The sequence below is a fragment of the Apodemus sylvaticus genome, chromosome 1 (assembly GCF_947179515.1).
Source record: "Apodemus sylvaticus chromosome 1, mApoSyl1.1, whole genome shotgun sequence".
In the NCBI taxonomy this organism is placed as follows: Eukaryota; Metazoa; Chordata; class Mammalia; order Rodentia; family Muridae; genus Apodemus; species Apodemus sylvaticus.
Window position 1 is genome coordinate 208,444,554 of NC_067472.1, and position 130,528 is coordinate 208,575,081.

The window sequence follows — 130,528 nt, forward strand, 5'->3', positions numbered from 1 at the left end:
CCCTCAATGGGGGATTCTAGGCAGGAGCTCTACCACTGAGCCACGCCCCCAGGCCCTCACTGGGGGATTCTAGGCGGAGCTCTACCACTGAGCCACACCCCCGGACCCCCTCACTGGGGGATTCTAGGCAGGGCTTTAACACTAAGTTATATCCTCTTTTTACTTTTTATATAGAGACAGTCGAGTTCATGGATACCCTGGGAAGCTTAGCAAGAACTCATTAGAAAATAGAAAGTGAAAAGCCAGGCAACCATGGCACATGCCCTTATTATACCTTTAATCCCAGTGCTAGGGAGGCAAGAGGCAGATGAATCTCTGTGAGTTCAAAGCCAGCCTGGTCTACAGAACTGGTTCCAGGACAGTCAAAGATATACAAAGAAACCCTGTCTCAAAAAACAAGGACAAAACCACTACCACCACCACCACCCAAAAAAAGAAAAAATAAAGATAATAAATAGGAAGTTAAAAAGTGGGACTGGAGAGATGGCTCAGCGGTTAAGAGCACTGACTGCTCTTCTGAAGGTCCTGTGTTCAAATCCCGGCAACCACACGGTGGCTCACAACCATCTGTAATGGGATCTGACTCCCTCTTCTGGCATGTCTGAAGACAACTACAGTGTACTTACATATAATAAAAATAAATCTTTTTTTTTAAAGTGTGTCAGTACAACACTTGCTGGAGTACCCCAAGGAGGACTGGGGCATGATTCTGTGGTAGAGCCCTGACTAGCACACAGGTTCTGAGTTCAGTCCCCGGCAAAGTTGGGGTAGGGAAGAGTTGGGAGTCACAGATTTCACAGGACTTACTTTCTTCTTCTGAGTTGTCTGGAAGGAAGGATGGATGCAGCCGTGTTCGACATGGGTGCATGGAGAGGGAGAGAGAAGTGTGGAAATGGAAGTGGAGGTGGGGAAGGAAGGGGGAGGAAGGGGGAAGGACAGGGAGGGGGGAGGGAGGGAAGGACATGGAGGGAGGGGGAGGATGAGACAAAGGGGGGATTGATTAATAGTTTTACCACCAGATAAGCATCCCGGACCAGACAGAGACGAGAGATTAGGACGCTATCAGAAAGCAGGCAACCCAACTGTCTCAATGTACAGCATAGGACAGGGACTCAAGTCTGCAGCCACTCTTTCTAAAATAACTATTTATGAAGCACTGCTGATTGCTGGGCATAAGCAAGGTTTACGTGAGACAGTATCTACCCCCAGTGGACAATATCCATGGTTTTCCAGGAGCCTCCAGGGGAGGGGGACCAAACGCCTCGTGAAGTGGGACAGAGGTGGGAGTAGTGTTCTGGTCGACCTGCAGGGCAGGGCAGGAACTTTTAAAGGGATGCTGGTTGCTGACCTGGACTGGTTACCAGGGGAGGCGTCGTGGAGGAGGATATGATGTTTTGTCTGAAACCTGAAAGATGAGCAGGAGTTAGCTGAGTGGAAAGAGCTTGGAGGGGGAAAAGAGAACTTAGCCCAGACATGGGGAAGAGCGCAGGTATGGTCCTATGAGGAAAGCACTCGGCTGTAAAAGGGCTGCGAGACCAGAGAGATTACTGCTAGATGGGGCCAAGACCTGTGGGTACCTTTCTAAGAGCCAGAGTGGTGTTGCTGACCAAACAGGATCTGTGTGCAAATCTTGGTTCTTTCACCTCCTAGCTGCGTGAGCCTCTTCCGACATTTCCTCATAAAAACAACATCAGGAAGGCTTGGAGAGATGGCTCAGCAGAGAAGAGCGCTGGCTTTTGCCAGCCGGAAGTTCTCATTCCCAGCACCCACAGGGTGGCTCTCAAGTTCCTGTAACTCCAGCTCGAGGGGATCTGATGCCCTCGTCTGGCCACTATGGGTACTGCACGTGCATGGTTCGCAGACACTCAAGCAGGCAAAACATGCAAACACATAAAATAAAAATAAATAAATGTAAAAGAAACGGAAAGGAAACGGTGAACTCCAGGTTCCCTGAAGAAAGGCTGTCTCAAGAAAAAATAATGTGGAGAGTGACTGAAAAAGACATCCAGCACTGACCTCTGGTCTCCACGGGTGCACAGCTGCGTGCACACCCGCATTCGCGCACATACACACGACAGAATCAAATTCAGGTGGTGTACGTCTGTGATCCATGACTCGGGGGCACAGGAAGATGGACTGGGTGTTCAAGACTAGCTCTCTCTCTCTCTCTCTCTCTCTCTCTCTCTCTCTCTCTCTTGTTTTTTTGTTTGTTTGTTTGTTTGTTTGTTTTTTGTTTTCAGACAGGGTTTCTCTGTGTGGTCCTGGCTGTCCTGGAACTCGATTTGTACAAAGAAGAGGAAGGAGAAAGATCTGCCTTCCTCTGTTCCCGAGTGCTGGAACTAAGGGCATGTGCCATCATTTAGGGAGATCTTGCCCCCCCCACACACACACACACACCCGCACCAACAGGAATCAATGCAGAACAACCAATGTTCCTACAGAGGATCCCAGAATGAGAGGAGTCACTATTAACACTGGAGCCGTCCTGGACAACACACATACACACTGAACACACACACACAAGAGCATATAATAGTATGTCATCATGTTTTCCCCACCAGGCCACCCCACCCCCTGTGAACTAAACAGACCCTTCCTTTCCTAAGAGCAGAGTATTCTGTCACAGCATGAGACAAGTAACAGCTATAGCCTGGTACTCACTACGTAGCCCATGCTGGCCTCCTCAATGGCAGAGTTAGGGGTGTGACTTGCCAGGATTAGCTCTCTTTCTGCTTCGTAGGTCCTGAGGCCTGGAATCAGGTCTTCAGGCTCCTCAGCCAGGGCCTTCTGCCCAGCGAGCCATTTTGCTGCCTGGTTGCTAAACTTTTGTCAGTTGCTACTTTGTTTCCGACAACTCTGACCTTGCCCACTCTCAACTCCAAGCTAATTTTACAGACATTAAGGGACTGCTGTTCTATCCTAATGCTTTATGCCAGTGGTTCTCAACCTGTGGGCTGAAACCCATTTGGGGGTTGCATATCAGGGATCCTGCATTTCAGATATTTACATTACAACTTGAAACAGTAGCAAAACTGCAGCTATGAAGTAGCAACAAAATCGTTTTTTGGTTGGGGGGTCGCAACAACATGAGGACCTACGTGTCTTAGAGGGTGGAAATATTAGGAACCTCTGATTTATATGTGTGTGTGTGTGTGTGTGTGTGTGTAATCTAGCATTATAGCTATCAGTGCCCCACAAGGTTGCTATTAGAGACAGAAGGCTTGGGAGGCGGGTAGGTGGGGAAGGGCTCTCGTTTTGCAAGTGTGGGGATCTAAGTTCTGATCCTTGTGACACCTATATAAAAAGCTGGCTATGGCCACCTACGCCTGTATTCCCAATAGTATGAACGTTCAGAAACAGAAGAATCCCAGGCACTTACTGATCAGAGCCAACAGGTAAAACAGTGAGCTCTAGGTTGAGTGAGAGATGCTGTCTCACGGAAGTAAGACGGAAAGAAGTAGAACCGGACAGCAATGTCCACCCCTGTTCTTTGCATGCACGCACACACATACACACACACACACACACACACACACACACACACACGTGTGCACACACACACACGTGTGCACACACTCATGCACCCAGATATGCACACAGGGACACATTTGTGCACACCTGCATACCCATACATGTGCACACACACACACACACACACACACAATTGGGACAGAAATATGGGCCACCATTGAAGGTGCCTTCTAGCAAGTCTGAAGATCTGAGTTCTATTCCTAGGACCCACGCAGTGGAGAAAGGAAACCAGCTCCTGCAAGGTATCTGACTCCCGCATGCCTTGGCACGGGTGCATGTTCAGTATAACTTTTTCTTTTTTTGAGACAAGGCTTCTCTGTGTAGCCCTGGCTGTCCTGGAACTCATTCTGTAGACCAGGCTGGCCATAAACACAGAGATCCTCCTGCCTCTGCCTCCCAAGAGCTGGGATTAAAGGGGTGTACCACCACCCAACATAAATTTTTTTTATTTTAAATTTAGAACCAAATAAACAAAGCATAAGGCATTCTGAAGCTGTGTTGCTCCTTGTGAGCAGAGATTCACACTTACCGTCCCTGGACAATCTGCTCATTAACCCTGAGGGAGGAGACAAAACAAAATAAAAACAAATGATGTCAACACACAACGATCAAAACAGAAGAAAAAATCCACAGTGAGTGGACTTTCCCAGCCAAGTACAGGGAAGTGAGGCTACAGTGCCTTAGCCAGAAGGCCAAGGCCTTTTAGGATGCTGGGGGAGGGGCCATAGGACGGCTGGGGGAGGGGCCATAGGACAGCTGGGGGAGGGGCCATAGGACAGCTGGGGGAGGGGCCATAGGACAGCTGGGGGAGGGGCCATGACAAGCCCAGTTTGGTTTTTTAATGGATTTTTGCCCCAACAATATAGAATGAACTTCCATTTCTTTGTGGGTCAGGGGTCACCAGAACATGAGGAACTGTATTAAAGGGTTGTGGCACAGGAAGTTTTTGAACCACTGATTTAGAGTTCCTTTAATAATCTCAACCCTGCAGGGCGGTGGTGACACACGCCTAAAATCCCAGCACTTGGGAGGCAGAGGCAGGCGGATTTCTGAGTTCGAGGCCAGCCTGGTCTACAGAGTGAGTTCCAGGATAGCCAGGGCTACACAAAGAAACCCTGACTCTAAAAAAACAAATCCAAAAAACCAAAAAATAAATAAAAATAAAAATAATCTCAACTCTCTGACCCAGCTCGGTGTAATAAGGCACTGTTTCCTCCCAGTGTGGGGTCAACACCAAGCAGTAGGCAATTTCATCACCGAACAAACATTAGAGAATGGATGTCCTCAAACTGAGGTGGTGCTGGTATCAGTATATGATGTCATGGTCTGCTGGAGTGTATGCACTTCAGTATTGAAGGAGAATGTGACCTAACAGCACAGGTTTGCCAGACAGTACATTCCTGCTAGACTCTGAAGTAGTTTTGTCTTTGGACTTCTATCATTATGCTTAAAACAATTTACCAATCCTCTATGTGTATGTTTATGCTCAGGTGTATGAAGATATATATGTGTGCATACTGAGGTCAAGGGTCAGCCTCCAATGTTGTTTGAGGAGTCATCTGTCTTGTAGTTCCTGCGTTCCCCCCCCCCAAGATTTAATATTTTTATTTTTAATTATGTGTCTCAATAAGCAGTGTTAACTGTGCTGTGCAGAGTCTTCAATTACACTCCAAGGCGGGACGCGCCTCTTCTCAGGTGTCCAGCATTCCCCATCGCTTTCTTAAACAGCCACAGAAGAAAATGTGCCCTGCCTCTCAGGGTCACGAGGTCTCCAGACCTGAGACAGGGAAGGGGAGCAACGCCCTTCCTCCAGGTTCTGGGCGTGGACAACCAGAGTCCCTGGTGGAAGCCTAAGGTTAGCGGTACAAACTTGTGGTTGCGCATGGCGTGAGGCGTGTGGAAGCCCGTGAGCCCGAGGTGTGGGACGCTGGGAGAAGCACCCCGGAATGGAGGCGTGCGGTGTGGACGCAGACGCGCACGGCGGAGCTGCTCGAAAAAGCGTTTAGCGTCGGAGCGCGCACTCGCAGCAGCAGAACTGGTCGCCCCTCTGCACTATGCAAATTAGGTGAGGGCGTGGCCCCGCGGCGCCGCTGATGTTTTGCGTTTTGCGTCAGGGGGCGTGGCCCCGCGCTCCTGGGGAAGCCCTGGGGGCGGGGCCGCGCTGGTCTACGTCAGGCTGGAGGGGCGGGGGGGACCGGGAGAGGCCCTGGAGGGATCCCTGCGGGTCCGGGAGGCGAGTGCGCAGGCGCGGGAGCCCGTTCGCTCGCAGTTCTGTGGCCGCCGCGAGGTGGGGGTCGCAGCGGGGAGACAGGTGAGGGGTCGGGTGACCGCGAGCCCTCCGTGGAAGTGATTGATTGATGGCGTGCGTGCGTGCGTGCGTGCGTGCGTGCGTGGAGAGAGACAGAGACACGGACGCGGACACTGATAGGCCTGTGAGCCGCAAGACACAGGTGTGGACACCGACTGCGCGGTGGGACCAGTGTGACCTGCGTGAAGGAAGCCGCTGCGACAAGGGACAGAGCTCCGAGCATCGCGGTCGTCCTTGTGTGAGTGTGACAGCTGACGGGGCACTCGTGGGGCCCAGGGACAGGTGACTGGACAGGAAGTGATTAGAGTCGCAGTGGGGGAGGAAGCCACGGCAGGCTGGAGGGCCCAGGGTGTGGGCACACTGTTCTGTGCATCTCTATTGTCCCTAGCTGTGCGGGTGTGAGAGTTTTGTGTGTGTGTGTGTGAGAGAGAGAGAGAGAGAGAGAGACAGACAGACAGACAGACAGACAGAGAGACAGAGACAGAGAGGCTGATAAAGTTATTTATCAAAGTCTAGAGATACTGTGATCCACCAGATGACAATGGCTTTGTGAGTGTGTGCCAGTGTGTGATTGACTGTGCCTCATCTCGTTTGTTACCATGGCAACCGGCTCCTCTAGAGGAGGCCTACCCTGGGAAACTAAAGCTGTCATGGAGGAGACTTTTCCTCCTGTATAAAGGGATAAACGGTGCCCGTCAGAGTGTTGATGGGAAGGCTAAGCGGAATAGGAAATTCTTCAGGTGCAAGGTCCTGTATGATGCCTGGGCCATACTGAGTGCAGTTGTAGGGTCTGGCCTTTGTTGTGGTGCTGTGAGTGCTTTGAGTGGAGGTTTTGTGCTGTGTTGTTGGCCTGTGCGCAGGTAGACTGTAGTGGAGTCTGCATCTTTCTCCTCTAGCAGAGGCTCTGGATGGAGCAGGGGTTTTACCCCCAAGCCTTTTACCCCTAGGCAAGACCTGGCTTCCTGGTGTCTGCCCAAGTATGGTCCTGAGGGAAAGGTGCACCGTCTCCTGACCTGTGGGACCTGTTGGGTGTCTTCCTTATCTGGCTTGTTTAAGGGCTTCAGTAGAGGGGTGGTGGGTGGGCACTGAGGGCCCCAGGCCAGCCACCTTTAATGTTAGCACACAGTAGCACATGGGAGACAGAGGAAGGTGGAACTCTGAGAATTCACATCTAGCCTGGTTTACAAATAGATTTTCAGGACAGGGCTACACAGTGAGATTCTGCTTCAAGGCGCTGCGTCTTAAATTCAGGATGGAGACTCTTGCAGACACATGGGTAAGGGCCTCCTTTCGCCCACAGTTTCTGATAGAGCTGCCTAACGACCGACTCTACCACACTGTTTGCTTTCTTTCTCTTCAGTCACCAAAGCCATGTTTATGCCAAAGTTTGTTAAGTAGAAAGTCTGATTAGTCTCTCTCCTGCTCAGTTCCTCTCACCTTTCCCCCAGTAATATCTTATCACAGGAACTGCTCACCATCGCCTTCCTGATCTGGTTCCACCAGACTTCCTCACCTCACTGTTTCTTAACACACAGCCTCCCCCCTCCCCAGGGTGGGTGTGGGAGGGGCGATGGGGGTAGTGCTGTAGGACATCCAGGTGAGAGGGAGGGTCTTGTATAGCCCTGGCTGGGATTAAGGGCATGTGTCACCCCCACCCCAACACCTCCCACTCCTGGCTACACACAGCCTTCTTCTTCTTCTTTTTTTTTTTTTTAAGATTTATTTATTATATAAAAGTACACTGTAGCTGTCTTCAGACACTCCAGAAGAGGGCTGTTAGATCTTGTTTGTCAGATCCCATCACAGATGGTTGTGAGCCACCATGTGGTTGCTGGGATTTGAACTCAGGACCTTTAGAAGAGCAGTCGGTTCTCTTAACCACTGAGCCATCTCTCCAGCCCCATATACACAGCCTTCTTATATCTCTCTACACATCAAGCCCACGCTTAATTAGTATAGGCCTTGGCTGTGCCTGGAGAAGTTGTCTCCCCTGAATCCTGCGGCTCACATTCAGACTTCAGCGTACGGCTGCCTTCTTAGTGAGGCCTTGCCGACTCTTGCATCACTCTCTGGTCCTCTAGACCGTCCTTGTTTTGCCTCTTAGGATATGCATGTGCCACCATGCCCAGTGTGTGTTACGTTGGATGTGGAAACCATGGAAGCTCTGGGAGTATTGAACACGACAGTCAGGAGCCCTGCTTCCAACCTGAGTCACCACGTGCCTGTGGACGTGTCCTCCCCCCTGAACGGACGCTACACGGGAACAACAGCTTTCCTGCTTTGACTCTGTCATTACAGTGCCTGTCACCTGCAGTCACCACCGTGAGACGGATGGCCAGGTGTCTGTCCTGACTAGGAGCCGGCTACGAGCATGGGAACAGACGATGTTGTGTGACTCTCTTCCTGCCCCTTCCTGACTCTAATGATGGCCGGACTTATTTCAGGTACCTTGGCCTCGGAGAGGGGATGGGGACTGGGGACTTGAGGGCCACTCCAAAGGCCATTGAGCGTCCTGATCTCTCCTTTTTGCTAGTACTCTACCTCATTCTCTGAATGTGGACCATCAAAGGAGGAAAGGATGCCGGCAGCCCGAGGGAAATCAAAATCCAAGGTAAGTGGTGACCGTAACACCGGGCCACTCTGGTCCCGCACAGTTTACTCACCTTTTCTGCATTTGCCCCTCCCCCGCACCCATTTTCAGGGGAGCAATACCAGTAGCCAACCCAGAGCGAGGCCCAGGTGCTCTGTGTGAGCTAAGTTTACCTGGACTAATCCCTCTGCTGAAGCTCCAGATTCGCAGGAGACCCCGTCTCCAAAAGCAAGGTGGCAAACCTTGATGGGCCTCCCCCATCTGCTTGGCATGCAGGCACCGTTAGCCATGCACACACCCAGACGGACGTGTGCGTCTGTCCCCACCCCACACACATCATCGTCCTATGCTGTGCTGAACTACTGACAGCCAGATGTTAACGTGGAAGGAGGTAGACGGTACGCCTGAAGGCCAGCTCTATTATGTAGTAACTATGTGAAACTGCAATAGTATACCTCACCTCTCCAGGCTTCAGTTTCCCCATTTGTAGTATTACTGTGACCTCTTGGCAAGCCTTCCCACTACTAAGGGAGATTACTGAGTGAACCAATATAGTTAGGTACGTAGAGAGAAAAATGCCTCGACTATAAATACCAATAAATCCAAATTGCTGGGTGTTTTTAAAGCAGCGTAACCTTTAATAACAGTTTCATTATCTTATTACATTATTATGTTACATGCTATTACAATTATTTAATGCCTCGGCTCTTGAGGTCTCAGAACGCTTGTCATGACATGTTTCCTGTACTCACCACTTTTCTCCAGCCACGCAGAAAGCACTTTTGAAGCTCATGCTTGAATAGAATGGTATTTTCTTTCATTTCAGGCACCGGTGACTTTTGGGGACTTAGCCATCTACTTCTCACAGGAGGAATGGGAATGGCTGAGTCCCATTCAGAAAGATCTGTATGAAGATGTCATGTTGGAGAACTACCACAATCTGGTCTCAGTTGGTAAGGTGTCATGGTCACACTTCCCACCCCAGCCCCAGTCAGAAATCCAGAACCAACCTCTGCAGGCATGAATCAGTGAGGGTCATTTCAGGAAAATGGAAGTTGTGTGCATTTTTTTTAAAGTGTGTGTGTGTTTGTGTGTGTGTGTCTGTGTGTGTGTGTGTGTGTGTGTCTGTGTCTATTTCTGAATTACACAGTTGGTTGCTTTTTACTGTAGTCACAGAGTTAGACATCAGTTATCACGACCAATTTTGGAACCTTTTTCATTGCTCTCCAGTGAAACCTGGTAGTCAAGAGCAGTTCACTTCCCGTGTCCGTATGTCCTGTGAGAGTGGGCAGTCCCTAGCCGTCATTCTGTCTCTTTGGATTTGCTAATCTGAGCCTTGTATACAGATGGAGTCATAGCTATACGGCCTTTTCTCATTTCGTATAATGTTTTGAGGTTCACAACTGTTGCTGCACATATCAGTACTTTATGCTGATGTATATTATTCAATCATTACATTGTATGGCGAGAGTTCATCTCATTATCTTTCATTAACTAATAGGTGTTTATGTTTCTCTGCTTTTAATGAATTACTGCTGTGAGCTCTCATGAATAGGTTTTGGGGCATATTTTTATTTTCCTTGGCTATATAGGGTCTTATGAAAACTGCACATTTTTTATGATTTATATATTTTATGGGTGTGAGCGTTTTGCCTGCGTGTATGTGTGAATACCGTGTATACATGTGGTACCTGCGGAGGCCAGAAGAGAGCGTCAGATCCCCTGGAACCACAGTCGCAGGCTGTTGTAAGTCACCATGTAGGTGCTAGGGGTCAAAGCCAGGCTCTGTGTGACAGCTTTTGCTCTTAACCTCTGACCCTTCTCTCTAGCTCCCCCCCTTGCCATGTAATTTTTATAATTGTTGACTTGAAAGAACTTACTCTAAGGAGTTGACAGGTGTTAACGGGTGAGCTTGAATGTTGGTTTGACACAGCGGTGTAACGGATGCAGCTACAGTCTTGAAGGCGTGGGGAGAAAGGGAAGAGTGGACGGCTGTTTAGGGCTGACAGGAAGAGCCTTGCAGAGCTAGAATTCGGATTTCTGAAAGAGAAGGGGGTGCTGTCTGGTTTGCTTATATGAGATGACTTCTGTGAATAGGGGAGTCAGAGAAACCTGGAAATGGAAATAGAACCCTAACTGGCCAAGGACACATTTAGATTGCAGAGCTTGAGCCCATGCAAAGTCAAATTCTTTGACTTTGTAAATCCTCAGTGAATCCAGTTGCTGTTTTCTTCCTTTGTATGTGTGTGTGTGTGTGTGTGTGTGTAAGTGTAACAATTCTAGCTATTTTAACATATAGTAATGTATATACTCCTTGCTTTTTAATACATGTACTTTTTTGACCTCAGAACCTTGAATGGCGGTCCAACATACCAGTGGAATAGAATGAGGGTGATTTAGAGCAGAAAGATGATAGCGTAAGATTTGTACCAGAAGCACCTGACCCTATGTTTTATTTTATAGAGTTAAACAACTCTACTGTATATAATTTAGCTTTCATATTCTCTATATGAAAAATTAAAACCAACTCTCCACTTAACCATTCAAGCCCAGAATAGTCTGATATCAGAGCAGGAAGTTACCCCAATACCAAACAGTCCTTACTTAACTATCAGGCTGACATTATAATTCTGACTATCTACCTGGGTCAGTATCAGATCCACAGATTAAGGGCTCAGTGTCACAAGACTATCCCTATCTCAAATTCTGACTTAGTTTTGGTTTTGCTGCAGTGAACAGACGCTATGACCAAGGCAACTCTTATAAAGGACAACATTTAACCAGGGCTGGCTTGCAGGTTCAGAGGTTCAGTCCATTATCATCAAGGCAGGAGCATGGCAGCATCTAGGCAGGCATGGTGCAGGAGGAGCTGAGTTCTACACCTTGATCTAAAGGCCTCTAGGAGAAGAGTGTCCTCAGGCAGCTAGGAGGAGGGTCTCAAAGCCCATATCCACAGAGACACACTTCCTCCAACAAAGTCACACCTAACAGTGCCACTCCCTGGGTGCCCAGCATATTCAAACCACCATAGATACCATTCGTAAGTCCAGGTCTCTGTAGGTTGGGGGTTCCTACAAACTGCCCTCCCCCGGGTTTGATGAAACTCACGTGTGTGCTTTAAGTTTGCTAGTTTAGCATAAACTGCATAAACTGCAACTGTAGAGGCTGCAGAGGAAGAGAGAGTCAGGAGAGACTGGGGGTGGGGGGGGGATTGCCGAGTTTCCACACCGGCTTTAACGCGCTCTCTGAGCCCTTCCGTCGGGCTTATCAAGGCTTCATTGTATTGGTTTGGTTGTTCAGTCAGGAATTGATTTGATTCCCTAGCCCTCTTGTGAAGTCAGGGGCCAGGATAGACACCAGAGTTATGATCACTGTTGAACTCTCCAGCTGATTCTGAGGAGCTCCCGTGAACCTGCTGGCTCTTTAGCGTAGATGAAAGACACAACTTTGGATGGTCAATGTTTTTAGGAGCTGAGTGCCTAGAATCACGAATATTCTTAGAATAACTATGTCCTCAGGGCAGTGGTGGTGCACGCCTTTGATCCCAGTATTCAGAAGGCAGAGGCAGGCAGATCTCTGTGAGTTCCAGGCAAGCCTGGTCTATAAGGCGAGTTGCAGGACAGCCAGGGCTACACAGTGAGACCCTGTCTCGAAACTTCACACTCCTCTTCTCAAAAAATAGAAAAAAAGATCGCCATGTCTACCCTCATTCCTCCCATCCTCCCATTCTGTACTGCCCCTCACATCGTAGTATTTCCACATCACAGTGTATTCTCACTGTGATGATGAACCCACATTTTATTAACACGGGACTTGGCTCTGAGTTCATTGGTGCCCACTTAATGATTGGTTCCCGTCTTTGTCCCATGTGTAGGTCTTGCCTGCCGGAGGCCAAATGTCATCGCCTTGTTGGAGAAAGGGAAAGCACCGTGGATGCTGGAACCATCAAGAAGGCGCCGGGGTCCTGGTGAGTGACCGAGATCCAGGTCTAATCCTGTCACTCAAACTGCGAAAGGTGCCAAAGCAGCACATGCACTGGGCTATTGGTCAGCCGCAGAAATGTGTCCTACACAGTCCTGAGAGTTGGAAATTCTAGGAGGAAGACTCTAGCAGCCGTAGTAGTATCTAATGATGAGCCAGGCTCATAGATGTTGCCTTTTTCCTGTGCTGTCACAGGGTAGCAGGGGAACAACTGTGTGGGACCATCCACGTGAGCATAGGAAACCCACCAGTGACTTGCATACCTGAAGAAAAAATGACTTCTCCTGTCTCAGCAGCCATCATTTGCCAATAGCTCTATAGCTAGGTCTGAAGCTGATATATAGACCTCCCTCAGAACCGTACTGTGGAAGTCAAGGCATTTTTCACATGTCTCCCAGAAACGGGAGTTAGAGACAAAGGTTCTGGAACTTACTGATAAGCATGCTTGTACTTAGATTTCTGAGAAATATTTAGAGAGGCAGTGTGAAAAAATTATCCCATGTGTATGTTCAGAATTCAGATTGAAGAGATTTTCAGTACTCACTAACCTTTGAGAAGGTCACTTTTCAAGGACATTTTTTATGTCCTGCATAAGATGAGTCTAAAACCAAAGTCCTAAAGGAGTGCTTCTCAACCTTGAACCTGCACATGAATTGCTGCTCATCCTATAGGACTGAAGATACTAGGTCTAGAAAGTGGGGTGTGAGGGTCTGCATCTAGGTCTCAGTTGACACCAATGCTGCCCACCTCCATACCACTTTTGAGGAAAGGGTTTGTGTTCTTATAAACAAAGAGTTGCTCATCTATATGCTATGTTAATGTTCTGTAGAGGGATATACTCCCATAAAGTATTATTCATTAATATTTCTTCATGAGATCTCTCTCAACAAAGTACAACCAATGTGACAGCCTCCCTGTCCTCCTCCTCATTCTATGAAATCAGTTGAGGTTAAAAAAAGTGGGGTGGCCAGTTCTTTCTATTAGTCATCATCTATGCCATATACATAAATGTGCACAAAAGTGTATATACATAAATACATATTAGAGTAAATATTTTGTAGGCTAATCTCAAATTCACTATTTAGCTGAGAATGACTTTGAACGTCTGATTCTCCTTTCTTTACTTTCCAAGTGCTAAGATTATAGACATGTATCTTCATATCCAATTTATGCAGTGCTGGCGATCAAACCTAGGGCCTTTTTTATGCTAGGAAAGCATTGTACCAATTGTGTTACATCTCCAGCCCTCATGCCTATGTTGTTCAGAATTCCCATGTGTCTGCCTTTTGAAAGTTTTTAGAATATAATTTTTATTCTTCAATAATTCCATACATGTATGCAAAGTATTTTAATCATATCTAACCAAAATATATTTTCTCATTCTCCCTGGAACCCTCCTTCAAATAGCAGTAGTCTTTCCAGAGGACACAGTGAAAAGAACTGTTGAAAACCATTAGAGTAACAATGTTATTTTACCCTGGTTTAACTTTTAGATATTACATCCTCTATCTCTAGAGCTCACAGATCTTGGACTCACAGACCCTGTTTTTATTTCTGAATTTGATGGACTCCTAGTTTTATCTCAGCAGGAGATAATACCAGCACATATCTGAGAGGATATATATATATATGTATCAGACTTAATGAAGATCAAATTGAATATAGAGCCTGTCCAATCACCATCATTAATCTGTAAATATTAATTGTAAATATTAATTGTGAATATTGATGTGATTATTATAATTATTGGAATCTCAACCTTTAAAATTTATTTTGTGCCCCCACTATTTGGATATGTTGCACTCCCAACAGTGACTCATTATTTGAAGTGATTTTTAAGCAAGCATAGTATGATGTGGGGAATTTGAACCCACTCTTACCAGATAACTCTTCTCCTCGCTCTCTTCATGGGAATTACTAATGGAAAACAAAAATCAGACCTTATTGCTATTCTAGCCTTGGCCAATTCAGTGGTAATCATGCAGCCTGTTTGCTTGATTAAGATTTAACTCCTGCCAGGCGGTGGTGGCGCACGCCTTTAATCCCAGCACTTGGGCGGCAGAGGTAGGGGGATTTCTGAGTTCAAGGCCAGCCTGGTCTACAGAGTGAGTTCCAGGACAGCCAGGGCTACACAGAGAAACCCTGTCTCGAAAAAACAAACAAAAACAATTAACTCCTACAGTAACCTTTTCTTCTTCCTATTGGCATGAGGATATGCAATAGTATAGGAGCATCTAAATATAACTCCCACTTTCAAACTGAAATTGTTCATTAATCTTTTTATTTGTTTGGTCAGCTGGTAGGTTGGCTTTGCCCTCTGCATCTCTGTTTCCCAAAGAGAAGACACTGTTCCATAGCGTCAGTAGTGGAGTTCTTTTGCACCCACATTTCCTAACCCCATTTTTCCCCTTCCCTGTGTTGTCTCCTGTTACCTAAATTATTCTCCCTACAGTTCTCACTTTGACTTCCATCCTTAAGGAATTTCCTAGGAAGAAAACCATGGTCCTTTCACTTTTCTGCTGTTAGCTGCTGTTGTTGTTGTTGCTGTTGTTGTTGTTGTTGTTGTTTGAGAAAGGGTTTCTTTGTGTAGTCTTGGCTGTCCTAGAACTAGCTCTGTAGACCATGCTGGCTTTGAACTCACAGAGATCTGCCTGCCTCTGCTGCGATTAAAAGCTCATGCCACCACTGCTGATTTTCTGCTGGTATTTCTAGTACACGATTAGCTCCTCTTTTTAAGTCTAGAAGGAGAGGCACTGTATTTTCCTAATAGTGTTCCCCTTGTTCAGCAGAGGGGGAACACTATTAGGTCCTCAACTACCTCAACTATTAGTGTCCTCAACTGTGAGGACACTAATCCCAGCCTGGGCTTCGACCCCCAAACCTGATTGAGTCCCCCAAGGGCCCTCATCATATTTATATAAGTCAGACATTTCCTGTGGTTGGCAGAGTTCTTTAGTGGCTGTTCTGGGGACTTCCCCGAAGAGGTTTCTAGGGTCTCCTCCCAGCAGCCAATCAGCTTGTGGCTCAGAGGTGGTCACCATGTGAGCACTCAGTGTGAGTCCTAGGGCGAGCGTAACAAATGTTCGTTTAGTCTCTACTTGGTGGTGTTGTGGGGTCTGCTTCAGTCCAACGTGAACTCAAACACAGGCCAATGTGGATGACAAAACTTTCTCGTGATCAAGCTGCTACTGATCCGTCAGGGCCACAGAACAGACTCAGGAACGGAACTCCTGCTCTGAAGAGAAATTGCACAGCGTGTTTGAAACCATACAGTGACGGGGAGCTGGCTGGGTCGTAGCACTGTCTAATCATTTTGACAGAAGGGTTTGTAGGGAGAATCTCCTGTAAGCACCCCCGTCAGTAAAAATGCTGAGGCAGGCAGGAAATAGCAGTGGGACACTGGCAGGAAGAGAGAGAATTCTGGGAAATAGGTAAACTAGCAGGTAGAGGAACGTGGAGAGACCCTGAGGGAGGGAACAGAAACTTACTCTGACCCTACCAGCAAAAAATAAATGTTGTCCTTGAGATGTCTGGACTCAGACAACTGTTTCCTCATTAAAAAGCTGTTCAATTGGGAAGTCCCCAGCTCGCCTAGGGCCTGGGACTTTGAATTTAGTTTTTCCTATTAAATGGGGTCTGAAAACGAAAGGGTAGCACTTAGAGTAAGTTTATTGTGCTTGTTCCTAACAGCGTCAGGAGTGCTTTGAGATAGGTTCCTCCTGGCAACACTATAGTGGAAGAATTGGGTTGCGTTAGGTGCATGGGGCACTGCCGTCCAGAGAGACTCAGTGACTTGGTGGACCCAGAGTCGAAACTCAGTCTGCCTTTGTATCTAGAAACACAGGTCTGCACCCTCCTCCCCTGTAGCACCCCAGGACTCTGTTTTCTTATTTCCTATCAGAAGAGGTATCAGCTGAACTCTCTGATAACGGCACTCGGATGATGACGCCCATGCGTGTCGACTTTGCCGTTCCTTGAGAAGTGTGCGTTGTGTCTCTAACGGTTCTCTTTGGCTCCCTTTCAGTCACTCGTTCCCTATGTGGATAAATCCCTCTTTGGTTGTCCCAGTTAAACATTGCTTAATTTGAGTTCTGAAAGTTGCACTCATTGAATTTTCTCCCTAGCTAGGAGCTAGGTATACGCTCTAGAGAAAGGCCACTGCTGTGTAGCTTTTAGTGACTGCCAACTGCTAAGAGTACGTGTTTGTCACTGACCAACACAGTATAGAAGAGAGAGAGGTTTATTTTGGTTTCTGGCTTCAGAGGGTTCATTTCAGGGTTGACTGGATCCATTGTGCTTAGGCCCAAGGTGGTAGAAATTTGGAGCAAGGATGGCTCAACTGCATTGTAGCCAGGAAGCGGTGATCACGGGAGAGGGCTGGAGACAAGGTGCTCTTTGCTCTTTTCTTTTCTTTCTTTCTTTTTTTTTTTTTGACATCTTTATTTTTATTTATTTATTTATTTAAATTTTTTTTATTCCATGTATTCTTTATTTACATTTCAAATGATTTCCCCTTTTTGTGTCCCCACTCCCCGCAAATCCCATAAGCCCTCTTCCCTCCCCCTGTTCCTCCATCCACCCCTTCCCACTTCCCTGTTCTGTAATTCCCCTATACTACTGCACTGAGTCTTTCCAGAACCAGGGGCCAGTCCTCCGTTCTTTTTGGACATCATTTAATATGTGGATTATGTCTTGGGTATGCAAAGTTTCTAGGCTAATATCCACTTATCAGTGAGTGCATACCATGATTGATCTTTTGAGACTGGGTTACCTCACTTAGTATGATGTTCTCCAGCTCCATCCATTTGTCTAAGAATTTCATAATTCATTGTTTTTAATTGCTGAATAGTACTCCATTGTGTAAATATACCACATTTTTGTATCCATTCCGCCGTTGAGGGACACCTGGGTTCTTTCCAGCTTCTGGCTTTTATAAATAGGGCTGCTATGAACATAGTGGAGCATGTGTCCTTATTGCATGCCCGGGAATCCTCTGGGTGTGTGCCCAGGAGAGGTGCTCTTTTCACGGCATGTCTCTGGTGACTGCTTCCTCTAACTAGGCCCACCTTCTTGTTTCCCACCACCCCTCAGCACTGCCAGCCTGGTAAGAATCCACACAGAGATTACTCTACCAATGAAAGCAGATGGACTCACATTGTCGAGCCCCTGTTAGTGGTTACACCCACCAGCCAAGGACCAAGTCTTCAATGCATGAGCCCTTCTGGGAACCTTTCATGTTCAAACCCCAGATAGCTAAGTATACAAAGAAGCCATAGCAGAACCTACCTGCCAGGCAGGGCATGCCCATAGTGCAGGGCATGCCCACAGTGCAGGATGTGCCCAGAGTGCAGGGCGTGCCCACTAGTGTAGTGTGTGCCCACAGTGCAGGGCGTGCCCACAGTGAAGGCTGTGCCCACTAGTTCAGGGCGTGCCCACTAGTTCAGGGCGTGCCCACTAGTGTAGTGTGTGCCCACAGTGCAGGGCATGCCCACAGTGCAGGCTGTGTCCACAGTGCAGGGTGTGCCCACAGTGCAGGGCGTGCCTACTAGTGTAGTGTGTGCCCACTAGTTCAGGGCGTGCCCACAGTGCAGGGTGTGCCCACAGTGCAGGCTGTGCCCACAGTGCAGGGCGTGCCTACTAGTGTAGTGTGTGCCCACTAGTGCAGGGTGTGCCCACAGTGCAGGGCGTGCTCACTAGTGTAGTGTTGCCCTGAAGGTGTATGAAGTGGCCAACCAGTCTGATCGGATTTCTGTCCTGCTCCACAAGGGTAAACCCATGACTCAAAGAAAGGTCACAGGTCCTGGGGAGTGGGGACAGCTACTACTATTATTTATTTTGTTTTAAAAAGAAAAGATGTTGCCCTGGTAGTGTAGTACATGCCTTTAACCCCAGCACTCAGGAGACGGCGGCAGGTGGATCTCTTTTTTAAGACCAGCCTGGTGAGTTCAGGCTGACCAGAGATACACGGTGAAACTCTGTCTCAAGAAAACCAAAACAAGCAAGCAAACAACAACAATAAAAAGTAGGACAAAACTAAAAACAAAAATTTGTTTTTCTCATTCTGTTCTGAAGCATATTTTATTTATTTCTTGTTTTCTGTTTGGTTATAGGAAAGTTGGTCTTTTAAAAAACCTTTTTCTTTTTCCTCTCACTCTCTCTCTCTGTCCGTGTGTGTGTTACACACACATGTGCATGCATTGAACATGTGTATGTATGCGTGTTTGCATGTGGGTACAGTGCGGATGTGCATTTGGTGACCTGAGGCTGGTGTCAGGAACCCTCCCCCATCAGTCTCCCATCTTCTCCCTGAGGCAGTCTGTCAGTCAAGCCAGAGCTCCACAGCTGGTCTCGCTAGCTAGCCTGCCCTGGATATCCCATCTACAAACCTGAGGCTAGAATTAGACAGGCTACCAGGGCAACCTATCATTTACTTGGGTTCTGGAAATCCAGATTCTGGCTCTTAATGTTAAGCAAGTGTTTTATCTACCGAGCCATATCTCTAGCCCAGGGGGTTTTGTTTTTTCTCTTACCTTTTTGTGTGTGCATACCTAAGGGTCAGGTGGTAGAGAGGCATGTAGATGTTTTATGAACATCATATGACAATGTATGGGATTTGTGTTTTCTCCTTCCCCCATGTGGGTCCCAGAAATCAAGCTAAGGTCATCAGATGTAGAAGCAAGTACCTTTACTGTCTGAGCCATCTCAAAGACATTTTTCATATGGTTGAATGCATTGACTCTATCTTGTCATTTATCTTTCTGTGTATAGACATTCATCTGCCTTCTAGAATTTTGAATATGTCCTATTTTATTTTAGCTTGCTGTTAACTATTTTTAATATGTGTGTGTTGTATGTTCTCTGTGTGTGGGCATGTGCATGCTCCAGTGTATGTGTGGAAGTCAGAGGACAACTTTGAGGAAATGATTCTCTCCTTCCTCCTTTCCAGGGATGTAACTCGGTCTTCAGGCTTCTGTGATAGCACTGGGCTTAGCGTTAGCATCTGATCTGGTTTAGAATCCCTTCTTTGAAGCAGGGGGATGGGCTGAAGGGGTGTGTTAATATTCAGTATAAGAAAAGAGGAACTCCTCAGTCCATAAAGGTGCAAAGAAAGATTAGAAAGTGTCTGTAGAGATGGCTTGGTGGCCGAGAGAGCTTACTGTTCTTCCAGAGGAGCTGCGTCTGGGTCTTAGCACTGTTGGTGGGTGGTACCGTAACTCCATTCCAGGGGATCCAGCACCGTTATCTAGTTTCGCCATGTCCCTGCACGCACATAGAAAACAAAAGCGTGAAGAAATAAAGCCAATGGGAGAGGAACCAGGAAGTATTCTATGACACATTCCAAAATTCTATTTCTTTCTTTCTTTCCTTCTTTCCTTCCTTCCTTCCTTCCTTCCTTCCTTTCTTTTCTTTCTTTCTTTCTTTCTTTCTTTCTTTCTTTCTTTCTTTCTTTCTTTCTTTCCTTCCTTCCTCCCTTCCTCCCTCCCTCCCTCCCTCCCTCCCTCCCTCCCTTCCTTCCTCCCTCCCTCCCTCCGTCCCTCTCCCTCCCTCTCTCTCTCTCTCTCTCTCTCTCTCTCTCTTTCTTTCTTTCTTTCTTTTGAGTTATGTATATATGTTTATATGAGTGCAGGTGCCAGCAGATAGGAGAGACATCTGATTCACCTAGAGCTAGAGTCAGGTGGTTGGTTGTAAACTACCCAGTGCGTGTGCTTGGGTCCTCTGCTGCAGTGTATGTATGCAGTAGGGCACACTCCTGACAACTGAGCCATCTCTCCGTTGCCCAGTTTCTTTTAAAAGCATCAACACATCATATATATGTATACACACACACACACACACATTTATATTTGAGGGCTTATACCTGTATATAGTATAGTATATCTGAAGGGGCTCTAGCCAGCCCGATCATGACAAACATGACTCCGACAGGCCTTGCTCTTCTCTCCTATTCCCTCTGCCTTGCTAAAAAAACAGCTTACAAGATCCACTGCCTTGTTTGGCCACTTCCTCCTCCTGCGTCTGCCTGCGTCTGCCTGCGTCTGCCTGCGTCTGCCTCAGGTTCAGCTATTAAAAGCCCTCTTTGGCTCACCTAGTTCACATAGCCAATTAAATCCGAACACCTCACCCTAGCACAGGGTTTCCCTTTCCCTTACTAAACTGCCATTTGCCCATGGGCCACATCTGTTTCCTCCCTGTCCAGATGCAGTCCTCTGTCCCTCTGGGACTGATACCTGTTCCCTCCCCTCCTCCTAGTCCTTTGTCTGGCTCCTGTCTTGTCTTTATTTCCTGAATTTTATCCCTCTGGCAAACAAGTCTCCCTTGTGTGGAGAACTTGCTCTCTGTGTCTTGTTCCTTTAGCATTTCCGGCAGCGTAGCCTTCCCTATCCCCACCCCCCTTCCCCACCCCGACTCTCTTCCACTTTCTGTTTTGTTTGTTGTAAACCACTGAGTGTTGTTTTAGTGTTGCCTGCTAGACTATTGACTGGTCCTGCTGGCTTGAACTTGGGCAGGAGACCATAGTTGTAGAAGACTCAAAGTGAGCCTTAGCTACTGGGAGACCCCCAGCTGAGACTGGGGAACGGAGTTTGATGCAAAAGCAAGAGGCTTATTTTTTCTGTGCTCTGGGGTCAACCCCCTTGCTTTCTTTCATAAGCTTTGTATACAGTTTTTGAGGGCAGATCATAGCAACAACAACTAGGCACGTAATGGTTGCTTGTTCTGGTGACCTTTACATTAACTGGCTGGGCAGGGAGGGGGACTCGGGAATCTTCCCTAAGGTCCAGTGGGTGGTGCCAGGTGGGGCCTTCTCAGTTGTAGTAAATTAGTGTGAAAGAAAGAAACATGTTCCTCTCTGTCCTGACATTAACATTCTCCCTACCCGCTTCTCCACCAAGTTTTATGAGCCTTGGGGAGCCAGACTTCTTGTTTATCTGATCTTGTGGATTCAAGGTGAAATTATGTTACTTTAATTCCTCACTTTACCAGTGTTAGGATTGTTGGGTGGCTTCAGAAAGACCACACCACAGTTCCACATGAGGTTTATTGAGAGAGGAAAGGGCAAGGTGGCGGGCGGAGAGAGAAGGGGGTAAGAGAGAGGGGGGATTCCTTTATATATGGATTGTGATGTGGGGGTCACAGGTAAAGGTGGGAGGTGAGCCAAGTGGATTCTGAGAACATGGTGGCCATTGCCTTGGCAACAGGTATACAGGTTGCACTGTTGCCTATGTGACGTCACAGGTTTCAGAGGTTCTGATACTAACATTCCTCCCTTCTTATTATAAAGAGAAGGAAAAAGGAGAGGGAAGCCAATGGTGAAAGAGAAAGAGAATGTCTCAAGCTGCTTCCTGCTATCTAGGGGTGTGGTCAATTTTGGGGTGTAGCTGACTTTCACCATGGGGTCTACTTGGTAAACGTTTGCATCAGATTCCTCTGTGGACAGCAGTTCTTCTGTGGGCAGCAACTGGTAATCCTGTAACAGGAACTGATTAATAGTTTTGTTAGAATTTTTTTGTATTTGTCATTGAAGGAATTTAGAAACAAGATTAATTAGGCAGGGAGCAAACAATAACACCAGGAAGATGACTAGAAAAGGCGTTACAAAAGGGAGTATCCACTTCCATATAGGGCTTTGAAAATCCCAGAACTGGAGATACCACGTTCTCTGAAATTCTTTGTCTGACTGTAGCACCTGGATTTTATTTCTCACTATCCTGGATTGGTTGACGTAGAAACAGCATTCTTCTTGGAGGAACAGGCAAAGACCACCTTCTTTAGCTGTCAGGACATCTAGGCCCTGTCTGTTCTGAAGCACCACGGCTACCAAAGAATTGATCTGTTTCTGGATAGTAAGCACAGTTTCAGTCATTCCCTGGAGATCGCTTTTAAACTGGGAAGTGTATTGTATTGGGCCAGAGAAGTCGTTATCCCTGCAACTCCAGTACCAACACCTATGGCTATTCCCATAGCGACCAAGAATGGCATGACCTGAACTGCCCTCTTATGTTGGGCAGCTATCATATCTACAACTGTAATTGGCAGGGGCTCGTTTCCCTGGATTACACCTAGTTCAAAGAAAAGGAGAACCAACGTGCAAACTCCTGACCAGCTGGCAGGTAGGCGATGATATACCTGAGTGCCACAAAGAATTGACGTGTTCTGGATTGCAGGGCACTGTGGCAGAGATGATATATCAAGGCTTGCGGTTTTATTACAGTCTAGGGAGCTTAGTGTTCTACAGAACATGTCCCAGAGGTCTTAAAACAGTTTGCCATGCCAAAGAGAGGGACAGAGGTAAGGCATGGAGTCATGGTGACATCGGAGTCAGGACAGCTGACAAAAGGTGAAGTAAGGTTACTTGGCAGTATCACCAGAGAGGCTGTAAGTGACAATTGTGAGTCGATTCCAGGGGTTATACATAACCAGCAATCTTTAAAGTGACCAGGCCTGGTGACATTAAGGAGATGGTACACCGAGGTCAAGGTTTGAAGCAAAAGGTGAAATGACAAGTTAGTGCCATTTATGAGGGGTGATGTCAAAGAATCAAGGACCTTGGAGGAATGTTTGATTATCTCCCCTACTTTTCTGATATCTAGGGGTTGGGCAATTGAGATATATTTTCTCTGAATATGGATAGTACTTACTGGGGACACAGGCTGATTTTTATGGTAGAGCTTACCAACAGCTCCTGTCTCCCACCTGGAATCCCACGGGTCTTGTATACAGAAAAAGAGTGTCTTGTGGTGTTGATAGAAGAAATGATTGGTCTGTGATCCTAGCATATGTATCTGACAAGACCAATGTGGGCAGCCCCCATATTCATCTGGCCATTTTTTACAGTAATCTTCTGTCTGATCAAAGAGAAAGCAAGTATAGAGATCATAATATTTAGATGGGATAACAGATACAGGGATGATCGAGATTTGGATCCGTTCCTGACATCTGGCTATGGAGCAGTTTCCTGACCCTATTTGGAAAGACTGTTTGTTATCTGTGGGTGTTTCTTGAACCTCGAATCTCCAGATGTAAGGACTGCCCTGGATGGAAATGAAGAACAGCAGGGGTAGGACAAGAAACCCATGCCTAATCCAGTGAGGTCGAGCTCGGCTGTAGGGGTGGAGCCTGATTTTCTGGGATTGGGGACAAGGTGGGTGGTCTTAGCATCCAGAGGAGCTTAACAGAGCACGATCCTGTTAGGGCTGACGTGTATGAAGAAGAGTCATTTTTAGGTGGAAGAATGAAAGGTTTGAGGTGAGACAGGTGAACCTGATGAGAGAGCCCCTCGAGTTTAGCGGCTTTAGGGGTCACGAGAATCACCTTAAAAGGGCCCTGCTATTTGGGAGAGAGGGGTGAGGGCTGATGATCTGGAGGGGATAAGAGGACTTGGTCTCCAATGTTGACAGGCAGTGGACAGGAGACAGTCTGTGGCCGCGGTAGATGGTGGTCAGCAAAGTCCCATAGGAGAGAGCGAAGGTGGCAAAGCAATGGGGTGAGTAGGTGGTCTGGGAGGGGAGAGCATTTAGGTGAGAGACCAGGAGTTAAAACTGGACGTCCATACATGAGTTCAAAGGGTGAGATAAGAAGAGGTCGCTTGGGGAGAGCTCGTAGCCTGAAAAGAGCCAGAGGTAGGATTTTACCCCGTCAAGGTGAAGTTCCTGTGATAGCTTAGCAAGAGTGGTTTTTAAAGAGCGATTGGTTCTTTCTACCTTACCTGAAGATTGAGGATGGTAGGGAATGTGAAAATGCCAAGGGATGTTTAAGGCCTTAGATAGACTCTGAGAGATCTGGGAAGTAAATTCAGGACAATTGTCTGACTGGAGGGGGGCTGGGACACCAAATCAGGGGATGATCTCTCGGAGGAGGAGATCAGAGACTGTATGAGCTCTTTTGTTAGTTGTGGGAAATGCTTCCAGCCACCCTGAGAAGGTGTCCACCAAGACCAGGAGGTACTTGACACGTGTGACAGTGGGCATATGGGTAAAGTCAAGTTGCCAGTCAGTTCCAGGAAGGAACCCTCTAGCCTGATGGGTAGAAAAAGGGGTGCTATGATACCTCAAGTTGGAGTCTGACCTCTGACAAATTTTGCAAGAAGTGGTGAGAGATTTTTAAGAAACATAAGTCTTCAGGAGTAGGCTGTAAGTGGGTCTTAACAAGAGAAGATAACGCTCAGCTGTTAGGATGAAAGAGTTGGTGAAGATAGGATAGAGTTTGGCGAGTGTCAGGGGGTGGAGGTAGAGATGTGGGTTGTAGTGTAAGGATGTCTTGGGGAAGGTGAGATGAGTTTAGCCCCCTAAGGGCCGCAGCTCTAGCTGCCTCATCAGCTCGGTTGTTTCCCTTAGATACAATAGAGTCATCTGTCTGGTGGGATCTGCAGTGGACAATCCCAATAGCTGTGGGGAGATGAGAGGCCTTTAGCAAGGCTAAAATATGGTTTGCATTAGTTACTGATCCTCCTGTTGTGGTAAGTAACCCGTGCTCTTTCCAGACAGCAGTGTGGGCTGGGCGGTGGTGGCGCACCCCTGTAATCCCAGCACTCTGGGAGGCAGAGGCAGGCGGATTATTGAGTTCGAGGCTAGCCTGGTCTAAAGAGTGAGTTCCAGGACAGCCAGGGCTACACAGAGAAATCCTGTCTCGAAAAAACCAAATCCAAAAAAACCCAAAAACCAAAAAAAAAAAAAAAAAAAAAAAAAAAAAAAAAAAAAACCAAACAAAAAAACCAGATAGCAGCGTGGGACAGGAGGATATAGAAAGCATATTTGGGCCGGGCGGTGTTGGTGTCGCATGCCTGTAATCCCAGCACTTGGGAGGCAGAGGCAGGGGGATTTCTGAGTTTGAGGCCAGCCTGGTCTACAGAGTGAGTTACAGGACAGCCAGGGCTACACAGAGAAACCCTGACTCAAAAAAAAAAAAAAAAAAAGAAAGAAAGAAAGAAAGAAAGAAAGAAAGAAAGAAAGAAAGAAAGAAAGAAAGAAAGAAAGAAAGAAAGAAAAGAAAAGAAAGAAAGAAAGAAAGAAAGAAAGAAAGAAAGAAGCAAGCAAGCATATTTGGAGTCTGTGTAGGTGTTGTGGGATTGTCCCTGTGCCAGTTGAAAGGCACGGGTGAGAGCTATCAGCTCAGCCTGTTGGTTAGTGGTGTGTACAGGAAGGGCCTGTGCCTCTACCACCTCGGTGTCTGACACTATGGCATAGCCAGCTTTTCTAGTCCCGTCATATAGAAAGGAGCTTCCATCTGTGTACCAAGTATAGATAACCTGAGGCAATACAGGGCCTCCTGTATGTGTGAGGGGTGAGGTAATAGTTGCTCTAAAGTCTCAGTGTAGGAATGAGACAGGGAGTGGTTAGTATTAGGTCGGGGGAGAAGAGTAGAAATATTAAGAGGAGGACATGATTGGAAGGTGAGCGTGGAATCCTCTATTAGCGCTACCTGGAGAGAAAAAACTCTGGAGGGAGGTAGAGTCTGCAGGCCTTTGTAAGTTAGGAGCTGTGACAGGTTATAAGAAGAGAGTACAGTTATAGGAGACCCCAAGGTTAATTTCTTTGATTCTCGAATAAGGAGTTGAGTAGCTGCTAAGGCACGAATACAAGGTGCCCATCCCTGGATGGTTAAATCCAGCCTTTTTGACAAGTATGCTACAGGTGCAAAGGAAGGTCCCAGTTGATGGCCTAAGATTCCAAGGGCAAATCCCTCCTTTTCAGTTACATAGAGGGAAAAAGGGCGAGTCAGGTCAGGGAGATGTAAGGCTGGGGCCTTAAGGAGAGCCTTTTGGAGCCTCTGAAAGGGCTTGGCAACAGATTTGAGAAGAGGTTCATGGGTGGGGCCTAACGCTGCCTCGTATAAGGGTCGAGAAAGGAGGGAAAAGGAAGGAACCCAGGAACGTAAAAAGCTAACCATTCCTAGGAATGATAAAATCTCTTCCTTTGTAGAAGGAACAGTTAAAGACTGAATCAGATTCTTTCTATCTAAGGTAATAGCCTTGTAGGTTGGGGTAATTTTCAATCCCAAATAAGTAACCTGAGGAATGGACAGTTGAACTTTAGAAGGTAAGACCCTGTATCCTCGACTGGAAAGGAAATTTAGAAGAACAGAGGTGTCTGCTTGGCTAATCTCTAGATACAGGCTACCGAAAAGGACGTCCTCTACATAAAGTACAATCTTAGATTTAGGGAGAGATAAAAAGAGTATGTCAGAAGCCAGGGCCTGACCAAGTAGGCGTGGTCGTTCCCAGAATCCCTGAGGCGGAACAGTCCAGGCGAGCTGGGCAGAGAAGTGGGTGTCAGGATCTGTCCAGGTAAAGGAAAATATGTACTCTGACTGGGCGTTGAGAGGGATCGAGAAAAAATGCGTCCTTGAGATCTAGGACTGGGGAATGAGCACCCCCCCAGGGGATACTGGGAAGAAGTGTGTAGGGATTAGCTACGACAGGATGGCGGGGACCGCTGCAGAATCAGCGTGTTAGGTTTCTTAACTGCTAGTAAAGGGGTGTTGAAGGGGGAAGAAGTGGGGGGAAGAAGTTTTTCCTTGAGAGATCGGAAATGACAGGCTAAAGTCCCCTGAGGCTCTGGAGAGAGGGGGGGTATTGAGTCGGGGTGATGTATCTTGTAGAGCCCAGTAACTGGATGACAACAGGAGAATGATGTTTAGCAAAAGAGGGGGGTCCCAAAGTCGGGGGTCCACCTGAGAAGCTGGTAAAGGAAGCATGTTAGTGTTAGTGGGTTGACTGGCTGGAAGAAGGAGCAGAGGGACTGCTGGCGAGCTTGAGGGTCTGGCGGTGGCCTTAGAGCGCGTGCGCGTGCGCGTGGTAGGAGGGGTAAAGGTTGGCGCCAATGCAGGCCATTTGGAGCAAGCTGCAGCTGGCACAGAAGGAGGGGGCGCGTCTGAAGAGGCAGAGCTAGTAGGCTCTGGGGCCTGGTAAGAAGGAGAAACTGAGGCGGCAGTCTGGGTTTTCGGTGGCATGGAGGCGGCTCGTTGGCGTGATCAAGCGTTGTCGCGCCGTCTAGTGGAGGGAGGGTAGGCTTCCTGGCTAAGAGACGTTGGGTGGGGAACAGGAGGAGCAGAGGGAGGGTTGAGAGCTAAGATGGGAAAAGCTTGGCCAGAGGCCACCTCACTCACATACCAGCCTGCTGGCAGCATGTGTGGGGCGCTCTTAAAACAATCGGGTGTGGCGTGCCATTAGGTGGCCATTTGGAATTCTTATCTAAAGGGTATTCCGGGCCTTATCGCAGGGGTGTATCAGTTCTGAGCGCCTCAAATTGGGTCTTAATTTCAGAGATTCGAGATTTTCCAGGAGACATCCCAGTGGGGTGCCTGGAGGTACAGTCGAAGACAACTTGGCACCCACTGGGTGAGAGGGAAGTTACTGAACAATTCGTACCGGCATCCCAAGGACTTCTCAGTAACAGGCTGAACGGCTAAGCTAGAAATTCGGGCCGTCACGCGAACATCTAGGGGCCACGGCTGCAACAATTCCCTGGGAATTCGACCTAGTATTAAGAACTTTCAGCAAAGGGATTTAACCTCCTTCCGAGAAGGAAGAGCACCCCAGGGCCCGTGTCCTAACTCAGGTCAGCCAGGAGGCTGGTCACAAGGACCAGGGCATTGAAAGCCAGACCCTTAGCCCAAAAGAGGCTGGCCAGGTGCCATCTGGGCGTACAGGGTTCCTCCCGCCAACTGGAGGTGGGCCGCGGTGCTACAGCTCGCACTGTGGGGTGGCAGTGATGGTCTGTGCAGCAGTGGAAACCCATGTGGTGGATGACGGCAGGTACTGCAGATGGAGCCCACGTGCTGTAGCCGTGGCTGCTGGTGGTGATGGCCGTGGCAGTGTCCAGGTGGTGTCAGTTCTCCAGCATCAGAAGCGGCAGCTTCACTGTCGCGCTGGATGGCGACGGCCCCGCCGCCTGAGTCTGCAGGTCCTCTGCATAGCCATCCTGACACCAATGTTAGGATCGTCGGGAGGCTTCAGAAAGACCACACCAAGCCAGACAGTTCCACATGAGGCTTATTGAGAGGAAAGGGCAAGGTGGTGGGCGGAGAGAGAAGGGGGGTAAGACAGAGGGGGGCTTCCTTTATATATGGATGCTGCTGTAGTCACAGGTAAAGGTGGGAGGTGAGCCACATGGATTCTGGGACTACGGTGGCTGTCGCCTATGTGATGTCACAGGTTTCCTGATACCAACCTGCAGAGTTTCTGGATCTGAGTCACAGTGCTCCCATGTTGTGATCATAAAAAGAAAGAGCTATTAAGATCTGTTCTGTGGGTGTGTGGGAGAAGGGGGTGCCTCAGTGGGCCCGTGCTGAGGCATCCCTTCCCCTGAGAGACCACACACACATACACACACACACACACACACAATGGTATAGCATAGACTAGAGTTTATTTAGGGTATAGGGAGGGGAGTTAAGAGAGCAGTGCAGACAGGGAAAAGCAGAGAGGAGAGAGTGGAGAAGTTGAGGCCGGCCATGACCACGTGAAGGGAGGGGGAAGGGAATGGGAAGAAAGGGAGGGCAGGGGAGCAAGAGGGAAGAGAGAAAGAGACAAGAGAGAGGGGAGGGGCCAAGCAGCCCCTCTTATAGTGGGCCAGGCATACCTGGCTGTTGCCAGGTAACCGTGGGGGTGGAGTCCAGACAGAGTACCAACATTCTCCCATTTTCATTTAGTTAAAAAAGAAAAGATTAGAAAGAGGTGATGGAGAAGCAGGAATAGGGTCGTCGTGAGATCTGGCTGCTTCATGCTGACATTGGGGGCCACGTGTCTCTGGGGAACCTAGAGGGATGGGTATGGAGGGTGTTTGTCTAGTCTTAGGAAAGTTGGCTGTTTCCTTGCTGTCCAGGGTCTGTGGAGCCATCTGAGGATAGGTTAGGAGAACAGGTCCAGTAGAAGCTGTCTGTGTCTAGAGAAGCTGAGAGGAGATTGGAGCATCTGAAGGTTGCTTCTCTGGAGTTGTTCTGGATATAGTAAGTGCCTGGACTTGACAAGATGTTGAAACGCATTGTTATAGGTAGGGAATAAGATTAAGTACATTTAGCCGGGCGGTGGTGGCGCATGCCTGTAATCCCAGCACTTGGGAGGCAGAGGCAGGGGGATTTCTGAGTTTGAGGCCAGCCTGGTCTACAGAGTGAGTTCTAGGACAGCCAAGGCTACACAGAGAAACCCTGTCTCGAAAAAACAAACAAACAAACAAAAAGATTAAGTACATTTGGGAGAAAGAAAACTTTTTCTAAGGATGTACAATTGAAACCCAGAGGAATCCCACCCTCTGGAATAGGTTAGGTAGGTATACTTATCTGGATGGAGCCTGTTGGGCCCATGAGAGTTGATCTGAGAAGGTTTCCTGTAGCTAACAAGTTTACTAAAGAGATAACCACATGAGTTAACCACATAAAGAAGCTGGATCAGTGCTTCTTTTTTTGTTGTTTTTTTTTTTTTTTTTGCTTTTTGTTTTTTTGGTTTTTTTGGATTTGCCAGCAGAGGAGGGGTGGAGGGAGACAGACAGACAGACAGACAGAGACAGACAGACAGACAGACAGACAGACACACACACACACACACACACACACACACAGAGGAAGTGAGAGAGAGACTAAGCCTGACGAATGCTTTGGAAATCTCAAGCTGGTCCCAGTAGCATACCCCACACACAAAGCCATGCCCACCCAACAAGGCCACGCCTCCCAACGAAGCCACACCCTCCCGACAAAGGCCACGCCTGCCCATCAAAGCCACACCCACCCCAACTAGGCTCTGCCTCCTGTTTCCATTTCATTAGCTGTTGTTTAAGCATTAAAATACATGACCCTGTGGGGTCATTCTTATTCACACAGCCACAGAAGAGCAGCTATGACTGTCAGTAAGTTGTGTTGTGTTCATCCCACGCTCTTTTTACGTGGCCCGGGACCTCCGCCCATGTAATGGTGTCACCCCTGTAACTCAACACTGTTCTGTGGACAGGTGTGTAAGAGATTGGTAATGGCTCGGGACTCCCTAGACCAAGTTCTCAGCACAAAGATTTATTTGCCCAGAGGGACAAAGGGCAGGGATAAGGGACAAGGGCAGGGGGATAGAGGATGGGGGAGAGGGTAGGGAACTAGGAATCAGGGGGAAGGGACAAAGGACTGCCTCCGGATAGAGAGGGGACGGGTGTGGCCACAGGCAAGAGGCAGCTTATAAAGGTGAAGGGGGATCCCCGTTAGATGAGGTGCTTAATTTTAGTTGGGCATGTTAATTGGGTGAGCCCAGGCGGCTTTGATTGCTGCCCTTCAGTGCTCTGATATCTGGACTGCAGTAGTCAGCCCCAGGGGGAGGGAGTGGCCAGGAGCAGTCCTCGTGGCTAGCTTTAGGGGTGCAATCCAAGGGTTAACAGGGGGAAGGAATGGAGAGGGGCTTCTGTTAGGGTGCGTTTGCCATGCTCGGGCTGACTATCGCCCCTCTGCATTCACACTCCGCTGTATATGATGTGTGATATGATATACTCACATACCATACATACCCCATATCAGCCCAGCCACATTTTAGGTGCCCGTCAGTGCATGTGACTAGTTGGTACTATATTGACTAGCACAGTCCTGAAGCCTATGCTCTATTTATTGTGCCCCAATAAATTAAGGTCTATAATCAATATGTACTTTATTATTTGAAAAAATGATTCTTTTAAACTTTTTTTTAATATTTACTTTTATTTTTTATTAGATATTTTCTTTATTTACATTTCAAATGTTATCCCCTTTCCTCGTTTCCCCTCTGAAAACTCCTTATCCCATCCCCCTCCCTGAAAAAAGAATTCTTTTAAAGGTACTTTTTTTCCCCTTAATTTCAAGACAATTTTGAGCTGACTTTAAATTCAGGATCTTCCTGCCTTAGCTTCCTGATTGCCTGGAATCAGACATGACAGCACCGGTATTGGCACAATTGGGGCCATTTCAGACTAATATGTCCGACTCCAATTTGATCACTAAATAATAGATTCATTCTTTTTAGCTTAATATGCTACTCTGTTTTCTTGGAGTTTTTTCCTGTTTCTCTCTCTCTCTCTCTCTCTCTCTCTCTCTCTCTCTCTCTTTCTCTCTCTCTCTCTCTCTCTCTCTCTCTCTCTGTTTTTTTGGATTTGTTTTTTTTTGAGACAGGGTTTCTCTGTATAGCCCTGGCTGTCCTGGAACTCACTCTGTAGACCAGGCTGGCCTCGAACTCAGAATTCCGCCTGCCTCTGCCTCCCAGAGTGCTGGGATTACAGGCGTGCACCACCACCGCCCGGCTTTCTTTTAAGTTTGAAGTTTTTATAGTTTTAAATGTCCATCAATCATCATTGTTAGGACAAGTATAGTTTTCAGGATTTGCTATTCAGGAACGTGCTTTTAGTATTTATAACTTTATAGAGGTACTCGCCCACTTTCAAAGTATTGTCCAGCCGCAGTGGGTGGTAGTGGTGCACGGCTTTAATCCTAGCACTTGTGAGGCAGAGGTCAGTGGATCTCTGTGAGTCTGAGGCCAGCCTGGTCTACAGAGCAAGTTCTAGGACAGCCAAGGCTATGCAGAGAAACCCTGTCTTGAAAAACAAAAACAAAAATAGAACAAACAAATAAAAACAAAAGAAGAGGAAGAAAGAAAGAAATATTGTGAACTCATTCTTTAAAAAGAAAAGAGCATAGTTCATTTTCCCATTAATTTACAAAGTTTGATGTCTCCATAATTCAGTTTTAGATGATTTTTATCGCACAGGTAACATTTTTCTTACCCATTTGCAGTTAATTTCTATTTCCACCATTAGTCCCAAGTAACCACATAACATTTTTTGTGTAAATATCCCCTTTTAGAAATGTTTCATATAGTAAATTACACTTAACTGATGAACAGTCTGGAGCTAAATGTGGCATATGGTATAAACTACATCACGTACATAAAAACTTGATTTATTCACTTTCAAACTTCAAACATTCCTGGGATCCTGTTGCTGTGATTAAACACTCAGAAGAAAGCAACTTAAGGAAGAAAGGATGCTCATGATTCCAGGTTACGCTCCATCCCTGAGGGAAAGTTAAAACAGCAGGAACTTGGGGCAGCCAGCCGCTGTATCCGCAGTTAAGAGCAGAGAGATGGCTTCATGTGTGCACTGCTCAGCTGGCTTTCTGCTTGCAAGTCACCCAAGCCTAGGGAATGGCCCCACCCACAGTATTCATATAATTATCTTCTGCTTCTTTTTATTCGCTCTGGAACCCCAAGCCCAGGGATTGGTGCTGCCCATAGTGAATTAAGGTAATTAAGATATCCTCAGAGGCCCTCCCTTCTTCTAGGTGATTCTGGATTTTGTCACACCAATGATTAAAAGTAATCATCACGAGATCTTACTATAGTAATGGGGACTATATGGTAAGACACATGGTTCTTGTTAACATTGGGTTGTTATAATCACGATAATGAGTCCTTTTATACAAGCTTCATTTCGTCACAGGAAAAGTAACCCCAACTTCTTGGTGTCTTTCAGAATCAGGCTCTAAGTATGAGACCAAGAAGTTACCACCAAATCAATGTAACAAATCTGGGCCAACCATCTGTAAGGAACCAACTTCTTCACAACAAAAGGTTCCCACAGAGAAGGCAAAACATAACAAGAATTCAGTCCCAAGAAAACCCAAGAAAGAACATTCAGGCACAAAATCTTTCAAGTGTAATCTTTGTGGGAAAACCTTTTTTCGAAGCTTATCTCTTAAACTTCATCAAGACTTTCACACTGGAGAGAGGTCTTATGAGTGCAGTACCTGTAGACAAGGCTTCAGGCAGATCTTGTCCCTCATGACTCATCAGAGAGTTCACAATCGGAATAAAAGCTATGAGTGTGATAAGTGTGGGGACATTTTTAATAAAAAGTTAACTCTTCTGATACATAGAAGAATTCATAATGGAAAGGAAAATTTTCACCATGAGAAGGCCTCAGATTCATGCCTCTCTCTCAGTCTACCCCATGACAATCATACGACTGACAGCATTCACCAGTGCGGAAAATGTGGGAGAGTCTTCAGCAGGAGGTCATCACTTTTACTTCATAAGAGGATTCACAACAGAAAGAAAATACAAAAAGACAATAAATACGGGAGAGGCTTCAAAAAGAAGACAGTCCTTGTACATAAAACAGTTTGCACTGGAAAGAAAACTCAAGAAAGTAAGGCGGCCTTAATTCAAGGTCCGAGGCAGAAAATGTGCCAGTCAGAAAACCCGTTTTTGTGTAGGAAGTGTGGGAAGTCCTTCGGGAGGGTCTCAGGGCTAATGCTTCACCAGAGGGCTCACACGCAGGGCAACCCCTACAAGTGCGGTAGGTGTGGGGAAGACTTTGGACGGCTCTCCACCCTCATTCTGCACCTAAGGACCCACAGTGGGGAGAGGCAGTTTAAATGCAACAAGTGTGAGAAGGTGTGCAATCGCCTTTCATCCTTTATTCAGCACCAGAAAATTCATAAAAGGAAAAAGAAACTCATTCAGTGCAAGGAATGTGGGAAGATGTTTGGTGGGATGAAAAACCTTAAAGTACATCTCAACATCCATTCGGAAGAGAAGCCCTTCAAGTGCAATAAGTGTAGTAAAGTTTTTGGCCGTCAGTCATTTCTTAGTGAACATCAGAGGATCCATACTGGCGAGAAGCCCTATCAGTGTGAGGAATGTGGGAAGGCCTTCAGTCACCGGATCTCTCTGACCCGACATAAGAGGATTCACAGCGAGGACAGGCCGTACGAGTGTGACCTGTGTGGGAAGGCCTTCAGCCAGAGCGCTCATCTTGCACAGCATGAAAGAATTCACACTGGAGAGAAGCCTTACGTGTGCAAGATATGTAAGAAGTCCTTCACTCAGCGCATATCCCTCATTCTACATGAAAGAAGTCACACTGGGGAGAAACCCTATGAGTGTAATGAATGTGGGAAGGCTTTCAGTAGCGGCTCGGACCTTATCCGACATCAGAGAAGTCATTCTTCAGAGAAACCGTATGAATGTGGCAAATGTGGTAAAGCTTATAGTCGGAGCTCGTCTCTGATTCGACATCAGACTACACATTCGGAGGAAACATCCTAAAGCTGCCACTGAAGCTGAAAAAGCTAACAGGGTACAGAGAGGTGTTCAGAGACATGGAGCGTGTGAGTGTTCTTGACTTATGATGATGTGTGTCCCAAACGAAATATATACTTAATATCCCTGACCTGCCAAATGTGATCACCCAGCAGCACGGTGTAAGGTGGAGTCCCAGGTGTCCACTCTCCTGACTGTGTGGCCTCCCGGAAACCGCGGCCTGGTCCTGCCGCCCAGCATTGCCAGAGTTATCATCCTGCTTGTCATCAGCCTAGGGAAAGATCACAATTTGACCCAATTCCTAGTCGAATGGATATTGTTTCTGTACCATCAGAAGGCTGAAAAATCATAAATTGTCAATCATTAATTGGAGGATGGGAATGATCTGCCAAACACATGTTTTGTGTATGTGGGGCCACGTTATATTTTCCCTTTGGAAGCTGAAGGGCAAGAGCAGTCAGTAGATTCTGAAGAAGGTCTGGGAGCAGCTGAGGTATGCTCAGAATTTCGGAGCAGGGTTTGTGAATGAAACTGTATTTCAGTAGACATTTCATTTTTAGTGTAGTGTGCATGTCATATCATTGGATACATAAAGTGAACCGGAACTACAAAGTTCATTTTTCTGGATGGAACTTTGAGCCTTAGTTGAGGTCCCAGGAAAATAGAGTGTTAAGTCCAACAGGCAAACCAGGCAAAGCAGGGTGCCTTTTCCTGACAGATCTGTGCTGGGGTGAGAATGAAGAGAGTGAGTCTTTAGTTGCTAGAAACTGTAGTTACAGTGGGTGTGGAGCAGTAGTCAGTACCACACTGCCTCCATGGCTGTGAAGATACACTGTGAAAATTTACTAAGACAGGCTGGGGACTTGGGCAGGAGATACTGAAGAATGAGGAACTTCAGAGCAGGGAGAAGCTATTTTTTACTTTTTTTTACTTGAAAATAAATCATCTATATTTATATAAGTAAACGGTGTTTTCATATAATACTTCTAGTTGCTCTACAAAAAGTTACTCTTGACATATATGTTTGGGTTTTTACAGTCTGGATATTTGTGCCACCCCAAAACTCATGTGTTGAAGCCCTAACCCTTCAATGTGATGCTATTTTGAAATGAGATTAATGGAGTTGTGGAGCGGCTGGGCCCTTTTGATGTGTTTATTGATCAGAGACACCAGAGGGCGTTGTCTCCTGTGCTATGTGAGACACAAGCAGGCCCTCTGCAAACCAAGGAAGAAACCTCAGCAGGACCTGGCCAGTTTGCTGCCCTCGCCTTGAATTTCCAGCTTGTGGAGGAGCTGTGAGGACCTGAGTCGGCGTCTGTGGTGCTGTGTCACAGCAGCTCAAGCTGGAGCTCGTGGAAGAACTCCTGGGTTAAGGTACTGGCTGGTTTCCTTTGACCTGTCCAACATGCTTGATATTTATTTTTTGTCCCCTTTTCCAGCTTCTGTAAGCTATATAAGAAATAAAGTCTGAGTTCTTTTGTGTGATTAGATTGTGTACAATCAGGTTCTTCTGCAAAAGCTGTTTCAGAGAACCTGTGTTTCTTGATAAGAAAAGCTTATAGTGTTTGTTTATATTGTTAAGTTTATGTGGGTTCTAATTTTGACCACAAACATTGGGATTTGAACAGGAAATGTCCACACAGGCTCATCATTCCTGGCTGGTAGGAGGCTCCGAGAAGTTCAGGTGAGGCCTTACTGGAGGAACTAGGTCTCGGGTGTGTGGGGTATCCTTGGGTACAATGTCTTTCCTACCCTCTCCTCTAAAACCTTTCTTTATTATTTTTTTTTAAAGATTTACTTATTTATTATATGTAGCTGTCTTCAGACACACCAGAAGAGGGCGTCAGATCCCATTACAGATGGTTGTAAGCCACTATGTGGTTGCTGGGATTTGAACTCAGGACCTTCAGAAGAGCAGTCAGTGCTCTTAACCGCTGAGCCATCTCTCCAGCCCCTAAAACCTTCCTTTAAAGACTTAATTTTTTTATTTTAATTGTGTGAGAATATCAAGCAGGAGCAGGGACTCATAGCCAAACATTAGGCAGAGCTCAGGGGGCCCCAGAGAGAGGGGGGATGGACTGTGGGAGCCAGGGGGGTGGAGAACATGGCCTAAGGACGCCAACTCAGCAGCAGTCATGGGGCCCAGTCACATAGTCTGCCTGGGCCCGGGCTTCACTGCGTCTTCTGACATCCCGAGAGACCTATTCTTTTCTGAAGGGAAATGGAGAAATAGTGGCTCTGGGGAGGTGAGTGTGTGTGTGGGGGGGGGTGCAGGACCGGGAGGAGTAGAGGGGGTGGGAGCTGCTGTCAGCACGTGTGGGAGAAGAAGAAGAAAAACGTTTAAAATACTTTATATGTATGAATGTTTAGCCTGCGCATATGTCTGTGTACCACACACAAGCCTGGTCTCGGCACAGAAGAGGCCGTCAGATGCCCTGGGACTGCAGCTGTGGACGTGAGTCACCAGGTAGGTGCTAGAATTGAACCTGTGCAGTAACAAGTGCTCCGAACTGCTGAGCCGGTCCCCCACCCTCTGCTCTCTAAGACAACCAGTCTACGGTACTTAGATACAGCTCAAGCTAACTAGTACACTAGAGAGCTTACAAGTCGACCTTCTTCTGTCCCTCCTTTCCCCGTCTCTTCCCTGCTCGCCCTGCTGTGATGGGATAAACCCAGCTTTGGTCTGCTCAGGTCTGAAAGTAAAAAATCTAATACAAATAAGAAAACAACCAAAGCGTATGGAAGTCAAACTTGCGGGCAGGGTAAAGGCAGCTGAAATGTTAAATTTTCAGATACATAAACAAAACCAAAAATCACTGCAGCAAGTGTGAAGAATGGCACAGAGAAGACTCAAGGAGAGCTACGTCTTTCTGTAGTTCTATGCCTCTCGCCTGTGTCCAAATGTTCTGGCGAGTCTGCTCTCTTGGTTCGAGACCAACAGTATCCCTAGGCGGGTGCCACCTGAGGTGTGTCTCCGTGGAAGTAGAGCGTGTGCACTCTGATCTTTCATTCTGTTGGCTGCGACTCAGGAGGAGACTCTGTCTGGCTTACAGCTCCAGGCACAGAGCCTCACTGAGAAGGCAGAGCCTGGAGGAATGCTGGTTCCCGGCTGTTGTCCGGCTCAGGCTCATCCCGCTGCCCACACACCGCAGGGCACCCGGCCCGAGAACGATGGCGGCACCCCAACCTCAGCTTACAGTCGGAGACCATCCGCCGCAGACACGCCCATGGGCTGATCTGGGTAGTTCTTGACCAGGACTCCTCAATGACTAAGCTACCAGTCTGATGGGCCTGAGTCCAATCCCTGGAACTCACGTGGTGAAAGGAGAGAACCAATTCTTGCAGGTTATATACACGTACACGCACAACACACTACAATGTAATCTTTAAAAAGAATATATAAGGCTGGGCGGTGGTGGCTCACGCCTGTAATCCCAGCACTTGGGAGGCAGAGGCAGGCGGATTTCTGAGTTCGAGGCCAGCCTGGTCTAAAGAGTGAGTTCCAGGACAGCCAGGGGTACACAGAGAAACCCTGTCTCAAAAAAACCAAAAAAAAAAAAAACAAAAAAACAAAAAAACACATATATATATATAAGATTGAACTACCTGAAATATACTTTAAAATACATAAATTAAATGTAAATTGGTGTTTTGTGTCTGGTGGCAGTAGGGAGAGTATCAACACTCAGAAAACTGAAACATGGGGAAGGGGATAAAAAGGAGTTCTCTTTTTTGTTTTTGTTTTTGTTTTGTTTGTTTTTCCCGAGACAGGGTTTCTCTGTGTAGCCCTGGCTGTCCTGGAACTCACTCTGTAGACCAGGCTGGCCTCAAACTCAGAGATCTGCCTGCCTGTGCCTCCCAGAGTGCTGGGATTACAGGCGTGCGCCACGACCGCCCGGCTTAAAAAGGAGTTCTAGAGTAATTGCTTAGCATGTGGTGAGGTCCTGGGTTCAATTCCAACAGGTAAAAAGAGAGGTTATAATAAAGGGGTTAGTTTCCAAGAACACATAATACTCAATGGACATAAGTTGACTTACAGAGGTGCAACTTAAATGATGTTAAAGAGCCAACAGAAGCACCCAGGACCCCTGCTTGGCTTCAGCTATCCAGGAACTTTTTTTTTAAAGTGTTTAGCCACCTCCCGGGTGGTCAAGCTGCCTGCATGACCGGTCCCTCTCAAAAAATAAAATAGAGCCAAGAATGTTACATGCCTTTAATCCCAGAACTCAGGAGGCAGAAGTAGGGGGATTTTTATGAGTTCAAAATTAGCTTGGAGGACAACATAGATAGTTCGTAGTCGATAAAACAAAAACAACAAAAGGTAGAGGCCTGGAGAGATGGCTCGGTGACTAAGAGCGCGTGGTGCTCTTGCAAAAGACACAGCTTCAGTTCTAGCACCCAAATGGTGGCTCAGAGCGGCAACTCCAGTTCCAGGGGATCTGATGCCCTCTTCTGGCCTCCAAAGATATGAGGCACACACGGTGCACAAACATGCAGGCAAAAGTGTGCACAGACTTACAAATACAATCAACAAGGCTGGGGAGATAACGCCGGTAAAGCACTTTCCACAAAAGCCTGGCCACCTCAATTGGATCCATAGAACCGAGGTTAAAATCAGCTATGGCAGCACCTACTGTAATCCCTACTTGAAGTAACCCCTCATGTGGACTCCTGTCAGGAACCCCAATAAAACCTATTGTTGTGCTGGAGAAATCCCCAGTGCCTTCATGATGGCTCACAACTATCTATAACTCTACTTCCAGGGGATCTGACACCTTCTGCTTCCTCAGGCATACATGCAGACAGAACACCCATACAATAAAGTACATATTAAACACCCATACACATAAAGTACATATTAAACACCCATACAATAAAGTACATATTAAACACCCATACACATAAAGTACATATTAAACACCCATACAATAAAGTACATATTAAACACCCATACAATAAAGTACATATTAAAAAAAAACAACTCATTGGTTGACTACTATGACTAAGTTGGACTTCGATGCAGTCATTTTTTTTTACTCTGCAATGAGTAGTGTGTGTGTGTGTGTGTGTGTGTGTGTGTGTGTCACAGGAAAGTCCATCATACAACATGGCTCTACAGGATGGCCCCAGAAAGTTATCATTATCATCAATTGAGGGAAGCAGCGCTGTCACCATGATATTAGGTAGCTAGTGAGGTGTTAGCAGGCTTAAAGTTGTTCAGGGTGGACACATCCCTCAGAAGCAGCAACTTGTAAAACCAGAAAACAAAATGTAGGACTCTGCTTATTGATCGAAACAGTGGGACTAGTCATATCTCTGTCCTTCAATAAAGATATGGCATTCTGAATTTCCCAGAAGGGCTGCTGTAGTGGTTCGGATAGGTTTGACCTCATAGAGTCACGTGCTTGAATGCTTGGCCCCTAAGTCTCACTATTATGAGGTGTGCTCTTGTTGGAGGAGATGTGCCACTATGGAGGCAGGCTTTCAGGTCTCATATATAAACTCAAGCTATCCTGGTGTAATGTCTTCTCCGCCTGCCAGCAGGGCACACTCCCCTTCTACTGCCTGTGGATCAAGGTGTAGAACTCTCAGTACCTCCGACACCATATCTGCCTGCACTCTGCCCTGCTTTCTGCCATGATGATAATGGCCTGAATTTCTGAAACCGTAAGCCAGCCCCAATGAAATATTTTCCCTTAAATGAGTTGCTTTGATCATGGTGTCTGTTCACAGCAATAAGATCCTAAGACAGTTGGAAAAGAACAAGGGTTTATATACTATTATCTCTTTCCTTAGGAGTTAATCCAAATGAGCCTATCAATCACCCAGGCTGAAAAAATGACTCTGGGGAAAACTTTCTGTCCTAGAGATAATAGAAATATAAACACTGCCTACATTTCTGAGGCTTCCACTCACTTTCACCCACAATGGTCCTTTGGAAATGCTGTAATTTGCCCTTTGATAGACACCTGCTATCCATCCTTTGCCTGAATTCTTTCAGTGGAAATCTTATAGACTAGGATGCGAAGGGGAGCCAGAGCTAGAGCTTGGTAACACTAAGATGATTATTCTTGGACCAGGGTACAACCTCACCATCATCTGGGGTTAATTTTCACACTTTGTCAGGAAAAAATGTATACATGTGGATGTCTGTGTACAAAGTATGCATGCACCAGAGAGAGCATGTTTTTGGAGGTCGATGACAGGTGATCTCAATTGCTCTCCATTTTTTTTAAAAAAGATTACAGTGTATATGTATTTATGATGTGAGGGAAATGTGTGCCATGATGCTACTCCGCAGGTTAGAGGACAGTTGCGGTAAGTAGATTTCCTGCTACCACCTTCCCATACGTCCTTGCGCTTGAATTCAGGTCGTCAGGTTTGGGCAGCAAGGGTTTTATGGTCTGTCACCTTTTCTATTGAGAAAGATTCTCACCATGCGGTGGTGGCGCACACCTGTAATCCCAGCACTTGGAAGGCAGAGGCAGGTGGATTTCTGAGTTCGAGGCCAGCCTGGTCTACAGAGTGAGTTCCAGAACATCCAGGGCTACACAGAGAAATCCTGTCTCGAAAAAACTGAAAATCCAAAAAACCGAGAGAGAGAGAGAGAGAGAGAGAGAGAGAGAGAGAGAGAGAGAGAGAGAGAGATTGATTGATTCTCTCACCAGGCTTGGAGATCATCAGTTTAGCTAGACTGCTTAGTCAATAGGACCTGCCTGTCTCTGCATTTGCAGTGCTATGGTTACGGACTGACGCAGTGCTGTACCAAGCTTTCCTGTGGGGTCTGGGAGTCTGAACTCAGGTCCTCACGTTTGCTTGGCAGGCACTTTACTGAGCCAGTTCCCAAGCCCCATAAAAATATTGACCATGCAGTTGTTCCTAGAATCAAAGGCAAGAGGAGGTTTGAGATAATGGAGACCCGTGCTGGGCGGAGGTGGTGGTGCACACCTGTAATCCCAGCACTTGGGAGGCTGAGGCAGGTGGATTTCTGAGTTCAAGGCCAGCTTGGTCTACAAAGTGAGTTCCAGGACAGCCAGGGCTACACAGAGAAACCCTGTCTTGATAAAACAAACAAACAAACAAAAAAGGTAATGGAGACCTCTGGGCACCTTTTACAGGGTCTTGTGGGACTAGGTATTGAGTCAATACTTTTTAAAAAGAGTTGTTATAATCCTGAACATTGACAATATATATTTTAACAAAATGAACTGTTATAAACCCAGACATTGGCAATATATACTCTTTCCATTTTGAATATGCATATAAATTATCTTATTAGTTTTATAGAATTCTCAAACAATCAACTTCTGGGTTGAATTTCTATTTGGTTTCCATTCGTGTGTGTGCTACGTTCACAGCTGACTCAGTTTAACATATTTTCTATTCCCCCCTCTGGTTTCTTTCTTTGAACTGAGTTCCTTAAATGTGTGCTACTTTAGTACAAATTTGGGGCACATTTGGGTTATCTTTCAGTTATTTGGTCCTACATTCATTTCCATTCTGGTCAGAAAACATTTCACAAGAATGAGCTCTTTTGAATTAACAGATGTAGGGCTAGAGAGATGACTCAGTGGTTAAGAACACAGCATCCCCATTCTGGGGTTCATCAGCAGGTGTAACTCCAGCTCCAGGGGCTCTAATACCTTCCTTTGGTTTTGTGTGTACACTCACACACACACACTCTTAAAAAAATAACTGGAGAATATGGGTGGTTTTTTGTTTTTTTGTTTTTTTTTTTTTTGAGACAGGGTTTCTCTGTGTAACCTTGTCTGTCCTGAACTTAATCTATAGACCAGGCTGGCCTCAAATACACAGAGATCGGTCTGCCTCTGCCTCTGGAATGCTAAGATTAAAGGTGTGTACCACCATGCCTGCCTGAAGATGTGTTTTTAGGTTTAAACTATGCTACACCTTGGTAGGTGCCCTAGATGACTGGCTACTGACAAGACTTTCTGCTTTGTTTTATTAAGTATCTGTTTCATTTTTGTTTACATGTAATGAATATATCTCAGTAAGCTCTACCTTAAGTGATTATTTTTAAAGAAAAGCAAGTGGAGATAATGAATAATGAAATCACTTTTTCTTACCCAGTCATATCTTTACATATTCATATTAAAAGAAGCTAACACGTGCCCTCTACGGTCAGTCCAATATAAATCCAATTGCATTAGATATCACCCAAATAATATATATCTATTTTAAGATAGGGTCTCATGTAGCCCAGGCTGGCTTTGAACTTACTAAATAGCCAAGTATCCTTGAGCCTCTATGCCCAGCGTATGTGGTACTGGGGACGGAACCCAGAGTGTTGTGCATGCTAAGTAAGCACTTTATAATCTGAGCTACACCCTCATTCTCCAACTTTATTATTTTTAATTATAAAAGTGTTATAATGTTCCAGGTCTGTTTTATCTTTATGATTAAAATAATCAACTCTTCTTGGCATATCATCATGTTTTTATTTCAGATTAATATTACTTTATGGTAGGCACTCTAAGAAATCTACATGCATTATTTTCTTCTTCCAATTACTTTTGAGGTAGAACCATTATTAGTCCCATAGTATAAATAGCTCTGAAGGTTACAAAGGACCAGATGCTCTCCTAAAATCAGGAATGGAAGATGGAAGAGCAACCATAAAGCCTAGATCTCTTTTAAATCTGTATGGAGAGAGGGGAGAGAGAGGGAGGGAGGGAGGGAGGGGGAGAGAGAGGGGGGAAGGAGAGAAGGAGGGAGGGGAGAGGGAAGGAGGGAGGGAGGGGGACAGAAAGGGAGAGGGAAGGAGGGAGGGAAGGAGGGAAGGAGGAAGGGGAGAGAGAGGGGAAAAGGGAAGGAGGGAGGGAAGGAGGGAAGGAGAGAGGGGGGAGGGAAGGAGGGAGGGATGGAGGGGGAGAGAGGGGGGAGGGAAGGAATGAGGGAGGGAGGGGGAAAGAGAGGGAGGGAAGGAGGGAGGGAGAAGGGGGAGGGAAGAAGGAGGGAGGGAGGGGAAGGGAGAGGGGGAGGGACAGAAGGAGGGAGAGAGGGGGAAGGAGAGGGGGAGGGACAGAGGGAGGGAGGGAGGGGGAGAGAGAGAGAGAGAGAGAGAGGAATATTGGCATGAAGGCTTTAACCGGTAGTTTGAAACAGCGCTCTGGAGGCAAGGTGGCCTGTTAGGTCACTTTAAGAACTGTGTGCCTTTTACCTACAAACTTGGGTGTTGGTAAGGAATTTCACTTAATGAGGAATGAATAATACGACCAAACGTGTTTTGTAAAGTGTGGCTGAAGTGTGGAAACTGATAAGAGGCATGGGTGAATACACTAGAAACTCATTCACTCTTCCACACACAACAGAGTGACCCGTAGAGGACAAGAATGATGTCCTATAAATGGTTCCAATGGGTCAGATTTAGGAGATAAACCCTAGAGTTCTTGGCAACTGGCTCGACAGAGAGGGTGCCGAAGGGGACAGGGACAAGAATGACTCCATCGTATGGACTTTCTCATGGTGAGCAAGGTGTGCTCGCTGCCTGAACGACTTCCTGCAATCTTTACATTCATAGGGCCTCTCTCCCGTATGGATTCTCTGATGCAGGGTGAGGGAGCCGCTATAGCTGAAGGCCTTCCCGCAGATAGTACATTCGTAAGGTTTCTCTCCAGTATGGATTCTCTGGTGTTGTGCAAGGCCTGCATTTTGGCTGAATGTCTTCCTACACTCCTTACATATGTAGGGCTTCTCTCCTGTGTGACTTCTCTGGTGCTGTGCAAGCGACGAACTGTTGCTGAAGGCCTTCCTACACTCTTTACACTCGTAGGGCTTCTCCCCAGTGTGAACCCTCTGATGCTGGTCAAGGTAAGCGATCTGGCTGAACGCTTTCCTACACACTTTGCATTCGTAAGGTTTCTCTCCGGTGTGCACTCTCTGGTGTTGAGAAAGGTGTGCATACTGGCTGAAGGCCTTCCTGCACTCTTTACACTCGTAGGGCCTCTCCCCTGTGTGGATTCTCTGATGCACGATTAGGTAGCCACGGTGACTAAAGGCTTTCCCACACACGTGGCACACGTATGGTTTCTCACCCGTATGAATCCTCTGATGCTGAGCCAGGAACGAACCATTACTAAATGCTTTTCCACAGTCAGTGCATTCAAAGGGCCGCTCTCCGGTGTGAATCCTCTGATGCTGAGTCAGGTGGGCGATCTGGCTGAAGGCCTTTTTACACTCTTTACACTGGTAAGGTTTCTCTCCGGTGTGCACTCTCTGATGCTGAGCAAGGTGCGCGTTCTGGCTGAAGGCCTTCCTGCACTCCTTACACTCGTAGGGCTTCTCCCCCGTGTGGATTCTCTTATGCTGCGCTAGGTTTGCGCTTTGGCTGAAGGCTTTCCCGCATTCGACGCATGCGTAGGGTTTCTCTCCAGTGTGAATTCTCTGATGGAGAGTGAGGGATGAGCTCTGGTTAAAGACTTTTTCACATTCAGTGCACTTCAGGATTTTCTTTTCTACCTGGACCTTCTTAGGTTTCATTTCCACAGACTTTTTCCGGGAAGTCCTCTTCCGTGGCTCGCTCTGATCTATCCTTTCTTTGGTAGAGGATCTCTGTGGCATAGCTAGTATTGCATCCCGACGGAAGGCTTGCCAAGATGGGTTACACCCATCAATTTCATCTTCAGGGACTTCTTTATGACTGATGAGAAACTGATGGGAATGCACCTCCTGACCGCCCAACCTGTCCTTAAACCAGTGTTCACTGTCACGGTCTTCTTTCAAATTGGGACAGTCAAGGCTGGAACGAAAATGGCTTCTTCCCTTTGTTGGGGCTTTGGCAGATTCTCTAAGAGTATCTTGCTTTGATATACATTCAGTGCCTTTGACTATATGCTCCCAATCTAAAAGACACCAAGAAAAATAGATGCTTTAAAATTCATTCACAAGAAGAAAAGAAAGTGCCCAGAGAAGGTAAAATACAAAAGAAATAGAAGGATTTAACATCTCTTACTGCATCTTAAAAACAAATAGGAAAGGAGCTTGAGTCAGGTGCGGGGCACATGCCCTTAATCCCAGGACTTGATCGGCAAAGGGAGGCCCTTCTCTGTGAGTTTGAATCCAGCCTGGTCTACATAGTGAGTTCCAGGATAGCTAGAGCTACATAGTGAGACTCTTTCTCAAAAAACAAAACAAAACAAAACAAAACAAAACAAACAAAAAAAAAAAACAAAAAAAGGAAGGAAGGAAAGAAGGAAGGAAGGAAAGTTGATTAATCATACATAACCATGAAATATAATTTAGAAAATGAAAAAATTTAAGGAGGTCATCTAAAAATCATGATTATCTTTTAAAAGTTAATTAATTAATTAAAATTTAGATACAATTAAGATCTTATATCTGAGTTAATAATATAATCTTCAAACATCTCCTCTTCCTCTGCCAAGTTAAAAGTCAATTTTAGAATGTCAAGAATGTAGCTGAAGCCCACCCCATCCCCCCCCCCCACAGAACTCAGGTCATCAGGCTTGGTGGTAAATGCCTTTACCCGACAGCTAGCTCAGTCATCACCTTTTTGTGTGTTTTGAGACCATGGTCTTAGAAATGGATAAATCTTGGCCAAGATTAGTAAATGCATATTTGGGTTTCATCCAAATTGACTACCATATCCTACTCTATATGAATATAAATATATTCAACAACTCTCCAATAGGGATTGATGGTATCTTCAATAAGCCAGGGCTTTTCATGGATTGTAAGACGGGTATGTCAATAAAGTTAAAAGTACTGACTGAGATCAGAGAGGGACGTTCTCTACCCTCAAAAGAATTACTTTTAAGAGACATAATGGTGGCCCATGTACTATCAGAGAACTAAGGAACAGTTGTCATTTGAAAGTGCTTACAATTATACAACAACAACAGACAAACAGAAAACCCTTGAGGGGCTCAGCCGAAAAGGCCAACATAAACCCACAGGAAGTAGAAGAGCATCTTAGTAGATGCAGTAGAAAAGTGTCTTAGTTAGGGTCTCACTGCTGTGAACAGACACCATGGCCAAGGCAACTATTATAAGGACAACATTTAATTGGGGCTGGCTTACAGATTGAGAGGTTCAGTCCATTATCATCAAGGCGGGAGCATGGGCCGGGCAGTGGTGGCACACGCCTTTAATCACAGCACTTGAAAGGCAGAGGCAGGTGGATTTCTGAGTTCGAGGCCAGCCTGGTCTACAGAGTGAGTTTCAGGACAGCCAGGGCTACACAGAGAAACCCTGTCTCAGAAAAAAAAAAAAAAAAAAAAGGCCGGAGCATGGCAGCATCCGGGCAGGCACAGCACTGGAGCTGAGAGTTCTACATCTTCATCCAAAGGAAGCCAGGAGCAGACTGATCTCCAGGCAACTAGGAGGAGAGTCCTAAAGCCTGTTTTGAGAAATGGCTGACCCCTGCATGCTGGTAATTATAATGCAGAATAAACACTATCTGGTTGGCATAGGATTTGAGTCTGGGGTCTTCCTTCAGAGATTCATGAACCCTAACATTACCTTTTAAACAACTCAAGTGAGCTGGGCAGTAGTGGTGCACACCACTATTCCCGACACCCGGGAAGAAGAGACAGGGAGATCTCTGCAAGTTCCAGGACAGCCTGGTCTACATAATGAGTTCTAAGACAGCCAGGGCTACACAGAGGAAACCCTGTGTTGAAAAAACAAACAACTCAAGTGGAAGAGAAATTTAAAACTACAGGAAAGAATAGTAACAAAACCATGATCTATCAGAATCTACAGGAGACAGCTGAAGATACACAGAGGAAATCTCACGGCCCTCGCCAATTTTATCACCAAGCAGGGGAGAAGGAGCTCAGCAGGCTAAGCTACCCTCGAACCGATATGGAGAATACAATAAACAACAGAATTAGGAAGAAAGGGAAAAAACAAAACCAGAGAATCGAAAGAGAATAGAAACACAAAATCAACCCACACGCTGGATCTCGAAAAATAAAATAGATTTACGAATAGCAACCTAATACATCATTTCTAAATGGTAAGTATATCCAAAAGAATTAAAACCGCAAACTATCATAGATATAAAGAAGTTATGAGATTATTTTGCTCAGGTTCATGGATATAAATCTGATAACTTAAAAGAATAACTACAAGAGAAATCCATATACGTAAGGCGTAATAAAGAAACTGTAGACACTATTTACTAAAGAGGATGCTAAGAGAATTCTCAAAGGCCTGTTTCCCACAAGGCCTCAGTACTGGGTGTGGCCTCTCAGCCTCTAAGGATAGGCCAGGGTCTCTGTGTCAGACTTTCTAGGTCTGCCTTTCAGTTCAATTGCAGGCTGCTTTCTATACCCTGCCTTCTATCCCCACAATCTCTCTCTCCATCTGTCCCTCCTAAGACAGAATCTCCTACAGCCCAGGCTGGCCTGGGGCGCCTCTGTGCCTGAGGATGACCTTGAACTCCTAATCCCCATGCCTCTGCCTCCCCAGTGCTGGGTTAGAGGTGTGCACCCCATGGCAGGCCTCGGTAGTGCGGCTGCTGAAGCCAGGATTTCACCAAGCAGGGCAAGCACTGTACTGACTGAGCTACGGGTTTCCTTCTCTCTGTCTGAGCTCATCTCTCCTCCTACCGACCCATGTTCTTCTGTTCCCATTTCACGTTATCACCCAAACTTGGATATAAGCTTGGGAAGTGCTTTCTTTTCTTGCCGATGGTTTGTATTTATTTATTTGGTATTTCGAGATACTGTTTCTCTGTGTAGCCTTGGCTGTCTTCAACGGTTTATAAGCTTGCGAGTAACTCACGGGAGTAAGCCAGATGTGGTGCTCAAAGCAGAGACTGAGTGGAGTAAGTGAAAGGAAGGAAGGAAGGAAGGAAGGAAGGAAGGAAGGAAGGAAGGAAGCAAGCATCAATCTTTCAGTCTAAAACGAATGAGTGACTGAAAGGAAAAATGAGTCCAGGTTTTTCTTTTCTTTTTCTTATTCTTTTTTAATGCAGTGAATCAACTTGTGCAACACTAAAAGACAAAGGGACACGGGCTGGCTGTGGCATCTGGATGCAGGGAAGAGGGACATGAGCTATCAGAGAGGACTTTTGAGATAAGGTGCACCAAGAGAGTAATTCGGGGGCTTACGCTCAGCATCTCTTCCCAGGCCTCGATGCTACGATTACATTACATTGCGTCTTTAAACTGCCATGTGCCGGGCTGGGAGATGGCGGAGTAGTCAAGTGCACTCGCTGATCTCAGGAGGACCGGTCCTGACCGACCTCAAGCCACTGTGAGGTATCTAACAACCAGATCTAACTAGTTCCGATGCCCTCTTCTGGCTTCTATGGGTACTGCACACATATGCTACCCAGACATACAAGCAGGCAAAACACCCACAGACATAATAATAATGAATGAATCTTTTCAAAAAATTGTCACATGCTAATGTCACCAAGAAGCTAATTCCAGATGTGTAGTGAATCCACTCACTTCAAGCGCGCATGACTCAAGAGTGTCCCCCACGTCCCCTTGTCTAGGGATGGGCTTTCCCTTCCAACTGAACCCCGAACAGCCTCCAAGAGAAACACCATATTCACGGTGCTGGAGCGACGGCTCAGCAGGAAAGCGTGCTTGCAGCTCCTGCGGAAGCCCTGGGTTTGGTTCCGGGACCCGGGCAGTGATTTTTCACTGGCAGTAAGTAAATCCAGGTCCAGGCACGACTCCCCCTTCTGGCCTCTGCACGACCTGCATGTGGTGTCCTCACACTATGCAGACAAAACACTCATACACATAAGATAAAAATTAACCCTATAAAAGTGGAACACCATGTCCTTGAGACTAGCAGGCGAGAGAACTGTAGAGAGGGACGCTGTCCTTGCACACAGCTTGGCGGTAACCATTGCCAGGCGCCTCCCCTCCTGCCCTGCTATGACGTGACCGCCGCGGGGCGGGGCGGGGCGGGGCGGGGCGCAGCTGGCCAGGAGTCTCCGGCAGGGGGTGATCTGCTAGGAGCCCTCCGTGCAGGCCGGAGCTCCTGCTGATTTTGGCTTCTGACCTGGTGCTCCAATGTCTTTTAGCGGCTTGTTTTCTTCCTTCACTGCCTCGGGCTAGGTACCTAATAACTCACTCTAAACCAGAAGCTTGCAAAGAGGAGCACCCCGCTACACCAGCGGTTCTCGGCCTGGGGGTGGTGAACCCCGAGACTCTTACACGGGGTTGCCTAAGACCGATGAAAAACACAGCTGTTTACATTAAGTTGTGAAGTAGCAACAAAGTAATTTTATGTTCGGAGTCGCCACCACAGGAGGAACTGTACAAAGGCTGCAGCATTAGCAAGGGCGAGAACCGGATCTGCGCGGACCTGGTGCTTCCACAAACCTGCTCCACAGGCGCCCACTTCCCCAGCTCGCCCCACTCACCAGGACGGGGGTCTCTTGCTCCCTTCTGCACCATCCAGGGGTCTTGTCCTTGTTCCAGTAATGAGATCACAGCTGGTTTGTAAACAGGAATGCCTGCTTCCAAGAAACACAAGAGGAATTAGCCACTCTCTGCTCCCCAGGAAGCTGGGAGCTGAGGAGCACGGGAAATAGTCTTTAGAATAAATGGCAAGAAGGGGTAGGCTAAAAAGGCTGAGATTCTGTGAAATGTAACTTATTTGGAGAGCAGACATGGGGGAGGGTAAGCAGAACAATTCTCCTTGAACTTTTGGAACTGGGTTTGCCAGGGTGCCCAGGCTGTTTCCCCAAAGCAGTCCTCCGCCCCTGACTGTGCTGGTTATGGTTGTCAATTTGACTACATGTGGAATTAACTGAAACCCAAGTGGCTGAGTTTGCCTGTGAGGGATTTTGAAGTGGGAAGACCCTTTTTTTTTTTTAAAGACAGGACTTCTCTGTGTAGCCCTGGCTGTCCTGGAACTTGCTCTGGACCAGGCTAGCCTCAAACAAACTCAGATTTGCCTGCCTCTGCCTCCTGAGTGCAGGGATTAAAGGTGTGTGCCACCACTGCCCTGTGGGGAGACCCACTTTTAATCCAGATCTTTCTCTTGGCAAGTTCATTCCTTCACTGGCATTAGAGGCTACTTCTTTGGGATTCTGGTGTATACTGAAGACCAGCTGAGATATCCAGCCTCATGGACTGAACAACTATGCAATTCTTAGACCTTTGGTTGGTAGACAACCATTGTTGGACTAGCTAGACCACAGCCTGTAAGCCATTCTAATAAGTCCTGTGTGTGTGTGTGTGTGTGGTTGTATATATATATGAGTATGTATACATACATGTACATACATATATATTTACTAATCCTATCAGTTCTTCCCCTCGAGCAGTGTTTCTCAACCTATGGATCGTAACCCCACAGGATTGGAAGACTCTTTCACAGGAGTCACCTAAAACCATCAGAAAACTTACATTATAATTTATAACAGCAGCAAAGTTACAGTTATGAAATAGCAACAAAAATATTTTTATGGTTGTGGGTGTCCACAACATGAGGAAGTGCATTAAGGGGTTGCAGTATTAGGAAGGTTGAGAGGCACTGCTCTAGAGAACCCTGACTGATACCAGCCCTCAGAACTACAGGTACACGTCACCATATGGCTTAAAAAAGAGAAATCAGGCAAATATAATCGGAAAAGCGTGTGCTGTGTAAGCCTGGTGACCTGAGTTCTACTCTCAGAACCCCAGAAAGGTGGGAGAGAGAACTGAGTCCACGGAGTTGTCTTCTGACCCCACATGCACACTGTGGCATACGCACACAATTCCCCAACACACACACAAGCACACATACACATTTATACACACATTCACATATGCATAAGTACATACACACAAACACATGCACATACATACACACATATCCACACACATACAGACACATATATATATATACACATGCATACATACACAGATACACACACATAGACACAAACATTCACACACACATATACACACATATAAACACATATACACACACATATACACATACACATATACTCACATACACACACACATAAACACACACAAAGAAAAAGGGAGAGATAGAGCTAAATATAATTTTTAAAATTTTTAATGAAAGGGAAATTTGGTGAAGCAACCCAGAGGCGTCTCGGAGCCTTTCCGGAACAGACTTGGGACTCTGGAGGCTGCCTTACCCAGCGACACAAGGCTGCTATAGTTCTCCAGTGTCACCTTCCTGTACAAGTCTCTCTGTGTGTCACTCAGCCATTGCCACTCCTCTTGAGTGAAGTTTACAGACACGTCCTCAAATGTCAGCAAACTCTGAAATGACATAAATGTATTCTGGTTCATGTCCTCACACAAGGCTGGCCATGGCAGCGCACACCTTAATCCTGGCACTCAGGAGATCCAGGCCAGCATGGGCTGCAGAGTGAGTTCAAAGCTCCTTGTCTCAAACAGACAAGCAAATAACAACACAACAACAACAAAAAAAGTCCGCGCTAGCTAAACTGTCTATTCTTTGGTAGAAGCAAAAATCCCAACTTTTTAAAAAGACAGCCTGGTATGTGGCTCAGGGCTGTCTTGAATTCACAACTCTTCTGTCTCAGCTTTCCAAGTGCTGAGATTATGTCTGTCTTTGTTTCTTTCTCCCTCTCACTCTCTCCCTTTCTCTCTCTAAACAAAGAATATAGAAAATAAAAAAAGGATCCCTCTCCCCCCTCTCTCTCCCCCTCCCTCCCTCCCTCCCTCTCTCTCCCTCACTCCCTCTCCCTCTCTCTCTCAACTGAGTGTACAAGCCGGCCTCCTGATCTTCCTGCCTCAGCCTCCCGAGCTCTAGACCTACAGGTGTGGCCCCTCTGAGCCACGCTGTTGCATCCATACACTAAGCCCCCACCGCCCCCCACTGTCCTAGCTGCTGTAATGGTGGTCTCCAGCACCTGGTAACACAAGTGGCCTGTAGGGGAAAAAAGCCCAAGATCAGGCCACAGAAACCACACACCCCTGAGCTTGACCCAAGACCAGACCACAAAATCCCACCAATCTTGGGCACCCTGGAGAGCTCCAGCCCCAACCACCAGAAGCCCTCTGCAACGCTGGTCTCCTGCTCAGTTCTTTGCCGCCTCTCACTGGAGCAGCAGTGGCTACCCTCTGTATGAATTCTTCTGTGTGGGGTTTGTTGTGTGCTGTGCTTCTGTGGTCTTTCTTGGCTCCGGATTATCAGGACACTTTCCCTTCAGAGCTGCAACACATTCAGCCATCGCCAGCCAGTGCCTTACAATCTAAAAACACGCATGTCAAGCAGTTGCTGTGCCTGCTTTGGCGTTCTCTGACAGGAAGTATATAACTTCCGATAAACTGTCCACTTCTGGAGAAAAGACTCACCACAGTATACTGATAGGTAACACTAAGACCAATAGTGTACAGCAACAGGGGATTCATACCAAAATGCCAAAAAACAGGATACACTGGGGCAGGAAAAAAAGAGTACTATATAGAAGTACTCTTATAGTACTATATACATATGATCATAGACACTATGGAAATCAGTCTGGCGGTTCCTCAGAAAACTGGGCATGACACTTCCGGAGGACCCCGCTATACCTCTCCTGGACATATACCCACAGGATTCCCCGGCATGCAATAAGGACACATGCTCCACTATGTTCATAGCAGCCTTATTTATAATAGCCAGAAGCTGGAAAGAACCCAGATGTCCCTCAATGGAGGAATGGATACAGAAAATGTGGTATATTTACACAATGGAGTACTATTCAGCAATTAAAAACAATGCATTCATGAAATTCTTAGGCAAATGGTTGGAACTGGAAAATATCATCCTAAGTGAAGTAAGCCAATCACAAAAGAATACACATGGAAAGCAGTCACTGATAAGTGGATATTAATTAGCCTAGAAGCTCTGAATACCCAAGACACAATTAAAATATCAAATGACTCCCAAGAAGAAGGAAAGAGAGGGCCCTGATCCTGGAAAGGCTTGGTGCAGCAATGTAGGGGAGTAACAGGACAGAGAAGTGGGAGGGGGTTGATTGGGGAACGGGCAGAGGGAAGAGGGCTTATGGGACCTATGGGGAACTGGGAAAGGGGAAATCATTTGGAATGTAAACAAAGACTATAGAAAATTTAAAAAAAGGATCTGTGGAGAATATGTGCAATGAATGAGATGTATGTAAACAAGCAGCAACCAGGAGAAAGTCAGGATTAAACATGCACCTGCAAGTAATGGCACTAAGTGAAAATGTACTAGTTAAAAGACTGTCTGGCTTGGCTTCCAAAACCCAATCAATTACAGCCTCCTTATAACAAGAATACCTTAAAACATAATGGTTACTGACAATAATAATAATAATAATAATAATAAATAATATATAATATATAATAATAATAATTATTATTAGGTTTTTGGATTTGTTTTTTTCAAGACAGGGTTTCTCTGTATAGCCCTGGCTGTCCTGGAACTCACTCTGTAGACCAGGCTGGCCTCGACCTCAGAAATCCGCCTGCCTCTGCCTCCCAAGTGCTGGGATTACAGGTGAGCGCCACCACTGCCCGGCTAATTATTTTTAAAAAACGTACTTATGTGCTTTATTTCCGTGCATGAGTGTCTGTCTGCGTGTGCGTCTGTTTGCTCTGTGTGTGCCTCTTGCCTATTGAGGCCAGAAAAGGGTGTCAGATCCCTAGGAGTGGCGTTACAGATGTTTGTGGGTGCTGGAATCAAACTCTTCTTTTGGAAGTACAGCCAGTAGTCCTAGCATGTGTGTGTGTGTGTGTGTGTGTGTGTGTGTACTCATACATGTATACATGTATATGTTATATATGTTATCACACACACACACACATCCTCTGAAACAGAGATATACTTGAGAGGGGGAGAGGTAATCTTACCCTATGTATGTGCCACCCACCTCATAAAATATTCATAAAGTGACTTTAAAGTACCAACAGAACCCCGCCTGTGGTGGTGCTCTGCCTTTGGGAAGAGCAGTCTGTATCCTTTCCCTGCTGGCGTAATGCACGTCAGGATATTAACATATAATTAAGCCGGCAGACGTCAAAAGCATGGAAAGAAAGACAATGCCTATTTTTATTTAATCACCGCACCTAGCAGAGTGGGAAAATATTCTTACACATTGTGCACACTTGCATTTGTTTCTGGGTATTATATATGCATCTTTAAATGTTTCCTTTTGACTCTGTTTCACACTATTTATTTTAGTTATCGTAGAAATACTTCTGTAATGTTTTAAAATTACAGGCTCGGTGGCTGGAGAGATGGCTTGAAGTTAAGAGCACTGGCTGCTCTCCCAGAGGTCCTGAGTTCAATTCCCAGCACCCACATGGTGGCCCGTAACCATCTGTGATGGGATCTGGCGCCCTCTTCTGGTGTGTCTGAAAAGAGAGCACTCACACATAAAATAAACTAATAAATCTTAAAACAAAAAACAAAAAACAAAAAACCCCAGGCTCTCTGAACTGGATGTGGCTCAGTGGTTAAGAGCACCGGCTGCTGCTGCAGTAGACTCAGGTCCAGTTTCCAGCAGCTACGTCACAATCATCTGTAACTCTATTCCCGGCCCTTTGCCCCCCTGAGCACTGACCTTCCGTAGCACTGCATGCATGCGTTGTACAAACATGCAAACAAACGCCCATACCCATAACATAAAAATAACAAATATTTCAAAATACAGACTCAGGGTCTCCTACTCGCTCCACAACAGATGTCGATTTGGCCACTACTTCCGGGTGGAGGCAGGAGGACTCAGAGTCCAGGATCACTCTCGGCTGTAGAGTGGGCTGAGTTCCAGCTGGGCTCCAGGAGGCACTGTGTCACTCTATCTTCTATAATAGTTTCATTAACTCATTAACTGGATTGCCCAGTGTGTCAGCCGTGGACTGCTATTAACTCAGAGTATCCCAGAGAAGACATTGCTGTTCTCACAAACTCTTGCTCTTCAAAGCTCACAAAGTACTGAGAAAAACGCTGCCTGAACCTAGAGGCACTTCAGCAATCACAATTTGAGCTGGGTGGTGGTAATGCATGCACTTGGGAGGCCGAGGCAGACAGATTTCTGTGCGATCGAGGCCAGCCTGGTCTACAGATCGAGTTCCAGAATACCCAGGGCTACACAGAGAAACCCTGTCTTGGAAAACAAAACACCACCACCCCCAATTTGATACATTGGATTTCTGAAAGTCATCTTGAATATCAGTTTCTGCCAAATGCCTGAACTCTGGGCATCCAAGCCCTATTTCCTTTCAAACCCGAGATTGTAAAGAAAAGCTCCTTGCTACCTGTCACAAATGAACACATCTCCATTTTTTTTTTTTTTTTTTTTTTTTGGATTTGGTTTGGTTTTTTTGAGATAGGGTTTCTCTGTGTAGCCCTGGCTGTCCTGCAACTCACTGTGTAGACCAGGCTGGCCTCGAAATCCGCCTGCCTCTACCTCCCAAGTGCTGGGATTACAGGCATGCGCCACCACCACCCGGCCACATCTCCACTTCTAATAACCACAATTTGAGCTTACATAATCCCACCCAAGAATGTATTTTCGCCTCTTAGAGTTCCTAAGAGCACTGAACCCACAGGTGAGGCTGGATGAGCCCTTGACTCAAGAAGCAAATGCTAGCCGGGGGGATAAGGGTGCTCTTAGACTTTTGGGGACTTTCTTTTGTGTTGCAATGGAGAACAGGAACAAGCCACTGGAGAGATGAGATTTTCTCAGGCTGCTGAATATCAGAAATCAAAATGCTGCTTTAGCCTGACTGATAAATGAGGTGCCATTTCCGGGAAAAAGAAAACGCTTCTTACCTTGGACATGGCGCTAAAGCTTCGTGACTGTGTTTCTGGGAGCAGGCAGAGGTCCTGAGAAAGTCAACTGGACAGAAAAAAAAGAAGCTAAGTTCCAGGTGTACCCTGCAGCCCTGGCACCCCGGCACCGTGTCTCTGCTGTCTCCTCCCTCCACAGACATGCATTGGAGGTATCCTCACATCCAACAATGCTTTTCCTGTGTACTTTATAGCTCCGGGACTCAACATATATTTTATGTCTAAGTTAATCTCTTTCGCTTATGTCTGAGCAATTTAAGACTGGAATTATTAGATAGGAATCTTCCGCTCTCTTACACGTGAAGGTTTTCATCACCGAGGATTCGCAGGGCAACCGTTGAGAAAATAACTGAGCCAAACTGGAAACTAGACTGGAATTTAAAGTGCACAGATGATGATGTTAAAGGGAAGTGTGTCTCCGTCCTTTCTCTATGGGTGAGATATAGGCCATCAAGCGGAGCTACTTAGCACAGAATGGGCAGCAAAGGGACCGTGTGATCTGGAATTCTAACAGTGGCCCAGATCAGGACACCCTACTAGCGCCCCCCTCCCCCACGACATCTCACACCCTCACACGTTCTCCAGCACCGGCTGTCTCAAACAGTTACACTGTCTCGGATGCAATGACATAGCCCTATACACTGTCACTTGGGCCCATACATGGTCACAGGCTCCAGCCCAGCAGGTAGCAAAGGCCTTTACTGTGATTGTATCATGTGTAGTCCCAACTGCAGCCTCAGGCCGACTGGCCTGCTCACACACACAGTGGCATGGGCGAGAGTGATTTTTACAGCGCACCACGGTCCATCATGTCCCAGGGCACCCACACCAGGTGCTGTCCCGTACATTCTCAAAGCCTCGCATGGCCTCTTCATTCACACGTTCTGCACAGTGCGCAGGCCCCCTCGGGCATAAACTACCTGGTGGCATGGTCTTGTGCAGTCACACACCTCACAGTCTCACACACTGTCACAGGCCCTGGCAGCACTGTTGGCACCGTCTCAGATGCAAGCATTCAGCCCCGGGCCTTCACAACAAGGCTTGGCCTCAGCCCTGTCCCATAGGTCTCCAAACACATCCTCCCACACGGTCCCCTATGCTGTCACATACGGTCAACACGCTGTCACAACCCCCTGCCTCACACAGTATTCAGCCTCACAGTCGCAGGCACCTCATACACATGGAGTGGTCTGACACTTGGGTGCCCGCTGCAAAGTGCTCACAGGTAACACACCCTGCCCTGCGCAGTCACCCACGCTGTCGCAGCCGTTCAGCCTCACACAGCGGATGCAGTCACAGATCCCCACACATGGTGCGGGGTCTCACTCTGTCCTCAAGCACCTTCTCCCACGTGAGCCCTTATGATGTCACACACAATGTCACAGCCTCGCCATCAGAAGTCGTGACACGCAGTGATCTGGTCTATCACCTTCACTCAGCTGATCCCTCCCCGGCACCATCACACACACCGGCACAGAGTATTCAGTCACAGGCCCCTGCATGCAGGTGGGTGGTGGCACACTGTCACACACATTGTAAGCACCTCGGTCTCACACAGTGCAGGCTCAGCCACAGTCACTCGGGTCCCCACACACATCCCCCAGCGCTGTCACGCAAGCCTCTCTCAGTGTCATTCTATGTCCATCCTCACGGTCGCAGGCTCCCCACATTATGGGGCGCTGTCTCACAATGTCACATACACTGTCATAGCCTCAGTCTCACAGTTGCAACCTTACAATCACAGGCCCCTCATACGCGCTGGCGTGGCTCGCACTGTCACTCTGGTCCCGCCACACAGTCTCCCCCACGCTACCTCGCTCCTCACCGAGCGCCTCCTCAGGCCTCGTCACCTCTCGCTCGGCGCCGACGCAGGTCTGGCCGGGGCCGGGGCTCGATCTCGCGGCGCCAGTAGAGCTCACAAAGGCGCGGCTGCGGAGCGGCTCCGCGCAGGGGCCTCTGGGAGCTGGAGTACTGCGCTGGACTGGAGCATCGTAGGGCATGCTGGGAACGCCTTTTAGGGCGCGGCTCTCGGGGTCCCCGCGTCCCTGCTGAGTTCTGTCCCTTCCCTTCCGGTCTTCGGAAGCAGAGCTGGCTCGTTCAGGCTGCGCATGAGCGGCTTGCTCGGCCGGGCTCCGGGGCGTGGCGGGGGCGGGCCGGAGAGGGCGGAGAGTGGAGTGGGGGCGTGGCTTGGCTGGAGAGGGCGGGGACAGGAATGAGGCCTGGCGCGGGCGGGGCCCTGGCTGCGTCCGAGCCCGCATGCGCAGTTCTGGCTGGCGGGTGCCTGGCCCCCGGAGCAGTGAGTCCAGACAGGTTGTCTCGCGGTTCAGGATCCGCGTCGCGAGGCTTCTTTCCCTTTTGTTTGTTTACCTCTCTCTGCCTTAACTTTCTACGCATCGTTCATTACGCGCCCTCGGTATGTCAGACTCTGGCATGGACACAACAGTGAAAGAAAATCCTCATGTTTATGGAGCCCACATAGACTGGGGAGGGTGGGCTAGGGCTGTCACCCAGTGGAGGAGCCCCCACCTGGCTAGTGTGCCTGAAGCCCTAGGTTAAGTCAGCCATGGAAAAACGTCCTGCTAGAAAAAAGAAGCTGGGGGGGGGGAGATATTTTTGTAAATATTCTTTTTTAAATTAAATGTACTTACTCTCTTTACAACTCAGTATCAGCCCTTCCTCTCCTCTCAGTACCCCTTCACGCAAGCTCTCCCCCCATTCCACCTTCCCCTTTTTTGAGAACCGGAAACCGCTTCTCTGGGTATGAATTCCCTGCTTCCCCCATCACGTCACGGCCGGACTAGGTGCATCCTCTCCCAAGGTGGGCCACTTAGGGATCTGCAGGCAGGCTACAGGCTCAGGGACAAGCCCTGCTCAAATTGTTGGGGGATCTGGATCCCCATGAAGACCAAGCCGCTCGTCTACATATGAGCAGGGGCCTAGACCCAGCCCGAGCTCTCTCTGGTGTGATTCGGTCTCCGGCAGACTCCAAGGGTCCAGGTTAGTTGACTCGGCTGTTCCCGTGGAGTCTATGTCCTTTCCGGGTCCCTCAATCTTTCTCCCAACTCTTAAGACTCCCAGAGCTCCATGTAATAAACGTTTGTGTGTGAGTCTGCATCTTTTTCCACTGGCTGCCGGGTGGAGCCTCTCAGAGGACAGCCCTGCTAGGTTCCTGTCTGCAAGCATAATGGAGTATCTTAATAGTATCAGAGACTGGTTCTTGCCCATGGAATATGGGTCTCCATCTGGATTAGTCACTGGTTGGCCATCCCTCCACTTCTGCTGTGTCCTTGTCCCTGCACGTTTTATAGGCAGGGCACATCTTGGGTCGAAGGCTTTGGGAGTGGGTTGCTATCTTTATCTTCCCACTGGGACTCCCTGGCTACAGGAAGTGGACACCTCAGGATCCAAATCCCCTATTGTTAGGAATCTCAGCTAGAGTTTCTTCAGTAGGCCCTCTGGGGCCTCTCCCCATCCCAGGTCTCTGGCATGTCCTAGAGAGTGCCCCCAACCCCTAATGGATCTCCCTTCTCTGTCCCCTGCTCTCCCTACCTATGATCAGCCCCCATCCCCTCTGCCACCTGGTTACCTCCTTCCATCGACCTCTGATACCTATTTTGTTTCCCATTCAGAGAAACATCCAACCATCCTTCCTTGGGCACTCCTTGGGCACTTCCTTGGGCACTTATTTGGCTATTTTGGGTCTGTTGATTATAGCTGGTTATCCTGTACTTTATGGCTAATATCCACTTATTAGTGGGGCTGCCTCTGCCTCTGTTGCCTGCCACGGTTTCCGCCTTCCCCTGGCTGGACTGCCTGGGTGGACCTCAGGAGGAGAGAATGCACTTAGTCTTGCTGAGACTTGATGTCCCAGGATGGGGTGGTACTTACAGGGACTTTCCCTTCTCTAAGGAGAAGCGTGGGGGCTAATGGGAGGAGGGCTTGTGAGTGTGGGAGGAGAGGAGATGGAGTGTGGAGGGCAGAGATTGGATTGTAAAGTGAGTAAATAAATGATGGGGGAATAGAAAGGTGTGCTTTCTGCTCTCGCAGAGGACCTGGGTTTAGTTTCCAGCACTCACAGGGTGGTTCGTGACTGCCTCTGGCTCCAGCTCCAGGGCATCTGGGCTCCCTTCTCCTCTCTTTTGGCACTGCATGCATGGAATGCATATACAAACACCCATACATACGTAAAGTCAAATACTGTCTTAGTCAGTGTTTTGCTGCTGTGAAGAGACACCATGGACTTGGCAACTCTTATAAAGGACAACATTTAATCAGGGCTGGCTTAGAGTTCAGAGGTTCAGTCCATTGTCATCATGGTGGCGAACATGGCGGCACGCAGGCAGGCATGGTGCTGGAGAAGAAGCCCAGAGCTCTGCATCTGAATCTGCAGGCGGCAGGCACTGGGCCTGGCTTGACCTTTTGAAATCCCAAAGCCCCACCCCTCCCCCCACGGTGACACATCTCCTCCAAGGGACCAGACCACTTAATCCCTCTCACGTAGTGCCACCCCTTGATGACCAAGCATTCAAACACACTGGCCAATGAAGGTTATTTGTATTCAAAGCATCACAAACATTAAATTATTATTTTTTAAAGATTTGTCTGAGTGTTTTGCCCGACTATATGCATAGGCATCGTGTATGTGGTTGGTGCTTGGCTGCTGTGGGTGCTGGGGCAGATCAAGGAAGGGTGTTTCACAAGTTAGAGAATCTCCTTTGCCACTAAGTTACATCTCCAACCCTTGTCCTTTTGTGAAGTCCTGCCTACTTTCCTGGGTAACCTTTCTGCTTCTGCCTTCAGCATGCTTATGTCACAGATGTGTACCACTAGTATTTTATTGGGGTGAACATACAAACAGTATTTTTGAATTTCACACTCCATGTGGTTATATTGAGTGTAGGTAAATGTGATCAATTCTTGGTGAACTCGTATTTTGACACCTTGATGGTCTCATGTATTAATTCTAGGAGCATTTGCATATTTGGATTTTTCTTGAGATTTTATTTTCAATTAAAATTTTTTTGTTTATGTGTATGTGTGTATATGCCCATGTACACAGGTGCCCAAGAAGACTGATTATAAGTGGGTATCAGGTGTCTTGAAGATGGAATTACAGGAAGTTGTAAGTCACCCACTGTGGTGGCTCCAGTCAAACTCCGGTCCTCTGCATGAGGACTGAGTGGTGCCTATCCGCTCAGCCACGCTTCCAGTCCAGATTCCTCGAGTTTTTCTACTTGGCTACTAATATCATCTGCAGAAAGAATATTTTATTTACCTTTTGGTATACAAATCACCTCGCTTCGATCTTAGATTAAAGCTATCGTGGTTTTTGTTTGTTTTGTTTTTGTCCCCTTATTAAGTGAAATGTTAGCTGTAGATCATCAATAAATGGAAAACTTTTCAGTCACATTTTCGCAAGTGTGCATCACATATCCCAGTCACATACTCAACTACTAATAACACAGGATTAAAATCACACACACATACACGTGTTCTCAGGAGTTGCTGCATACACAGCCACGGCCAGGCACTCATAGCTAGAGAGGGAATCACACGTGACTTTCAAAAGACACTACAGCGTTCGAACCTCTTCTTCCATAAGCATGCTCTTCACGCAAAATCTGGACGTCTTTTACTTGCAGCGAGACTACATTTCCCAGAAAGGACTGCGATATTAGCAGCACTAGCGGCGCTTCTACGCGGGCGCCATTTTTCGTCGGTGGGCAGAGTCCGGGGTATTGAGGTGGAAATCCTACTGTGGACAGCAGGCAGCCGGACCAAAGAGGGAACAGGAGAAGGATCTGGAGCTATCCGGACGCTCCATGGTGAGTGTGGAATCAGGGGCACGGACCACGTCTCAGTCTCCAGACCAATTGTGATGCTTGGCCTTACTGTTTTTCATAGGCTTCCCTATCTTGGACTACATTTCCCACCGTCCCTCGCGGGCTTGGGCTCTGTTGGTACACTATCCCAGTGCTCAGTTTCTCAGCCAACCTTTTGTAGATTTAGGGCAGCTTGGGAAGGGTTTTCCACCTTCTGAAATTACGGCAGTTTTGCATTCAGTACTATGTTTGCTTTTATTTTTCTGAGACGAAGTCTTGTTTTATGTGTTGCATACTAAAGCAGAGCTGGAATTGATTAAGATACATTTAAAACAGTAACATAATTGTAAAAAATATGTATTTGTATGTGTGTGGGTGTTTTGCATACATGCGTCATCCAGAGGCCAGAAGAGGTGTTGGATCTTCTGGAACTGGTGTTAATACAGAAGTTTGGTAGTCGCCATGTGTGTGTTCTGAGACGCCAATCTGGGTCCTCCGCAAGAGCAGCAAGTTCTCTTAGCCGATGATACATCTCTCTGGCCCCTAGATTTTTAAGAGTTTTAAGCACTGGGGCTAATAGACGTTTAGGAAAGAATAACATACCCAAGTGTGAGCATAGTCTTCTAAAGGAAGATCTTGTATATATAAAGGAATATATACATATATAAATATATATATATTGCAGGAGCCTCACAACATTTAGACCCATAGCATCACTAGCTTAGATGCAAAACCCGGGAACATGTAAGTGATCTTGGTTTAGGCTCCCTGTCCAACTGTTGAGTGAATCACAGGGTATTTACGCGATCGGATGTTGTACCTTATAATAAGGGAGTGCTTCCTATTACATCATGCTTAGTATTTTTTTATAATTTTTTTCACTTACAAATTAGAAATATTCATAACATGACAAGTATTCCTTTATGATCCTTTATAAGGTAGCATTTGTTTAATGAACTCAAGTAGTTAAATGACAGCACTACAAAAAACTTGGATATTTATGTTTCTGTTGTGTTATTCATTTGGGAACAGGGCTTGTATGCCATGAACACTGGAGTGGAGGTCAGGACAGCCGGCAAGAGTCGCTTCTCTCCTTCTGCCACGTGGCTTCTGTCAGTTTACAGCAGTGCCTTTATCCTTTGCTGAGCCGTTTCATTGGCCACCTGGGACGTTTTTTCTGTTCCGTTGCTTTGCTTTATTATGCTTTGAACCCACGTATCAGGAGCTTGGTAGTTTGGTTTCTTTTTGCTGAGTGTTCTTATAGTTGTGCAAAGGATCTAGTTGTGCTAGTCATGAAAAACTTTCCTTAATAACTGCTGTTTGTTTGTTTGTTTGAGACAAAGTCTGTCTGTTTGAGACAGGGTTTCTCTGTGTAGCCCTGGCTGTCCTGGGTGTCCACTCTGTAAACCAGGCTGGCCTTGAACTCAGTGTTCCACCCACCTTTGCCTTCCAAGTGCTGGAATTAAATTCATGAGCTACCACTGCCTGGCTTTATTTATTTTTTGAGAGGGAAAGTCTCTATGTAGCTATGATTGACCTGGAACACACAGAGATACACCTGCCTCTGCCTCCTGAGTGCTGGGATTAAAGGTGTGTGCCCAGCCCTTGATATCATATTCTTAAAATTTGCTTTTTAAAATTGTGTGTGTCTTTGTGTTGGTACATGTGATTGCAGTTGCTTGGAGAGTCTAGAAGAGGGTATGGAATCTTCTGGAACTGAAGTTACAGGCAGTTGTGAACTGCCAGGTGTGGGTGCTGGTGATCCAGGTGTGGGTGAGTCCAAGCCCTCTGCAGGAGCGGCGAGTGCTCTTAACCACTGAGCCATCTCTTGCCCCTTGAGGTCAAGTTTGATCACTGACTGTCATATTCTATTACTGTGATAGCTATGCCCAAAATGATTCTACACTTAACTACTTGTGAAATCACTGTTTTGTGGGTTTTTTTTTTCTTCAGCTGATATGATTGTGTGTACAGCTTTGCATACTACTGTTTCTGTTCCATCTAATTGTACAACTGTCCCCTGCGACGTCACCCTATTTCTCCACTCAAAGCAGGTCGAGTTTGGGCGGTGGAGTTCTTTGTGAGTTTGGAGGTTGGAGAAGCAGTCGGTTTGACTTGAGAGCGGCTCCATTCCATGCATGGAGAGTGAGATGGCTGAGTCCTGTGAACGCTGGGATTCCTGTGGAGGCTGAGGGTGTGCAAGCTCTCCTTACTCTCGGGGTGAGGAGAGTTGTCCTTATCACCGAGTGAGTCTCCATCACAGGGACGGGTCTGAGGACCTCACTGAGCTTTGTACCACCTGCAGTACTTCAGGGAAGTGGGAGAGAAAGGACCACTCATTCCATACCATTTCTGCAGCAGCTGAGTTAGCCTGCTGGTGATGGGTGACGGTTTGACCTAGCTCTCTGTAAGTAATGGGCAGTGGAGACATGACCCTGGCATCCGGGGAACTTCCAGGAGATCGCAGAACCTCCATGTTTGTTTTTCCTCCTCAGCTCTGGTATCTAAGAACTCTGTCCTTCCCCAAGAGCGACACCTGGAGGAAGATCCATGGGCCCTTGAACTCCTGAAAGTCATGCTGCTTGGGAGTTTTAAAATTACATAAATATTGTTATCCTGAAACTTCCCGCCTAGATTCCATGAGTTAATCTGGTCCCCTGAGATCTGTTTATGGTGTCAAACACCTGGTCAGCTAGGCCCATCTTCTCTGACACATGTGACTTGTTAATTCCGTAAAGGGATTTTCCTAGCAGACCTTCATGTCCCTTCGTGAAGTGAGAACATCTTTGTAGGAACTAAAATTGGAAGCAGAGAGTGATCACACAGGATCACAACAGGGAGGTGGTGTTGACCACCATTTCAGCCCTTGGTTCCTGGCCCTGCCTTGGAAGAGATTGGTGTTTGGATGCAATGGAAACCTAGCTGGGAATCCCAAGATGAGATGCCAGAATTCAGATCTAATTTGAGGTCACATCAAGTGTCTTAGTTAGGGTTTTATTACTGTGAAGAGACACCACGACCATGGCAGTGCTTGTAAAGACAGCATTTAGTTGGGTCTGGCTTACGGTTTCATGGTGGTTCTTCACCGTCATGGCGGGAATCATGGTGGCCCGCAGGCAGACATGGTGCTGGAGAGGAAGCTGAGCGTTCTGCATCTTGATCCTCAGGAAGTGAACTGACTTGAGCTTCTGAGACCTAGAAGCCCACCCTCTAGTCACACATCTTCTTCAACAAAGCCACACCTATTCCAAGGCCACACCTCTTAACAGTGCCACTCCCTACGGGCATATGGGAGCCATTTTCTTTCAAACCACCACACTAACTAGTTGGGTCTTTCTCTACCAGCTTCTTCAGTTTTAGCACAAGAGAAACACAGAGCCGGGGATTAGAGGAAGAGCCAGTGAGATTCTCAGCCTGATGGGTTGGTGGGTGAATTCTTGTAGCTTGGAAGGGCTTTAGAGATTGGATCTCTGCTTTGGTCCAAAATAGGAGGATGCTTTAGTCATTCTTTTTACTTAGGAAATTGTACAGGCCACAAACGCATAATGCTTGTGCTATGTTCTGAGTAATGGTGAACTGAGCTTGGTAACAAACTCTAGACTTAGAGATGAAGCTTCTTCTTCTAAAATACACAACCGTTTCTTTGAGACAGGGTCTTACAACATAGCACTAGCCGGCCCTCAGTTTATCCATCAGGTTGGCCTCAGACTCGCAGCTGGTGTTATAGGCGCATAGTACCAGGGTGGCTATAAAATGTTCTTCTAAAAAATATTTTCTTAAAATATTTGGTGTTGTAGAAATATTTAATCCCAACCCACTACAATTTAGAGAGTAGTTCATCAAATGTTATTCCATAAATTAGAAATGACACTTCTTCCCAGAGTTAAGAATTTATGCTTTCTCATGTTTGTTACAGTGAGGAAAAACTCAGGTAACATTTGAATTTTCATCTCAGACCTATACACAGATGTGCTGGCCTGCAGCAAGGTGGATACATGGAAATATTGTAACACTGTGTCCTTCTTGTGCTCCCTGTGGTCTTGTCAGCCCGCTTGGCTTTTGTGCGCTAGAACAGCCCCTCCTGCAGACATCTCCAGCTTCTCTCTCTCGTCCCACCGGGAACTATTCCCTTGAATGAAATATTCATGCATCATTCATACTTCTGTTTTCAGGGTTCAGAACTGTTCAGGGATGTGGCCATAACTTTCTTCCAAGAAGAGTGGGAGTGCTTGGAGCCTAGTCAGAGGGATTTGTGCAGAGATGTGACGTTGGAGCCACCCGGTCTCACTGCGTAAAGTGGTCTGGTTTGTCAGTGTGGCTCTCAACCGGGAAGGCCCCTTCCTGGTCAGTTAGCCATTGAGAGCCTTTCCGTGCCATGACTGGTTACTTTCAAGCTGACAAAAGGCAGTCAATTGTTTGAAGTCATGGTTTCTGCTACTCTTAGGCCACTGTTACATTTTTTTATTTTGTTTGTTGTTTTTTGTCTGGCCCATTCTGCGATTCTCTCCCTACTCAGAGACAGGGCCCTGGATCTGAATTCCAGGCCTCTTAATGTGACCACATGGTCTTTGCTTTCTCCTCTTCTCCAGGTCTTGCCATATCCAAACCTGACACATAGCCATCCTAGAGGAGGCGGGAGGGCCATGGGTAGAGGAAAGGGCTGCGACAGGAGGGCTAGGTCCAGGGGAGGGCCAGAGACCCGAGCACCTCACTAGCGTTGCTGCTTTGCACCTTTACGGTTAAGCAGATCTAGAAAACCCCAGTATAACACCCTTTGGATGGTTGCATAGAGAATAGAATTAGGAATGGCCTTACTTGGAAGAGTAGAAAAGTGGAATGACCCCACAACACTCCGTTATTTGAACTGGATAGAGCAGAGAAAACAGCAATTTGGAGAAAGGAGTGCTTTTAAAGGCTTTGAGTGTCCATGGGGCGGGGCTTTCGAGACAGGGTTTCTCTGTATAGCCCTGTTTGTCCTGGAACTCACCCTATAGACCAGGGGCTGGCCTCAGACTCAGAGATCTGCCCGCCCCTGCCTCCTGAGTGCTGGGATTAGAGGTGTGTGCCATATACCTGCACCCCTAGATCTAAAGACTTTTTTTTTTTATTTTCAAGACAGGGTTAAAGATTTATTTGTTTGTTTGTTTGTTTATATGTAAGTACACTGTACACTGTGGCTGTTTCCAGACACACCGGAAGAGGGCATCAGATCTTATTACGGAGGTTGTGAGCCACCATATGGTTGCAGGGATTTGAACTCAGAACCTTTGGAAGAGCAGTCAGTGCTCTTAAATGCTGAGCCATCTCTCCAGCAAGACATTTCTTTTCTTTCTTTTCTTTTTCTTTTCTTTTCTTCTTCTTCTTCTTCTTTTTTTTTTTTTTATTTTTTTTTTTTTTTGGTTTTTCGAGACAGGGTTTCTCTGTGTAACCCTGGCTGTCCTGGAACTCACTCTGTAGACCAGGCTGGCCTCAAACTCAGAAATCCGCCTGCCTCTGCCTCCCAAGTGCTGGGATTAAAGGCGTGCACCACCACCACCCGGCTGTTTCTCTTATTTTTGCCCACACTGCATAATCCAGGATATTCCGGGAGGTTCTGGGTGATTGATTCTTTTTTGTTTTGTCTTCTTCTTCTTCTTCTTCTTCTTCTTCTTCTTCTTCTTCTTCTTCTTCTTCTTCTTCTTCTTCTTCTTCTTCTTCTTCTTCTTCTTTCTTCCTCTTCCTCTTCTTCCTCCTCCTCTTCTTCATCTTCCTCTTCTTCTTCCTCCTCCTCCTGCTCTTCTCTCTCTCTCTCTCTCTCTCTCTCTCTCTCTCTCTCTCTCTCTCTGCTTCTATCTAACTGTAGGAGTGTTGGGATTACAGATATGAACTAGCGCATCTGACTTCTTGTGAGTCCTGGGATTGAACTCAGGTCATGAGGCTTTTGTGGCAGGTGCATTTATGCACAGGGCTATCTTGCCTGCCCCTGTGCAGTTTCTTCTTATAATCTGAATAAGATCAAAACATGTTGCTGCAGAAAGGTCTCACACCCAGTAAACTGCCCTCTAAACAAGGCTTGTTCAAGGTCATCCTTTTCCACCATTCCCTTTAAACCTTGGAAAGGTCTAAGGGGACTACTCCAGAGTTGGCGATGACCGCGGCAGTTAGCTACATTTCAGACACAGGAAACCACAGGGAAAAAATGGTGAGCCCATGTCCTCAAGGATTGCTGCAGTGCTACTGCCAAGTCCCGGAAGACAGATTTGCCAGTGTATTTTCTTTTAATCCAACATGCTTTTAAGCGCTGAGGCAGGACAAGGACCCAGCCACACATCCCTCTGGCACTTCCTTTTCCCTTTTGGTTCACCAAGACGGGGTTTCTCTGTGTAGCTAGGAAGCTCAAGCTGGCCTTGAACTCACAGAAATCTGTGCCTCTGCCTCTCTCTGCCTCTCTCTGCCTCTCTGCCCCTGCCCCTGCCCCTGTCTGCCTCTGCCTCCGAGTGCTAGGACTAAAGGTGTATGTCACTACCACCTGGCTTCCATCACTTCTTTTTAAAGTTGTGGTTAAATACACATAACCAAAGTTACCATGTTAGCCATTATTTTAGGCATACAGTTCAGCAATATTAATAACATTCACATTGTTTGGTTCTATTCATACCTTCAGAGCATCTGGAAGGATCCTTAGGATTCTTGTAGACTATATATAGCACTGTCTTCATCCACTTTTCATATATTTACATGCTATAAAATGTACACCTTTTGAGCGCAATACTGATGGATATTGGTGTTTGTACACCTGTAATACCACAACCAAGACAGGGCGTGTCCTCACACCCTCATGTCTTTGCACCTGAAGCCCCAGTCCAGGAAGCCTGCCATTTACAAAGTCACTCTTCATTATATTTCTCAACCTTCCTTAGGCTATGGCCCTTTAACACCTCATGCTGTGGTGACCCCCAACCATAAAATTATTTTTCTTGCTACTCCCTGACTGTAATTTTGCTGTTATGAATCATAATGTAAATAACTGTGTCTTCCTATGGTCTTAGGTGACTCCTATAAAGGGCCATTCTGCCCCAAAGAGGTCTCAACCCACAGGTTTAAAATGGCTGATATAGATTCTACTGGTGCAGAGTTAACTCAGAGGTACACTGCTTTAGAACTAATATAGCACTGTCTTCATCCACTTTTCATTTCTAGTGATGCCTCTCCCTCCATTCTGTCTAATTTCAAATTGCTTAGCCATTTTCAAGAGTGTATAGGTTTTAAACCTTCATATATATGCATACACATGTACACATATATGTATATATACATATATACCTCCAATATATGTATGTGTACATACCTTCTAATTGTAGGCACTGGGCCTGTAATGCAAGTTAGAGTCCAGTAAACATCAACATGCTTCCAAGGGTAATCTTAGCAATGTCTTGGTCACCCACAAAGAAACGACTCCTCATGCTCCCCAACAGATTGCTTGGCTAGACAGTGGGAAAGAAGCTCTTCCCCGAAGGAGTCACACAACAGAGCTGCTGCCTTTCCAGCAGACACCGTGGGACGCTTGTGTGTGACCCACAGACACCATGTTGGGAGCCCTGACAAGCTTGCTGAGCAGTGGCAGGGAGGGGGGCGAACAGAGGGGCACATTTCTTGTTGGGGACACTCTAGAGTGCCTTCCAGTTTTCACTGTAGCTTCTTTTTCCCAGAAAAAGAAAAAATAGTTGTTTTCTGCTTCTCTTCTTTTCCAGCATTGGAATCTGGATGTGGTACCTAGATAATGTCGTCCAGGCAACACACTTATGAGGAGGACGCCAGAGATAACAGAAAGCCTTCCAAGCTTCAGTCTTGAGAGCACAAGTCTCCAAGATGGCTGGGAAGGCAAAGGCCTATATGATAGACAACCAGGAAATCCAGGCAGAAATGCCAGCCCAGTGCTAATCTGCCAGAAAGAAATGCTTGCATTAAACCAGCATTTGTCTCTTGTTACCAGACAAAGTCCTGTAGAAATAAGACATGCAAAAGAGACTTTTGTCAAGAGCAATTTGTTGTTAACCAAGAAATTCATACAAATGAGAATGCAGGAGTGTGGGAAGGAGGGACTTTAAATATGGCTCACAACTACTCCAGCGTGAGAACACTCACTTGGGCAAGAAGCCTTATGAATGTAGAGTGTGGCAAGGCCTTCACCTCAGCTCAGGTTTCATACACCACCAGAGAGTTCCTAGGGGTGAGAAACCTTATGTGTGTAAAGACTGTGTTAACGCCGTCAGCCAAGTTCCCACCTCCTTGAGCATCAGAGAAGCCATACTGGGGAGCAACCCTAAACGTAAGGAATGTGGCCAGGCCTTCAGTCGTGTCTCACATCTCAAAGCACAGCCCAGAACTCACACTGGGGAAAAGCCCTCTGCGTGTAAGGAGTGTGGGAAGACCTTCGGTCACGGGTCTCAGTTGATTCAACATCAGACTGTTCATACTGGCAGAGTGTGGGAAGGCTTTTAATCAAGGGTCCACTCTAATCCGACACCAGAGAATTCATACGGGAGAGAAGCCATACAAGTGTAAGACGTGTGGCGAGATCTTTAGAGTAAACTCACAGTGTGAATATCACGGAATTCACAGTGGAGAGAAACCGTACCAGCGTAAGGTTTGCAGTAGGGCCTTCAGGCGGGTCTCACATCTCACAGCCTGTTATAGAATTCACACCAGTGAGAAGCCGTTAGGATGTGAGGAATGTGAGAAGGCCTTCAGTCATTGTTCACAACTGCTTCAACACCAGGCGATCCATTCAGAGGAAAAGCCCAGTAAGTGTAAGGGACGCCGGAGAAGCGAAAACCATGATCCACCTTCAGAGCATCGGAGACTACACAGTAGAGGAACACACGTGAACATAGAAAACGTAGAAAAAGCCGGGTGGCTAGGCTAGTCTACAGAGTGAGTTCCAGGACAGCCAGGGCTATACAGAGAAACCCTGTCCCGAAAAAAAAAAAAAAAAATCCAAAAAGAGAGAGACGAGAGAGAGAGAGAGAGAGAGAGAGAGAGAGAGAGAGAGAGAAATGTAGAAAAGCCATCTCTTGGCACTTACCCACTACTGATCATCAGGGAATTTGTTGGCAAGCAACCATGTGAGTGGAAGTAATGCGAAGAGCCTATTAGCTTAGGATAACCACAGATTGTGCATCTTCAAGAAAGGCTGGATAATGTACTGCAAACGACATCCCTTCTATTCAGTTTATTCTAAATGGAAAAAGTTGTGTGCTGTCTCCCAACACAATCCAGAACCTAGTCATGAGAGTTTTGTGTTGTTTTGGGTTTGTTTGTTTGTTTGTTTACTTATTTATTTAGAGAAAGGTCTTTTTATGTAGTCTGACTTGGCCTGGAATTTGCTATGTAAACCAGGCTGACTGAAACTCAGAGAGAGATCTGCCTGCTTCTACCTTCAGGGGATATTAAAAGTATGTGTCACCACACCCAGTTTTAGTCACAGGGAAAAGAAATCCAAATTACTCTTCACTTAATAATTTTTTTAAAAAGCCATGCAAACACCATGAGCTACAAGAAAAAGAATGACTTGATATTCTTATATGCTAAGAAAGGCAAGACAAAGCTACATCCAGGGTGTGGTGGCCCACATTTGAATCTTAGGCACTTGGAAGCCAGAAGCAGACAGATCTCTGAGTTCTAGGCCAGTTGGCTACACAATGAGACCCTGTCTCCAAACAGTAACAACAGCCCCATCCCCAAAAGCTATATCCAGAGGAATTAAAGGACTTTTATAAAAATGTGTGTGTGTGTGTGTGCGCGCGCATGCATACTTGTACATGTAGACCCCACAGTGCATGTGCAGCGATCACTGGGCAGTCTTATGGAGTCACTTCTTTCTGACCTCCTTTGTGAGGGTTGCAGAGACTGAGCTTACATCACCAGCCTTGTCCACTGAGCCACCTCACTGGCCTTTTTAATGATTAAAAACACATTTTTTTTTAACTCCCAGAGGAATGGTTTGCAGGTTTTGAATACATGTTTATATATGAAAACCCAAATGAGTGCCCAAACACACTAAATAAAGGAATCAGAATTACACAACAGCTACGCATGGTGGTGCATGCTTGTAATCTCAGTTCTTCGGAAACTGAGGCAGGAAGATTGCCTCAAGTCAAGGCCAGCCTGGGCTACATAGTGATACACTGTCTTAAGAAACAATGAAAGTACCAAACACCAGGCAATAGATTAAAAAAAAAAAAAGAAGGAAGTAATTTCATGGTTTTTTGTAGCCCAAAGAATTTTTCTAAATTCAGTTGTTTATATAAGATTGTGTGGCCTGGGCAAGACATGGCTGTGAAGTCTTGGCTGGTCTCCAATATGGGGCAATCCTCACTAGTTCTGGGATTACAGGCATGAGGCCAAAAGTCTGACTCCATTTCTAGTATAAAATGTTCAGATTCTCTGTAGCCAGCATATTTTCAAGACTTCCAAGTGAGAAGATGTGAAATCTATAGTCAAAGGTCTTCCTGTCCTGGGCCTGAATCTTACATCACTCTCAGTCATTTCTTCTTGTTTCAGGAATAGTCCTGATTTTTGAGAGTGTTTCTTAATTTCTACACAGGTCGACCGTTTGGGGGTCTTCCTTCCACTTGTATCACAGGTAGAGTTTTGCTGCTCACCTGTCAGCAATACCCAGTTACTGTTAGCATCTGCCTCTTTCTTTAGAGTCTTGTGGTTGTGGACTTTTCCACCGGTGCCCAAGTTTACAAAATGACGACTGAGGCTGAATATTACAAATAAATGCCTAAGCTAATAGTTTTGGCTTGTTCCCCAACTAGCTTATATCTCAATAATCCTGTATATTCTATTCTATGAGTATCATATGGTTGGCTGCTTGGTCCTCAGTTTATAATGCTACCATAAGCGTTCTCCGTCACTATTTGGGATGATTTCTCTCTTCCTCTTTCTCTTCTCCTCCCCTGGCTGGGATGAGAAGTCCAGCCCTATGCTCTCTTCTGTCTAGTCAATGGCTTATCAGGTTTTTATTGATCAATCAGAGATAATTGGGGAGCAGGGTTTACACAGCACCGAGACAGGAGATTCTTAGAATGAACATTACAAAGCAATGTCAGGATTGCGACCAGCTATGGGGCACAGAAATCAGCATTTGAGTGATACAAGGATAATCTCACCCCAGTGCACAATGCCACTATGCCAACAGAGTCTGAAGATAGCAGAATCAAATGTCTCAGCTTCCTGTGCAGCTCTGAGTGTTGGGTTCATAAAAAGAGAAAGGTTTAGAAAATGGTATAAGGCACCATGGTGCCCAGGCAGGCCCACTACCTCCGGGTAGTGTCAAAATTGAATTGATGACCACCAGCAGATATATGGAATAGGTTTTCAACGGTGTTGAAATGTTATCTGAAGAAATTAGGAAATGTATGACACACCCTTCCTACTTTATCTTTCTTTATAGCCCCCCCATTTGTCAAGTCTATCTTTACCTGTGGAAATTAAGATCTAAGAAGCCAGGGAATTGTGTTTGTTTCCTTTTTCTGCTCTTCATCCAAGTGGCCTCATCTTATTTGTTTCAGCTTTTAATGCAACTTTTGATTTCTTGGTCCTTCAAAGCAGGGTTAATTTCTAGTTTGGCAAAAGGCAGAAAAAAAATCTGACTCTTATATTTTGGTTCCTATGACATTGTTGTATTTGCAGCTTCTAACATCATTAATGACATTCCCATTTTGAAGGTGAAACATATGCTGGTTTGTTGGTCTGGGAGGTGATCAACATGAGTGGGAGAGAGAAGACAATCAGATGCAGAATAGTGGCTGTTGTAGCAGAGCTTAGCCCGCAAAGATCAAACTTCCAAGCTTGGCCTCGTGGGGGCTCACATCTTTAATTTCAATTTAGAAGATGGATACAGAAAGATCAAGAGTTCAAAGTTATCTTTGGCTACTTACCCATTTCGGAGGTTAGTCTGGGCTAACCACCTCAAATCTCCCTCTCTAAAATATCATAGTCTCAAAAACTAACAAAGATCGAGCTTGGATTAGTAAAGGACAGTGACATCAAGGAGGATCACACATGCGTAGTGTGAGGGAAGCCTCACGAAAGGACCGGAAGCCTGAGGAAGAGTCGCTCTAACCGACCCGGCTAGGCACCCTGGACAACCCTTCTGCATAATCACGCACTCAGCCACACACTGTCACAGCTCTCATCCCTTCTGCAACCTGCTGAAGTTGATCCGCCTTAAATTGAGCCCTTCTCCTCAAGCCTTTTCCTCTGACTCCTCTGAGAACCCGCTTAGTTTCCTTCAAGCCCCGCCCTCGGATTGCTGGGAGAACCGCCCTACTTGCTAAGCCCCGCCCCTCCTCTCGGACCGCTGTGAACCCTCCCCTTTTCTGCCCAGCGCCTGGCCACCATGCAGAGGACCTGCTCTTTCGCCTCAAGCCCCGCCCCTTACCTCAGATTCTGCTGAGAACCCGCCCTTCTTCACTAAGTCCCGCCCTCTAGATGCTGCTGAGAACCCGCCCCTTCTCCAAGCCCCGCCCTCACCTTGGAGTGTGCTGAGACCCACCCTACGTGCTAAGCCCCACCCCTTACTTCGGATTGCTGAAAACCCACCCCTTCATCGCCTAGCACTGCCCTCACACGAGGCGCTGTGAACCCGCCCCTTCTCCAAGCTCCGCCCTCACCCCACCCTTCGTGCTAAGCCCCGTCCTAACCTCGGATTCTTCTGAGAACCCGCCCCTCCTCCAAGCCCCGCCCTCACTCGACAAAGCAGAGAACCCGCCCTATTCGCTAACCCTGAATGCTGATAAGCTCCCGCCTCTTCTACGCTTAGCACCGCCCTCTCCAGGGATTCTGCTGAGAACCCGCCCCTGCTCCGCCAAGCTCCGCCCCTCAATCAGACTTCCGAGACCCTTGCTCGGCTTGGCATTGCCTTCATCCTCCGAGGACTCGCTTTTCACCGCAGACTTCGCCAAGAACACCCCCCGTAAGCCCCGCCCTTCTCAGGCTAAGCTGCAGACGCTGGCAGAGACTGCGCCTGCGCACACGTAGCTTGTTTGCTCCCTCGCTGCGTTGCACGGTGGACGGCGTCTGGGTGAGTTTGCTGGCGGGTGAGTTGAGGCGCTCGTTACCGAGTAGGAGCCCGAGCGCTGCGGGCAGGGGAGATCCTCGTGGTCCCTGAGTCTTCTGTCTGGAGGTAGGCGGGCGGCTGCGTGGACTCTAGGGGCCAGGAGGGCCCAGACGACTGGGCGTGCGGATCTAAGTGTGTGCTTGGGTGTGTCAGGCCGCCGCTGCGCGCGCGCGCGCGCGCGCGCGAGTGTGTGTGTGTGTGTGTGTGTGTGTGTGAAACGAACTGGGCTGTGAGTTTTCGGTGTGAGAGAGGGACTGTGAAACGTATGGTGGTAGGCTTGTCTCCCGGTGATCTGTATTACAGCACTTACAAACTTGGAATCTCCAAAGTAATAATAAATATCTTGTTGATTGCTCTTCCTTGATGGCTGGCGGACTCAAGGTAGTTTCAGGGTCCGGGCTGATCATCGCAGACGCTCAACGGGATTAGAGGATCAGTCCCAAACACCATTCAGGAGAGGAGCGGGGCTGAGGGGTAAGTTGATAACCAGAGACCAGACCTCTTGTGGATGTTTTGAGACCCAGTGTCATGTCCCCCAGGCAGTCCTCAAACTCTTTATGTAAGTGGAGGGTGACTTGAAACCCTGATCTTCCTGACTCAACTTTCCAAGTGCTGTGGTTACTGTCGTGTGCAGTCCACACTCAGATCAATGATTTCCACAGCCACACTTATGCAATGACGTGTCCATAGAGACTCCAAAGGAAAGGAGGATTCGAAGAGCTTTCTGACAGGGCTATCCCTGCATGGAAACCCTGAGAGGCCGTTGAGCCAAGCTGGGAATGTGAAGACAGGATTGTGTTGGAGATGTTGCAGAGTCATGGGATAGTTGCAGCCTGAGTGTGGAACCAGCCCAGGAGAGAGAGGTACAAAGCTGAAAGGATGTGGAGATCTGAATGACACTGGGATGCAGAATTTAGTGTTTGCCCCGCTTGTTTTCCATCTTTCTTTGGTCCAGTATTGATTTCCTTATTGCACCCCCTTTTCTCCCTTTTGGAATGTGTTTTGTTTTTAAAGATATATTTATTTTACTTGTGTGGGTCTTTTGCCTGCATGCATGAATGTGTACACCAAATGCCTGCCTGGTGCCCTGGATCCCCCGGAACTGCAGTTACAGGCAGCTGTAAGCTGCCATGTGGGTGCTGGGAATTGAACCCCAGTCCTCTAGAGGAACATCCAGGGCTCCTAGCCACTGAGTCATTTCTCTAGCCTCACATTTGGACATAATGTACATCCTTTGGCATTGTATATTGGGAGTATATGATCTACTTTTTGTTTGTTTGTTTTTTGTTTTTTTGTTTTTTTGTTTTTTTTTTTTTGAGACAGGGTTTCTCTGTGTAGCCCTGGCTGGCCTGGAACTCACTCTGTAGACCAGGCTGGCCTCGAACACAGAAATCCGCCTGCCTCTGCCTCCCAAGTGCTGGGATTACAGGCATGTGCCACCACGCCCGGCATGATCTACTTTTTAATTTTGACTTTGCAGGGGTTACAGTTGAGAGATTACATGAGTTCAGAAGAGACTTTGACTTTGGACTTTAGTGTTGAGACTGTGATAGACCATGAAGGCCTTTGAAGTTGAACTGGATGCGTTTTTTGCACTATGATGTGGCAACAAGCCTGCGGGGGGCGGGGGGTGCAGGGAGTGAAATGTGGTGGTTTGAATAGGAATGGCCCCCATAGGCTCATATCATCAGGGTACTACTTGAGAAGAATTAGAAGGTGTGGCCTTGTTGGAGTGGGTGTGGTCTTGGAGTAGGCATGGCCTTATTGGAGGAAGTGTGTCACTGGGGGTGGGCTTTGGGGGTTCAAAAGCCCAAGCCAGGCCCAGTGCTCTTTCTTCCTGCTGCCTGTGGTTCCGGATGTAGACCTTTCAGCTGCTTCCCCAGAACTGTGTCTGTCTGTGTGCCACTGTGCTCCCGCCCAGATGATAATGAACTAAACCTCTGAAACCGTAAGCAGGCGCCAGCGGCATGCTTTCTCTTACCGGCGTGCCATAGTCACAGTGCCTCTTAGGAGATGTTAGGGGATACGGGGAGTGCAGGGTTAACTGCAGAATTCATGAAGATGTCACCTACGATAGGGTGAGACTTTGGGTTGATACACCATGCTCCTCTAAGTAACTCTTTAAAACTCTGTAAAAAGCTCAAGAAACCCATTGCTCCACCAAGTTGGATTTTTGTGGGATCATTACGTTGGTCTGTGGCTGGCACCCCATCTGAGGTAAACAGTTCATTCTATGTCTCCTCAGAAAAAGCTCGTGCAGTGAAAACCAGATGTACTAATATATCAAATATCAGCGAATGTATGAAGCTCCTTGGAGAGGTTGAATGAGAAGGGTCATGGTACACACTTGTGTGTGTGTGTGTGTGTGTGTGTGTGTGTGAACAAGAAACTGGGCTGTGAAAGTCTATGTTAGTGTGCATGAGAGAGATCAGTGCACAGTAAGATTGGAGTATGCCTCTGTCTGGCCTGTGTGACTGTGCACATTTGACTGACTGGAATGAGAAATTTCAGTGTGTGTTTTGTTTGCGTAACAAAGTAACTGGAGGGCTGGAGAGATGGCTCAGTGGTTAAGAGCACTGACTGCTCTTCCAAAGGTCCTGAGTTCAAATCCCAGCAACCACTTGGTGGCTCACAACCATTCATAATGAGATCTGACGCCCTCTTCTGGTGCACTGAAGACAGCTACAGTGTACTTATACATAATAATAAATAGATCCTTTTACCAGAGAGCGCGGGCGGGGCTCACCGGAGTGAGCAGAGGTCCTGAACCCAAAATTCTCAGCAACCACATGGTGGTTCACAACCATCAGTAAAACTACAGTATATTCATAAATACATAAGATAAATCTTTAAGAAAGAAAGAAAGAAAAGAAAGAAAGAAAGGAGGAAAGAAACTGGAATGTAAGTTACTAGTGTGTGTGTGTGTGAAACAAGCTGTAATTTATAAGCATCTAGTGTTATCTCTGAAAGCTGCCATCGTGAGTCTGGGAAAGGCCACTATGATTTCCTTCCTTTTAATACTGATATTGGATTAAAATTTCTATTGTTTTTAAATTAGTTTACGAAATAATAGCTTATTATTTCTATTATGGCACTTTCATGTATATTTTATTCTTATTGGTTCTCTTCCCTCAGTGGTTCTCTAAGTCTCCCAACTCCTTCCTGCTCGTCCTCTTCCCCCTCCCACGGGTGCTTCTTTATAGCTCCCCCAGTTCCATTGTGTATACATACCATATTTTCTTTCTCCATTCATTGTTGATGGGCATCTAGACGGATACCATTTTCCCCACTGTTGTGTTCATATATCTCTGAATGTGTATATGTGCCTGGGATAGGTTGTAGAACCCCTTGGGGGAATGCTCTGGAGTGGTAGAGGTCTATTTTTCTTTGCTTTCTCTCTCTCTTTTTTTTTTTTTTGATAAATTTTATTCCGATTTCCATAGTGAAAGCATCAGTTTATATTCCCATTTCTAAAGTTTCCCTGGGTGGTCCCAGCTGGAATGGGACTCTTCCGAATCCCAGCTTATCCTCCGTCAAGGTCATTATCTCCTTGTCTGTGGTGGTTTGAGTATGAGTGACCTCCATAGATTCATGTAGTGAATACTTGGCTACAGGGAGTGGCACTTTTATAGGTGCGGCTTTATTGGAGGACGTGTGTTGCGGTGGAGGTGGCCTTTGAGGTCTCCTGTGCTCAGTTTACCGCCGATGTGACACACAGTGTTATTCTGCTGCTTGTGGATAAAGCTGCAGAACTCTCAGCCCCAGCACCATGTCTATTTGCATGCCACCGCGCTTCTTGGCATGGACTAAACCTCGGACACTGTGGGCCATCCCCAACAAAATGCTTTTTAAAAATATGAGGTACCAGAGTCTTAGTGTCTCTTCACAGAATGATACCCTAAGATATTACTGCTGCCTTCCGAATGTCAGGGTTATAGACATTTGCGTGCAACCACATGTCACATTCATGTGGGTGGGAATGGGAGAGAAAGATGAGCAGTTGTGCGTAAGACCAAATTGGATGACAAGGACACTTTGATGCATAGTGTAGTGTTTGGAAGGCTTTAGAAATGTAGGGTTATTGCAGTTGTAGAGTCCGTGCATGTGAGACGAGAGGCTGACAGCGTGGTGTGGGTGTGTGAGAGAATGAGATTGGGGTGTCTGTGAAGATGTGTCTGAGATCACAGAGTGTGTATCTGTGATGTGTCTTCTTTCTGGTGGTTGTGATTTGTGTGTTGCGTGAGATTAGGCAGCACGTGAGATCATGTGGATAGTTGCATTTTCGCTTTTTAGGCTATAGTCATAGCCTTGTGTGCATGGAATGACTACTTTGAAGGTTAATAGAATTACATTTTTAAAACATAAAAATACCATTAAGTTTTGAATTAAATTTTTGTCTGTTAGTTTTGTTGTGGGGTGCATGTATGTCACAGCATGGGTGTGTGTGTGGCGTGTGTGTGTGTGTGTGTGTGTGTGAGTGTGTGTGTGCGTGTGCGCGTGCGTGTGCGCGTGTGTGTGTGTGTGTGTGTGTGTGTGTGTGTGTGTGTGTATGTGTAAGTTAGAGGACAACTTTTAGGAGTTGCTTCTCCTTCCACCATGAGTCCGAGGGACCAAACTCAGGCCCTCAGGTCCTTTATCCCTCTGAGCTATCTCTCTGGGCTATGGGAGATTTGCTTTTTCCGTTCTTTTACTATATCCTGTGTTTGTTTGTTTGTTTGTTTGTTTGTTTGTTTATTCAGGGTTTCACTGGCTTGTCTTGCCCTCCTGGGAAGTACCCTGCCTCAGACTTCTAATATTTGGGATTTCAGGTATTCACTACAGTAGTGCATTAGCATTAGGTTTTTTTTTTTTTTTTAAAAGATTTATTCACTTTTATGTGTATGAGTGTTTTGCCTGAATGTTTATCTGTGTACCATGTGCATTCGTTGAAGACCAGAATAAGCCATTGGATCCCCTGAAACTGGAATTACAGATGGTGGTGGCCTGCCATGTGCTTGCTGGGAACTGAACTAGGTCCTCAGGAGCAGTGGGGCTTTTACCTGCCGAGCCGTCTTTCTGGCCCCCAGTATTGGATTCTCTCTGTTTGGCTGTTTGCAACTGTGTGTTGCTTGGGTTAGGAATCCTAGATCTAAGCATTCAAGAAGCTGCAATAGCTGGGCTGAGCCTTCTGAACTAGGTCAGAAAGGAGGAACAATGGGGGCTGAGGACAGATGTGACACAGTGGCAGAGCTGGTTCCCAGAGTTCTGTTGTTCCAAATGAGAAGAAATCGAAGGCCCTGGGGTTCGGGGTAGAGAAAGATAGGGTCTTAGGGTTTCCATTGCTGTGAAGAGACACCATGGCCAAGGCAACTCTTACCAAGAGTTTAACTGGGGCTGGCTTACAGGTTCAGAGGTTCAGCCCACTATCATGGTGGGAAGCGTGGCAGCATCCAGGCAGGCATGGTGCTGGAGAAGCTGAGAGTTCTGTGCCCTGATCTGAAGGCAGCCGGGAGAGACTGGCATCCTCAGGTGGTTAGGAGGACTAGGACACTCTCTTCTGCAAGGGGTGGAGCCTGAGCGTGGGAGGAGACCTCCAAAGCTCACCCCCGCACGGACACACTGCTTCCAACAAGGCCACACCTCCTAACAGTACCATTCCCTGTGGGCCCTTCCTATTAAAACTGCCCCAGATAGAAGCCCTTGGGTTTGGGGGCATTAGGAGTGGGATTTCAAACTGACCCTGCTAAATCATAGATCAGAAACCTCCACAGGGAACAATTACACCTTTGCCTATGAAGTGGAAGGAAGAAATAACTAGTTTGTATCTAAAATGACTGTAGAGCCAGGCACGGTGGCGCACGCCTATAATCCTAGCACTTGGGAGGCAGAGGCAGGCGGATTTCTGAGTTCGAGGCCAGCCTGGTCTACAGAGTGAGTTCCAGGACAGCCAGGGCTACACAGAGAAGCCCTGTCTTGAAAAACCAAAACATATAAAATAAAATAAAATAAAATAAAATAAAATAAAATAAAATAACTCTAGATAAAATGACTTATCTACAGTCAGACCAGATAACAGGAAGGGGCCTTAGGGATACCAATGTAGGACTTCCATCGTACGTATGGGAGGGAGTGATTGAGCGATTTGCTTTACTCTGTAGTGACCTGCATTGCCAGCTTATCAGTTACTTTTTCTCGTTGCCATGCCAAAAATTCCTGATCCCTCCCCCCCCCCCAAAAAAAAGACTCACGACTTGAATACAATCTGTCATGGCACAGAAGTCACAGTGACAAAGTGTGAGGAGACTGGTCACACTGCCTTTGAAGGCTAGAAACAGAGCCATGAACTGAGAGCTAACTTGTCTCTTTTGTCGTTTGTTGTTTTGTCTTTGTTTTTTTTGTTGTTTGTTTTAAATTGACGTGAGCTCTCAGCCCAGGGGATGGTGCTGCCCTCAGGATGAACCTGCTTTTTTTCTTAAACCTCACTGGCAAAACCTTCACAGACAGGCCTAGCATATGTCTCCTGGGGGATTTTGTGGTCTATTTCTTTCTTTGAAATGATTTTTTCATAAATACATTTCAATCATGGTTCCTCCTCATCCATCCAACTTCATGCCTTCTCTTTGTCTCCTTAGAAAACAAAACAAACAGGTGGGTAATAAAACAGATAAACCAAAATAAAACAAAACAAAAAGCAGAGAAAAGGTATGAGAAACACATACACACAGACACACAGGCAAACAAACCCCAGAAAAACACAAAGTCAGAAACCATAATGATAGATAGACAACCAATCAGGTATAAAAAGCACCCAGACAACAAAACATTATGAGACTTAAAAACCCTTTCCACTGAGTTCTCTTTGTGCGGCCATCTACTGCCTCGAAGCCTGCTGCTGAGCACAGTTTGAGCCCTGGTGAGACTCGAGACTCTGTTTGATAGAGGTTGACTGTTGGAGACAGCCTCTGCATTAGGGACGGGGTGGGGGTGGGGGTGGGGGTGGGGGGGCTCTTGCCTGCTTCCGCTCTTAGCACTGGGATCCCTTTGGCCTGGATTAGCGCAGGCTCTGTGTATGCTCCCACAGTGTCTGTGAGTTCATGTGAGTGCTGTTGTGTCTAGAACACACTCTTCCCTTGGCGGCCTGTATCCCCACTGTCTCTTTCCATCTCCCACCTCCTCTTCCATCTAGTTCCCTAATCCCCGAGAGCACGGGTTGGAGGAAGGCATCCCATTTAGGACTGAGTGTCCCAAGGTCTCTCACTCTGTGTACACAGTTCAGTAGCTTGTCTTTGTGTTAGTTCCCATCTCCTGCGAGAGGAAGCGTCTTTGATCTAGCTTACTGTTGAAGGTGATTTTAGATCCAATCACACTGACAGTGAGGTTGACGCATCATGCTGCCCCTCAGCCCGCTAAGCCTGGGAGGAAAGAACGACAAGGGACCGGTTACACTGGTAAGGCTGGGGGACGAGAAAGACCTTGACTTCCAACTACCCTCTCTCCCCAGGCTGGACTTCCCAGGGCACGGTGTTCTCCAGGAGACAAGGCAGGAGGAGACAAGCCATGAGCGTTGACCTAACGAAAGCCATGCTGCAGGTCAGTTTATGTTTGCCGTCTTCTATGAGAAGGGGTCTTGATTAGCACTGAGTAATGCTGCCTGGGAAACTCTGATCATAGCCTGTTCCCGGGCTTGGTCACCCTTCCCCCGCGGGACATTACCCAGCTCTAACTGCCTGTAGCAGACTAACAGCCATGAGAAGGTGAGATACCTGAGTGGAGCCCACTCAGAGCTCCTCGTCGTCTTCATGCTTCGTGGACACTCTTTGATGATGTAGAGTCCTCCCGGTTCACGGTCAGGTCATCTCGAATGTGCAGCATTGGATCCTGAACGTAAAGGCGTGTCGGGCCTCATTAGTACTCGGGTGAGAGACAGAGTATGACAGAGTATGACCCAGGCCTCCACACCTGTGGCGACCTCCCATCTCATGCTCCAGGGTAGAAGGAGTCAAGGTGTGCCCACCATGCCTTGTCAGAAGACTTGTCTCCTTTTCGCATGGAACAGAGGTATGTCAGGAGTGGTAGGGGCTGGATTCCAGGTTAGATGCACATGCAAAGCCCCCATGAACCCCTCCACACGAATTTTAGTCCACGTGTCTTAGAACATGGAGCTTGTAATTGGCATCTGAGTGTGAGAAGTCTTGTGACATTCAACCCTCAGCCTGTGCTAGCTGACACTGTTTGGACAGTGTGTGTCGGAACTAAGTCTTCCACCTCCTGTCCACAGCAGGGCTGGCTGGTTGCGGGTAGGTAGAGCCTACATATTTTGATCATCAGAGATCATGGGTGTTTTGAGAGTGTGGGAGGAGAAAAGGAGTGTTTTGTTTGTTTGTTTATTTTTTAATATTCTGTTACTCACCATGAGTCATTTTACTTCTTTCTGAAAAGCATGTTCTTTATTGAAAAAGGAAGTAAAAACATTTTATGATAAAATTGATTTACATGGAAAATATTTCTGATAAAATAGAAGAAATATATAGAAAAACATGTTAAAATTGACAATTTTCATGGAAAATTATATAAATAAAATGGTAGGCAAAAAAATAATTCTGTGTTGATTAAAAGTAGATTATAAACATTTTCAGGTAAAATTGAAGTTTTATATGGAATATTTCTGATAAAATTCAAGAAATATATAAAAAGCATGTTAAAATTGACTATTTCATGGAAAATTATACAGATAAAATGATAGACATAAAAAAACCTTTCTAAATTAATTGAAAGTGGAATTAGAAACATTTTGTGATAAAATCAGAGATTTACATAGAAAACATTTCTGATAAAATAGAAGAAATATATAGAAAAACATGTTAAAATTGAAGATTATCATGAGCAATAATGCAGATAAAATGGTAGACATAAAAACATTACTAAATTAATTGAAAGAGGAATTACAAACATTTTCTGATAAAATTGAAGATTTACATGAAAAATATTTCTGTTAGTCTATGTCTTTTTATTGGGGAATTAAGTCCATTGATGTTAAGAGATATTAAGGGGATGTGATTACTGCTTCCTGTTTTTTTTTGATGTTATTTTTATGTTTGTGTGATTATTTTCTTTTGGGTTTGTTGGAAGATTACTTTCTTGCTTTTACAAGGGTGTAGTTTCCCTCCTTCAGTTGGCGTTTTCCATCCATTATCCTTTGTAGAGCTGGATTTGTGGACAGATATTGTGTAAATTTGGTTTTGTCATGGAATATTTTGGTTTCTCCATCTATGTTGATTGAAAGTTTTGCTGGGTATAGTAACCTGGGCTGGCATTTGTGTTCTCTTAGGGTCTGCATGAGATCTGCTCAGGATCTTCTAGCTTTCATTGTCTCTGGTGAGAAGTCTGGTGTAATTCTGATAGGTCTTCCTTTATATGTTACTTGATCTTTTTCCCTTACTGCTTTTAATATTTTTTCTTTGCTTAGTGTATTTGGTGTTTTAATTATTATGTGACAGGAGGACTTTCAGGTCTGGTCTAGTCTGTTTGGAGTTCTGTAGGCCTCTTGTATGTTCATGCGCATCTCTTTCTTTAGGTTAAGGAAGTTTTCTTCTATAATTTTGTTGAAGACATTTACTGGCCCTTTAAGTTGGAAATCTTCACTCTCATCTATACCTATAATCCTTAGGTCTTCTCATTGTGTCCTGGATTTCCTGGATGTTTTGGGTTGCAAGCTTTATGCATTTGCATTTTCTTTGACTGTTGTGTCAATGTTTTCTAGGGTATCTTCAGCACCTGAAATTCTTTCTTCTATCTCTCTCTTTTTTTTTAAAGATTTATTTATTATATTATATGTAAGTAAGTACACTGTAGCTGTCTTCTGACACCAGAAGAGGGTGTCAGATCTCTTTATGGATGGTTGTGATCCACCATATGGGTGCTGGGATTTGAACTCATGACCTTTGGAAGAACAGTCAGTGCTCTTACCCGCTGAGCCATCTCTCCAGCCCCTTTCTTCTATCTCTTATATTCTGTTGTTGTCTATGACTCCTGAATTCTTTCCAAGATTTTTTTTTATCTCCGGAGATGTCTCCCTTTGTTATTTCTTTATTGTTTCTACATCCACTTTTAGATCCTGGATGGTTTTGTTCAGTTCCTTCACTTGATTGTGTTTCCTTTTAATTCTTTAAGGGATTTTTGTGTTACCTCTGTAAGGGCTTCTGCCTGTTGACCCATGTTCTCCTGTGTTTCTTTAAGAGAGAAACCCTGTTGATAGGTTTCCTGTGCTTGCCTCTCACCACCTGGTTATCTCTGGTTGTAGATGGTCTTGCTGTCTCTGGCTGGAGCTTGTCCCTTCTGTGGACCTGTAAGCCTGTGTCCGTACTCCTGGGAGACTAACTCTCCTGGCAGGGTTTGTGCACAGAAGGCTGTGGAGTTGCCAGGCTCCCTGCTGCAAATGGTAGCGGGAAGACTTCTGTCCCAGCTGCTCCACTGATCTTAGGCCCTGTGTGCTCCTAGCTGTTCCCTTCCAGAGAGAAGGTAGAGATCTCACCTCTGCGCTCAGAAGTGAAAGCGCTGCTGGGAATTCACTCTCTCTTGACTGGCCGTGCACAGAAGGCTGTGGAGGCACCGGGCCTTTACTCTTTGTATTTTTGTTTTGAAATGGTAGGAGGTGGCCCACCAGGTTGTCCAGGCTGGCTTTGAATTCCTGGGCAGAAGCATCTTCTCCCTTACACTTACTCTCTGTCCCACGCCCAGCCATCTACCAGCTTGTTTTCTATCTCCATATTTGAATTTCCCAGACCTTTCTAATGAGATGTGGTCCACTGTGTCTTCTCTCATTTAGCAACAGACTCCCAAGGGGAACTTTTCCCTCTCCCCCAAACAAAAAAATAAAAACATAACAAACATTTGTAAAATGTATTTGTGTCTTCTCAGGATGCAGTGACATTCAAAGATGTTGCAATAGACTTTTCTCGGGAGGAATGGGAAGTGCTGAATCCTGATCAGAAGAGTTTGTACAGGACCGTGGTGCTGGAGAACTATCGGAACTTGGTTTCAGTGGGTAAGCAATCCTTCTCCCTGTGGATAAGCCAGAATCCGCTCTTAAGTCACCTGTCACACTTCTCTTACCAAAGCTGTGTTTATTGTGCAGGGGTTAGATGACCAAGTTCATATGCAGTCATATATCAGATACTGGCGGTTATATCTCTAGGCAGTTGGAGCCGCAGACACGGTGGGAACTGGGGCAGACACGGTGGGAACTGGGCAGCACTTGTGTTCTGTGTTGCCTTCATGTTACAGTTCTGCTGTTCTCATCAGTGTAACCGTTACGGCTCTGAGGGGAAAGGCTTTCCCAATGTGTTATGGCTCTGAGGGGAAAGGATTCCCCAAAGTTTTAATAGCTCTGGGGATGGGGGAAGGGGTGCGGGGAGATTTCACCAAGGGAAGTGTATCCTGGCCTCAGGATGAAAGGAATGCCAAAGTTACATAGCACAGCAATTCTCACACAAGAGATTTATTGGGAGAGACACAAGAGGCTGGCTGTCTTTGCTTGGGTGAGAAGCAGCAGGAACCAGAGGAGAGCCAGGTATTGTGTAGTCTAGGAGGAACGGGGTAGGGTGGGGTGGGGGAGTGAGGGTGGGGGTGGGGGGTGGGGGTGACGGTGGGGGGTGGGGGTGAGGGTGGGGGATGAGGGTGGGGAGTCGGGGGTGAGGGTGGGGGTGAGGTTGGGGAGTCGGGGGTGAAGGTGGGTGTGAGGGTGGCGGGGTGGTAATGGCAGAGGTTTCCAGGGTGGAAACTGGTGGGATTTCAAGTTCAGAGCTTGGGTCTTTTTACCTCGCTCGTGTGTGTGTGTGTGTGTGTGTGTGTGTGTGTGTGTGTGTGTGTTGGAGTGGTCCTGCTGTTAGGAGTGTTCTCTATGTGGAAGCTAGAGGTTTGTGGTCCTAAGGTGAGACAATTGGCCACCGGACAGCCTCAAGGGTCTCAAAACCAGCAGGAAGCAATGGGGCTCGGGAAGACTATGGCCTGCTTACTAACAATATGGAAGGTCATGTTTCAAATATGTCTCCTAAATTTTTTATTACATTGATTTTTATTAGTGTGTGTGTGTGTGTGTGTGTGTGGCACGTGTACGTCAGGAACAAATTAGAGTATGATTTACAGAACTTAGATCAGCTGAAGTCATCAGGCTTGGTAGCAAATAGCTTTACTTTCTGAGCCATCTCACTGACCCCAAAATATGTATCTTTTTATTAATTTATGATAAATAAGTGAAATCCAATGTCTTAAAATATCTTCAGATGCTGGCTCTTGTGGATACTAATATGGACCCTTCTACGCCTGGGGGATATATTGAAAGTAAAAGCTACAGAGGCTCTGGATCCTGTCACTGTCCTCTGAGGAGTGCTGCTTGCTTTGATACAGGGTTCCCAGTGCTAGGGTTACAATCACAAGCTACTATGCTTTGTTCTGCTTTAGACAGGTAGTTCATTTGACTCAGACTCCAAACTGTCTTTCATAGCCTTTAGACGTTTATTTATTTTAATTTTAAAAAGAGATTTCATTTGTATTTTAGATACATTTAGAAAATACGTGGGCTGGAGAGATGGCTCAGCAGTTAAGAGCACTGGTTGCTCTTCTAGGGGTCCTGAGTTCAATTCCCAGCAACCACGTGGTGGCTCACACACCCATCTGCAATGTGATCTGATGCCCTCTTGTGGTGTGTGTGCAGACAGCTACAGTGTACTCATATACACATCTATGCCGCCAGGCAGTGGTGGTGCATGTGTTTAATCTCAGCACTTGGGAGGCAGAGGCAGTTGGACCTCTTCTTGTTAGAGGCTAGTTTAGTCTACAGAGTGAGTTCCAGGACAGCCAGGGCTACACAGAGAAACCCTGATTCAAAAAAACGAAACCAAGATTTCTATGTGACTATCTGGAGGTGTGTGCATTGAGTGGAGTTGCATGCACAACAGGGTCTTAAATCTACCGGGGCTGCAGTTCCAGGTGCTGGTGAGCTGCTAATTATGGGGGCTGAGTTGAACATGTTCAAGAATGGCGTGTTCTCCCAAGCACCGAGACATCTCTTTACGCCTATGTCCCAGCAGGCTATTTTTAGAAATATCTCATGTATTACTGTGATGGCCCTTTAAAAACACCACGCTAAATTCCTGCCCTTCTCCCACTCCATAAGAAACGGTGTAATTGCTGTAAGGTTGACTGTTGACAGCTGCCACCGGACTATTCCAGAGTTTTATGCAGACTATCCTGTAAATGTGTTTCATCCTTTTATCTTGTAGTTGCATGAGATTTAAGGAGCTGGCTTAGGAATCTAAACAACCAAAACATGGCCTATTTTCATGTCTTTTTTTTTTTTTTTTGATGCAGGAGCTTGCATTTGCAAACCACCTCTAATCTCCTTATTGGAGCATGGGAAGGAGCCTTGGCAGGTGAAGGGCCAGGTGACAAGAAGCACTGTCCAAGGTGAGAACCCAAGAGGCAGGTTGAGAGACCTTTCTAGGGACTGGCTCCACCGCTGTCTTCAGACAGGGACTCTTCCTGAGCCTTGGGACCCTGGTGTGAATGGAGGCTTCCCTGCTTGGCACGGGTTCCCTCCCTTCCGCTTTCCTCCAGTCTCTGTAGTAAGTCATTGTGTACAAAGGAGAATGCGCTAGCTCCGCTTCCGCTTCCGTTGCTGTGATGAAGCTCCCCGACGGAAGCAGCTTTCAGGGGGACAGTGTTTATTTTAGCCGTAGTTCCAAATTGTCATCCATCACTGTGGGGGACTCATTTCGGCTTGACATTGAAACAGCTGGTCACGGAGCAGAGCAGAAGCGTGCTTGGCTGTGGTGAGGCTAGCTTTCTCTCCTCATATACGGTCCTGTTGTTTTAAAGACAAACGTTGGATTTGACCAGTGAAGACTCCAGCTGGATGCTGGGGTGACAGTCTGCTGGTTCAGAGAGGCAGAGAAAGCACCCATGACCTTCCTATTCACTGATGTCCCAGAACAAAAGACTCCTCCTCCTCCTCCACACTGCCTTCCTTCTCAGTGTCCCTCCATTCTGTTTCCTGTGTTCACGCCCTGTTGGCTGGTTCCGAGCTCCGCCTCCTGACCTAGGGTTGACTTTCTTTAGTGCTTGGATCAAAGGTGTGAGCTAGAGCTGAGACACACCACAACAAGGTTTTCCCAGTTTACAATCTTGGAGTTCCCAATGTGATCAAAAGTTCTGCATCACAGTCCAGGGACCGACCCAACGCTGAGAGTGGTGTGGCATATAGGCAGGCTGGATCTTCCCACATCATCTCAGATAGTCAAGGTGACCCCTACAGATGTGCTCATGGCTGACCCCCTACAGACGGCTCACTGGTGACCCCTACAGACGTGCTCACGAGCCAGTCTCAGCTCCATAGTCCTTCACGGAGACACCTGTTCCACCATCAGCTAACAAGATCCCATACTTTTTAAAAAAGCAATCTTTTCTTAAGATCATCCATTTATTTTATGTTTTAAGGGCGCTCACTCTATCTGCGTGTATACCTGGTTGCGAGCCACCATGTGGTTGCTAGGAATTGAACTCGGGCCATCGAGCCATCTCTCAGCCTGGCCTGAGTGTGATGCTTTTCCTATGCTGTTGAAAGTGAGAGAATGAATAAAAAAACAAAAGCCCTTACTATGAAGCCTGAGTTGTATGAGAAAGAGTTTGGTGTGCTGAGCCACAAACACAAAGGGTTTACTGAGGAGCACTGTTTCCTGATTATGAAATTATATTCATGCACCCGCCGTTAAATCCCAAGGGAAGTCCTAAAGCATTGTGTGGTGTATGTGGTTGCCAGGGATCTCTAGAGAGTTTCGAGAGGCAGTAGTAATTAGATATACTGGTAGGTAAACTAAGTGAACCTAACTATATATACTAATTAAGTAACAGTAGCAAACGGGAGGGTGGAAGGTTACCTCGGTGGGTAAGGCTTGCCCCACCCCAGCACCTGCATGGCACTCCCAACTGTCTGCAACTCTGGGTCCAGGAGAATCTTCTGGCCTCTGCAAGCACCAGGCATGTGCATGGTGCATAGTCATACATGCAGACAAATCATCCACACATACTGAATGCGTATACATAAATACAAAAATATTTTAAAGGTAGGAGACATTACAGAAGTGAATTTAAGTTGTATTCTGGCCAAATTAGCATTATCATTACAAATGACTTCTCATTTTATTGTTAGTTTACCTTGTCTTTTCCCCATGTTCTATAGCTCTTCCCTGATGCCATATTTGTTTCTAGCACGATGTAAGAGAGGAAGGTTTTATTTCTGGCCCGTGGTTTTGGAGGTCTCCATCTGTGGTCGGCTGGCTCTGCCATGGTTGGCCTGGCAGCCATGAGGAAGCTTGGCGGGAGGTGTGGAGAGGAAACCCTGGCATCCAGAGCGCAAGCAGCCTGCCCTGCTGCCGAGTTTCCTCCTTCTTTGTCCTTTTTATTTCGGTCTCCCGGTTTATTGAAGAGTGACGCATCCGGGAAGATGTTAACCTCTCTAGTTAGCGGCTGTGGAAGCATCCCCCCCGCCCCCAGCTCTGCTTTATCACGCTCCTACGCAGCTTCATTCAGTAGAGTCAAGATTATCACAGAGCTCCTATTCTCAGGGACATCCTTGCACATTTCCCAGCTGAAATGCTTGAAGGCGATTGTAGGGAATTTATTAAATCATTTAGAATTACTTCACTTTACTGCTTTTGCTAATAGCACATGAGAAAGAAGACTTTTTGTCTTACATTTTTTTTAGGTGGAGATTCTGTAGAGAAGACACAGGAATTCTCTTGGAGGCGTTTGGCGTCTGATGGCGTGTCCGTGGAGAGCACTGCAGGTCCTGAGTCTCCCACTTCTGGAAGAAAGCAGAAATGTAAAGACCTTTCTGATAGACAGATGGTGAGCCGAGAAACATCTAACCTGAAAGAAACAGTCACCCTTAAAGGAACCCACACTCAAGACATAGGTTACAGACACATCAGGTCTTTAAAATCTGCCAGTCTGGATAGTGTAGAAGAGACTGCTTATACTCACAAGTCAAATAAGAAAAACTTCTCCAAAAATCCCAAGGGACGAAAATACAAGAAAATCTGTGCAGGGAAGAACATTTTTAAATGTAATGAATGCGAGAAAACCTTCACCCACAGCTCATCTGTTACTGTTCATCAGAGAATTCACACGGGCGAAAAACCATATAAATGCGAAGTCTGTGGGAAGGCCTTCAAGCAGAGCCACCACCTCGCTCAGCATCACACAACACACACTCACGAGAAACTCTTTGAGTGTAAGGAATGTAAGAAAGCCTTCAGCCAGAATTCATACCTGATAGTACACAGAAGAATTCACACTGGAGAAAAACCGTATAAATGTACGGAGTGTACAAAATCCTTCAGGCAGCCTGCCCACCTGGCTCAGCATCAGAGGATTCACACTGGGGAGAAACCGTATACGTGTACGGAATGTGGGAAGGCCTTCAGGGACAGTTCGACCTTTGCTCAACACCAGAGGTGTCATAATGACAAGCAGCCCTTTCAGTGTGCTGAGTGCGGTCAAGTCTTCAGGTACAGCATGTCTCTCACTCGCCACTTTAGGCATTATCATACCGGAGAGAAGCCATTTGACCGCACTGACTGTGGGAAGGTCTTCAATGTTCACATAGGACTAACTCTGCACAGGAGAATTCATACCGGAGAGAAACCATACACATGTAACGTGTGTGGAAAAGCATTCCGCAGCGGGTCATCCCTGGCTGTACACCACAGGATTCACACAGGCCAGAGACCCTTCAAGTGTGAGATCTGTGGAAAAACCTTTGGCCACAGCATGTCACTCATTGGCCATCAAAGAGTCCATTCTGGAGAGAAACCTTTTAAATGCAAGGAGTGTGGGAAAGCTTTTCGGCAGAGTATACACCTGATTGTTCACTCAAGAATTCATACTGGAGAAAAGCCCTATGAATGTAAGGAGTGTGGGAAGGCCTTCAGAGAGAGTTCCCAGCTGACCAGTCATCAGAGAAACCACACAGGAGAAAAAGCTTTTGAATGTAAGCAGTGTGGTAAATCTTTCAAAAGAAGTTCCTATCTTACCAGACATCAGAAAATCCATACAGAAGAGAAACCTTTTGAGTGTAACGAATGTGGCAAAACCTTTACGCATACTGCCTACCTTAGAAGACATAAGAGGGTTCACACTGGAGAGAAGCCCTACAAATGCACCGAGTGCGGAAAAGCATTTGGCGATGGCTCCTCCCGTGCTCAGCACCTGAGGCTTCACACTGGCCAGAGGCCGTATGCATGTAAGGAATGTGGAAGTACATTCAAAACGAAGTCATCCCTTAATTACCACCAAAGGCGTCACACTGGGGAAAAACCGTAACACTGTGTCCCCATGGCAGTCCCTTAGCCACCTACGAACCTGTAGCATTCATCAGAGAATTTAGCTTTCAACCACATTGTTCACTGTGCTCTACGCGGAAGATTTCACACAAGTAAAAGAGCCCTTAGGAATGTGAGGGGTGGGGAGAAGTCTTCAGCGGACGTTCTTAAACCATCCATCATTGGTGAGTCCTCGACGCGGTCATCTCGGGCGTCCATCTATGTCCCCAAGTCCTGTGCAATATACCTGCTAAATATTTCCATTTAGTTTTGTTCCCATTAGCCTCCTGATCCAAAACACAGTTGTCTTGCTTGCACTCCTTCAGATGTCTGTGATTCATCTTGTTTCCTTCAAGTTTATTAATCATTCATTTTACAGTCAGAAAAACCCTTTTAAAAAATATGTTATTGATGTAACCTTTCTAATACTCATTATAAAATTATTTTATAATTTTTATTTTATTTCTTTAATGCATGTGAAATGCTTAGCAACATGATTGGCTGTATTAAGTTTGGATGGAGAACATCTCTTCAGTGATTAGGAGACACGTCAGCACAGAACACAGAGGCCACACAGAGGCAAAGGGACAGGAGGGGGTATCCCTGAGCCGCTGCTTTGTTGGGTCCAGGGTTACAGATTTCCTTTGTTGAGTCACAACAAGCAGGTATGAGCTCTGGGAGGTCATCTCGTGCGGAGAGTGACCATTGTGACATACGTGCCCAGGCCATCTCCAGCAGGCCGTTTAAAGGAGGTGGTGAGAGCAGGGGGACCAGTGTGACAGAGGGCTTCTAAGTTCTTATTCTTGGCACCAGCTCGAGCCATTTGTATGACACTAGGAAGTGTCCAGGAAGACTGACCTACACTTCCAACCTGGGAAAGTTAAAACTTTAATGAAAGAGATATTAAGAGGACATAAAATGATAGGACTTCAGTACACTGACCCATAGGGAGTACTTAGAAAATGTGTTAGATCAGAAATATTATTTCTAAACTATGGCCTCTGGGACTTGGAATGTGGCTTAGGTGATGATAACAATTTAGAAACTGAGAGTGTCTTGAGGTGGATGACAATTAGCATGTGTAGTGTGTTTAAGATGGAAACGTTCTAATGATCCTAAAGTTATGTTTCCATATTGGTAAAGAAATTAAATATGGTCTGGTATGTATAACCTGTTTTAGAAAGTGCTTAGAAGTTAAGGACTGGAACAAAAAAATTAGAGTTTATTTGGGAAAATAAATTATATATGCAGGTGTATATGCAGTCTGGTCCAAAAAAAGAAAAATTCTTATATTTATTAACAACCCCTGGCAGACCAGTCTGCTGAAATAGTGAGGCCCAGGATCACCGTGAGATCACCTCACAATACAAGGTAGAGCGTGACAGACTCTCAGTCCTGACTTCTGCTCTCCACACACGCACACACAGGCCACCAAACCTACAAATGCGCACATACAAATAAAAATTTAAAAGGCTGCTTGTGGCTGGGTTTGGTGGCACACACATCTCATTCCAGCACTCTGGAGGTAGAGACAGGAGGGTCTCTGAGTTAGAGATCAGCCTGGTTCACAGAGTCCCAGGGCAGTTAGGGCTACACAGTGAGACCCTGAATAAAACCACACTGAAAGATTACATGCAGGATGAATACACACTGCAGAAACAGGACAATAGGGGATCCAAAGTTCCATTCTAGCTGCTCCAAAGGACTATGGGTAATTTTTGAAAAGCCCATCTCACGGTAGATTCTGTTGGACGGTGTGCCTACCTTTCCTTGTTTACCCTAAGTTCATTCTCTTTCCCCCGTACATAATCTATTACAGTTTAAGTCTGCAAATTATTTTTTCCAGAGGCTTTTGCCAACTGGTTTCTATAATGGTAACTCACGGGAGACAGCAACCAAGACTAGAAGCTGAGAGTCGGGGAGCAACCAGGGTGTGTGCTCCACCTGTTCCTGCTTCGGGTCCCGTGCAGCTAGTGGTCTCTTGCCAATTCCTTCACAAGCTCCGCGTTTTTTGTGGCTCCAGCTTCTGTCTGTCAGGGCCGTCGGGAAGTTAGCTCCTGTGGAGGGCACGGGCTCTTGGATGGAGGTAATGGTTCCGGAAGGTTCTAAGTCAGCAGTTCTCAACCTGTGGGTTGTGACCCCTTCCTTTGGCTGTTGAAAGATCTTTTCACAGGGGTCACATATCAGATATCCTGCGAATCAGATACTTACATTCATAACAGGAGCAAAATGACGTTTATGAAGTAGCAGCATACCATGAGGAACCACATATGGGGACTGTGGTAAAGAGTTGCAGATTGGGGAATGTTGAGAACTACAGTTCTAAGTCTCTAGAGCTGACTGTGATTTTTGTTTAGCTTGTTAACCATGGTAAATTACCTAAGATGATTTTTGAATGTCGAACTAGTCTTGCATTCCTGAATGAACCCCAGGTGGTCTCTTAGTGGCAGAATTGAGTATCGTTAATCTGAATGTTTAGAATCTAAAATGCTCCAAAGTCTGAAACTTTCTGAATGCTTATATGAGATCACATGTGGTACATTCTACTCCCAGGTAATAGATTGTAATAAAAATAAGAAAACTAAAAATCTGTTATCAAATTGCCAGGACAAATGGCTCAGTGGTTTTTGCAGAGGGCTTGGGCTGGGGCCCCACCCAGATTCACCCACATAGCAGCTCTGTAACCACCTTCCAGGGGATGCTCTGGCCTCCACAAGAACTGTAGGCATGCAGTGCACACAATACACAAGACAAAACACTCACACACATAAAATAAAAACATCTTTCAGGTGCTGGAGAGATGGCTCAGACGTTAGGAGCAGTGTGCGCTTCCCGAGAGAGATGTTGAGTTCAATTCTCAGCAGCAGTACTGGGGCTCACAACCATGTGGGATCTGGTGCCCTCTTCTGGCATGCGGATGTACTTGCAGATAGAACACTCAATTACATAAAATAAGCAAACCAGCCTTTAAAAAAATCTTTCGGGTGATATTGTTTTTGCTTAAATTTTTTTAGTATTAAATTTCCTTCAGGCTATAGGAGGTGTCTGTGAATGAAACATAAATGGTTTTTATATTTAGACTTTGGTTTCTTTTCTAAAATTTTTCATTCTGCTATGCACATATTTACCACTCAGAAACAAATTGACACTTCTGGTCTCAAACATTTTATACAAAGAATATTCTGCTTGCACAGCGGTGGTGACACACACTTTTAAACCAGCACTTAAGCAGAGGCAGAGGCAGGCAGATCTGAGTTCGAGGCCAGCCTGGTCTACAGAGTGAGTTCCAGGACAGCCAGGGCCACACAACACTCTCTCAGATGATAACCGAGTGACAAAAGCAGGCAGCTCACAGCCCTAAACGGGACATTTATGCGTCCCTTCCCAAGGGTCGGGAGCATCATACTAGACAGGAGAGAGAGTGTAAGATTCTGAGAATAGCAAGGAGTGCTCACGAACTCATAGAAACTGCGATTGCCAGCACAAGAATGCCGACATGGGAAGACAAGAATGTGGAAGTGGGTGGTTGGGCGAGGAGATTTGTGTTGAATCTGATCAAGATACAGTGTATAAACATGTATGAAACCGACAAAGAATTAACTGCGCTCGCCACACTCCACCCGATTCTCCGCGTAGCCCTGACTGTCCCTCTGTAGATCAGGTTGGTCCCGAATTCAGAGATCCAGCTGCCTCTGACTCTCATGTGCTGGGATTAAAGGCAAGAATAAACATTTTTAAAGTAGCACCCCAGAAGGAAACCTGGGGAAGCCTGGAGACCTAGAAAGGGCATTTTGAACACTGGCCACTGAAGTTGAGGTGGTCTGGTGGAGAGATGAAGATTGTAATGGCAGCAACTGAATCTCAGAAAGTACATGCAACCAGCCCCCGCATTACCCCAGCCCAATTCACGCCATCCTCCAACTCCCCTCCCTCCAATCAAACCACGCGCCACTAGCCCTGCTGCTGCACCGATTGCCACCTCAACTCCAAGATGCCCCTGAGGAACTGTTTTGTATTTCCTGGGACTCGTGTTTTCGGCAGGGTCCCGTGGTTCTCCGACGTGGTCTGTTGTTAAAAACCAACAGAGCCAGTTGTGTGGTCTACCGGATTTTCCGCTGGGGACTACACTTCCCAGGAGCCTTGCGCTCAAGCAAAGTTCACTTCCGGTGTGTTCCGGCCAAACTGCCTGAGGTCCGATCCTTCAGGGCCGTGTTGGGCAGGGCGAGGGCGTGGCTAACGACCGGGGCGTGGCGGGCGTGGGTGTTGCCGGGGGTGTGTCCCTGAGTGTTGAAGGCCTTGAAGGGTGTCTGCAGCCTAGCGAGGAGAGCGTGCGCCCCTCGCGTGATATGCGGGGGGTGGTGAGTGTGGGGTCACGCGAACCCCGGGCCCTCCTGGGGCGTGGCGCCCCCTGCACAAAGGCCAGGCCTGATGGAGTTCCGGCGGCGATGACGACAGCGGCTCCTGGGCGCCCCGCCCGGGGAAGGGCACGCGCCGGGCATGGCCTGGCCTCCCGGGGCTGGCAAGGGGCAGTGACCTCGGGGCCTGCGCACAAAGGTGAGTGCCATGTGTCTGCGCTGAGTGGACAGAGATGAATCTGCTGTGGGTGTGAAGGAAGGGTAGGTCCGAGAGTTCTCGAGGCCTTGGTGCTGGAGATGGTGGCTGCGGGCTCTTGACGGCGATGGTTAAATAAGAATCAGTCCTCCAAAGCTCAGCAGAGTCAGAGCAGTCACGCAGAGGGACGCTGCCATCTGCAGGGTCAGCTTAGTTTAGTCTTGACTCCACGTCCGTGCTTCAAGACATGAAGAAACTTGCAGTGGGACGAGAGATGGCTTGGGCGTTGTGAGTGCTTGTTTCTCTTGCAGAGGACCCAGGTTGGGTTCCTAGCACCCACACGGTGGCCCACAGCCGTCCCAAACTCCAGTTGCAGGGGTTATCACATTCTCCTCTGAACTCAGTGGGCATCAGGCACACGCATGGCTCACATATATCCATGCAAATAAGACCAAAAAAGAGACAACCTCACTCCACACCCTACCCTCTCCTTACTCCAGCACAGGGTAATAAGGGGCATCTCTCTGCCCCGCTCTGCTCATGCAGGGTGTAGTCTTGTGTAGACTTGGTGTCTAGCCCTTCCTTTCCACCAGCTCTGCTTTCCAGAGATACCAACTTCCTCCAGGAGATAAACTGCAAACAGGAAGCTGCCCCTGCCGGGACTAAACTTAAAGCCAAGTCTCAGGTGAGTCACATTTCCTCCCTGCTTCCTGAAATAGTCTTGCTTTTTCAATACTTAATGGTGTTTATTTTCTCTGAAAAGTTTTCAGTTTAAGAGACCTGACCTGGGTGCCGTTTTCGTCTCACTCTGGTGAGTGTGGGGCTACAGGATAGCTTCAAACCCCTTCTCTTCCCTTGCTATCCCAACTGTTCTTTCTTGGTTGAAGAAATGATCCGTCCAGTCCCCTTCCTTGTACCACTTATCTCAGGATTTTCTGTTTGCTTTTTGTTTTGGATAAGGTCTATCTACATAGCCCTGACTGCCCCCGAACTCACTATGTAGACTAGGCTAGGCTGGCCTTGAACTCACAGAGCTCTGCCCAGTTCTTACAAGTGCAGGGATTAAAGGTGTTTAACTCCAGATCCTTTTTCAGAAGGATTCTTATGTTCAGAAATGCAGCAGTCCTACCTGGCTTCTATGATGCTCTCACAGTGAAGGAGAGATATATCGTGGCTAAGGCTGGTTTAGGGGGTTGAAGAAGGGCGCAGTGGGGAAGCGTAATTGCTCTTGAAGCAGAAGGGCCTGAGTTTGAATCCCCAGTGCCTATGTAAGAAGGGAGGTGTGTTCCTGTAGACTGGCATTTCCAAGCAGACGCAGCTACATTTATAGAGCTCTCTGGCCAGTCAGCTTGACGGGGGGAGGTGAACTTCTAATTTAGTGAGAAAACTTCTCTCAAAGCAATAATGAAGGAAGCTCAGCATACTGCTTATGACAGGGACTCAGCACACACAACACACATATACATGCACATACGTGTGTGTACACACACATACACACCTGCACATAGGTGTGTGCACACACATACACACATACACACATACATGTGCGCATACACACATACATGTGCGCACACACATACACTCACACACATATACACACATATACATGCACATATACGTACATATGCGTGTGCACACACACATATACACACATACACACATAAGCATATGCACACACATGCACACACATACACACACATACCTGCACATACGCATGTGCGTGCACACATACATACACATACACACACATACACATACATGTGCGCACACACACACACACATACACACACACAACCACAATTTTTAACTGGGCCAGTAGGGATGGCTCAGAAGTAGACCACTTGCTGCCAAGTCGGACAGCCTGAGTATGATCCCAGGAGCCTCATGAAGGGAGAGAGAACCTGAAAAGTTCTGACATTCACATACGTGCTTGTATACACATAAACACACACACACACAATGCAATGAGACCTTTAAAATTAATTTTAAATTTAAAAGCATTTCTTGATCTCTAGGAGCTCACAACAGAAAAGTTACCAGAAAGTCAGGGCATTGTGCAAGATTCCAGATTCCCCACCTTGTGTCTGGGACCCCTCTCTCTTAGTCCTTTGACTTCGAGACAGGGTCTCACTGTGTAGTCTTGGCAAACCAGGAACTCATGGAGACCTGGATCCCATGATCCTTCTGGATGCTAGGATTGTCCTTATTTCTAACTGTTGGCCTCATGGTGCTGTGTCTCTAATGTGTGCGTCTCTGTGATGTGTGCGTCTCTGTGATGTGTGCGTCTCTGTGATGTGTGCGTCTCTGTGATGTGTGCATCTCTGGGATGTGTGTGTCTCTGGGATGTATGGGTCTCTGGGATGTGTGCGTCTCTGGGATGTGTGCGTCTCTGTGATGTGTGCATCTCTGGGATGTGTGCGTCTCTGGGATGTGTGCATCTTTGGGATGTGTGCGTCTCTGGATGTGTGCGCCTCTGTGATGTGTGTATCTCTGTGATGTGTGTGTCTCTGTGATGTATGTGTCTCTGGAATGTGTGGGTCTCTGGGATGTGTGCATCTCTGTGATGTGTGCGCCTCTGGGATGTGTGCGTCTCTGGGATGTGTGTGGGATGTGTGCGCCTCTGTGATGTGTGCGTCTCTGTGATGTGTGCGTCTCTGTGATGTGTGGGTCTCTGGGATGTGTGCGTCTCTGTGATGTGTGGGTCTCTGGGATGTGTGCGTCTCTGTGATGTGTGCGTCTCTGGGATGTGTGGGTCTCTGGGATGTGTGCGTCTCTGTGATGTGTGCGTCTCTGGGATGTGTGGGTCTCTGGGATGTGTGCATCTCTGTGATGTGTGTGCCTCTGGGATGTGTGCGTCTTTGGGATGTGTGTGGGATGTGTGCGTCTCTGGGATGTGTGTGGGATGTGTGCGTCTCTGGGATGTGTGTGTCTCTGGGATGTGTGTGTCTCTGGGATGTGTGGGTCTCTGGGATGTGTGGGTCTCTGGGATGTGTGCATCTCTGGGATGTGTGCGTCTCTGGGATGTGTGTGTCTCTGGGATGTGTGCGTCTCTGGGATGTGTGCGTCTCTGGGATGTGTGTGTCTCTGGGATGTGTGCGTCTCTGGGATGTGTGCGTCTCCTTTCTCTTCTGAGCACCAGGGAGGTCGCCCCAGGACAGATCTCGCTGCCCTTTGCTCAGAGCTGCCAAGGCATCCCTGAAGAAAGGCCCCACCCCTAGAGGGGCCGAGCTGCTGTCCGAGGCTGGTTCCTCATTATACTCCTGTCTTCTGCCTGTCATCTTCATCTTTGTTTCTGGAAAGTTGCCTTCACATTTCATGATCAGCCTTTAAAATCTCAAATATTGAGGCTGGAGAGAGAGTCCTGCGGTTAGGAGCACTTTACTGCTTTATCAGAGGACCAGAGTTGGGAACTCGACAAGGAAATCAGGCTGCTGAGAGCTCTCTGTACCTGTAGTTCTAGGGGATCTGATGGTGACTTCTGGCCTCTGTAGGCACAGATGCATGTACACACACACACACACACTTCTGGCCTCTGTAGGCACAGATGCATGTACACACACACACACACTCTTCTGGCCTCTGTAGGCACAGATGCATGTACACACACACACACACACACACACACACACACACGAGAGAGAGAGAGAGAGAGAGAGAGAGAGAGAGAGAGAGAGAGAGAGAGAGAGAGAGAGAGAGAGAATGTAAAGGAAAAGGGAGGAAGGATGGCACCTGTGGGCACGGTCTGCTGTCTCCGGCACTCAGGATGCTGCATTACCTAGGCCCAGCAGCGTCTTGAGCATAGGAGTTACATAAACCAGGCATCGCAGTGAGACTTTTGCTTTAAGAAGGAAAAGAAAGTCGGATGGTGGTGGTGCACACCTGTAATCCCAGCACTTGGGAGGCAGAGGCAGGTGGATTTCTGAGTTCGAGACCAGTCTGGTCTACAGAGTGAGTTCCAGGACAGCCAGGGCTACACAAAGAAACCCTGTCTTGAAAAAAAAAATTATTGCCAGTTATAAGAAAATATTCTACAGTGCTTTTCTTTCCCTTGGGAATCATGCAATTCTGTTCTCCTTGATGACAACAAGGTAATAACAAATGACAGAGACACTGGACATATCTGTCCCATTGGCCCACGTAAAAAAGTGGTTTTCTTTTCCCTTTCTTTTTTTCTTTCTTTTCTTTTTTAAAACAACCTCTTTTAGAATGAGTTTTGTAACCTGAAGATTCCCTACCCCCCTTTTTAAACTCTGTTTAAGAACTATAAAATTATTCTGTTGTGGTGCCACTTAACATGTAAACAATATTGCTGTATGTACAATGTGGTTTTTCATATTTCCCCCAAAATAGGCAATCATCTTTTCATTTATATTTCTAAAAACATACAGATTTTTAAAAACATAAAGATGATTTGGTTTGGTTAGTAAAGCATGTCTGAAAAGAATCTGAAGATCTGAAGGAAAACAAAATAAGTACAATATTGACCAGCCAGGGTCGTGAAGCTGGAGCTGCAGGACTGGGCCCTATAGGAAGCCCCGGGAGACCGTGTGAGGAGGTGAACAACCCTGCAGAGTCAGCAGTCACCTCCGCGCCAGGGTCTCGCTGCTTGCCTGCTCTATGTTGGAACAGTATCTTTTCCTCACTCTTTGTCAATTCTGGGCGCACAAACAACGCCCCTTGAAGGTAGCCTCCTCACTCCCGCCCCACACTTCGGTCACTTCCCTTTTTTGTGTGGACGTGGTACTGTATCCAGTTGGTGCAATCCGCTGGAGTGTGGACTGCACTTGATGTCACTTGGCTCTGTTCTTTGTGACAGGATGCTACAGGAGGCAGGAGGCAGGAGGCTGAGAGCCAGGAGGCTCAGACTCCATGCTAGTCACAATTCGCTCATGCTCATAGGACAATCCCCAGCTCTGCCAGGCGCGGCCAGGCGAGGCAGACTGCATCAGCCATTCTCAGTGCCCAGCTGAGGAAATCCCCATGGGGGTACTAACACGGGCCGGGAGACGGCTGGTCCCATAGTGTTTGCAGAGCGAGCACACGGCCTCAGTCCATGTCGACTCGTGAACTTTAAAAAAAGGCAGAACGTGATTGAGGAAGAGATACAGAGCACCGATCCCTGGCCTATACACACACACACACACACACACACACACACACACACACACACACACACACAATATCAACCGTTTGCTCCTATCTTTCCGTGATTGAGTTCTAGTGCCTTCAGGTTAAAGTTATGATGGTGTCCTATTCACAGGCATTCATGGGAGCTCTAGTTTATACTGTGTAAACCTTCCAGCAGAAGGGCTCAGGTGTTGGTCAGTGCTGTGACTTGTTTATTAGGTTTGCTGTCATCAGGTTTGGTACAGTGAGGAATACTCAGATTGGGAGGCTGAAAAGATTGCTTTATCCCTTTTCCTGGTCTTTTACTTTGAAGCAGGATCTTGAGGTGCGTGCGTGCGCGTGCGCGTGCGCGTGCGTGTGCGTGTGCGTGTGCGTGTGTGTGTGTGTGTGTGTGTGTGTCACATTAGTCTCAAACTTGGAATGCTTTTGTTTCTGGCTCCCAAGCACTGGGATTTCAGGTCCGCACCTCCATGCCAGCACCTGAACCCATTCTGTTAATTTAAAACAGTGCTTCTCATTCTGCCGCACGCATGCTCATTTTAAGAAGGCCTCTCTTTGGTCTTAATGGACCTCCAGGGACAACGACAGGCAGCAGCAGCCCTCAGACCCTCGCTGAGGGACGAGCTGTTCCGATCTGTGGAGGGCCTGTCCTGGATTCTTTCCTGGTCCAGGATGCACGTGTGTCTCAATGTGCTGAGCCCGGCTCTAAGAACCTGGAGTGCCCAGGAGAACTCAGCTTTCTTTACGTATTGTTAGAAATTGATGGCAATTTTTTTTATGTGAATTCCATGCCTGTGTTGGCGAATTTTATGTCACCACAAGCTGTAGTCATCTGAGAGGAGGGAACCTCAGGAAAATGTCTCCATTGATCAGGCTGTTTGCAGGCCTGGAGGGCATTTTTGTAACCTGCTGATTGATGGTGGGAGGGCCCGGTTCGTTATGGTGGGGTCACTCCTGAGTAGGTGGTCCTGGGTTCTATAAGAAACCCGAGTAAGCCATGAGGAGCGAGCCAGCAAGCAGTGCCCCTCATGGCCTCTGCACCAGCCCCTCACCCGACTTCCTGTCCCGCCTTCCTCCAATTATGGACTACAGTGTGGAAGTGTAAGCCGAACAAACCCTTTCCTCCCAACTTGCTTTTGGTCATGGTGTTTCATAGCAATAGCAGCCTTAACTAAAGCACTCTCCAAACGCATTTCCCTCCTAAGGGACTAGGACGGGGCTTGAACACGGGGTGGGAGGACACAGTTCACTTGAGAACCCTCTGGTGACCGCGATCTTGGGCACTGGCTGAGCAACGGGACATTTTTGTCATTTCAGGGCTTGGTGACATTTGGGGATGTGGCTGTGGTTTTCTCCCAGGAGGAGTGGGAGTGGCTCAGCTCTGAGCAGAGGAGTCTGTACTGGAGGGTGACGCTGGACAACTACAGGAGCCTGGCGTCCCTGGGTGAGGGAGCCCGCTCCTGCCCCACCCTTCTTGCCATCCTTGCCCGTGGGAGCGCAATCTTCCATTTATCCCCCATCCCTGCAGCGATGTCACGCTAAGGGGACTGCATTCCAGGTCAAGACCCCCAGCGCAACAACATCCTGGTTTTCTTTCTTTTTTCCTCGTTTTTCGTATGGATCCAGGACTTTGTGCTTCTAAGCCAGATTTGATTGCCTTGTTGGAACAAGGGAAGGATCCCTGGGTGATGAAAAGAAAGCTGAGAAGAGACCAGCGCCCGGGTGAGTGTGAGGGCGTGGGGCAGTGGCTGCTGCCGGGCAGCTCATGCCCTGGGACTCAGAATCTCCCCGTCGTCTTTCTGCTCTCCAGCGCGGCTCCAGGCCCTCGCAGTCCTACCGAGTCATCTCTGTTATTTATTTATTTATTTATTTATTTATTTATTTATTTATTTATTTATTTGTGATGCATCTGTATAACTTAGTTTTCTGTGTGTGGGTGTTTGCCTGTGCATATGTCTGGGCAGTGCAGCGCATGCATGCCTGGTGCTTGAAAATGGGAGAAGGGGACAGTAGATCTTCTGGACTTGGAGTTAGAGTTGCGAGCCACCATTCAGGTGTTGGGAATTGAACTGAGGTCTTCTGGAAGAGTGGCACGTACTCCTAACAGCCGAGCCATCTCTCCAGCCCTTTGCGCTTTGTTGTTAAGGATTACCTTGTGTGTATGGGCATTCTGCAGGCACGTTTCTGTGCGCATGCGCGCTCCCGCCCCCTGCAGCACATGATCAGCTGTCTGCTGTGATCTTCTCTTTCAGACGTGGAGGCCGCGCAGGAGACCAAGGAGTTCCCTCTAAAGGACCGTAGTGAAGAAGCATTGTCCCTTGCGGTGCCGAGCAAACAGCCCCTGCACCATAGCCCTAAGTGCCCCGTGTCTCAGGCAGCCTGGGATGCTGATGCTGTGTTGAGGGCACGCAGGGTGAGTTGGTACGTGTGTGTGTGCGTGTGTGTGTGTGTGTGTGTGCGTGCGCGTGTATGCGTGCATGTGTATGCGTGTGCATGTGCATGTCACAAACATGCTATTCAGGTGTCTGATGTTTGATTTAGAGCGAGTGTCTGAAAACTGTGAGCAGGATCTCAGTCCGTCCCGTTCCTCTCTGCTAGGAGAATTCCTTCCCTGGGAGGATAAAGGCATCCACCGTCATTATAAGGTCCTAATGACCAAATGTCCTAGTTAGGTTTCTATCGGTGTGATGCAGTACCATGACCAAAAGCACTTGTGGACAAAGGTTTTATTTCATATAACAGCCTGTAGTCCACTGTCCAGGGAAGTCAGTACAGAAACTCAAGCGAGGCAAGAGCCCGGAGGCAGGAGCTGGTGCAGAGGCCATGGAGGATGTAGTCTTCTGGCCTGCTCCCCATGGCTTCTTATATAAAACCCCACCTTTTATATCTAGGACCACCAGTCACAATGGGCTGGGCCTTCCCACATGGATCACGAATTAAGAAAATATCCTATAGGCTTGCCTGTAGGCCTTTCTGTAGGATTGTTTCCTCAGCCGAGCTTCTCTCCTCTCAAATGACTCGGCTTGTATCAACTGGACATAAAACTAGCCAGCACACCAGTGCATGCTTCCACCAAAGTCCATTCCGGGGAACCAATGCGTTTATTGGATTTTCTTCCTGAGCATAGATCAGGAGATGCTGGGTGAAGTGTGGGTGACCCCAAAGTGGCTGCACCTGCTATGAACCGTGTCTCCTCCACAGTGGCATAGATGGAATCTGCTTTTCACAAATATCCCCAGCCTGTGTGCTTCTCGATGCCATGTGCAGTTAGGATGGCACTGCTTTCAGGCGCAGGAGGAGGGGCTGGAATCTCAAGTGAGGGCCCCGCGACCCTCTCCGCCTCTGAGAGAGTCACCAGTCCACAGGTTGCTCCTGCTAGGCTCGTGCAAGCAGACACAGCTGATCTGATGAAGACAGCGGCGGGTTTCCCAGAGGAGCCCGCGCTGCGACCCCTGCCCTCCACACGCACACATTCAGAATAAAGCCGCTCGTGGTCTAACTTGAACCTCAGCTGCTCAGCACCAAGTACCACAGGCTGCTGTTTGCAGTGTGTGGACGCACTCCACCCTTCTCTGGCCGCCCGGCTTCGTCAGTGTGCTTATGCCGTTGCAGGGCTTGACGACCAGCTCAGATATGGCTAGAGACTGTCCTCCACGGATTGTGTCGGCTCAGAAGAGTTTCTGTGAGAATGTGACATGGGAGAACTGTGATGACCTGGGCTCCTTAGGTAAGGCCTGCTCCCTCCCAGGTCAGAGCCTGATCTTCAGAAGCTCACCCTTTGTGGTTTTTGTTTGTTTAATGATTATTTTAAAGGGAGAGAGAAAGAGAGAGAGACAGAGACAGAGAGACAGAGAGAGACAGTGTGTGTGTGTGTGTGTGTGTGTGCACATGCACACAGGTGCCTGTGGAGAACAGGGCCTTCGAGCCCCTGGAGCTACAGTTACAGGTTATTTTGCACTGCCCGATAGGATCCTCTGTAGGAGACGTGCTGTCTTGGGGCCGCTTCTCCCTCTTTCTAATTCTTCTTGTAGTAACAGTTGTCTTCAGTCGAAGTCAGGAAACTGCTCACTCTGTTTCACAGTGACAACAGTGTAAGCAAAGTGTCATTTTTACTTCTTCAGGATATCGTGTTTCTAAACACATTTGTCTCCTTACTGGGACAGAGAAGGAGCTTCGGTGGCGTAGAGAGTTGGCACCAGCTCCCACCTTCTTCACAGGCGAGGTGCAGATGGTGTGGTGGTGTCACTGTAGCTCTGATTCGGATGCGAAGCCTCATCACCACACACTTGCCAGGTCTCACAAGTCTCGAGAGAGAATCACACTCTCAGATTTCAGAGTGACTCCTCTTCCTTTCTGCCTTCTTTTACAGCTCATTTCCCTGTAGTTTTCCTTTTATTCTTACCCCTTGCTGTTTGCCAGCCTTCCAGTTTCTTGGGCATCTGTAAATGTTAAATGACCATCTGTTTCATTTTGCATATTGATGAACTTCAGCAGAGGACTGGAGAAAGGGAAAGTACGCTCTCTCTCTCTGTATGTGTGTGTGTGTGTGTGTATGTGTGTGTATGTATGTGTGATGAGTGTCAAGTTTGGAATTTTTGACTCAAGTATTTCAGGAAAACAAAAATGTTATTCCGAGTGGCTCCTTTGGGCCAGCAGGACAGGGCACACAGAGGTTATATTGCACGGAGACAGACGCAGATCTCTTCCTCTTGATGCATAATAAAGGAGATGCGTTTTCTTGGTCTGTTTCAGGCCAGCAGTCCGTACAGGAAGCCCAGGATCTGCTTCCAAGGCCGGACTCGCATGCTGAGCTGGTAGCAGGCAGAGCTTGGAGCACTAAACTGGAGTGCTCCCCTCTCAGAGATCAGGATCCTGAGTGTGTGTTTGAGAGGAAGGGGCAGGACTCACCATTTGAGGAAGAGACAGCTATTCATAACAGAGCCTTCTCAGAGGGGAGAGAGGGTGTATGTATCAAATCTGGAAGATGGTTCCATTTGGACAGTTCAGAAGAGAGAAGTCATAATTGTAACTCAGGTAAAAGTTTCCCCCCAAATCCAATAGCTGTAAAAGAAACCGGAATCTATTCAGGAAAAAAACTTTTCAAATGTAATGAATGTAAGAAAACTTTCACCCAGAGCTCATCCCTTACTGTTCACCAGAGAATTCATACTGGAGAGAAGCCCTATAAATGCAGTGAGTGTGGGAAGGCCTTCAGTGACGGTTCCTCCTTCGCACGACACCAGAGGTGCCACACAGGCCAGAGGCCCTATGCCTGCCTGGAGTGTGGCCGGGCTTTCATACAGAACACCTCGCTCGTCCGCCACTGGAGGTGCTATCACACTGCGGAGAGACCCTTTGATTGCCCCGACTGTGGGAAGGCCTTCAGTGACCACATAGGGCTTAACCAGCACAGGAGGATTCACACCGGAGAGAAGCCGTACGCGTGTGACGTGTGCCACAAAGCCTTTAGGTATGGTTCCTCCCTCAGTGTGCACCAAAGGATTCACACCGGAGAGAAGCCGTATGCGTGTGAGATTTGCAGAAAAGCCTTCAGCCACCATGCGTCCCTCACTCAGCATCAGCGCGTGCATTCCGGAGAAAAGCCTTTTAAATGTAAGGAGTGTGGGAAAGCGTTTCGGCAGAACATACACCTTGCCAGTCACTTGCGGACCCACACCGGGGAGAAGCCTTTCGAGTGTGGGGAGTGTGGGAAGTCCTTCAGCATCAGCTCACAGCTTGCCACGCATCAGAGAATTCACACCGGAGAGAAGCCGTATGCGTGCAAGGTGTGTGAGAAAGCCTTCACTCAGAAGGCGCACCTCGCACAGCACCAGAAGACGCACACCGGGGAGAAGCCGCACCAGTGTCCGCAGTGTGGCAAGACCTTCAGCCAGACCACTCACCTCACTCAGCACCAGAGGGTGCACACCGGGGAGAGGCCCTACAAATGCCGGGAGTGCGGGAAGGCCTTCGGGGACAACTCCTCCTGTGCTCAGCACCAGAGACTGCACAGCGGCCAGAGGCCGTACGAGTGCGCTGAGTGTGGGAAGGCGTTCAAGACCAAGTCGTCCCTTATCTGTCATCGTCGATGTCACACGGGAGAGAAACCTTATGAGTGCAGTGCATGTGGCAAAGCCTTTAGCCACCGTCAGTCCCTTAGTGTACACCAGAGAATTCATTCTGGGAAGAAGCCGTACGAATGTCAGGAATGTAGGAAGACCTTCATCCAGATCGGACACCTTAACCAACATAAGAGAGTCCATGGCGGAGAGAGAGCGGACAGCCACAGGAAGGACGGGGAGGCCCTCAGGCAGACGGCAAACCTGGCTCACCCTCAGAGGATGCAGTCCGCAGAGTTACCTGCTCGCCCTTCTTTGCCTGTGGATGTCTTCTCCAAATTCGTCTGGAATCCATCCTCACTGTCGTCATCATAATCTCGAAACTTTGATATTTCCACCACACTTGTTTACCAACTGGTGTCTCTGCCCTTCTGTTCGTTCTTGTCCCTTATAAGTCCTTCATGTTACAACCAGGTTGGATTATTTTTGGAGTGTAAATATAATTAATTTGCTCATATAAAGTTTCTATTCACTGGTGAGTGCCTAAGATGTGCGTAGCACAGTGCCTGATTCATACCAAGAACTCAGCAAACTTGGGTCTTTTAAAAGTTTATTTTTGAAAATTGAAAATTTATTCTAATTAGCTCTGATGGAAACAATGCATTAGAACGAGGCTAGGAACAACCAGAGTTTAGAATAGAAAGGGAGTTCTCTGAGTTGGTGATAAGGCTTGCTTTCTTTTCTTGAAAACTTTGTTCTAAGCCAGGGGTATGGTGGGCTCAACTGCAATCCTAGAGTTCACGAATTCAAGGCCAGCCCTGGGCAACTTAGTGAGACCCTCTCTCAAAACAAAACCGGCTGACCCTATAGTGCTGAGTTGTACCGTGACTTTGGATGGGAACTACATGGTGGGAACTCTTAGTGAGGAATTTCTCCTGTACATGTGGCAGTAGCCTCAAAGGACAGACAGCATCAGTGTATGTGGTCCACTTGGAACCAGTGAATCAAAATAATTGGGAAAATGCAAGGTTTTATATACAGGAAGTTAAAACTACCAACAAACAAAGAAAATTGAAGGATTTGCTCTTTATAAAGTCACTGGTTTATAAATGCATTCTTGCTAAACTTCCAAAGAAGTCTGGGATAAACTGATATACAGTAGAGGGCAGCAAACCAATTTACAGTCAGAGTCTCACGGATTCTTTTTGTAGGGCCCATAATTTAAATTTATGAAAATACGTTTATCTGGTTTTAAATTGGACAAATATTTTCAATATGATAATTATGTGAAGTTTACACTTCAGTGTCCGAAGGTGGAGTATTGGTGTGAAGGCACTTGTTCACTTACATACGATTTGTGGTGCTTCTGGCTGCAAAGGGAACATCGTCCTGTGAGGAAGACCATTTGGCTCAGCGAGGAAAGAAAGGCCGTCCCTGAATCTCTATAGAGAATGCCTGCTGAACTGTGAAAAAAACAGTTGTCCTGTTTTTGTAAATAGAGTTTTATTGAGCCACACCCATTCACTGGTTTACCATGGTCTTTGGCTGTTTGTTTACAGCGGCAAAAGTGGGTAGGTGCCCTGGAGACTCTCTGGCTTTACAGAGACACAAATGCTTAGAGCTGAAGAGTAGAGGAGAATGTACAAAAGTTTCTAACCCCAAGACAATAATAAGCCCTGACCAAAAAACAAACCAAACAAGCCAAAACCAGCAAAACAACACCCCCCCCAAGAATATTAGACCAATACTAGGCTCAGCAGGTAAAGGTGTCTCTTGCCAGTCTTGATGACCTGAATTTGATCCTTGCAATTCAGGTGTAGAAGGAGAGAACTCACTCCGGAGACTCTTCCAGCCTTCACACAGGTGCCGTCACGTGAGTACCCCAAACACAATAGAGCCTTAAGATACAACTTATAAATCAATTTGTGAAGAGATGAAATCATTAAATGAAATAAAAGTCTATAAGAGAGAAATATATGTAGAAGTATTACTAAAATATTTATAAATTATCTTTCCAAAACAGAGTTTCATGAAGTTATGTGGCCAGCTTCAGAAAAACAATTAGGCAAAACCATAAAGGACTGGTTTTTTAGAAAGATCTGTTTATTTATTGATATATTTATTTTGAGGCAGGGTCTTTCTTTGTAGCCTTGGCTGTCCCGGAATTTACTATGCAGACTGGGCTCTCTGAGTTCACTGCCTCTGCCTCCCAAGTACTGGGATTAAAGGTATGCACCACCAGGCTTGGCTGTGTGTGTGTGTGTGTGTGTGAAAAAGAGACAGAGAGAGACAGACAGACAGAGAGAGAGAGAGAGAGAGGGGGGGGGGGAGAGACGGAGAGAGGACCACGTGTTTGTACACTCAGAGGCCGGGAGAACCATAAATCCTCAAGACAGCCACTCAGCACAGGAATTAAAAAAAATTAAATGTACTAATCAATCCAAAGATATACTTATTCAATACATGCTAAGGAATAGCAGGAGGAAAATATTCAGTCTCCTTTCATTTTATGTTATTTTAAGAACAGCAAGCTTTGTAGTATAGATCCTGTAACTCATAACGCACAAGTCTCAAGTCTCAGTTGATGTTGGCAGTGTGTGGCGAAGCCACGTCCATAGAACAAAGTACACCAGTCAGGTGTTCAAAGCCAAGGCTGCCATGGAGCTGTGCGATGCGACATGGGAGATTGCTACCAGAAAGACCTCAGGTCATTACCCATGGAAATCGGGATTCTTGGTTGTACCTTCAGAAGCCTGCTGCTGTTTGCATCCTTTTCAGTGTTTGTGTTCAGGTATTCAGCATAAGAAGCTGTAGTGTAGAGGTCACTGGGGCGGATGGGATATGGACTGCTGGGAACAGCCCTGGCTGTGTCTGTGCTTTTAGGCTGGAGAAAGCAGCAACCATAGGCGCACACTCGAGGTGCGCCTTGAGTTCCCACAATGGCCTGCGTCTACATAAAGGTCGTGTACTCGGTGGTTGACTGACCGTGCTTGTGCTTAAAGTAGTCAGGCAGCGAGAGAGGGAGAGGAGGGAGGGAGGGAGGGACAGAGCGAGGGCATAGCTGCCATCTGGAGGCTCTGACTGCCCCATCCGATGTCTTCGCCCAGTAACAAGAAAATGGACACCACCAAGGGGGCATCTGTGAATCTAAACCACTTTACATTAATAGTAGTCATGACTTTTGTTTGTATATTTGCTTATTTTTGAGGCAGAATCTCAACATAGCCTTGGTTGTCCTGGGACTCACACTGTGTAGACCAGGCTCTGCTCAAACTCAGAGATCAGCCTGCCTAATCTTACCTCCTGAGTGCTGGGATGGAAAGTTCGTGCCACCATGCTCAGCTGGTAGTGACTTTAAGAGTATGCTTTAGCCGGGCAGGGGTGGTGGTGGTGGCGGCGGCGCACGCCTGTAATCCCAGCACTTGGGAGGCAGAGGCAGGCAGAATTCTGAGTTCGAGGCCAGCCTGGTCTACAGAGTGAGTTCCAGGACAGCCAGGGCTATACAGAGAAACCCTGTCTCGAAAAACCAAATCAAACCAAATCAAATCAAACCAAACCAAAACAAAAAAAGTATGCTTTAATTATGTGAACACCTGCCTGGGGCATAAGGGACAGGAGGGCCTCCCTTATCTGTTCCGGAGCTCCTATGTGTCAGACACCTTTGTCATTGAAAATAAAGCCCTGAATAGGGTGAATATGTGTAGTCTTGGAATGTACAGCCTTGTAGAGAGAGGTAACCCTGGGGGTTAGGGCGGGTTAGGTCATGAAGCTAAAGCATGAAGTTGTTTGCACATTGAAATCACAAGTACACACATCAAAATCAAATAGTTTGCTCCTATCTTTTATTCTGTGTCCCTGATGTCTTCTAAGTCTCACTCACTGCCCTCAGCTGTGTTCTGCAGAAGCCACATCTGGCTCCTTGGCTATAAAGTTTCTCATTTTAGTTACGTCCAGGGCTCATCTTCCCTAGCTGATAGTCACCTCTGAGCGGGTGCTCTATGTTCGTCCTGTTGTTCTGGACTCAGACACGAGGCTGAGAGGTTTCTATTGACTCTATTCTAAAACGGGGGACATCAACTAGGGAAAAGAGTGGCTTCTTGTCATTCTCTTGTGAAAAATCTTGAGCGAGATTCTCCGAGCGAGGACTACATATCCCAAGTGCCATTGCGAGGGACCGCTTGCCCTCCTCGGGTATAAACCGGAAGTCACTGACGTTTCAGCCCAGTCTTGGTGCTTATGGGATGGAAGTTAGACTAGTCTAGGGAAACTGCCAGGAGTGGGTCCTGGTCCGCGAAGTGTGGTCTGGTATCCGTGGGACTGACGCGTGTTTTGTGTCATAGTGGTGCATAGTGGGCGGGGCATGTGCCTCCGGGCTTGCTTTCAAGTCCCAGCAGCTTGTGAGGGACGCCAGTGTATTGGAGTGAGTGAAACACAGGCGATAGTTTTCATCAGATACGTGGTCTCAGGTGGCAAACTCAAGAATCCAGAGACTGTACAGGCAGTGGAAGTGTTTCTTGCTTGACCTTTCTGGAGGAGGCAGAGCTCAGGACTCAGGCAATCAGTACTTAGGTGAAAATGAAAGATCGTTTGGGTCTGGCTAAAAAAGCGAGAAGTTGAGATTTGAGGAAGGTGTTATACAGAGCGCCGCGTGCTAGAGGTCGGTGGCTCTAGTGCTGGTAAACTCAGTGCAAAGATTCAGAAGCTCGCTTTGGGTTTACACTATGGAGCCAAACTCAGGAGGGACCTCGAGCTGCCCAGAGTCGCGTAACCAGACTCTGCCACATCACTCGGGGGCTGTACCCCAGCATGTAGGACTGCGACCTAGCATGTAGGACTGCGACCTAGCATGTAGGGCTGTACCCCAGCATGTAGGGCTGTACCCCAGCATGGAGGGCTGTACCCCAGCATGGAGGGCTGTACCCCAGCATATAGTGGTTCACCTGTCAGGCCCTGGCCTGTCATGAGAGACTAGACTTGGCTTGGAGAGGAGACTCATGGCTCTATTTAGAAGCTTTTATTCTGTGCAAGAATGTATCCCCTTTCCCCAAGCATCTTCCTGACAAGCAGGGAGCGGCAAGGCAAGAATTGGGCAAGGCAAGAATTGCTGTTGATCATCCGCAGTGACTTAGATCCAGGCACAGCGGCTAATGTTTACTATGTGACGGACACAGGCTGGGTCTTGTGGCAATTCTAAGACCTTTCGGGGGTATTAATAAAAGAGTGAAGTAGGAGATACTTAAGTCTTTTTTTTTTTTTTAACATGAGGACTTCGAAGCACAAAGAGGGCAAGTAATCACCAGGAAGCAGAAGTGGCAGGATTCGGAATCAGCGAATGACTCCAGCATCCTCTCTGTTCTTGCTGGTATGAAGTCCCCTCAGGGCCTGTATAAGGTAGGTATTTTTAACACCCATTGACAGCTGTTCCAGATGATTAAGTAACACCAAGAGTTCAGTCTTCAAACTTTGACTCCAGGAGTTTTTGTTTTTTATAACTGATGGTTTGATATGCTCTGCCCAGGGAGGGGCACTATTAGAAGGTGTGGCCCAGTTGGAGTAGGCGTGTCACTGTGGGTTTTAGCTTTAAGACCCTCATCCCAGCTTCCTGGAGGCCAGTATTCTGCTAGCTAGCAGCCTTCAGAGGAAGATGTAGGACTCTCAGCTCCTCCTGCACCAGGCCTGCCTGGATGCTGCCATGTTCCCGCCTTGATGATAATGGACTGAACCTCTGAATCTGTAAACCAGCACCAATTAAATGTCCTTATAAGAGTTGCCTTGGTCATGGTGTCTGTTCACAGCAGTAAAACCCTAACTAAGACAATGGTTCTTAGTTCTTAGGTTAAATGGAGAATTCTCATATATTCTTCATAAGATTTTCGTAAGGATTGAATGAGCTCACATATACTAGGTGCCATCCCTGCCACACAGAAGTTCAGTTAAGTGTTCATTTTTATTATAATAATCTTCTGGGAAGGCCAAGGAATTTATACTAAAAGAAGTCAGAATCAGGGGCCAAAGAGATGTGTCAGCAGTTAAGGGCACTTGCTGCTCTTGTAGAAGGTCTGGGTTCACTTCCCAGCACCCACATGGTGGCTTACAACCATCTGTGACATCAGTTCTGAGAGGCCCAGTGCGCTCTTCAGACAGCCTTGGGCTTCTGCACACACGTGGCACACATAACATGCATTCAGGCACACACACACCTACACGATAAACACATGGTTTTTAAAACTTTAGAATTAATTCAGCTTTGCTCCCCCTTCGTAATTAAAGCAACGAGTCAGCGCAGGTAACAAGGGACTTCATCAAAACCCATTTATTGTAAAGCAAATTGAGACGTGGGTCTCATGACAGTTCTCTGGGACCCGTGAGGGTATGTTTTGTATTGAAGTTACAGCCTTTGGGGAACATGGCTTCTGCCATGTTCACCTCTTCAGATCTTGACTAGTTAGTCTCACAGGGAGGTATATTTTGTAGTGTCTGCTTGAATAAAGAATACTGGAACCTCAGACTTAGCATGGCGACTATTTCTCATCACTTACAGGCTGTTTGATTTGTGAAAAGCTTTCCCAGAGATTTCATACATAAAATGGTGATATTGTTCCTTACTTTTTTTGAAGATTCTGGAAAATAGAAGAGTATTAAAAGGACTAGAGAGAGGGCTCAGTGGTCAAGAGCACTGGCCGCACTTCCAGAGGACCTGGGTTCTGTTATCAGTGCCCGTGTGATGCCTCACAACTGTGCGTAACTCTAGACCCAGGGAATCCAATGCTCTTCTCTGGCCTCCATGAGTCAGGCTGACATGTGTGCACAGGCATACATGTTATCGAAACATCCATACATACAAAATAATTGTTTAAGAAATTAGGAAAGGAATATTAAATATGCATCTGGCTGGGGGAAACATGGAGGGATTGGTTGGTTGTGTTCAACCTGCAAATCTAGTGGGAGGGGATTCTCAGCTACGTTCTTAGGTTTCCATTGAATACCTGGTCAGCTGGGCTAAGTCTCTTGGTGTGTGTGTGTGTGTGTGTGTGTGTATTGTGCTGGTGTGTGTGTTGGGCTGGTGTGTGTGTGTGTGTGTGTGTGTGTGTGTGTGTGTGTGTTGTGCTGGTGTGCTTCTGAGTTGTATTCTTTGCAGCTTGATTTCCACAGCTTACTTCCCCTCCATCAGTTGCATGCTCTCGGGTTGAAGTCCTCCTACAAATGAAGAACTGGGAATAAATGACGGAATCTGGTTGGTTAAAGCCTTGTCTCCATTGAGCAAGTCAGTATTCACTATTCTCTCTTTCCCTACTGAAATAAAGTCTGGTGCTTAGCCATTTGGCGGTGTCTGTTTCCTTTTGAAGAAGTTCAAAGTCTCCTCCGCAGGGATGTCCTTCCTTCAGAAGGCTCCATTTCCCAAGGCGTCCATAACCTCCCCAAACAGCTCTGTCAGCTGCAGAATCAAGTGTCCAGATGGCCGCGCCCGTGGGGACACTCTTCGCTCACTCTGAGACTCCGTTTTATCTAAGCTCCTTGCCGCTTTGGTGAAGGATCTCTGTGGAGGATGTAACAGCCCGCTTAGACTCGCTGCTGGGTGGGGAAGTGGTCAAAGGACTTGTGATTTCGGGTTGTATCTGGAATGAAGTGCTTTCCCATTGACGAAAATGCATGCAGCCCAGCCGGTGGCAGCTGGGGGGCATCTCCAGCAGGGCCTGCAGGGCAGGCAGTTGGCTGCACACTCCTTTGTCCTCTAATGAGAACAGTGTAGCTCTTTCTCTGCCCCAGAGTCAGGGAACCCAGGAAACTCAGCTAAGAGTTTGTGTCATTTTAGGGCTTAGTAACTGTCACAGATGTGGCCATGAACTTCTCCCGAGATGAGTGGGAATGGCTGAACCTGATGCAGAGGAGTCTGTACAGGAAGTTGACATTGGACAACTGTACTGGCTGGTTTTGATGTCAAGTTGACACAGGCTGGAGTTGTCACAGACAAAGGAGCTTCAGTTGGGGAATTGCCTCCATGAGATCCAGCTGTGGGGCATTTTCTCAATTAGTGATCAAGGGGGGAGGGCCCATGGTGGGTGATGCCATCCCTGGGCTGGTGGTCTTGGGTTCTATAAGAGAGCAGGCTGAGCAAGCCAGGGGAAGCAAGCCAGTAAGGAACATCCCTCCATGGCCTCTGCATCAGCTCCTGCTTCCTGACCTGCTTGAGTCCCAGTCCTGACTTCCTTTAGTGATGAACAGCAACGTGGAAGTGTAAACTGAATAAACCCTTTCCTCCTGACGTGCTTCTTGGTCATGTTTGTGCAGGAATAGAAACCCTGACTAAGACGACAACTACCTCCGGGAGCCCTGCGGCGGCGGCGGCAGTGGGTAAGGGCGGCAGTGGCGCTCATCCGACTCCATATCTGCTCACGCCTCTGTTGCTTCTGACATGGTCCCTCCCTAAGACCGCCTGGACCAAGTGCAGCTCTTGCTTACAAACTTCATGGTCAACCTCCATGTTTTACATGCGGGTCTTTGTATTTCTTCTTTTTTAAATATTTATTTAATTTATCTATTTATTTATTTTTGCATCTATGAGTGCATAGAGGTCAGACAGAGGCTTTGGATACCCTAGAACTAGAGCTATGGATGGTTGTGAGCCTCTGTGTAGGGGTGGGGATAGAACCTGGGTCGTCTGGAAGAGCAGTCAGTACTCTTTGTTTTGTTTTTTTGTTTTTTCTTTTTCAAGACAGGGTTTCTCTGTGTAGCCCTGGCTGTCCTGGAACTCGCTCCATAGACCAGGCTGGCCTCGAACTCAGAAATCCGCCTGCCTCTGCCTCCCAGAGTGCTGGGATTACAGGTGTGCGCCACCACCGCCCAGCAGCAGTCAGTACTCTTAACCACTGAGCCATCACTCCAGTCCAAGGTCTTTGCATTCTAAGCCAGATGTGCACTGTGGGTGATAGGAGAGGTGTCCAGAGGTCTGCGCCCAGGCAGGTGCCGCACGATTAGAGCTGGACAGTTACTCTCCAGAGCTTCTTCTCTGGTAATTGTTGCCAAATCCTCTCAGACTCCCCCGAGTTGATACTGGCTGTGGTAGCAGTTTTGAAGTTTCTTCTCACAGATACAACCTACCACATTTACCTTTGTGTATTTCCTATACATACCAAAGCCTGTTTCTTGCCTTCTGTGCCACTGGTGTTCCCATGCTTCTGATGAGGTGGGCTTGACCCTGAGAGAGAAGCAAGCTGACAGTGAGCCGGGGCTGAGCCGGAGAGCGCGCCGGGCTCAGAACCCTTCCACAGCGTTACTCACAGCCTGCCTGGCTCGCAACGGAAGCATCTCACCTGAGACAGAAGTGCAAAATGAATGAAGGAATGCCAAAATAAGTTACAAACACTCATTGGTGTTTGTAGCGCTGAGAGTAGGGATAGGTGGATGGGGAAACTGTGTATCGAATGAAACTAAACGTGCTTGTCTTTAAGAAAAGCAACAAAACAAAACACTGAGGACAGTGAGAGAAAATATATAAAACCACAAACACACAGGACTTACGTCACGAAGAGCTGGGGTGCGTAAAGCTTTACCTAGGCAAGGCCTTGGGTCTGACCCTCAATGTCCACCCCCACAGTTTAAATAAAACAAGATCATAGACATCTGTTTTTCTCAGCTGTCCGGCACTAATCTGAAATCTAGGTGAAATTGGTTGCACTCTCGGAGAATACAGAGGAGCCGAGGCACAGATGTGAGAGATGGATCAGGAAGCAGGGCGGGAGGTCGTTTCTGAGCTGCCACCTCCCCCCAAAGAGAGTAGGCTGCAATCTGAGTGGTTCCACCAATCCATAAAGTCTTAAGAGAAAAATACCTTCCATGTTGCTTACAGTGAAACTTGGGGTGTGTAATAAGAAAGCAAGCCTGGGCCAGAGAGATCTCGCAGTGGTTAAGAGTGTTTGCTGCTCTTGCAAAGGGTCCAAGTTTGGTTCTCAGCAAACTGGTGGCTCACAGCCACTGGTCCCTCGAGTTCTTATGTACTCTTCTGGCCGCCTAAGATAGCATGTACATATGTGGTGCAAGTACCTGCATGCAGGGAAAGCATTCATGTACATAAAGCTTAACATATTTTAATATAAAATGAAAGAGGGAGCTTACAAAATCATTGTGGATGAAGACAGCAGGTTATTTGATAACAGAGTTTACCAAAACCATCAAAAATGTAAGTTGTGGGTGAATTCCAAATGCAGATATTGGTGTAAAGGAAAGGCTGTATATAATACTGGCTCACGGCCGATGCTGGTTTCTTCCAGGTGTGCATGGATGGTGTGGCATCTAATTTTGTTTAAGAGACAGTAAAGGCCACAGACCTCTTCTGGGCTCCAGTCGCCATGTGATCGGCAGGGTTTCTTTCTAACATCTAGTAAAGGAAATGTCTGCCACTGTCTTTCAGACTGGAGCACATGTGGGTGACTAAAGAATTACATTCAAATCAGGACATTTATAAAAACTGATTTTCTAAGGCAGGGATCATGGAAAGACAGAGTGCCCTGCACTGTTCCACATTAGGAGAAAACTGGAGATGGGAAGACTTTTTGAAATATAGTCAGTTGGTGCCAACTCCGGCAGAGTCAACGTGACATGGCCAAAGTCAAGTTGTCAGACCTGAGGTGTGTGTTCCTCAGAACGTAGCCTCCTGGAGGTCCCTGGCATCCTGCTCTGTACGCTGTGCCAGTGCACTGATCAAATTCTGTGGATTTGGGTTCTGTTCCTTGTCTTCCTTGATTTTTATGATATTTAGAGATGTAAGGAATCAGTTATAACAGGAAGAGTTGTTTGTGAGGAATCCAGATATAGTGGATAGTGAAAGGCTAAAAGTTCAACAGCTGGTAGGGAAGGCCAGGAAGTTAAGGAGGGTAAGCTGGGAATTCCAGCAACTATAATATGCAACAGGAAGCATTACTTACTCAGAGGGTGCTGGTGGGCTCCTCCAGTAAATAAAAAGACTTCACAAAGGCCCAGGACAACAGCCCCTCCAGTGCCATATACAGAGGTTCACACAGTGTTCCCAGCTGGCCTGAATGGCCATAAAATATTAATAAACTTTACTAGCTACAACAAATTTCCTCAGACTACAGCTTGGCAGAATTCTAAGACTAGAGTGACCTCAAGTCTGGGGTGATTAACCACTGTCTGAGTGACAAAAGGTTCCCAAAAAAAATACTTCCTGCTCTGTCCTTTTTAGTTTCAAGTTGAGTTATAAACATGTAACCTCCTATCTGATCATAACCTGATGTAACCTGACATAAAGTCAAAAAGTAGTTCCTAAGTGATGTATATATATCTAAGACGTTTGCAAAAGTAAAGTTACAACAGATTCAAACCGCTCTTTGGGGTGCTGTTTCTGTCTGTCACTTGCCGAATGCTTACCTACCTGAATACCAGGACCCTGCTTCTCCCACGGGAGGACACCCGACTGGGTCAGTCCATGGCAAGTTGGTCAGAAAACACATCTTAGGTGTGAGGTACTCGCTTATACAGACGCTGTTATGAAAAGGGTCAGATACATTATCTTATCTAAGTCAGATGTTCCCCATGGAAGAGAGAAGACATAATTTTGAAATAGATAAATACATTCAGTCATGAACAAATATGTGCAAGACATTGGAGAAAAACAGATAAAATGTAGTGACTGTGAGAAAACATTTAACAGAATATCAACCCTTCTTCATCAGCGAGTCCATGCTTGAGAGAAGCCCTGTGAATGTGTTGACTATGGGGAAGCCTTTAGCAGGGAGTCCATTCTGTTGAGCATCAGAGAACGCACACAGGGGGATAACCCCAGGCACAGAAATGCATAATGGCCTTCAGGCAGAGAGCATCTTCTCCCCGTCAGCACACTCATCCTGAAGGGTGATACTCCGGCATTTCTTTCCCATTCCCATTGCCATCAAGGCCCGTAGTTTCAGCCTCTAAATGCCCTTTTCCAGTCCACATGATATATCATTGTAGTGTAAGACACAGCCATGTCATCCCTGTTGTCTGTTCTAATGCCATCTAATAAGTGCATTTGACACTATAGCCAGTTTTATCTTTTAAAAAATAAAAATGCATAATCATCTTTCTTTTCCATTTAAAATGTATTCTTTGAAAAATAGACAAATATTAAAGGCTTGCTATACAATCCTCGCAGTATAGTTAGTGTGAAATGGACGTTAGCCATTGGAGTAAATGTTCCCTTGCCTTGCTGTGGTGGTGCCTGCCTTTAACCCATCATTCTCGAGGCGGAGGCACGGAGACCAGGTGATCTCTAGGAGTTCAGGGCCAGCTACTCTATATAGTGGGTTCCAAGGCTATGCAGTAAAACCTTGCCTTATATGTTGCTATAAGGAAAAGATGGTGGACTAAAACTAGGAGACCTACAGTTTTGGAGCGGAGAGGCCTTTGCTCTCCCGGGTAGCTGTAAAGGTGCCCCTGAGGTAAAATGGCGGTCCACCACTCTTTATGTAAGATGTAACTATTGCAGATAACACTGTTGACTCCTCACCTGACAGAAGCCAATCAGAATAGCGTTTTGTTGTTGTTAGTGTGAAAGATTTTCCAGGGGACAGTATTAAAAACAAATGAGAAAGCTTCAACAGGTGGATAACTATACAGTCAGCTGAACATGTAGCTCAGTACTTTAACCTTTAACACAGCATGGGTGCAGCTGAATGTGGTGGTATACGCCTTTGATCTCTACACCTAGAAGGCAGAGGTAGATCTCTGTGTGTTCAAGTCCAGCCTGGTCTATACAGTGGAGACCCTTTTTCAAAACAAGTGTTATTAGGGAAGCTAGATGTGTCTCATAGAAGGAGTTGGGTGAGTATGTTTCTCAAGTTGAATATCTAAGTTCATTGATAGTGCAACAACCCCAATGCACTTCACAGTGGAGAGTCCAATTCTGACTGTACATAGTTGTGGTTATAGGAAGGATCGTAGTGTACTGTTGACGACTGCCATACGCATTCTGGTAATAGTGAACATTTATTTAGTAATGATCAGGTCCAGTTTTGGGTGCTGGGGATAGAGCGTGGTATGAAATGGACATGGTTTCAGATTGGTTGGGAGAAAGCAAGCACTACCATGCTATGTGATAAATAAATACTGTGCACCATAAAGATACATTTGGAGGAAGTTGGAGGGGGTACTGGGTGTGGGCAACCTGAATGGACATTGGAGGCGGAGGATGAGGGAGGAGCCAGAGCTGTCAGAAACAAAGGGGCATGTGAGTGTCTACTGGAGAATCGGTGTTCTAACCAAGATGATGAGAATTCTGTCAGTCCTGGGGATCAAAGACCTGAAGGTGGGTTGGAGAGACTGACCAGCAGCAAAGAGCACTCACTGCTCTTCCAGAGGTCCAGAGTTCAATTCCCAGCAACTACATGGTGGCTCACAACCATCTGTAATGGGATCCAATGCCCTCTTCTGGTGTGTCTGAAGACAGTTACAGTGCAGTCATATGAAATAAATCTTTAAAAAATATTTTTTTAAAAAAAGAGCCAAAAGTAGGGTTTAGTTTCTATATTTTGTTTGTGTGTGTGTGTCTTGTTGAGATATAATTCATATACCATGCAATTTTAGATACTCCCCCTTTGATCATATACTCTATGTCTCCGTCAAATGTGAAAAGGGAGCATAAGGCTCCACTTAAAAAGTATGCAGTCCAGTGGCTCTTAGTGTATTCACAGGAGTTGTACAACCACGGCTACAGTCCATTTAAGAGGATGTTCATCCAGTTAGTACCATGTCCCATCTCACCCCAGGATCTGTGTGTGTGTGTGTGTGTGTGTGTGTGTGTGTGTGTGTGACACACACAGTGTGGAATGTGAGAGGACAACTCTCAGGAGTTGGTTCTTTGCTGTTGCTGTGAGATCTAGGGATTAACCTACGATTTGTCAGGTCTTTCTTTGCACACACATCTTTATCTGCTGAGCCATCTCACCAGTCCAGATTCTGTATGGTACAGGCATTCTTACTCAGGTCATGTGTAGACCTTTCAGATGTTTTATGTTTAATGTCAGATTTTTTTTCAATTGTAGCAGGGAAGAGATGGGCTGATCAGATGTCACCGGGGCACTTACATCTCTAGAGGAAACACAGATTTGTGCTTTCACATGGAAGCCTAACAGATTGAAGACTTAAATGTAGAAGAAGTACAAGGAAAATTGACAGGGCTGTAGCCTTGGCTTGAGATGAACTTTAAGCATTACAGGTAACCCAGAAGATGACATTGGGTTTCATTGGGTTTTTTGAAACTGATATGAGATCTCTCTCTCTCTCTCTCTCTCTCTCTCTCTCTCTCTCTCTCTCTCTCTCCCTCACACACACACACACACACACACACACAAACATGATACAAAAAGATGACTCTGAAGAAAACAGAGGTAGCAAAAGGGTATAGGCCTTGATATTCAGAGTGATACTACAGGGCTGAGGATGCGCTCACATGTCTTGTCTGGGTTGGGCAAGGCCTTGAGCTGAGCCCAATCAGCAACACTGGCAACTGACAAACGCAGTATGAAATAGAAGCAATCAGTGGGAAATTTTCAGCATTATTTCCTAGAAATGATAATTCAATTTGAATTGTAGAGATATGACAATCTTCAGCTATTAGTGACTTCATGAAAAATAAGAATTTTAAAAATGTTGATTATCTATACCACTATGTTATAAGCCATTTGAATTAGAAATCTTTAGAAAATGTACAAAGGTAGGTGGGACGGTATAATTCAACTTGATACAATCTTGAATGACCTGAGAAGAGTGTCTCGATGAGGTTACTGACTACATTGGGTTGGTTCACAGCCCATCCCTGTGTATGTATGTGGGGCATTGTCTTGATTGTGTTAATTGATATGGAAAGATGTAGCCCACTGTAGGCAGCGCCATTTTCTGATCTTGGGCCCTAGACTGCTTAAGTTTAGAGAGAGCTGGATTAGGCATGTTTACAGCCACCCTGTTCTACTTTTGACTATAGATGTGATGTGCCCAGCTGCTTAAGGTTCCTGTCACCTTGGTCTTCCTGCTATGAGTCTATGGTTCCTGGTGACGTGTCCCAGAGAATCTATGGCCTGGAATCAGTATCCTGAGTGACATTTTGTTGTATTCCGTAGCTGCCTGCAGCTACTACGAACTGGTTTTCTGGAACAGAAGCTGAGGGATAGATGGGGAAGGGATGAAAAGAACGAGGCCAGGACGAGTTTACCGATCGAGGCCCTAACTTTAATCGAGGACAGATCTTTTAACAGTTTGGGCAAGCCCCTTCCCCCAGAGTCTGGGCTGAGTTCCAGCAAAGTCGTCTGGTTTCACCTGGCTGTCCTTGGCTCGACTGCTCAGGCAACTGGGTCAGTCACCTGCTTAATTCAGGAATGTGTAGACCTGGAGGAACAATGAGCTTAACCACAGAAATGGAAATCCGTGCTCAACTAGGCTGGGAGAAGTTCACCTTGACCAATGTCAAGTACACTCTTAGCACTCCACCCTAGGATAAAAATTCCTGTTGTAACCTACTCCCCTATTATACCCTAATGTCAGATTCCTGTCTGAAGCCAGGAATTGTCCTTGGCCAATGTCAAGTTGCTACCATGTGGCATGACACTCCAATATGACTCTGTACAATATTTTAATAAGCATCCCTAGCAATGCTAGTACTTTGAGAACTGCTACAATTATTAAACACGTGTAGGAGGAGAACCTACATCTTTGCAATCTTTGCTCCTTCTATAGAAGGCAGTGATACCAAAGTTGGCCGTGAGGAGGTCTGGGCACAGTAGAGTTTGTAAACTTATCACGACTGGAGCGCTCATGGCCATACAGATGATGTTACAACAAACTGTGCAAACTTGAAGTGTGGTTGGAGAAGGGGCATGAGGGAGAAGATTCTGAGCCCAGTTGAGTAGCTCCAGGAGGGTTTTGCTTGACCCCTTGCCCCTCTGGTTCCTCAGTCTGGAAAGGAGAGAGTAACAAGAGACACTTACCAGTCTGATCGATGGGTTAGACATAGAAGAAAATGCTTCAAGATGTGGGGAGACAGCTCAACACCTGTTGCCAGTCGTGATGACTTGAGTGCAATCCTGGGACCCATGTAATGGAAGAAGAGAACTGGCTCCCTCAAGCTGTCCTCTGACTGCCACAATATAAGTTAAAAATAAGTTAAGACATTAATGCTGCATTACATTACGACAGCAGAGTCGTTCTGCTGAGTGGGTTCTGATCTGTGGGGCCATTTTAGGACACAGGTTCTCCATATCTTTGCTGTCGTACCTCTCCCTGGAGACAATCCTGGTGACCAAATCTTCACTCATTTAGGTATATATGTATGTATGAACATATATATATATATCCACATATATACATTCATATATTTTCAGGGAGGGGGTGGATTTTATTCCAGTGACTTTTTCTTAAAAGAGCCTGCACAACTTAAAACACACATAACTCAAGACCAATTCTGACAGACAGTAGTAGATATATCTATTCTTAAGGGGATACAAAAGATAACAAAGGTACTTTATAAAATAGTTTTGGTTACATTTTAAAGTACAGATACCTGAAGCAATTTTAAATTGCAAAACTTTTTATCATTAAGAAAATACCACTTGTGCTGGAGAGATGGCTCAGCAGTTACGAGCCCTGACTGCTCTTCCAGAGGTCCTGAGTTCATTTCCCAGAAACCACATGGTGGCTCACAACCATCCATAAAGGGATCTGATGCCTTCTTCTGGCATGTCTGAAGGCAGCTACAGTGTACTCCTATGTATTAAATAAATAAATAAACAAATAAACAAATAATAAATCTTAAAAAAAGAAAATACCACTCAAAGTAATATGTAGTATTGATGTGCCACTATAAATTAACAATCACATTCCTCTCTTTTTTGCATGTGTAGGTGTATGGTGTGTGTATGCATGTTTGACTATGCATGGGTGCACATGTATGTGGAAGACCAACGTTGTCAGATGTTTAACTCAAGTGCTCTTTACCTTCATATATCGAGGCAGGGCCTCCCCCTGAGGCAAGAGATCACCATTTTGGATAGTCTGGCTAGCCTGCTTGGTCTGGGGAATCCTTGTCTCTGCTTCCCACGTCACTGGGAATACAGGCAGGCTGCCGCACTCACGTGGCATTCACACGGGTGCTAGGGATCCGAGTGACAGTCCTCATCCTGTCATGACAGGCGCTTTTATTTAGTGGACTACTTCTTTAGCTCCCAGAAACGACACCTTTCTTACGACCCCACCCTACAACATAAAAAAAAATCCTAAGAACTCAGGGGCACACTTTACTATACTCAAAATCTACAGCCTGAACCTGGGGAAGGTTGTTCCCTCTGTTTCCCTTTCTGCATGCCTTGAAGGATGTTTTAGAAACTCTGTTAATAAAATTTACAGAGGGCATAATACAGTTTAAATAGATCTCCACCTTTATATATGAAGGTGGAGAGTACTTGAGGGAGACATCTGGCCTTACTCTACTGAGAACTAAAGCTGCCTTTTTAAAGTGACTCTGCAGATTTTGTCTTAATTAGCGTCTGTCCTGTGCTCTCTCCAGTCCCCAGAGAGCTGTGTTTCCAAGCAACAGCAGGGGTTTCACCTACGCAGGTAGTTGCTTGACGGGTTTGTATTGGAGGGTAAGGAAGTCTCTCTGTTAGACTGCCTAAAAACAGCACCAATATTGGGTCGTGTGGTAGCCGGTCATGGCGCCATGAGCCAGCACCGCGGACAGCGCACAGCTGCAAACGTTTTAGTCCACACGCACTGCTCTGCCTGTGGTTTAGCACCATGGATAGCGCAGCCGCTGTCTGGTGACTTGTTATGGACTGTGGTTCAGTACCATGGACAGCATAGTTTTTATTTTTTATTTTTTTTTATTTTTTTCCCCCAGAACCACGGACACTCCCCAAAGCTGTTTAGCTTTGACTGTTCAACACTGAAGGAAAGCAGTTTCTGCCAAGGTTGAGTGGGAGGCTGGCTCTTCCCTTCCATCCCCAAACTGGTTAAAACCAGTTCACCTGCAAATAGTTCAGCAGGACTGACAGCGCTTAGTCCACTGGCTTTTTTTTTTTTTCACAGCATCCTAAGCCTACTTTTCCAACCACCCAGTCATAGGGTTTCTGCTTGGGGATATTTGTTTCCTTCAAGGATGTCTTGGATCTCACCCACAGAAGCACAGGTCTGGGTTTTCACTGCAAACAGAACAAACAAACAAAAATCTGGCACCACTCAATACACTGCATGGCCCTCAGTTGCATGGGCTTAGAGCCCAGTTCTTTGTTTGTTTGTTTTTTAGATTTGATTTTTTTTGAGACAGTGTTTCTCTGTGTAGCCCTGGCTATCCTGGAACTCACTCTGTAGACCAGGCTGGCCTTGAACTCAGAAATCCGCTTGCCTCTGCCTCCTAGAGTGCTGGGATTAAAGGCGTGCGCCCCCTCTGCCTGGCTAGAGCCCAGTTTTTTCTAGACTTTTCCCTTGCCTTTAAACCTCAAAGCTTTCCACTTATCAGCCTCCTCAGACCACCAGGTGGTGAACTCCTAATATAACCACATTTGTCATCAAATGACCACTACACTTCAGGCCACCCTCTCCTCTCACACCTGTTACTCCAGGAGCCGCTTACACAACAGAATGATGGAAACATCATTCTGCCTTCTGCTGCATTCCTGACATGGATTTTGGGCACACTTTCATCATGTAAATTAGAGTCCATCTCAACACTCCTCAGCTCTCTGCTAATGCTTCTCAAGCAACCCACAGTCAAACCCAACTGCCTTCCTATGCTTTTGAGTCCCTGGGTGCCTTTCAAAATTTATATGTCCCTCTGTCCCTTGTCTAGCCTCTCTTTCAGTATTGCTCTCTGTGTTCCTCTGTAGCTTTATTGGTTCATTTTGCCATGAATTCTTATTTAACCAGCCCCTTCCCATCTTGTAGGTCTCACTTCAAATGACACTTAGGTCTTCCCTGGGCTCTGCTGGCTCAGTGGCTAACACCTGCCTGTCGTGCGTGAGGTCCAGTTTCCATGTCCAGTGACCCCACCGCTACTGAGAAAGTGATAGATGTGTAGGTAAGTAGGCAGACAGACCCTTAGAGGCACTATCTCACTGACCCATCTCATAGACTTTAGTATGTGTCACATTTTATAGCTTTGTGTGTCTCGTGTGTCCGTTCATCATTAGAATGCACCCTTACTAGCCCATATTGTCAGTGGGTAAAGGTTATTGCTGCAAGCTTGGTGACCTGAGCTTAGTCCCTGGGACCCACATGGTGGAAGGAGAGAGCCCAACCGCAGCAAGTTGCCGTCAGACTTTCACAAGCATGCCATTTCATGCACATGTGTGCATGCACACACTAGATAAAATAAATTTTATATGTATTTATAGGACATACATTGTTGGGCCACAGACACGCGTTGTCCTGATCACCACTAATAAGATCTACCACATATCAATTGTCTAATAAATATTTGCTGAATGAATATTTTAAGGGAGTGATTGAATGACATCCCAGTCTTATATTGATCAGCATTTTGTTGGTTTACCATGTGTACGACAAGATGCTTACAGGACTCATAACTTGGTCGAGTGATGGCCCAAGGTTCTGGGATTTTGTTTCAGTTTCCAAGAACAACCCATCCTCCTGACTTGATAAGTCACTGGGAAGACTTAAGAACTCCTCATCATGTAGTCACCATACTCAGAGCAATGATTTATCACAGTGGGAAAACATACAACATGGCCACTGAAAGGAAAAGACTCATGGGAGTGAAATATTTTTGCTTTACCTCTTAATAATTTGTGATGCCATTCATGGTACATTTCGTAACAGCAGGATGATGAGGCATACAGAACAGTTCTAGGCATGGTGGCACACACCTTTAGCCCAAGCACTCGAGAGGCAGAGGTAGGCTAATCTGTGTGTTTGGGGCCAGCCTGGTAAACATGTTAAGTTTCAGGTTAGACAAGGCTTCTTGGTGACTCACTGTCTCAGAGAGAAGGGAGATGGAAAGGAAGGAGAGAGAGAGAGAGAGAGAGAGAGAGAGAGAGAGAGAGAGAGAGAGAGAGAGAGAGAGAGGGAGAGAGAGAGCACTGATGGAACCTATCACCCCACGTAGTGGCATACAGCTATGGTTAATCCATCTTCCTTTTATTTCCATTCAGGTCATTGGCACACGAAACTCCCTTTCTGCACGCTGGAATATGGTTCAATTTGCGGTTAAAGGCATTTCTGGCTGGCTCTGGTGGGAGATGTCTGTAATAGAATCTATTTGGGGTGCTGAGCAGGAAGATCACAGGTTCAAGCCCTGCCTGGGCTCAAAGTACAAAGCCAGCCTGGGCAACTTGGTGAGACCATGTGTGGAGGCTTGAATAGGTTTGGCTTCCGTAGATTCATGCATTTGAATGCTTGGCCCACAGGGTGTGGTTCTGTTAGGAGGTGTGGCCTTGTCGAAGTAGGTGTGGGCTTGTTGGAAGAAGTGTGTCACTGAGGGGGCGGGCTCTGATGTCTCTTATGCATAAGCTCCACCCGGTGTGGAATTCCAGTCTTTTCCTGGCTGCCTGTAGATCAAGATAAAAACTCTTGGCTCCACCAGCAGCAGGTCTACCTGAATACTGCTATTTTTCCCATCATGGTGATAATGGACTAAACCTCTGCAACTGTTAAATCAGCTCCAATTAAATGTTGTCTTTATAAGAGTTGCCTTTGGGCCTGGAGAGATGGCTCAGTGGTTAAGAGCACTGGCTGCTCTTCCAGAGGTCCTAAGTTCAATTCCCAGCAACCACATGGTGGCTCATAACATTCTTTGATGGGATCTGATGTCCTCTTCTGTGTGTGTGAAGACAGTGATGGTGTACACATATACATACAATAAATAGATCTTAAAACCCAATCACAAAAGAATACACATGGAATGCAATCACTGATAAATGGATATTAATTAGCCCAGAAGCTCTGAATTCTCAAGACACAGTTAGCATATCAAATGATACCCAAGAAGAGGGAAAGAGAGGGCCCTGGTTCTGCAAAGAGTTGATCCAGCATTGTAGGGGAGTACCAGGACAGGGAAATGGGAGGGGGTGATTGTGAAATGGGTGGAGGGAGGGAAGAGGGCTTATGAGACTGATGGGGAGGGGGGAAACCGGGAAAGGGGAAAGCATTCGGAATGTAAACAAAGAATATAGAAAATAAAAAAAAATAAAAAAATAAATCTTAAAAAAAAAGAGTTGCCTTTGTCATGATGTCTCTTGACAGCAATAGAACCCTAAGTAAGACACCATGTCTCAACAAGGTGAAAGGGGACTGAGGATGCTCAATAGGAGAGTGCTTGCCTGCTACGCAGTCATTATGTATGAGACCCTAGGTTCAATTCCCAGAACTGCAAGTAAATAAGTAAATTTACTTCTTGTCTTAGTTAGGGTTTCTATTGTTGTAAAGAGACACCATGACCACAGCAAGTCTTCCAAAGAAAGCAATTCAGTTGGGGCTGGCTTATAGAGATCAGAGGTTGAGTCCAGTCTCATGGTGACAGGAAGTGTGGCAGCACACAGGCAGACGTGGTGCTGGAGGAGGAGCTGAGAGTTCTACATCTGGATTTCCAGGCAGCAGGAAGAGAGGGTGATATTGAGCATGGCTTGAGCATTTGGAACCCCAACCCCACTCCCACTGACACATTTCATCCAACAAAGCTGCACCTACTGTAACAAGGCCACACCTCCTAATGTCACTCCCTTTTATTCAAACCACCACACTTCTGAAGAGTTTTAGGAAAGTGAATTACTTTAAAATAAAAATGGTAAGTAAGTTACAAATAGTGGCACCTGTCTTTCTAGCTCTTGGGAAGCGAGGGCAGGGCGATGGTTCAAAGTCACCTTTAGTGATACAGCAAGTGTGAGGCTAACCTTGTCCCAAGAAAAGCCAAAAGGAAAAAAAAATAAGTGGAATAAATAGTATCGTTATGTTACATAGAACTGTAAGCATCCGTGAAGATTGTATCTGTCACTAATGGAGAAGTTGAAATTCCAGACTACCTTCTTCACTCTTCTCTCTCTCTCTCTCCTCTCTCTCTCTCTCTCTCTCTCTGTCTCTCTCTCCCCTTCCTCCCTCCCTCTCCCTCTCTTCCCCTCTCCCTTTCTCCTTCCCCCCTCCCTCTCTCCCCCTCCCCCTCCTCTTCTCTCTCCCCCTCCCCCTCTCTCTCCCTCTCCAAACTAGATCTCTCTGTGTAGCCCTGGCTATCCTATAACCGACTCTACAGACCACAAACTCAGAGATCCACCTGCCTCTGCCTCCTGAGTGCTGGGATTAAGGGTGTGC

The 130,528-nt window shown here is 46.7% G+C and overlaps 4 protein-coding genes across 16 annotated transcripts; 3 read left to right on the plus strand and 1 right to left on the minus strand.

Moving 5' to 3' along the window:
* Positions 1–5,360: 5,360 nt before the first annotated feature.
* On the plus strand, positions 5,361–35,934 carry Znf667 (zinc finger protein 667). Of its 7 annotated transcripts, XM_052172241.1 has the most exons (7): positions 5,877–6,077; positions 7,031–7,115; positions 8,138–8,283; positions 8,373–8,450; positions 9,256–9,382; positions 12,304–12,396; positions 32,876–35,934. In XM_052172241.1, exons 4-7 carry the CDS (start codon positions 8,418–8,420, stop codon positions 34,450–34,452), a joined length of 1,830 nt encoding a protein of 609 aa, XP_052028201.1. In that variant the 5' UTR covers positions 5,877–6,077; positions 7,031–7,115; positions 8,138–8,283; positions 8,373–8,417; the 3' UTR covers positions 34,453–35,934. The 7 variants fall into 7 exon arrangements, with proteins under 7 accessions (XP_052028200.1, XP_052028198.1, XP_052028195.1 ...); XM_052172240.1 differs by lacking the exons at positions 5,877–6,077; positions 7,031–7,115 and adding an exon at positions 5,361–5,596; XM_052172238.1 differs by lacking the exons at positions 5,877–6,077; positions 7,031–7,115 and adding an exon at positions 5,734–5,842 and having other exon boundaries at positions 7,944–8,283.
* Positions 35,935–43,507: 7,573 nt separating this feature from the next.
* Positions 43,508–58,345, minus strand: Znf583 (zinc finger protein 583). Of its 3 annotated transcripts, none has more exons than XM_052172245.1 (5): positions 58,031–58,345; positions 56,188–56,254; positions 51,554–51,680; positions 49,820–49,915; positions 43,508–45,308 (listed from the first exon to the last, which is right to left on the minus strand). In XM_052172245.1, exons 2-5 carry the CDS (start codon positions 56,194–56,196, stop codon positions 43,834–43,836), a joined length of 1,707 nt encoding a protein of 568 aa, XP_052028205.1. In that variant the 5' UTR covers positions 56,197–56,254; positions 58,031–58,345; the 3' UTR covers positions 43,508–43,833. The 3 variants fall into 3 exon arrangements, with proteins under 3 accessions (XP_052028205.1, XP_052028204.1, XP_052028203.1); XM_052172244.1 differs by having other exon boundaries at positions 58,019–58,345; XM_052172243.1 differs by lacking the exons at positions 56,188–56,254; positions 58,031–58,345 and having other exon boundaries at positions 49,820–49,912; positions 51,554–52,034.
* Positions 58,346–59,114: 769 nt separating this feature from the next.
* On the plus strand, positions 59,115–95,570 carry Znf471 (zinc finger protein 471). Its single transcript, XM_052172234.1, has 6 exons — positions 59,115–59,202; positions 61,848–62,030; positions 82,616–82,704; positions 86,032–86,158; positions 88,483–88,578; positions 90,875–95,570. The coding sequence occupies exons 1-6, from the start codon at positions 59,130–59,132 to the stop codon at positions 92,491–92,493; spliced, it is 2,187 nt and encodes a 728-aa protein (XP_052028194.1). The 5' UTR covers positions 59,115–59,129; the 3' UTR covers positions 92,494–95,570.
* A 1,186-nt stretch (positions 95,571–96,756) lies between these two features.
* Positions 96,757–110,037, plus strand: Zfp28 (ZFP28 zinc finger protein). Of its 5 annotated transcripts, none has more exons than XM_052172229.1 (7): positions 96,757–97,046; positions 97,637–97,728; positions 103,488–103,614; positions 103,797–103,892; positions 104,423–104,583; positions 105,783–105,897; positions 106,923–110,037. In XM_052172229.1, the coding sequence occupies exons 1-7, from the start codon at positions 96,839–96,841 to the stop codon at positions 108,602–108,604; spliced, it is 2,481 nt and encodes an 826-aa protein (XP_052028189.1). In that variant the 5' UTR covers positions 96,757–96,838; the 3' UTR covers positions 108,605–110,037. The 5 variants fall into 5 exon arrangements, with proteins under 5 accessions (XP_052028189.1, XP_052028191.1, XP_052028190.1 ...); XM_052172230.1 differs by lacking the exon at positions 96,757–97,046 and adding an exon at positions 97,807–97,854 and having other exon boundaries at positions 97,642–97,728; XM_052172231.1 differs by lacking the exon at positions 97,637–97,728 and having other exon boundaries at positions 97,009–97,046.
* Positions 110,038–130,528: the final 20,491 nt, after the last annotated feature.

Coding starts and splice junctions, on each gene's coding strand:
- Znf667 (XM_052172240.1), top strand. CDS start 8,418: ATGCCGGCAGCCCGAGGGAAATCAAAATCCAAG. Junction 9,383..12,303: donor CCACAATCTGGTCTCAGTTG/GTAAGGTGTCAT, acceptor TCCCATGTGTAG/GTCTTGCCTGCCGGAGGCCA. Junction 12,397..32,875: donor AAGAAGGCGCCGGGGTCCTG/GTGAGTGACCGA, acceptor GGTGTCTTTCAG/AATCAGGCTCTAAGTATGAG.
- Znf583 (XM_052172243.1), bottom strand. CDS start 51,710: ATGAACCAGAATACATTTATGTCATTTCAGAGTTTGCTGACATTTGAG. Junction 49,913..51,553: donor TAGCAGCCTTGTGTCGCTGG/GTAAGGCAGCCT, acceptor TCTTGGAAGCAG/GCATTCCTGTTTACAAACCA. Junction 45,309..49,819: donor AGCAAGAGACCCCCGTCCTG/GTGAGTGGGGCG, acceptor GGTGTCTTTTAG/ATTGGGAGCATATAGTCAAA.
- Zfp28 (XM_052172229.1), top strand. CDS start 96,839: ATGCGGGGGGTGGTGAGTGTGGGGTCACGCGAACCCCGGGCCCTCCTG. Junction 103,615..103,796: donor CAGGAGCCTGGCGTCCCTGG/GTGAGGGAGCCC, acceptor GTATGGATCCAG/GACTTTGTGCTTCTAAGCCA. Junction 104,584..105,782: donor CTGTGTTGAGGGCACGCAGG/GTGAGTTGGTAC, acceptor ATGCCGTTGCAG/GGCTTGACGACCAGCTCAGA.
- Znf471 (XM_052172234.1), top strand. CDS start 59,130: ATGAGCAGGGGCCTAGACCCAGCCCGAGCTCTCTCTGGTGTGATTCGG. Junction 59,203..61,847: donor GGCAGACTCCAAGGGTCCAG/GTTAGTTGACTC, acceptor TTTTACTTGCAG/CGAGACTACATTTCCCAGAA. Junction 86,159..88,482: donor TCGGAACTTGGTTTCAGTGG/GTAAGCAATCCT, acceptor TTTTTGATGCAG/GAGCTTGCATTTGCAAACCA.